General features: G+C 37.2%; 4 protein-coding genes across 7 annotated transcripts; 1 reads left to right on the top strand and 3 right to left on the bottom strand.

Annotated features, from left to right (window-relative positions):
- Positions 1-39,919: 39,919 nt before the first annotated feature.
- On the bottom strand, positions 39,920-75,363 carry LOC111608129 (threonylcarbamoyladenosine tRNA methylthiotransferase-like). Of its 2 annotated transcripts, XM_023331059.1 has the most exons (6): positions 75,229-75,363; positions 74,983-75,069; positions 73,104-73,267; positions 71,633-71,745; positions 42,679-42,763; positions 39,920-40,778 (listed from the first exon to the last, which is right to left on the bottom strand). In XM_023331059.1, exons 3-6 carry the CDS (start codon positions 73,259-73,261, stop codon positions 40,733-40,735), a joined length of 402 nt encoding a protein of 133 aa, XP_023186827.1. In that variant the 5' UTR covers positions 73,262-73,267; positions 74,983-75,069; positions 75,229-75,363; the 3' UTR covers positions 39,920-40,732. The 2 variants fall into 2 exon arrangements, with proteins under 2 accessions (XP_023186827.1, XP_023186826.1); XM_023331058.1 differs by lacking the exon at positions 74,983-75,069 and having other exon boundaries at positions 39,921-40,778.
- Positions 75,364-76,843: 1,480 nt separating this feature from the next.
- Positions 76,844-89,937, bottom strand: e2f3 (E2F transcription factor 3). Of its 2 annotated transcripts, none has more exons than XM_014472967.2 (8): positions 89,439-89,937; positions 86,380-86,509; positions 85,194-85,324; positions 83,964-84,052; positions 82,575-82,733; positions 81,481-81,595; positions 80,897-81,038; positions 76,844-80,046 (listed from the first exon to the last, which is right to left on the bottom strand). In XM_014472967.2, exons 1-8 carry the CDS (start codon positions 89,718-89,720, stop codon positions 79,754-79,756), a joined length of 1,341 nt encoding a protein of 446 aa, XP_014328453.1. In that variant the 5' UTR covers positions 89,721-89,937; the 3' UTR covers positions 76,844-79,753. The 2 variants fall into 2 exon arrangements, with proteins under 2 accessions (XP_014328453.1, XP_023185785.1); XM_023330017.1 differs by lacking the exon at positions 89,439-89,937 and adding an exon at positions 89,103-89,289.
- Positions 89,938-92,372: 2,435 nt separating this feature from the next.
- Positions 92,373-108,711, top strand: mboat1 (membrane bound O-acyltransferase domain containing 1). The gene is made up of 13 exons (XM_014472966.2): positions 92,373-92,623; positions 93,822-93,967; positions 94,128-94,205; positions 95,823-95,918; positions 99,581-99,636; positions 99,865-99,919; positions 100,849-101,041; positions 101,423-101,615; positions 101,860-101,963; positions 102,896-102,960; positions 103,069-103,201; positions 103,311-103,462; positions 104,964-108,711. Exons 1-13 carry the CDS (start codon positions 92,534-92,536, stop codon positions 105,148-105,150), a joined length of 1,548 nt encoding a protein of 515 aa, XP_014328452.2. The 5' UTR covers positions 92,373-92,533; the 3' UTR covers positions 105,151-108,711.
- Positions 108,712-109,342: 631 nt separating this feature from the next.
- Positions 109,343-138,042, bottom strand: LOC102227886 (transmembrane protein 65-like). Of its 2 annotated transcripts, none has more exons than XM_023331494.1 (9): positions 137,762-138,042; positions 137,563-137,665; positions 136,951-137,297; positions 124,777-124,821; positions 121,046-121,113; positions 120,378-120,432; positions 119,539-119,581; positions 113,095-113,200; positions 109,343-112,400 (listed from the first exon to the last, which is right to left on the bottom strand). In XM_023331494.1, exons 3-9 carry the CDS (start codon positions 137,261-137,263, stop codon positions 112,257-112,259), a joined length of 774 nt encoding a protein of 257 aa, XP_023187262.1. In that variant the 5' UTR covers positions 137,264-137,297; positions 137,563-137,665; positions 137,762-138,042; the 3' UTR covers positions 109,343-112,256. The 2 variants fall into 2 exon arrangements, with proteins under 2 accessions (XP_023187262.1, XP_005810241.1); XM_005810184.3 differs by having other exon boundaries at positions 137,573-137,665; positions 137,762-137,869.
- Between the last annotated feature and the right edge of the window lie 6,137 nt (positions 138,043-144,179).

The following is a 144,179-nucleotide window of genomic DNA, read 5'->3' as shown; positions in this document are numbered from 1 at the left end:
ACACACTTTACTGAAAAAAAGCATTGGAAACAAATCCTTCTTGTTCGGGAACCGTAATACATATTCGAAAAGCGTTTTAAGCGTATGACAGTTCAATGTGTCTTCTGCGATAGTCCCGAGATTCATATCTGTACCTCACTCAGAGCATTTACAGTGATGAGAGAAAGAAATGTTGTGCCCAGATATGAACCGAGGTCGGCTGTCACTCTAATATGAGCAAAAATGAGAAACTTTGGGTCGCTTAGAGGCAAATTGTGGACAAACCATAACTGGTATCGACGAGCCGTCTTCACTTTCGAAGAGATCACAGACGTATCTACAAAATGAAATTTGAATGGCATTTCTAGGTGAATTTGTGACGACACAGCAAATCCTCAAAAATAGGGTATTTCTAGGATTTTTCCCATTGAGTTATAATGGGGTTTTTTTCGTAGTTTTTTGCGAATTATGTCGCCATGTTAATCCCGAATCCCACCAAAAGTAATAGCTGGAATGGCGTGAATTTTCTGCACGTTTTGATACCTCTTTTGTAGGTGTGCACGCAGCGGTATGAGCCGCATTAACGGTTACGGATGAAAAATAAAGAATAACTAGAAAATTTCGGAAGAAATTTAGCCGGGGCCTGCCAAGGCGCGCCCGTCGGGCATGGTCCCGGCGTCGTCGCGCCACAAATCGGCGTCGACGCCAAAGGACGCCGCGACGTGATCAGTGGCACGCGGAGAACCGCAAGAACGTTAAGCGAGGCGGACGTGCACCGTTCGGTACGATTTAAAATGTTGTCAAGGCTTTTATTTTGGAAGTTTTGTTAACCTTCATTTCAAAGGGCCAAACTAATCCCATGCGTAATAGTCCTTGGGTTAAAATAGTTATATAATGCTCAAAACACAAGTAGCTGATGTAAAAATATTCAAGGCTTTTATTTTGAAATTTTCAGTATGCTTCATTTCAAAGGGCCAAACTAATACCACGTGTAACAGTGCTTTGGATGAAAAAGTCAAATAAAGCCAAAAAGAGCAATTACGTCATGTAAAATTATTCAAGGCTTTTATTTTGAAATTTTCAGAATGCTTCATTTCAAAGGGCCAAACTAATACCACGTGTAACAGTGCTTTGGATGAAAAAGTCAAATAAAGCCAAAAAGAGCAATTACCTGATGTAAAAATATTCAAGGCTTTTATTTTGAAATTATTATTATGCTCCATTTTAAAGTTCCAAACTAATCCCATGTGTAACAGTGCTTTGGATGAAAAAGTCATATAAAGCCAAAAACAGCAATTACCTGATGTAAAAATATTCAAGGCTTTTATTTTGAAATTATTATTATTCTCCATTTTAAAGTTCCAAAGTAATCCCATGTGTAACAGTGCTTTGGATGAAAACGTCAAATAAAGCCAAAAACAGCAATTACCTGATGTAAAAATATTCAAGGCTTTTATTTTGAAATTATTATTATGCTCCATTTTAAAGTTCCGAACTAATCCCATGTGTAACATTGCTTTGGATGAAAAAGTCATATACGGCCAAAAAGAGCAATTACTTCATGTAAAATATTCAAGGCTTTTATTTTGAAATTTTCAGTATGCTTCATTTTAAAGTTCTGAACTAATACCACGTGTAAGAGTGCTTTGGATGAAAAAGTCAAATAAAGCCAAAAAGAGCAATTACGTCATGTAAAAATATTCAAGGCTTTTATTTTGAAACTTTTGTTAAGCTTCATTTCAAAGGGCCAAACTAATACCACGTGTAACAGTGCTTTGGATGAAAAAGTCAAATAAAGCCAAAAAGAGCAATTACATGATGTAAAAATATTCAAGGCTTTTATTTTGAAATTTTTGTTAATATTCATTTCAAAGGGCCAAACTAATACCATGTGTAACAGTGCTTTGGATGAAAAAGTCAAATAAAGCCAAAAAGAGCAATTACGTCATGTAAAAATATTCAAGGCTTTTATTTTGAAATTATTATTATTCTCCATTTTAAAGTTCCAAAGTAATCCCATGTGTAACAGTGCTTTGGATGAAAACGTCAAATAAAGCCAAAAACAGCAATTACCTGATGTAAAAATATTCAAGGCTTTTATTTTGAAATTATTATTATGCTCCATTTTAAAGTTCCGAACTAATCCCATGTGTAACAGTGCTTTGGATGAAAAAGTCATATAAAGCCAAAAACAGCAATTACCTGATGTAAAAATATTCAAGGCTTTTATTTTGAAATTATTATTATTCTCCATTTTAAAGTTCCAAAGTAATCCCATGTGTAACAGTGCTTTGGATGAAAACGTCAAATAAAGCCAAAAACAGCAATTACCTGATGTAAAAATATTCAAGGCTTTTATTTTGAAATTATTATTATGCTCCATTTTAAAGTTCCGAACTAATCCCATGTGTAACATTGCTTTGGATGAAAAAGTCATATACGGCCAAAAAGAGCAATTACTTCATGTAAAATATTCAAGGCTTTTATTTTGAAATTTTCAGTATGCTTCATTTTAAAGTTCTGAACTAATACCACGTGTAAGAGTGCTTTGGATGAAAAAGTCAAATAAAGCCAAAAAGAGCAATTACGTCATGTAAAAATATTCAAGGCTTTTATTTTGAAACTTTTGTTAAGCTTCATTTCAAAGGGCCAAACTAATACCACGTGTAACAGTGCTTTGGATGAAAAAGTCAAATAAAGCCAAAAAGAGCAATTACATGATGTAAAAATATTCAAGGCTTTTATTTTGAAATTTTTGTTAATATTCATTTCAAAGGGCCAAACTAATACCATGTGTAACAGTGCTTTGGATGAAAAAGTCAAATAAAGCCAAAAAGAGCAATTACGTCATGTAAAAATATTCAAGGCTTTTATTTTGAAACTTTTGTTAAGCTTCATTTCAAAGGGCCAAACTAATACCACGTGTAACAGTGCTTTGGATGAAAAAGTCAAATAAAGCCAAAAAGAGCAATTACGTCATGTAAAATTATTCAAGGCTTTTATTTTGAAATTTTCAGTATGCTTCATTTCAAAGGGCCAAACTAATACCACGTGTAACAGTGCTTTGGATGAAAAAGTCAAATAAAGCCAAAAAGAGCAATTACCTGATGTAAAAATATTCAAGGCTTTTATTTTGAAATTATTATTATGCTCCATTTTAAAGTTCCAAACTAATCCCATGTGTAACAGTGCTTTGGATGAAAAAGTCATATAAAGCCAAAAACAGCAATTACCTGATGTAAAAATATTCAAGGCTTTTATTTTGAAATTATTATTATTCTCCATTTTAAAGTTCCAAACTAATCCCATGTGTAACATTGCTTTGGATGAAAAAGTCATATACGGCCAAAAAAAGCAATTACCTGATGTAAAAATATTCAAGGCTTTTATTTTGAAATTATTATTATTCTCCATTTTAAAGTTCCAAAGTAATCCCATGTGTAACAGTGATTTGGATGAAAACGTCAAATAAAGCCAAAAACAGCAATTACCTGATGTAAAAATATTCAAGGCTTTTATTTTGAAATTATTATTCTCCATTTTAAAGTTCCAAACTAATCCCATGTGTAACATTGCTTTGGATGAAAAAGTCATATACGGCCAAAAAAAGCAATTACCTGATGTGAAAATATTCAAGGCTTTTATTTTGAAATTATTATTCTCCATTTTAAAGTTCCAAAGTAATCCCATGTGTAACAGTGCTTTGGATGAAAACGTCAAATAAAGCCAAAAACAGCAATTACCTGATGTAAAAATATTCAAGGCTTTTATTTTGAAATTATTATTATGCTCCATTTTAAAGTTCCAAACTAATCCCATGTGTAACAGTTACTGAGTTAAATCAGTTATATACAGCCCATAGCAGCAGTAGTTCTAAAGGCCAGTTCTCAGTCCTGATCTGTTTCAACTGAGGATAGATAGAACTACAGTGATGCGTATTCGTAGTCCTAACCAGCAGCCAATAGCCTCTTGAGTTCCGTTGCTATGGCAAATAATGGTCTCAGCAGGTGTGAGCTCTGAGCTGTGAGCTCTCAAACACACAAGTGTGTTTGAGCAAACACACTTTACTGAAAAAAAGCATTGGAAACAAATCCTTCTTGTTCGGGAACCGTAATACATATTCGAAAAGCGTTTCGAGCGTATGACAGTTCAATGTGTCTTCTGCGATAGTCCCGAGATTCATATCTGTACCTCACTCAGAGCATTTACAGCGATGAGAGAAAGAAATGTTGTGCCCATATCTGATCCGAGGTCGGCTGTCACTCTAATATGAGCAAAAATGAGAAACTTTGGGTCGCTTAGAGGCAAATTGTGGACAAACCATAACTGGTATCGACGAGCCGTCTTCACTTTCGAAGAGATCACAGACGTATCTACAAAATGAAATTTGAATGGCATTTCTAGGTGAATTTGTGACGACACAGCAAATCCTCAAAAATAGGGTATTTCTAGGATTTTTCCCATTGAGTTATAATGGGGTTTTTTTCGTAGTTTTTTGCGAATTATGTCGCCACGTTAAGCCCAAATCCCACCAGAAGTAATAGCTCCAATGGCGTGAATTTTCTGCACGTTTTGATACCTCATTTGTAGGTGTGCACCCAGCGGTATGAGCCGCATTAACGGTTACGGAAGAAAAATAAAGTTCTATAATAATAATAATAATAATATTAAAGAGACGCTTCTCTCCGACAATAGTAATAGGTTCCTGCCATTGCTTTGCATGGCAGGCCCCAATAATAATAAAGAAACTTTTCTTGGGAGAATAGCAATAGGTTCCTGCCATTGCTTTGCATGGCAGGCCCCAACTAGAAAATTTCGGAAGAAATTTAGACGGGGCCTGCCAAGGCGCGCCCGTGGGGTTCGGGCCCGGCGTCGTCGCGCCACAAATCGGCGTCGACGCCAAAGAACGCCGCGACGTCACCAGTGGCACGCGGAGAACCGCAAGAACGTTAAGCGAGGCGGACGTGCACCATTCGGTACGATTTAAAATGTTGTCAAGGCTTTTATTTTGGAAGTTTCAGTATGCTTCATTTCAAAGGGCCAAACTAATCCCATGCGTAATAGTCCTTGGGTTAAAATAGTTATATAATGCTCAAAACACAAGTAGCTGATGTAAAAGTATTCAAGGCTTTTATTTTGAAATTTTCAGTATGCTTCATTTTAAAGTTCTGAACTAATACCACGTGTAAGAGTGCTTTGGATGAAAAAGTCAAATAAAGCCAAAAAGAGCAATTACGTCATGTAAAAATATTCAAGGCTTTTATTTTGAAATTTTCAGTATGCTTCATTTCAAAGGGCCAAACTAATACCATGTGTAACAGTGCTTTGGATGAAAAAGTCATACAAAGCCAAAAACAGCAATTGGATGATGTAAAAATATTCAAGGCTTTTATTTTGAAATTATTATTATGCTCCATTTTAAAGTTCCAAACTAATCCCATGTGTAACAGTGCTGTGGATGAAAAATTAATATACGGCCAAAAAAAGCAATTACATGATGTAAAAATATTCAAGGCTTTTATTTTGAAATTTTCAGTATGCTTCATTTCAGAGGGCCAAACTAATACCACGTGTAACAGTGCTTTGGATGAAAAAGTCACATAAAGCCAAAAACAGCAATTACCTGATGTAAAAATATTCAAGGCTTTTATTTTGAAATTATTATTATGCTCCATTTTAAAGTTCCGAACTAATCCCATGTGTAACATTGCTTTGGATGAAAAAGTCATATACGGCCAAAAAGACCAATTACTTCATGTAAAATATTCAAGGCTTTTATTTTGAAATTTTTGTTAATCTTCATTTCAAAGGGCCAAACTAATACCATGTGTAACAGTGCTTTGGATGAAAAAGTCAAATAAAGCCAAAAAGAGCAATTACGTCATGTAAAAATATTCAAGGCTTTTATTTTGAAATTTGCAGGATGCTTCATTTCAAAGGGCCAAACTAATACCACGTGTAACAGTGCTTTGGATGAAAAAGTCAAATAAAGCCAAAAAGAGCAATTACCTGATGTAAAAATATTCAAGGCTTTTATTTTGAAATTATTATTATGCTCCATTTTAAAGTTCCAAACTAATCCCATGTGTAACAGTGCTTTGGATGAAAAAGTCATATAAAGCCAAAAACAGCAATTACCTGATGTAAAAATATTCAAGGCTTTTATTTGGAAATTATTATTATGCTCCATTTTAAAGTTCCAAACTAATCCCATGTGTAACAGTGCTTTGGATGAAAACGTCAAATAAAGCCAAAAACAGCAATTACCTGATGTAAAAATATTCAAGGCTTTTATTTTGAAATTATTATTATTCTCCATTTTAAAGTTCCAAACTAATCCCATGTGTAACATTGCTTTGGATGAAAAAGTCATATACGGCCAAAAAAAGCAATTACCTGATGTAAAAATATTCAAGGCTTTTATTTTGAAATTATTATTATTCTCCATTTTAAAGTTCCAAAGTAATCCCATGTGTAACAGTGCTTTGGATGAAAACGTCAAATAAAGCCAAAAACAGCAATTACCTGATGTAAAACTATTCAAGGCTTTTATTTTGAAATTATTATTATGCTCCATTTTAAAGTTCCAAACTAATCCCATGTGTAACATTGCTTTGGATGAAAAAGTCATATACGGCCAAAAAAAGCAATTACCTGATGTAAAAATATTCAAGGCTTTTATTTTGAAATTATTTATATTCTCCATTTTAAAGTTCCAAAGTAATCCCATGTGTAACAGTGCTTTGGATGGAAAAGTCAGATAAAGCCAAAAAGAGCAATTACATGATGTAAAAATATTCAGGGCTTTTATTTTGAAATTATTATTATGCTCCATTTTAAAGTTACAAACTAATCCCATGTGTAACAGTGCTTTGGATGAAAAAGTCATATACGGCCAAAAACAGCAATTACCTGATGTAAAAATATTCAAGGCTTTTATTTTGAAATTATTATTATGCTCCATTTTAAAGTTCCGAACTAATCCCATGTGTAACATTGCTTTGGATAAAAAAGTCACATAAGGCCAAAAACAGCAATTACATGATGTAAAAATATTCAAGGCTTTTATTTTGAAATTTTCAGTATGCTTAATTTTAAAGTTCCAAACTAATCCCATGTGTAACAGTTACTGAGTTAAATCAGTTATATACAGCCCAAAGCAGCAAGTAGTTGTAAAGGCCAGTTCTCAGTCCTGATCTGTTTCAACTGAGGATAGATAGAACTACAATGATGCGTATCTGTAGTCCAAATCAGCAGCCAATAGCCTCTTGAGTTCCGTTGCTATGGCAAATAATGGTCTCAGCAGGTGTGAGCTGTGAGCTCTGAGCTCTCAAACACACAAGTGTGTTTGAGCAAACACACTTTACTGAAAAAAAGCATTGGAAACAAATCCTTCTTGTTCGGGAACCGTAATACATATTCGAAAAGCGTTTCGAGCGTATGACAGTTCAATGTGTCTTCTGCAATAGTCCCGAGATTCATATCTGTACCTCACTCAGAGCATTTACAGCGATGAGAGAAAGAAATGTTGTGCCCAGATATGAACCGAGATGGGCTGTCACTCTAATTTGAAGAAAAATGAGAAACTTTGGGTCGCTTAGAGGCAAATTGTGGACAAACCGTAACTGGTATCGACGAGCCGTCTTCACTTTCGAAGAGATCACAGACGTATCTACAAAATGAAATTTGAATGGCATTTCTAGGTGAATTTGTGACGACACAGCAAATCCTCAAAAATAGGGTATTTCTAGGATTTTTCCCATTGAGTTATAATGGGGTTTTTTTCGTAGTTTTTTGCGAATTATGTCGCCACGTTAAGCCCAAATCCCACCAGAAGTAATAGCTCCAATGGCGTGAATTTTCTGCACGTTTTGATACCTCATTTGTAGGTGTGCACCCAGCGGTACGAGCCGCATTAACGGTTACGGAAGAAAAATAAAGTTCTATAATAATAATAATAATATTAAAGAGACGCTTCTCTCCGACAATAGTAATAGGTTCCTGCCATTGCTTTGCATGGCAGGCCCCAACTAGAAAATTTCGGAAGAAATTTAGCCGGGGCCTGCCAAGGCGCGGCCGTGGGGTTCGGGCCCGGCGTCGTCGCGCCACAAATCGGCGTCGACGCCAAAGAACGCCGCGACGTAAGCAGTGGCACGCGGAGAACCGCAAGAACGTTAAGCGAGGCGGACGTGCACCGTTCGGTACGATTTAAAATGTTGTCGAGGCTTTTATTTTGGAAGTTTTGTTAAACTTCATTTCAAAGGGCCAAACTAATCCCATGCGTAATAGTCCTTGGGTTAAAATAGTTATATAATGCTCAAAACACAAGTAGCTGATGTAAAAATATTCAAGGCTTTTATTTTGAAATTTTCAGTATGCTTCATTTCAAAGGGCCAAACTAATCCCATGTGTAACAGTGCTTTGGATGAAAAAGTCATATAAAGCCAAAAACAGCAATTACCTGATGTAAAAATATTCAAGGCTTTTATTTTGAAATTATTATTATTCTCCATTTTAAAGTTCCAAAGTAATCCCATGTGTAACAGTGCTTTGGATGAAAACGTCAAATAAAGCCAAAAACAGCAATTACCTGATGTAAAAATATTCAAGGCTTTTATTTTGAAGTTATTATTCTCCATTTTAAAGTTCCAAACTAATCCCATGTGTAACATTGCTTTGGATGAAAAAGTCATATACGGCCAAAAAAAGCAATTACCTGATGTAAAAATATTCAAGGCTTTTATTTTGAAATTATTATTATTCTCCATTTTAAAGTTCCAAAGTAATCCCATGTGTAACAGTGATTTGGATGAAAACGTCAAATAAAGCCAAAAACAGCAATTACCTGATGTAAAAATATTCAAGGCTTTTATTTTGAAATTATTATTCTCCATTTTAAAGTTCCAAACTAATCCCATGTGTAACATTGCTTTGGATGAAAAAGTCATTTACGGCCAAAAAAAGCAATTACCTGATGTGAAAATATTCAAGGCTTTTATTTTGAAATTATTATTCTCCATTTTAAAGTTCCAAAGTAATCCCATGTGTAACAGTGCTTTGGATGAAAACGTCAAATAAAGCCAAAAACAGCAATTACCTGATGTAAAAATATTCAAGGCTTTTATTTTGAAATTATTATTATGCTCCATTTTAAAGTTCCAAACTAATCCCATGTGTAACAGTTACTGAGTTAAATCAGTTATATACAGCCCATAGCAGCAGTAGTTCTAAAGGCCAGTTCTCAGTCCTGATCTGTTTCAACTGAGGATAGATAGAACTACAGTGATGCGTATTCGTAGTCCTAACCAGCAGCCAATAGCCTCTTGAGTTCCGTTGCTATGGCAAATAATGGTCTCAGCAGGTGTGAGCTCTGAGCTGTGAGCTCTCAAACACACAAGTGTGTTTGAGCAAACACACTTTACTGAAAAAAAGCATTGGAAACAAATCCTTCTTGTTCGGGAACCGTAATACATATTCGAAAAGCGTTTCGAGCGTATGACAGTTCAATGTGTCTTCTGCGATAGTCCCGAGATTCATATCTGTACCTCACTCAGAGCATTTACAGCGATGAGAGAAAGAAATGTTGTGCCCAGATCTGAAATTCTATTCAAATACATGGGAGAGAGCCTCAGACAGCCTCAGAAAATCCTGTCGCATGACTTTGCTCTGAAGCACCGTGACAGAAAACCGTACGGTCTAGATAAATTTCGAAAACATTTTACCGGAGCAGACAGGCGTATCAATGTCAGGACCGATTTTGATACTAATCGTGCGATATTTGTGGGCGTGATGGCGATTTCAAAAATGATTTGGGTTGAAAAAGTTGTCTTCATCTCTCACTCTAATCAGCGAGAGAAGCACTGTAATTTTCGGAAAAATGAGAAACTTTGGGTCGCTTAGAGGCAAATTGTGGACAAACCGTAACTGGTATCGACGAGCCGTCTTCACTTTTGAAGAGATCACAGACGTATCTACAAAATGAAATTTGAATGGCATTTCTAGGTGAATTTGTGACGACACAGAAAATCCTCAAAAATAGGGTATTTCCAGGATTTTTCCCATTGACTTATAATGGGGTTTTTTTCGTAGTTTTTTGCGAATTATGTCGCCACGTTAAGCCCAAATCCCACCAAAAATAATAGCTCCAATGGCGTGAATTTTCTGCACGTTTTGATACCTCATTTGTAGGTGTGCACCCAGCGGTATGAGCCGCATTAACGGTGACGGAAGAAAAATAAAGAATTATAACTAGAAAATTTCGGAAGAAATTTAGACGGGGCCTGCCAAGGCGCGCCCGTGGGGTTTTGGGCCCGGCGTCGTCGCGCCACAAATCGGCGTCGACGCCAAAGAACGCCGCGACGTGATCAGTGGCACGCGGAGAACCGCAAGAACGTTAAGTGAGGCGGACGTGCACCGTTCGGTACGATTTAAAATTTTCTCGAGGCTTTTATTTTGGAAGTTTTGTTAAACTTCATTTCAAAGGGCCAAACTAATCCCATGCGTAATAGTCCTTGGGTTAAAATAGTTATATAATGCTGAAAACAGCAATTACATGATGTAAAAATATTCAAGGCTTTTATTTTGAAATTATTATTATGCTCCATTTCAAAGTTCCAAACTAATCCCATGTGTAACAGTGCTTTGGATGAAAAAGTCATATACGGCCAAAAAGAGCAATTACATGATGTAAAAATATTCAAGGCTTTTATTTTGAAATTTTCAGTATGCTTCATTTCAGAGGGCCAAACTATTCCATTGTGTAACAGTGCTTTGGATAAAAATGTCACATAAAGCCAAAAACCGCAATTACATGATGTAAAAATATTCAAGGCTTTTATTTTGAAATTATTATTATGCTCCATTTTAAAGTTCCGAACGAATCCCATGTGTAACAGTGCTTTGGATGAAAAAGTCATACAAAGCCAAAAAGAGCAATGACCTGATGTAAAAATATTCAAGGTTTTTATTTTGAAATTATTATTATGCTTAATTTTAAAGTTCCGAACTAATCACATGTGTAACAGTGCTTTGGATGAAAAAGTCATACAAAGACAGAAACAGCAATTGCATGATGTAAAAATATTCAAGGCTTTTATTTTGAAATTATTATTATGCTCCATTTTAAAGTTCCGAACTAATACCACGTGTAACATTGCTTTGGATGAAAAAGTCACATAAAGCCAAAAACAGCAATTACCTGATGTAACAACATTCAAGGCTTTTATTTTGAAATTATTATTATGCTCCATTTTAAAGTTCCGAACTAATCCCATGTGTAACATTGCTTTGGATGAAAAAGTCATATACGGCCAAAAAGAGCAATTACTTCATGTAAAATATTCAAGGCTTTTATTTTGAAATTTTCATCAAGCTTAATTTTAAATTGCCACACTAATCACATGTGTAACAATTGCTGGGTTAAATCAGTTATATAAAGCTCAAAAGAGCAATTTCCTGATGTAAAAATATTCAAGGCTTTTATTTTGAAATTTTTGTTAAGCTTCATTTCAAAGGGCCAAACTAATACCATGTGTAACAGTGCTTTGGATGAAAAAGTCACATAAAGCCAAAAACAGCAATTACATGATGTAAAAATATTCAAGGCTTTTATTTTGAAATTTTCAGTATGCTTAATTTTAAAGTTCCAAACTAATCCCATGTGTAACAGTTACTGAGTTAAATCAGTTATATACAGCCCATAGCAGCAGGTAGTTCTAAAGGCCAGTTCTCAGTCCTGATCTGTTTCAACTGAGGGTAGATAGAACTACAGCGATGCGTATTCGTAGTCCAAATCAGCAGCCAATAGCCTCTTGAGTTCCGTTGCTATGGCAAATAATGGTCTCAGCAGGTGTGAGCTCTGAGCTGTGAGCTCTCAAACACACAAGTGTGTTTGAGCAAACACATTTTACTGAAAAAAAGCATTGGAAACAAATCCTTCTTGTTCGGGAACCGTAATACATATTCGAAAAGCGTTTGCAGCGTATGACAGTTCAATGTGTCTTCTGCGATAGTCCCGAGATTCATATCTGTACCTCACTCAGAACATTTACAGCGATGAGAGAAAGAAATGTTGTGCCCAGATCTGAAATTCTATTCAAATACATGGGAGAGAGCCTCAGACAGCCTCAGAAAATCCTGTCGCATGACTTTGCTCTGAAGCACCGTGACAGAAAACCGTACGGTCTAGATAAATTTCGAAAACATTTTACCGGAGCAGACAGGCGTATCAATGTCAGGACCGATTTTGATACTAATCGTGCGATATTTGTGGGCGTGATGGCGATTTCAAAAATGATTTGGGTTGAAAAAGTTGTCTTCATCTCTCACTCTAAGCAGCCAGAAACGCACTCTAACTTGAGCAAAAATGAGAAACTTTGGGTCGCTTAGAGGCAAATTGTGGACAAACCGTAACTGGTATCGACGAGCCGTCTTCACTTTCGAAGAGATCACAGACGTATCTACAAAATGAAATTTGAATGGCATTTCTAGGTGAATTTGTGACGACACAGCAAATCCTCAAAAATAGGGTATTTCTAGGATTTTTCCCATTGAGTTATAATGGGGTTTTTTTCGTAGTTTTTTGCGAATTATGTCGCCACGTTAAGCCCAAATCCCACCAGAAGTAATAGCTCCAATGGCGTGAATTTTCTGCACGTTTTGATACCTCATTTGTAGGTGTGCACCCAGCGGTACGAGCCGCATTAACGGTTACGGAAGAAAAATAAAGTTCTATAACTAGAAAATTTCGGAAGAAATTTAGCCGGGGCCTGCCAAGGCGCGGCCGTGGAGTTCGGGCCCGGCATCGTCGCGCCACAAATCGGCGTCGACGCCAAAGAACGCCGCGACGTAAGCAGTGGCACGCGGAGAACCGCAAGAACGTTAAGCGAGGCGGACGTGCACCGTTCGGTACGATTTAAAATGTTGTCAAGGCTTTTATTTTGGAAGTTTTGTTAAACTTCATTTCAAAGGGCCAAACTAATCCCATGCGTAATAGTCCTTGGGTTAAAATAGTTATATAATGCTCAAAACACAAGTAGCTGATGTAAAAATATTCAAGGCTTTTATTTTGAAATTTTCAGTATGCTTCATTTCAAAGGGCCAAACTAATACCACGTGTAACAGTGCTTTGGATGAAAAAGTCAAATAAAGCCAAAAAGAGCAATTACGTCATGTAAAATTATTCAAGGCTTTTATTTTGAAATTTTCAGAATGCTTCATTTCAAAGGGCCAAACTAATACCACGTGTAACAGTGCTTTGGATGAAAAAGTCAAATAAAGCCAAAAAGAGCAATTACCTGATGTAAAAATATTCAAGGCTTTTATTTTGAAATTATTATTATGCTCCATTTTAAAGTTCCAAACTAATCCCATGTGTAACAGTGCTTTGGATGAAAAAGTCATATAAAGCCAAAAACAGCAATTACCTGATGTAAAAATATTCAAGGCTTTTATTTTGAAATTATTATTATTCTCCATTTTAAAGTTCCAAAGTAATCCCATGTGTAACAGTGCTTTGGATGAAAACGTCAAATAAAGCCAAAAACAGCAATTACCTGATGTAAAAATATTCAAGGCTTTTATTTTGAAATTATTATTATGCTCCATTTTAAAGTTCCAAACTAATCCCATGTGTAACAGTGCTTTGGATGAAAAAGTCATATAAAGCCAAAAACAGCAATTACCTGATGTAAAAATATTCAAGGCTTTTATTTTGAAATTATTATTATTCTCCATTTTAAAGTTCCAAAGTAATCCCATGTGTAAAAGTGCTTTGGATGAAAACGTCAAATAAAGCCAAAAACAGCAATTACCTGATGTAAAAATATTCAAGGCTTTTATTTTGAAATTATTATTATGCTCCATTTTAAAGTTCCAAACTAATCCCATGTGTAACATTGCTTTGGATGAAAAAGTCATATACGGCCAAAAAAAGCAATTACCTGATGTAAAAATATTCAAGGCTTTTATTTTGAAATTATTATTATTCTCCATTTTAAAGTTCCAAAGTAATCCCATGTGTAACAGTGCTTTGGATGAAAACGTCAAATAAAGCCAAAAACAGCAATTACCTGATGTAAAACTATTCAAGGCTTTTATTTTGAAATTATTATTATGCTCCATTTTAAAGTTCCAAACTAATCCCATGTGTAACAGTTACTGAGTTAAATCAGTTATATACAGCCCATAGCAGCAGTAGTTCTAAAGGCCAGTTCTCAGTCCTGATCTGTTTCAACTGAGGATAGATAGAACTACAGCGATGCGTATTCGTAGTCCAAATCAGCAGCCAATAGCCTCTTGAGTTCCGTTGCTATGGCAAATAATGGTCTCAGCAGGTGTGAGCTCTGAGCTGTGAGCTCTCAAACACACAAGTGTGTTTGAGCAAACACACTTTACTGAAAAAAAGCATTGGAAACAAATCCTTCTTGTTCGGGAACCGTAATACATATTCGAAAAGCGTTTCGAGCGTATGACAGTTCAATGTGTCTTCTGCGATAGTCCCGAGATTCATATCTGTACCTCACTCAGAGCATTTACAGTGATGAGAGAAAGAAATGTTGTGCCCATATCTGATCCGAGAGCGGCTGTCACTGTAATTTCAGCAAAAATGAGAAAGTTTGGGTCGCTTAGAGGCAAATTGTGGACAAACCGTAACTGGTATCGACGAGCCGTCTTCACTTTCGAAGAGATCACAGACGTATCTACAAAATGAAATTTGAATGGCATTTCTAGGTGAATTTGTGACGACACAGCAAATCCTCAAAAATAGGGTATTTCTAGGATTTTTCCCATTGAGTTATAATGGGGTTTTTTTCGTAGTTTTTTGCGAATTATGTCGCCACGTTAAGCCCAAATCCCACCAGAAGTAATAGCTCCAATGGCGTGAATTTTCTGCACGTTTTGATACCTCATTTGTAGGTGTGCACCCAGCGGTATGAGCCGCATTAACGGTGACGGAAGAAAAATAAAGAAGAAGACTAGAAAATTTCGGAAGAAATTTAGCCGGGGCCTGCCAAGGCGCGGCCGTGGGGTTCGGGCCCGGCGTCGTCGCGCCACAAATCGGCGTCGACGCCAAAGAACGCCGCGACGTAAGCAGTGGCACGCGGAGAACCGCAAGAACGTTAAGCGAGGCGGACGTGCACCGTTCGGTACGATTTAAAATGTTGTCGAGGCTTTTATTTTGGAAGTTTTGTTAAACTTCATTTCAAAGGGCCAAACTAATCCCATGCGTAATAGTCCTTGGGTTAAAATAGTTATATAATGCTCAAAACACAAGTAGCTGATGTAAAAATATTCAAGGCTTTTATTTTGAAATTTTCAGTATGCTTCATTTCAAAGGGCCAAACTAATCCCATGTGTAACAGTGCTTTGGATGAAAAAGTCATATAAAGCCAAAAACAGCAATTACCTGATGTAAAAATATTCAAGGCTTTTATTTTGAAATTATTATTATTCTCCATTTTAAAGTTCCAAAGTAATCCCATGTGTAACAGTGCTTTGGATGAAAACGTCAAATAAAGCCAAAAACAGCAATTACCTGATGTAAAAATATTCAAGGCTTTTATTTTGAAATTATTATTCTCCATTTTAAAGTTCCAAACTAATCCCATGTGTAACATTGCTTTGGATGAAAAAGTCATATACGGCCAAAAAAAGCAATTACCTGATGTAAAAATATTCAAGGCTTTTATTTTGAAATTATTATTATTCTCCATTTTAAAGTTCCAAAGTAATCCCATGTGTAACAGTGATTTGGATGAAAACGTCAAATAAAGCCAAAAACAGCAATTACCTGATGTAAAAATATTCAAGGCTTTTATTTTGAAATTATTATTCTCCATTTTAAAGTTCCAAACTAATCCCATGTGTAACATTGCTTTGGATGAAAAAGTCATTTACGGCCAAAAAAAGCAATTACCTGATGTGAAAATATTCAAGGCTTTTATTTTGAAATTATTATTCTCCATTTTAAAGTTCCGAACTAATCCCATGTGTAACAGTGCTTTGGATGAAAAAGTCATACAAAGCCAAAAACAGCAATTGCATGATGTAAAAATATTCAAGGCTTTTATTTTGAAATTTTCAGTATGCTCCATTTTAAAGTTCTGAACGAATCCCATGTGTAACAGTGCTTTGGATAAAAAAGTCACATAAAGCCAAAAAGCGCAATTACCTGATGTAAAAATATGCAAGGCTTTTATTTTGAAATTATTATTATGCTCCATTTTAAAGTTCCGAACTAATCCCATGTGTAACAGTGCTTTGGATGAAAAAGTCACATAAAGCCAAAAAGCGCAATTACCTGATGTAAAAATATTCAAGGCTTTTATTTTGAAATTATTATTATGCTCCATTTTAAAGTTCCGAACAAATCCCATGTGTAACAGTGCTTTGGATGAAAAAGTCATATACGGCCAAAAAGAGCAATTACATGACGTAAAAATATTCAAGGCTTTTATTTTGAAATTTTCAGTATGCTTCATTTCAGAGGGCCAAACTATTCCATTGTGTAACAGTGCTTTGGATAAAAAAGTCACATAAAGCCAAAAAGCGCAATTACCTGATGTAAAAATATTCAAGGCTTTTATTTTGAAATTATTATTATGCTCCATTTTAAAGTTCCGAACTAATCCCATGTGTAACATTGCTTTGGATGAAAAAGTCATATACGGCCAATAAGAGCAATTACGTCATGTAAAATATTCAAGGCTTTTATTTTGAAATTATTATTATGCTCCATTTTAAAGTTCCAAACTAATCCCATGTGTAACATTGCTTTGGATGAAAAAGTCATATACGGCCAAAAAGAGCAATTACGTCATGTAAAATATTCAAGGCTTTTATTTTGAAATTTTCAGTATGCTTAATTTTAAAGTTCCAAACTAATCCCATGTGTAACAGTTACTGAGTTCAATCAGTTATATACAGCCCATAGCAGCAGGTAGTTCTAAAGGCCAGTTCTCAGTCCTGATCTGTTTCAACTGAGGATAGATAGAACTACAGCGATGCGTATCTGTAGTCCAAATCAGCAGCCAATAGCCTCTTGAGGTCCGTTGCTATGGTAAATAATGGTCTCAGCAGGTGTGAGCTCTGAGCGCTGAGCTCTCAAACACACAATTGTGTGTTTGAGCAAACACATTTTACTGACAAAAAAGCATTGGAAACAAATCCTTCTTGTTCGGGAACCGTAATACATATTCGAAAAGCGTTTGCAGCGTATGACAGTTCAATGTGTCTTCTGCGATAGTCCCGAGATTCATATCTGTACCTCACTCAGAACATTTACAGCGATGAGAGAAAGAAATGTTGTGCCCAGATCTGAAATTCTATTCAAATACATGGGAGAGAGCCTCAGACAGCCTCAGAAAATCCTGTCGCATGACTTTGCTCTGAAGCACCGTGACAGAAAACCGTACGGTCTAGATAAATTTCGAAAACATTTTACCGGAGCAGACAGGCGTATCAATGTCAGGACCGATTGTGATACTAATCGTGCGATATTTGTGGGCGTGATGGCGATTTCAAAAATGATTTGGGTTGAAAAAGTTGTCTTCATCTCTCACTCTAAGCAGCCAGAAACGCACTCTAACTTGAGCAAAAATGAGAAACTTTGGGTCGCTTAGAGGCAAATTGTGGACAAACCGTAACTGGTATCGACGAGCCGTCTTCACTTTCGAAGAGATCACAGACGTATCTACAAAATGAAATTTGAATGGCATTTCTAGGTGAATTTGTGACGACACAGCAAATCCTCAAAAATAGGGTATTTCTAGGATTTTTCCCATTGAGTTATAATGGGGTTTTTTTCGCAGTTTTTTGCGAATTATGTCGCCACGTTAAGCCCAAATCCCACCAAAAATAATAGCTCCAATGGCGTGAATTTTCTGCACGTTTTGATACCTCATTTGTAGGTGTGCACCCAGCGGTACGAGCCGCATTAACGGTTACGGAAGAAAAATAAAGAATTATAATAATATTAAAGAGACGCTTGTTGGGTGTAGAGTAATAGGTTCCTGCCATTGCTTTGCATGGCAGGCCCCAACTAGAAAATTTCGGAAGAAATTTAGCCGGGGCCTGCCAAGGCGCGCCCGTGGGGTTCGGGCCCGGCGTCGTCACGCCACAAATCGGCATCGACGCTAAAGAACGCCGCAACGTAATCAATGGCACGCGGAGAACCGCAAGAACGTTAAGCGAGGCGGACGTGCACCGTTCGGTACGATTTAAAATTTTTGTCGAGGCTTTTATTTTGGAAGTTTTGTTAAACTTCATTTCAAAGGGCCAACCTAATCCCATGAATAACAGTCATTGGATAAAATCAGTTATATAGTGCTCAAAACAGCAATAATCTCATGTAAAAATTCTCAAGGCTTTTATTTTGAAATTTTCAGTATGCTCCATTTTAAAGTTCCGAACGAATCCCATGTGTAACAGTGCTTTGGATAAAAAAGTCACATAAAGCCAAAAAGCGCAATTACCTGATGTAAAAATATGCAAGGCTTTTATTTTGAAATTATTATTATGCTCCATTTTAAAGTTCCGAACTAATCCCATGTGTAACAGTGCTTTGGATGAAAAAGTCACATAAAGCCAAAAAGCGCAATTACCTGATGTAAAAATATTCAAGGCTTTTATTTTGAAATTATTATTATGCTCCATTTTAAAGTTCCGAACAAATCCCATGTGTAACAGTGCTTTGGATGAAAAAGTCATATACGGCCAAAAAGAGCAATTACATGACGTAAAAATATTCAAGGCTTTTATTTTGAAATTTTCAGTATGCTTCATTTCAGAGGGCCAAACTATTCCATTGTGTAACAGTGCTTTGGATAAAAAAGTCACATAAAGCCAAAAAGCGCAATTACCTGATGTAAAAATATTCAAGGCTTTTATTTTGAAATTATTATTATGCTCCATTTTAAAGTTCCGAACTAATCCCATGTGTAACATTGCTTTGGATGAAAAAGTCAAATAAAGCCAAAAAGAGCAATTACCTGATGTAAAAATATTCAAGGCTTTTATTTTGAAATTATTATTATGCTCCATTTTAAAGTTCCAAACTAATCCCATGTGTAACAGTGCTTTGGATGAAAAAGTCATATAAAGCCAAAAACAGCAATTACCTGATGTAAAAATATTCAAGGCTTTTATTTTGAAATTATTATTATTCTCCATTTTAAAGTTCCAAAGTAATCCCATGTGTAACAGTGCTTTGGATGAAAAAGTCATATAAAGCCAAAAACAGCAATTACCTGATGTAAAAATATTCAAGGCTTTTATTTTGAAATTATTATTATTCTCCATTTTAAAGTTCCAAAGTAATCCCATGTGTAACAGTGCTTTGGATGAAAAAGTCATATAAAGCCAAAAACAGCAATTACCTGATGTAAAAATATTCAAGGCTTTTATTTTGAAATTATTATTATTCTCCATTTTAAAGTTCCGAACTAATCCCATGTGTAACATTGCTTTGGATGAAAAAGTCATATACGGCCAATAAGAGCAATTACGTCATGTAAAATATTCAAGGCTTTTATTTTGAAATTATTATTATGCTCCATTTTAAAATTCCAAACTAATCCCATGTGTAACATTGCTTTGGATGAAAAAGTCATATACGGCCAAAAAGAGCAATTACGTCATGTAAAATATTCAAGGCTTTTATTTTGAAATTTTCAGTATGCTTAATTTTAAAGTTCCAAACTAATCCCATGTGTAACAGTTACTGAGTTCAATCAGTTATATACAGCCCATAGCAGCAGGTAGTTCTAAAGGCCAGTTCTCAGTCCTGATCTGTTTCAACTGAGGATAGATAGAACTACAGCGATGCGTATCTGTAGTCCAAATCAGCAGCCAATAGCCTCTTGAGTTCCGTTGCTATGGTAAATAATGGTCTCAGCAGGTGTGAGCTCTGAGCGCTGAGCTCTCAAACACACAATTGTGTGTTTGAGCAAACACATTTTACTGACAAAAAAGCATTGGAAACAAATCCTTCTTGTTCGGGAACCGTAATACATATTCGAAAAGCGTTTGCAGCGTATGACAGTTCAATGTGTCTTCTGCGATAGTCCCGAGATTCATATCTGTACCTCACTCAGAGCATTTACAGCGATGAGAGAAAGAAATGTTGTGCCCAGATCTGAAATTCTATTCAAATACATGGGAGAGAGCCTCAGACAGCCTCAGAAAATCCTGTCGCATGACTTTGCTCTGAAGCACCGTGACAGAAAACCGTACGGTCTAGATAAATTTCGAAAACATTTTACCGGAGCAGACAGGCGTATCAATTTCAGGACCGATTTTGATACTAATCGTGCGATATTTGTGGGCGTGATGGCGATTTCAAAAATGATTTGGGTTGAAAAAGTTGTCTTCATCTCTCACTCTAAGCAGCCAGAAACGCACTCTAACTTGAGCAAAAATGAGAAACTTTGGGTCGCTTAGAGGCAAATTGTGGACAAACCGTAACTGGTATCGACGAGCCGTCTTCACTTTCGAAGAGATCACAGACGTATCTACAAAATGAAATTTGAATGGCATTTCTAGGTGAATTTGTGACGACACAGCAAATCCTCAAAAATAGGGTATTTCTAGGATTTTTCCCATTGAGTTATAATGGGGTTTTTTTCGCAGTTTTTTGCGAATTATGTCGCCACGTTAAGCCCAAATCCCACCAAAAATAATAGCTCCAATGGCGTGAATTTTCTGCACGTTTTGATACCTCATTTGTAGGTGTGCACCCAGCGGTATGAGCCGCATTAACGGTTACGGAAGAAAAATAAAGAATAACTAGAAAATTTCGGAAGAAATTTAGACGGGGCCTGCCAAGGCGCGGCCGTGGGGTTCGGGCCCGGCGTCGTCGCGCCACAAATCGGCGTCGACGCCAAAGAACGCCGCGACGTAAGCAGTGGCACGCGGAGAACCGCAAGAACGTTAAGCGAGGCGGACGTGCACCGTTCGGTACGATTTAAAATGTTGTCAAGGCTTTTATTTTGGAAGTTTTGTTAAACTTCATTTCAAAGGGCCAAACTAATCCCATGCGTAATAGTCCTTGGGTTAAAATAGTTATATAATGCTCAAAACACAAGTAGCTGATGTAAAAATATTCAAGGCTTTTATTTTGAAATTTTCAGTATGCTTCATTTCAAAGGGCCAAACTAATACCACGTGTAACAGTGCTTTGGATGAAAAAGTCAAATAAAGCCAAAAAGAGCAATTACGTCATGTAAAATTATTCAAGGCTTTTATTTTGAAATTTTCAGAATGCTTCATTTCAAAGGGCCAAACTAATACCACGTGTAACAGTGCTTTGGATGAAAAAGTCAAATAAAGTCAAAAAGAGCAATGACCTGATGTAAAAATATTCAAGGCTTTTATTTTGAAATTATTATTATGCTCCATTTTAAAGTTCCAAACTAATCCCATGTGTAACAGTGCTTTGGATGAAAAAGTCATATAAAGCCAAAAACAGCAATTACCTGATGTAAAAATATTCAAGGCTTTTATTTTGAAATTATTATTATGCTCCATTTTAAAGTTCCAAACTAACCCCATGTGTAACAGTGCTTTGGATGAAAACGTCAAATAAAGCCAAAAACAGCAATTACCTGATGTAAAAATATTCAAGGCTTTTATTTTGAAATTATTATTCTCCATTTTAAAGTTCCAAACTAATCCCATGTGTAACATTGCTTTGGATGAAAAAGTCATATACGGCCAAAAAAAGCAATTACCTGATGTAAAAATATTCAAGGCTTTTATTTTGAAATTATTATTATTCTCCATTTTAAAGTTCCAAAGTAATCCCATGTGTAACAGTGCTTCGGATGAAAACGTCAAATAAAGCCAAAAACAGCAATTACCTGATGTAAAAATATTCAAGGCTTTTATTTTGAAATTATTATTATGCTCCATTTTAAAGTTCCAAACTAATCCCATGTGTAACAGTTACTGAGTTAAATGAGTTATATACAGCCCATAGCAGCAGTAGTTCTAAAGGCCAGTTCTCAGTCCTGATCTGTTTCAACTGAGGATAGATAGAACTACAGTGATGCGTATTCGTAGTCCAAATCAGCAGCCAATAGCCTCTTGAGTTCCGTTGCTATGGCAAATAATGGTCTCAGCAGGTGTGAGCTCTGAGCTGTGAGCTCTCAAACACACAAGTGTGTTTGAGCAAACACACTTTACTGAAAAAAAGCATTGGAAACAAATCCTTCTTGTTCGGGAACCGTAATACATATTCGAAAAGCGTTTCGAGCGTATGACAGTTCAATGTGTCTTCTGCGATAGTCCCGAGATTCATATCTGTACCTCACTCAGAGCATTTACAGCGATGAGAGAAAGAAATGTTGTGCCCAGATATGAACCGAGATGGGCTGTCACTCTAATTTGAAGAAAAATGAGAAACTTTGGGTCGCTTAGAGGCAAATTGTGGACAAACCGTAACTGGTATCGACGAGCCGTCTTCACTTTCGAAGAGATCACAGACGTATCTACAAAATGAAATTTGAATGGCATTTCTAGGTGAATTTGTGACGACACAGCAAATCCTCAAAAATAGGGTATTTCTAGGATTTTTCCCATTGAGTTATAATGGGGTTTTTTTCGTAGTTTTTTGCGAATTATGTCGCCACGTTAAGCCCAAATCCCACCAGAAGTAATAGCTCCAATGGCGTGAATTTTCTGCACGTTTTGATACCTCATTTGTAGGTGTGCACCCAGCGGTACGAGCCGCATTAACGGTTACGGAAGAAAAATAAAGAATTATAATAATATTAAAGAGACGCTTGTTGGGTGTAGAGTAATAGGTTCCTGCCATTGCTTTGCATGGCAGGCCCCAATACTTAAAGAGACGCTTCTCTCCGACAATAGTAATAGGTTCCTGCCATTGCTTTGCATGGCAGGCCCCAACTAGAAAATTTCGGAAGAAATTTAGCCGGGGCCTGCCAAGGCGCGGCCGTGGGGTTCGGGCCCGGCGTCGTCGCGCCACAAATCGGCGTCGACGCCAAAGAACGCCGCGACGTAAGCAGTGGCACGCGGAGAACCGCAAGAACGTTAAGCGAGGCGGACGTGCACCGTTCGGTACGATTTAAAATGTTGTCGAGGCTTTTATTTTGGAAGTTTTGTTAACCTTCATTTCAAAGGGCCAAACTAATCCCATGCGTAATAGTCCTTGGGTTAAAATAGTTATATAAGGCTCAAAACACAAGTAGCTGATGTAAAAATATTCAAGGCTTTTATTTTGAAATTTTCAGTATGCTTCATTTCAAAGGGCCAAACTAATACCACGTGTAACAGTGCTTTGGATGAAAAAGTCAAATAAAGCCAAAAAGAGCAATTACGTCATGTAAAATTATTCAAGGCTTTTATTTTGAAATTTTCAGAATGCTTCATTTCAAAGGGCCAAACTAATACCACGTGTAACAGTGCTTTGGATGAAAAAGTCAAATAAAGCCAAAAAGAGCAATTACCTGATGTAAAAATATTCAAGGCTTTTATTTTGAAATTATTATTATGCTCCATTTTAAAGTTCCAAACTAATCCCATGTGTAACAGTGCTTTGGATGAAAAAGTCATATAAAGCCAAAAACAGCAATTACCTGATGTAAAAATATTCAAGGCTTTTATTTTGAAATTATTATTATTCTCCATTTTAAAGTTCCAAAGTAATCCCATGTGTAACAGTGCTTTGGATGAAAACGTCAAATAAAGCCAAAAACAGCAATTACCTGATGTAAAAATATTCAAGGCTTTTATTTTGAAATTATTATTATGCTCCATTTTAAAGTTCCGAACTAATCCCATGTGTAACATTGCTTTGGATGAAAAAGTCATATACGGCCAAAAAGAGCAATTACTTCATGTAAAATATTCAAGGCTTTTATTTTGAAATTTTCAGTATGCTTCATTTTAAAGTTCTGAACTAATACCACGTGTAAGAGTGCTTTGGATGAAAAAGTCAAATAAAGCCAAAAAGAGCAATTACGTCATGTAAAAATATTCAAGGCTTTTATTTTGAAACTTTTGTTAAGCTTCATTTCAAAGGGCCAAACTAATACCACGTGTAACAGTGCTTTGGATGAAAAAAGTCAAATAAAGCCAAAAAGAGCAATTACATGATGTAAAAATATTCAAGGCTTTTATTTTGAAATTTTTGTTAATATTCATTTCAAAGGGCCAAACTAATACCATGTGTAACAGTGCTTTGGATGAAAAAGTCAAATAAAGCCAAAAAGAGCAATTACGTCATGTAAAAATATTCAAGGCTTTTATTTTGAAATTTGCAGGATGCTTCATTTCAAAGGCCCAAACTAATCCCATGCGTAATAGTCCTTCGGTTAAAATAGTTATATAATGCTCAAAACACAAGTAGCTGATGTAAAAATATTCAAGGCTTTTATTTTGAAATTTTTGTTAAGCTTCATTTTAAAGGGCCAAACTAATACCATGTGTAACAGTGCTTTGGATGAAAAAGTCAAATAAAGCCAAAAAAGAGCAATTACATCATGTAAAAATATTCAGGGCTTTTATTGTGAAATTTTCAATATGCTTAATTTTAAAGTGTAAAACTAATCCCATGTGTAACAGTTACTGAGTTAAATCAGTTATATACAGCCCAAAGCAGCAAGTAGTTGTAAAGGCCAGTTCTCAGTCCTGATCTGTTTCAACTGAGGATAGATAGAACTACAACGATGCGTATTCGTAGTCCTAACCAGCAGCCAATAGCCTCTTGAGTTCCGTTGCTATGGCAATAATGGTCTCAGCAGGTGTGAGCTCTGAGCTGTGAGCTCTCAAACACACAAGTGTGTTTGAGCAAACACACTTTACTGAAAAAAAAGCATTGGAAACAAATCCTTCTTGTTCGGGAACCGTAATACATATTCGAAAAGCGTTTTCGAGCGTATGACAGTTCAATGTGTCTTCTGCGATAGTCCCGAGATTCATATCTGTACCTCACTCAGAGCATTTACAGTGATGAGAGAAAGAAATGTTGTGCCCACATATGAACCGAGGTCGGCTGTCACTCTAATATGAGCAAAAAATGAGAAACTTTGGGTCGCTTAGAGGCAAATTGTGGACAAACCATAACTGGTATCGACGAGCCGTCTTCACTTTCGAAGAGATCACAGACGTATCTACAAAATGAAATTTGAATGGCATTTCTAGGTGAATTTGTGACGACACAGCAATCCTCAAAAATAGGGTATTTCTAGGATTTTTCCCATTGAGTTATAATGGGTTTTTTTTCGTAGTTTTTTGCGAATTATGTCGCCACGTTAAGCCCAAATCCCACCACAAGTAATAGCTCCAATGGCGTGTGAATTTTCTGCACTTTTTGATACCTCATTTGTAGGTGTGCACCCAGCGGTACGAGCCGCATTAACGGTTACGGAGAAAAATAAAGAATTATAATAAAGAACTTTGTTGGGTGTAGAGTAATAGGTTCCTGCCATTGCTTTGCATGGCAGGCCCCAATAATAATATTAAAGAGACGCTTCTCTCCGACAATAGTAATAGGTTCCTGCCATTGCTTTGCTTTATTTTGGAAGTTTTGTTAAACTTCATTTCAAAGGGCCAAACTAATCCCATGCGATAGTTATATAAGTCACTGGGTAAAATAGCTTTTATTTTGATAGTATGCTCAAATCTGAACTAATCACGTTAAGAGTGCTTTGGATAAAGTCAAATAAGTAGCAATGTCATGTAAAATATTCAAGGCTTTTATTTTGAAATTTTCAGTATGCTTCATTTTAAAGTTCTGAACTAATACCAGTGTAAGAGTGCTTTGGATGAAAAAGTCAAATAAAGCCAAAAAGAGCAATTACATGCATGTAAAAATATTCAAGGCTTTTATTTTGAAATTTTGTATGCTTCATTTCAAAGGGCCAAACTAATACCATGTGTAACAGTGCTTTGGATGAAAAAGTCATACAAAGCCAAAAGAGCAATTACATGATGTAAAAATATTCAAGGCTTTTATTGAAATTTTTGTTATCTTCATTTAAAGGGCCAAACTAATACCATGTGTAACAGTGCTTGGATGAAAAAGTCATACGGCCAAAAAACAGCAATTGCATGATGTAAAAATATTCAAGGCTTTTATTTGAAATTTTATTATGCTCCATTTAAAGTTCCAAACTAATACCAGTGTAACAGTGCTGGATGAAAAAGTCATAAGCCAAAAAAGCAATTACATGATGTAAAAAATTTCAAGGCTTTTATTTTGAAATTTATGCTTCATTTCAGAGCCGAACTAATCCCATGTGTAACAGTGCTTTGGATGAAAAAGTCATATACGGCCAAAAGAGCAATTACCTGATGTAAACTATTCAAGGCTTTTATTTTGAAATTATTATTATGCTCCATTTTAAAGTTCCAAACTAATCCCATGTGTAACAGTTACTGAGTAAATCAGTTATATACAGCCCATAGCAGCAGTAGTTCTAAAGGCCAGTTCTCAGTCCTGATCTGTTTTCAACTGAGGATAGATAGAACTACAGCGAGCGTATTCGTAGTCCAAATCAGCAGCCAATAAGCCTCTTGAGTTTCCGTTGCTATGGCAAATAATGGTCTCAGCAGGTGTGAGCTCTGAGCTGTGAGCTCTCAAACACCACAAGTGTGTTTGAGCAAACACACTTTACTGAAATAAAGCATTGGAACAATCCTTCTGTTCGGAACCGTAATACATATTCGAAAAGCGTTTCGAGCGTATGACAGGTCATGTGTCTTCTGCGATAGTCCCGAGATTCATATCTGTACCTCACTCAGAGCATTTACAGCGATGAGAGAAAGAAATGTTGTGCCCAGATCTGAAATTCTATTCAAATACATGGGAGAGAGCCTCAGACAGCCTCAGAAAATCCTGTCGCATGACTTTGCTCTGAAGCACCGTGACAGAAAACCGTACGGTCTAGATAAATTTCGAAAACATTTTACCGGAGCAGACAGGCGTATCAATGTCAGGACCGATTTTGATACTAATCGTGCGATATTTGTGGGCGTGATGGCGATTTCAAAAATGATTTGGGCTGAAAAAGTTGTCTTCATCTCTCACTCTAAGCAGCCAGAGACGCACTCTAACTTTAGAAAAAATGAGAACTTTGGGTCGCTTAGAGGCAAATTGTGGACAAACCGTAACTGGTATCGACGAGCCGTCTTCACTTTCGAAGAGATCACAGACGTATCTACAAAATGAAATTTGAATGGCATTTCTAGGTGAATTTGTGACGACACAGCAAATCCTCAAAAATAGGGTATTTCCAGGATTTTTCCCATTGACTTATAATGGGGGTTTTTTCGTAGTTTTTTTGCGAATTATGTCGCCACGTTAACCCCAAATCCCACCAAAAATAATAGCTCCAATGGCGTGAATTTTCTGCACGTTTTGATACCTCATTTGTAGGTGTGCACCCAGCGGTACGAGCCGCATTAACGGTTACGGGAGAAAAATAAAGTTCTATAATAATAATATTAAAGAGACGCTTCTCTCCGACAATAGTAATAGGTTCCTGCCATTGCTTTGCATGGCAGGCCCCAATACTTAAAGAGACGCTCTCCTCCGACATAGTAATAGGTTTTCCTCCATTGCTTTGCATGGCAGGCCCCAATAATAAAGAAACTTTTCTTGGGAGAATAGCAATAGGTTCCTGCCATTGCTTTGCATGGCAGGCCCAACTATATAGCTGAATCCTAAAAAGAGCCCGAGAGTCCCATTTTCCCATGCAAGTCCTGTTATTTATAGAGGAAGGGCTATTATGGGGCATTAATGTGATAGTACCAGCCCCAGGCTGTGACAGAGAAAAAGCTGATAAGTTAATATTTTTCAGACGGTAAACAAAAATCTCTATACAAATCCATAGAGATCGTGCATTTAGGTATTTTATTCCTGAATTTAAATCACATGCTTTTTTTTAAAAAATACTACTGGAACTTTGCCCATGTTTACTGGTAAGTATTGAAATGGTCACTGTTTCAGTATTATACCTCTAGTGTCTGATCAAATGTTCCCAAGGCATAAAACGGATCATGTGAATGAAAACATTTTACAGAAATGTGCTGGTGAATCTCAGAGCAAGAATGTTTTTTTTTGTAGAAATCAAAGTATAAGGAAAAATGTCATAAAATCCAACAAACTTTAGCCTATTGAAGAACAAAATTCCTACATACATTCCTCAGCATATTAATAATGTTCTGCCAATGGAGGTAGTGAAGCAACACAAAGAAAGAATAGAGGAATGTTACCAACTAAAAGAGTACTCCCTCATTCTGTACAAGGTTACAAACTTCCAGCGCTATTGCAACATCTTTCATTTCATACACAGAAAGTTCTACACATGATTGAATCTGAGATACTGTTCAGCCCGATCCATCAGAAACTCTGATCATAGCAAGAAGGCTGTGCTTTCATTTCTTGATGTTGGTTATTTTCTGTCGTAGTCCTGCACTATTTGCTGCTAATCAATGAAATGTTCATAACCTGCACCATAGGAGATAAAAAGCACATCAGGCAGGTCAACATTAGCAGAAAGTACTGTCTTGAAACGGAAATTTTGGAGATTCTACCTCAAGTTAAAAAAGAAAAGTTTAGTCCGCTTTATTGCCAAGACATTACGGGAAGGTTATGTTTCATCTGGTCGCCACTGTCTGTGTAAAGCTGCACTATTCTGTATGAGTGGCCATCTCTGTGTAATTATTTGAATCCAAAGATCAGACAAGGGGTAAGTCTTTGTTATAATGACTCAGGTGAAAGGCCACTCTTGGCTGAATGCATTCAGACAAAATTAGCCCAAGCGTAAACAATCAAGGTTGGTTTCAAGGTCATAAATTATTACAAGACCTCTCTCGGAGAATTGCAATTTCACATGCTCAATGACCTGGAATCATTCAAACAATCAGCAACCCAGCAGCAATCAAAATAACAGAAAGGCCGAATAATTATGCCACTTAAAGCAGCAAAGCAGTCATCAATAAAGCCATAAAAACATTTACTTCTTGAAAAGTTGCTACAGACTAAAGCAAAAGTGTTGCAGATTAGTTGATTAATGCGGATTAAATGGAAATGAAAGAAGGAATCCTGCTTGGAGAGAAAATGTCTGTTGTCTAACACTTAAAAATGGGAATCTAATTCAGAGTTTGCTTAATTCTATTTAATTTAATCCTTTTGATTTTGGTTCGTTTTTATACTCTCCTGCTGCCTCAGAAGGCTGAAACAATAGAATTTTAACAACACTCTGTTTAATTGATGGAAATACTATTTGAAGGATTTTGTTTATATTGTACGTGTACATAAGTACAAATAAAAAAATTACAGTATAATTGATTATAAGTAAATGAATAAAGAGAAAAGTGTTTACTTACACTGGTTATTTTCTTGAATGCTATTCTTTATTGCTGTTGTATATTTTCCACAGCTTCTAGTGATTCCATTTTGTATGGCAATCTTTCAAAAACTAAAAATAAAATAAAACTTGACTGAATCATTCAAGGATTGTATGAGTCCTTGTACAATCATACAATCTCAAACATCTCAGAAAAAGAGTGTTAAACTAACAGTCAAACATTATTATACTGGTGGGATGATTTGGGCCATTTTGCTGCTTCAGAAGACGGGACTACTCATCGCCTTGCCATAATGGATTCAAACTATAAATTCTGCTTTCTAGTAGAAAATCCTAAAGGAGAATTTTGACCTATCAATTTGTGACCTAACACTGGGGTTATGTGGAAAAACAAAGTTCCAAAGCAAGTCCACAGGATTAGAAGTGTCCTAGTCAAAGTCTGGACTTGCATTCAACAGTGTTATCTTGACATATACGTAAACAGGTTGTTAATTAGGGCTGAGCATTCAGTATTAGCTGTAATTTGCTAACGAGGGGATTTTAAAAGGCATTTTATTTGAGATTTTATTTCAGAGTAAAAAAAATAGAAGTGGCTTAATGCATATGAAAACCACACTTTTCAGATTTGTGTTTATAAAACATTAAAAACCTGTCTCCCATTAACATCACCTTACAATGATTTAATTTGTGTTGGTGTGTACTGAACAGTTTATTGTCTGATAAAAACACCATATATACGTGCATATGTTTACATAATAGTAAAGACTGCAGAAGTCTAAGGAAGATAGTCATACCACCATTCTTCCCAGGCTGTAAAAGTTTCTAAATTTTTCTTTAAGTTTCTCAGCTGAGGAACACCGAGTAATACTGTCACATTTCATATCCCTTTCTCTTCTGCTGAGGATACAGCCTCCCTTGAGGATTTAGAGGCAAACCTTTAAAGGTCAAAGATCTCACTGTCATCTTTCATGACTTAATTTATATCAATCACGTCTCTATGCTTTAACTTATTGAATCTTGAAGTGACAATGGTGTGACGGATACGTTGAAAAACTGTATTTCAACTATTATGAAAGTAGAACTGCAAAGTTTCTCAATTAATTATGCTGTCACTTTCCCCCCCCCAACAGTGCACAGAGAAAGGACACTATTGCAGGGGGCATGCATGTCATCACTTATAAGTTGCAGTGAGTATACAGTATCTAAGTGGCTCAGGACTTTCCGGGTCACTGCTTGTTTAGCCAACACCAGCAAATGTCAGCTTTGGAAATCTTCAACTTAAAACAAGACCACAGGGAGAATGTCAAAAGCTTACAGGTGCTTCTTTGACCCACCATTACCCTTTTGTCTCCTAGAGCTTTATACTTGCACTTCTGTATGTTTACTTATTAGATTTGTGTAAAACAGAAACACTTTTAGGTGAGCTAGGTGTATTTGATCCACTATAAACTGAGTGAGTTTATTGCAGGGGTGCCCAAAGTCGGTCCTCGAGGGCCAGCATCCTGCATGTTTTAGTTCTCTCTCTGGTGGTAGTAACAACCTTCTCAGCATGCCAGTGTTCTCCTAAGGCCTCTAACGAGCCATCATTTGATCCAGGTGTGTTAAACCAGGGAGAGAACTAAAACATGCAGGACGCCGGCCCTTGAGGATCGAATTTGGACACCCCTGCTTATAGTGAGTCATCAAACCCTTGTAAGCTGAGTAGCTCAGTTCCAAGAACCTTCTGTAGAATAACAACCTGGCCTGACCTTTTTGAAAAATACAAAGCATAATACTGTAAGAAGCATAATTAAAGCCAAAATAAAGATTCAGTTTTGTTCCTGAGGCAGTTTGACAGCAAGTCAGTGTGGGGATAATGAGAGAGAAGCGAAGCAGCAGGTGCTGTAGTTCACCTGTGTTTTGTCAGTACAGGTGAACAAAGGGTCAGCGCTGTCCTCTCCATGTACCATCTGTCAGATGAGTCAATGTTTCAAAAGACATTTCTCCACATTCAGACCAAATCAACACTTCCTGGGAAACAGGCTGGAGATTTTTTTTCTCCCCCTCTTAAAAAAAATCCCAATACAAATATTAGGTTGATATTTTACTTTGACAATTTATAAATAACGATGGAGCTAAAATAAAGCAAGTCAGTGAAAGTCATTTGTTTTTCTTTTTAATATTTTAATGAACCTGTGATCAAAAGTACATTCATAAATTTTAAGCAGCTCGTCCAACAAAGCTGTCATGCAACAACAACAACAAAATATAAGCATGATTTCCTCTTTTGAAGTTTTCTATCATTTTCTTCTTCTTTTACACCTAATGAGGCAATGATGAGATTCTCTGTCCTTGCCTAATTAAGATTACAGTGAATTCTAGAAAGCCTTTACGTCACTAGTTTAAAATTACAAACGTGAGCTGTTGAGCTACATGACAGCCTAGTGTTTCTACAACGTGTAATAAAAGAATTCATTTTACAGAGTTCTTTTGCTTAACATACTTTCAGATCTATCAAATATGATTTGGATAAAATGTGGATAATACTGGAAGAGAATAGAGTAAGTAGGAGTTATGACTGTGTTGCAGCATCACTAATTCAGCAGCTGTTGTGATTTTTGTGTGTGTAATTTTTTATAATTTAACTGGCTTGTATTTTCAGCACTACAGTTTGGACTGACAAGTTAACATTTCCAAAACAAACCACCAAAACTAAGGAAAAACTGGGACAGATTTAAATAAAGACACATTCTGACAACTACATTGATTAAATTGTATTTTCATAGTTATCAGGCTGAACACTTTTCTTTTTTTTTTTACTATCTATGATTTCTTTGAGGGTATTAAAGTGTTGGACAACATATGCTTTTCACAGTGTAGTTCAGGCTTAAATTCTAAATGAATCAGCCACTGGCATTGTTTTTTCTACATGAGTAAGGTTTCCTTTCCAATATTTTTAATCACTAGCTCCTGACACATTTTTTGTCAGTCCTCTTTAAATGTGTAAGTATTTTAAAGGATTGGGTTTTGATTGTGTGGCATAATTGTCTTGATATTTGTGTTATATCACTTTTAATTTCCCTCAAATTAATTTTGTAGCATTTGATGATAATTATCAGGGAAACAAAAAGTGTTCCTATCAGTGGGCTACATCAGAGATTATATTACATGAGAAAAAAAGACATGCAAAATTAAAAAAAGAGCACATTACAGAGAGGGGGGCAAAGGTGTAGCCTTGTTAAAACAAAATACCTGCAGAAAAAGAAGCAAACACCATATGAGCATCTGAGGCATTCCTCTCTTCTTTGGTCTTCTTAATACCTCTTTCAGTTCAGCACTCCCAAAGAGTGAACATGTCACTAAAACCAAAGATAATTAAATTTAAATCACAGTGGCTCTGGTGGGTCAACTCATTTAATTCGAAGTAAAACGGCTTCCTTTTTATAAAGATACTCCTAAATGTTGCCCACCTTTTTAATCCATCTCTTCCCATTTTCTCCTTCGCTACTCTACCACCATTTGTCTTCTTCTCTTGCATGTTATCTATTTAACTGGAAATTTAATTAAACGCACTTTATTGCTATAGCATTACTGAGGCATCAAGGTCATTAGTTATGAACAAAATTGCTTCATGTTGAAGCCATAGAGTAACAGTATTACACTGAGTCAGAGGATGTGTGTGGGTACACTCACATGTCAATTGCCATAGCATTAAACTTTTCAAAGCTGTGGGGGCAGACAAATATTAGGAAAATGTGAGATTTGTGATAATATTAGTGAATTTTGTGATAGTGATACGACTTGCGACAAATAAAAAAATAAAAAATAAAAAAAGTGTTGTCTTTCTGCTTTGGGTTCACAGCAATTGTAGACCTAAGATGATAAGTTCCACCTACTGGAGGAAAAAAAATATTTAATGTTTCCATCTCAACTAGGTTTTATTAAAAATGTACTTCTGGCTGGCATTTGCTGTTTTGGCATTGAAGCAACATAGCTAGTTTTTAAATGACTTGATAACCTGTACCACCTCTGTGCAATGCAAAGCTTTTTATGCTGCATTGTGCAGGTGTTACCAAGTACGTTACAGACATCCAGAACTTGAAAACATGTTACTTAAAAACTTAGCTAACACTTATTGCAGTCCAGGCAATCCTTATGACATACACAATGTGTGCATAGATATAATATAGTATAAATCGATAGCAAAAAACCATGATGGTGAAAGTGTCAAATAGAGTAACTTTGAATTAGCAAACAATCATTTGATGCTTGGCACAGAGACCTATAATGTTTGAGACGAGCTTTTTTTAAATACATTTAAAAAAAATTAAATCACAACTGTCAACTTGAATGTATGTTTTATTGTTAAGTATGATCCTCATTTATCTACAATTACAAATCTTTTAAAAAGTATTGAGAGCCGTTATATTCAGCCACTATCATGATGATAAACCAAAATAAAATCCAGAGCATCTAACTGCCTTCCTTTCCAGTGTTTAATCTAATATTATGGTGTAAGGGACACAGGTATTGTAGAATGACAACATATGTTTGGGAAAGCAGGTAAAAAAAAAAAATAATAAAGACACAATTTCTGCTCATTTTGTCATCCGTTGAAACTGATACAGTGGGGAGAAAAATGATACTAATAATCAAACCCCTGGAAGCTTGGTTCATTTCCAGGACACCCATTTAAACTAGGAAGACTGAAATAGCATATAGGAGGCAAGTCACCTTTGTTTGAACATGGTTTTCTTCAGGTAGGTTATTCATTTTATCACATTGCTCAATATGAGTGAAACAGATGTACATAAAGTTAGGTGAGGTGGAAATTTCTAAATTTAAATTAGTAATAGGTTTGCTGAATCTGTCTTTATTTCAAGCCTGTCACATAGGCAGTGACAAATGTCCATGGAGGATAAAATCTACATGCCTGAATATGATGGCCACACAAACAAGCAGCCACACACACAGTTATCATGGGAAACATTTTGAAAAACAAAATAACCTTTAGCTATTAGATCTAAAGGTCACAGCTTTTATCTGTATAATGCAATTTTGAATTATTTGAAATCAGTCAAAAATAAATTTAATAGATGGAAAAAGCAATAACAGTTGGCATGTGGAGTGTTTTCTAAAGTACATAATGAAAGAAATGCTTTAGTGTAATGAAAAACACAAGACTAAAACAGCCAGATCAGAAATAACTACAAGCATCTCTACACAGAACTAAATCCAATAGGAAAATACCATAATAAAAGGACTAAAATATCATTACACAGACAAAGCCAGGAGATCCATTACCTACTGCAGCAAGCATCTCCTCCACAGTCTTTCGGATGACCTCTGACCTCTCTAACATGACCTTTACACAGAGTCACTGTAGATTAATCAAACAACTGTTTCAAAATCCCTCGTCAAAGTTAAATTTCTCAAAAATAAATAAATGAATAATTACAGGCCAAATAAAAATAACATTCTGTCAGCTGCCTGCTGGGAGCACCCACTTATAGATAATTAATTTCTTCATTGCAGACAGCAGCTGACATTGCATCTCAATCTTGAACACCTGCCCTGCTGCGCTAGTCACTATACTGTTCTCCATAACCCCCCTGCCTCCAAAACACACACTTTTTTGTCATATAAATTATCTCAGATACACTCAGACAGTCACTCATGGCACATTTTTGTAACACTTAAAGCACTGACGGCACACTATGACTGCCTCTATGACATTATTAATATTGCACACACCAAGCAGTTATAGCTCTTATTTCAGGCAAGTATGCCCTGATTTTAGAACATTTGCAATTATCTGAACATAAGACTCAACTATTAAAAAAGATCTTCACTCCTTGTATTATGTTGGCCTCAACAAGTGTAAAACCAAAGCTGGGAAACAGGGAAAAGCCATGAGTACTAAGCTCTGCCGGAGGAACTGATGAAAGTTGAGAAGTTTTTTGATTGCCGTTGAGGAGGACCTTTTAAGGACGGATACTATGTGACAGGCTGTAATTATGAACCCATTTACTTAAAGGGCCACTCATCCACACATCACCACTCAACCAGATGAACAAATAAAAGGAATATCTATTTGTTTTGAGCTTGTGGTCAATTGAGGGAAAAGCTGAAGGGGCTTTGACAGGTTTTTATCAGATTGTGCTTTTAAACTGGTGGCGAATATTTTCCTTCATGTTGCACTAAATTACTTGTTTAAGTTCAAGTCAACAATAGGCATGTTTTTGGCTCTTTTAGACATTTTACCTTTTTTAACACTATTTTTAGCCTGAAACCCGTGAAAGGTGCACTTCAAAAGAAAATTTTATAGCAAGGTCATAATCTGGTCAGCCTAGTTCTTGGTGTAGTTCTCAAACTGCCCTGGGCTCAGTGTAACAAACACAGGATGTCTGAATTAAGTATTAAACATACTGCCGTCTTTCACCATGCCTTTTCCCCTATGTAGCTGTCAGTCTCTCTCTCTATCCCCAAGACTATTTTTTGCGTCTGCATACCCGAAAATGTAGGCTAATGCCCTGTAGAACTGACAGATTAAATGCCAATCCCTGGGTTGTACCAGAACCAGCCCCAGGCATCAAGTGTGGGGTGTGCGTGGGAGTGTATGTGTGTGTGTGTCTCCAGTCAGATGCAAACCAATGTCTGGTATCTGCTGTATCGGAGCATGGACATAAAACAACTGCCCCAAGTAAACAACTCAAAAGGTCACTGCAGATTTCTGATTGTTTATACCTCGATGTCAAGTTGATGAAAAGCAAACAGCTTTGGCCTTAATGTCACTCACTTCTATGCATCAGTTAATTTAAAACAAAACACTGTGAGGCTTGTAGCAGCTCCTTATATTATAGGCACTTAAATAATAACACTTTAGTGACTGTTCAGCAATGTCAACATTTTGTATATTTCTGAATATATCTCAATGTTGGAGAGTGACATTTATAGTTTTCTGGGGTCACTACACAGTTCATTACTGAAGCACTGTGTCAATTTAAAGACTTGTGACAGAGTGCAGAACTAATACTAAATGTTTTCAGTTCACTTAAAGGTTCAAATCAAGGGCAGTAGACTAAGTAAAACTGTGGCAAAGGTTGGGCTTTTATTTTATAATAATTTGTACGAGACACATTTGGTGTGAATGGAATGACATAATCCCAGTGTCTGGATATTTTAATGCCAGATATTACAATGTATATACAGAGTTGGTCAGCATTTAATTTAAACCAAATACCAGCTTTTTTAAGTAGATTGTTTTACATAAGTAGAAATTTTACTGTCTTTAGAAATGCACAGAAGAATCAGTTGCTGACTTTAATTAGGCACTTTTCAGTTTGAGCTGAAGGTCAGAAACTCTAGAATCAAATATATTTTCTACCAGTGAATGCCAGCAACCAAAGGCCATCTAAATGTTACCTATTTTCAATATAGTGAAGTGTTTACAACTTCAGAGAATGTCAAAAGCAAAGACATGTAAATTATTCAAAAAGAAACTATTTCTTATAACACGTTAAGTTTTGTCTTGTTCACTGATGTCTCAAGAAAGCAAGAAAAAAAGGAAGAAGATAGCAAAATGGTTGAAAGGAGTACATCAAAGTCACTATTTTTACCCTTTTGAGCTTCCAACCTGTGCATGTCACCGAGCATGAGGATTAGGACATGTTGAAATTCTTTTGGAAATATTATTGTTAAGCTCATCACCCGGTAGAAAATGTCATTTTAAAATGCCAACTTATTCATCATTAAAGAGCCCAAAATTAGCCACAAAATTCAAATCTGTACTTGCCTACTTTTAAAACGTCAGTTTTAACAAAATAAAAAAAGCCACTTATTGTGACTTAGCATAAATGCATACATTTGTGTCTTTACATAGTAAAAATAAATGCACACAAGGAATCACCTGCATATTAATACTTATGCAGGGGATTCAACGAACTGAAAAGTTAATTTCAGAAATCTGGGTAGAGTGATGGATTCAGACTTCACCTTTCAAACACACATAAAGACAGAAACAAAGATGGCTTCTATCACTAAAGGACATTTCCCGGATTAACCGATTAGATCTTGAGAAACTCGTCCATGCGTTTATCTTTAGTCAAATTGATTACTGTAACAGTGTCTTCACAAGTTTGCCTAAAAATTCAACCAACTGCAAAAATGTTGTAATTGTGTTTTGTTCCATCATATAAAACTATAAGTGTGCCTATCGATCGACCACCGATCATTATCGGCCGATTTCCATGGAAAAGTGTATGATCGGTGATCACCGATCATGGTCTCTTGTTGCCGATCACACAAACTGGTCGCCTGTATCTCACTTCGCAACCCGCATGTGCAGCTCATCTTCTCTTTCCTTCACTCTGCGCAAGCATAAGGCAACAAATCCTACATAATGTTGTGTGGAAATAAAATGCTCTAAAAATGAATGGGGAAGTTTGCGTGTTGGGGTGGAAAATTACCTCGGGGGTGAATAACTTCAAAATGCATCAACACGACAAATCTTATATATGACATTTAAAAAAACAAGCACTTGTCGGAGTTTGGCTACATCCTGCAGTCTTGTTTTTTACTGCAGGAAAAACAAGACATCCGGAGCGGCCAGATAGCAAGTGAAGCAGCGCACAACTACCAACACTCACCCGGTTGGTTAGTATTAGCAGGTCACAAGTCCTGCTGGAAAATAAAATCTGCAACTTTGTAAAGTTTGTCAGCATAGCGAAGCATGAAGTGCTCTAAAAATTCCTGATTGTGGACTTAATAAAACACAATGAAACACCATAAACAGATCACATGCTTGCCTAAATCTTTACTGACTGAAAAAGTCTTTTTTTCTCTTTAGAGAACATCTCGCAGCTGGAGAGTGGCTCAACATAAGAAATGCAACATTCTGAGAATAAATATATGTAATATAATGTATAATTTATCAACCTCTACATAGCAAAATAATCACTTTTGCTGCCACAGTTTTCTCTTAAAATGAAATATTTCGTTTAGAAACAAGCAGATAACTATGCCCTGCTTTTAAATTTATTTTTGGCAGCATATGGTCAACACAATCAAGGGCATAAAAAGATAACACTGAGGAAAACTGTCCTGCTAGCTAGGAAAATTCATACATATTCACTATACAGTCTACACATAAATGCAACAGCATAAACACAAGTCTTCTTCTAAGAGTTCATTCTGTACACCCTGAGTCCCCTTTCAATTACCATTAATGATTTTTCTTTCTTATGGTTGGTTCATGAATATTAAAACTATATTGAAATGAATGTAAATACAACATGGGAATTGGTGTATTTTGAAAACAGACGTACAGAGCCGAGTTAGGAACTTATTCATTTAGCACACATTCCCTTGATCATACAAATTAGTAGAAACAGCCAAGTGGAGAAATTCAACACATACACAGATGCACAACAACACAGAGGCTTAATCGCATGCTGTTGAGCAACTGTTTTTAATGCATTCAGCATTTATTGATTTGAGGTCTCTGACATTGAATTACACTATAGATTTTTTCATTTAAAAACACACACATGCATATTTAAATACTCATTCTAATTGACTTTTTAGCATTCAGGTAGTCCTCTTCGCTTTGTGGTGTTTAATAAATTCCAGATGTAAAAAATATCTGCCAGTTGACTGAGCAACAAGCAGAAGTGAATATCTTAAAGTCTTGATGTAACCTTGCATGATGACTAAAACAACAGAAAAACTTCCCCTTAAAGAGTTGGAACTAAAAAAAAAAACAGGCAACAATAACAAAAGTCCTGAGTTTTGATATTAAACCTGAATTATTCACTTCATCAATATAAACAAACCATATCGTTGAACAACACAGTCCAACTTGCTGTAGATCAATCTAAATGTTTTTTATATGGATAGGTACTGGTGTGCGTATAATTGGAATGTGACATTTGCATATGGACAATACGCAAACACATCATCGCCTATACATACACAAATGCAGCATCGACACCAAAGAAACCTCATGCATACAAATAATCTTCTCGTGAACTCATACAAATACCCTAAAAACCTTTATACACGCTGCGTTGGCAGCTATCCACCTGACAACTCAGGTTCTGTCCACTGTAACATGGATATTTCTGCCAAATGAACATGTTCTGCTTTTATTGCACCTGTTCTCAGCCACATGAAAAAAATAAAATAAAATCAGGGAGAAAGACACTTCGGAAAGGTGTTTTTTTTTTAAACTCAGTTTGTGGACATACTGTTTAGATGGAATATGCAGATAATATTATAAACAAAAATGTAATAGTCCACTTAAACTATGTTTTATATATACAGTAGATATATATATAATTTTGGACATAAAGGATGGTTGAAACACCAGAATCTTAAGTAAAATGTAATAATCCACATAGTCCATATTATTTTCTGGAGAACTTGTATATTACACTTTGCTTCTGCTGATTGTGGTTCTGCTCACAGTATCGACTCAACAATATCGACTCATATGACTTATGAAACCTGATCACACCAAATTTAGAGTGATCTGCTGATACATATTTGTCAGAATCACAACCATATTTATCTGCAGACGACTAAGTAGATTAAAAACATGGTGACATGAAAAAATTTGCATTATGATTATTTTGAGCAAACTTATCATTCTTTTCATTATCATCACTGGTTTTGGTAAAGTTACTAAAAGTTAAGCCAACAGCATAAATGCAATTATCAAAATTATGTTGACATGTGAACATATGATGCCTCAAACAGAAAGTTTGTCTTTTTTGATTTATTTATTATTATAAATGTCGAAGCACAATATTCACGCGGCTCCAATTGTAAATAAAATATGTAAAACTGCTTTGGGCTATGCACCTTTTCTCATCATTTTGTAAATAAGCAGGTATTTGAGTACAATGCCGATAGTCAAAGAAATCAGAGAGGTGAGAAACAAGATGACAAATTAGCATTAGCCAAAAATGTAATGAAAACACCAACATCTGCAAAAAGATTTCATTGTACAGTTTTAAACTTCAACAAGTAGTGTTATCTGTTGGTTATAATATCCCTTCTCTACTGTGCCTCTGAGATATTGTGTATAAAACTTTAAAACTTTGACAAGTTTTTAAAGTAAAATTATTTTATAACAATTTAAAAACAGTAATATCAACCACACCATGGGAATAATAAAACCACTGTTTCACTCAAAGAGCAAATTGTAGAAAACTATTCTGAAATATCAGTTCACAGAGCAGTTACAGAGCGACTCCATGCAGATAGCAGTACAAAATGTTATTTTACTTTATTTAGTACATGCTGTCTGACAGCCTTAGGTGTAATTGGGGGTCTTAAATTTGTGTTGTTCGAAATATTCACTAATGCACAATGTCTCTCTTCAGCAAATAAAATAAATGGATGAATGAAAGAAAGTTGATGTCCTTTTGACTTTCATGTTAAGGTTGATGTTCTTCAGGAATGACTTGAGTAGAATTTCCAACACTGTGGTAAACAAAATTAACTTAAAAACAATTTTTTAAAAACATATGTGGTGTAGTGTAGCTGTCAGTCATACAGAAACTCCTCATTCCATAATGTTCTGGATGGATTTCAACTCTGACCCGGTCTGTAAAAATATGTGTGAATTTGAAGTACAAGGTTGTGGTACCAGGAGGTGCAGGCATCACGGCCAGCGTGTGACCGAGCGCGAGGCAGCCTACATCCCTGCCTCCGCCTCAGAAAAAACAGGCATGTGAGGGGGAAAAAAAGAGCAAAGACAAGTGGGCATTTGGATTCTCTCTGATCTTGAACCCCCTCATTTTGTTTCTCAATCAAGAAAAGAGCGAGCAATGAAAGGCAGAAAAACTTTATGCCTCCCATATGCATGTGTATGGGAGGGTGTGTATGTGTGTCTTCTTAGTGAATAGAGCATTAATTGCATTAGCATTACAGCTGGGTGATTTCCTGTCAAAAAAAAGTCAGGCGCCATTAAAGGGGGCATTTTCAAAGTCTTGAAGTGTGTTATTATTTTGCATTTTTTTCTAATTGACTCTTTGCAAAAGAAATAGTTTGACAGAAGGGGGGGCAGTGAACATCAAGATGCTGTTGCAGAAAAAAGACAGGCAAATTGCACTGTGAAGTAAAAATGTTGTTCTTTAAAATGATAATTTGGCCCAGTGAAAAAGTAGTTAGTTCTTATGACTCAAAACCTACAATACATGCTAGTCATTTAATCTTGTGAAAAAGCTAAAACACTGACATCTTGTCCATTAGATAATGATGGCAGTAATGAAAAATACTGCTGACTTTAACAGATTTTTTTAGGATTTGCTGCATTTAAATATTGCAAATTGAATAATCAAATATTAAAAAATGAAGTACACTGATCAATATCTTGTAAAGCCACTGTCCTCTCTTCTCTTTATCTACATTGTTGTTCTGATAATGCAAAATTAGTTATGCAGCATGTGGTTGGTAGTGGAGGACAACAGAGTTAAATATTGGACAACTAAGATCATGATGCTGGTGAACTGGTTCTCGTTTTTACAAACAGGTCTCCAAACAAAGAGAGAGTCATATTTTCTCTTTTTGGAACATAGGGGGACAAGAAATATTTTTGTAACGCTAAACACATTTGTAAGCAACATGTTTCAACTTGATTTTTATTCTTCACTGATGACATTTGTAGTCTGAGAGGACCTGGAGAACCCAGCAACAAATATTCCAATGTTACTTTGGAAAAATAAATAAATCAAGAGACTCAATGTCAAACATGAGCACATTTTTGCCAGGTGTGTGTGCTCCTTGCAAAATAACCAAAATGCAAAATAGTTTCAAATTTAATTTCCCAGTGCTTTTGTAAGAGCGTATGCATTTCTCATTTTCCCTTTGAGTCCACAACTTCTGGAAAAAATAAGTGGGTGGAGTCTCAAGCAAACTCAAAAGGTCTAAAACACAGGATTTAAGATGAGCTTCTGCATGAAAACAAGTCTGTCAAAAAATAACTGTGGCTACTTCTAGGGGAATGCTGGAGTCAAAAACTGAAATGTCAAAACTATTTTTTTGTGATCCAAATTGTGTTCTTTCAATTAGTCTGAATATTTGATCTTTACTATTGGGTCAAACTAATATATTTATTCTGGTTCAGTTCAGCATTTCTTGCAGTTATGTTCCAAAAAGTAATTTCTGAGTCATGTCAGCTCATAATATCAAATAAAGTTAAATTACCTCATCATGCACAGTGTAACTTCCTGCCATACAGTGGGGAATGTTCACAGAAGTTCTAGTTTCAGAACTCATAGCCTGAATGTCATTAATGGTTTCTAAAAGACCATAGGATTCCTAACCTCCAGATCAGGCTGGACTGGACCTTAGTTAGTGTTTAGCTTTTTCACTGACGTACTTGATTGAATTTCTGAAGTGGTCCTCTGCAGGATTTTTCACTGTGCAGCTGTTCAGCAACCACAAGTCTGCTTCTGCTGGGTCCTCTGTGGAGACAAACAAAGTTTAGTTTATTTTTGGTAAGAACACAGAAACTGCAGAGACCATAACACAAACATGGGATTCAACAAAGCACATTGTTTCCTAAACATAAGAAACGTTGTGAAGTGTGCCATTTGTGGCAAAAGGAAGAAAAAAAAAATAGATATTTTTGCTAGATCAACTTCCAAGCTGAGAATATACCAACTGAAATAAGATATTGGCATACACTGTTTAAAACAGAAGGTTGATTATCTTCACATTAAATCATAATAAACTTTTCCTTTCCAGATGATGAGGATGATGTCACGGCTTTATACGATTCTGATAAGTTCATGATGTACATCTTTTCTTGCAGTATTTTTTATACACTACTTTCTTGCATGACACTATAAAAATAAATCAGCCAGTATATCAGGAAGAGAATTGCAGATCTCTAAAACTCAAAGTAATCCTTGGGTATGATTTCCAAACGCCTGAAAGTGTCACGTTCATCATCCTTGAGAACAAATTACTCATCTAAACTGAAGAGAATAATTTAGACAAATTAATTACCAAGTAGCTCAAGTACAACAAATTCAATGTTTTGGAGTGACCGTCACAAAGTCCTGATCTCAATGCCATAGTAATTTGAAAGTAGAGTTGCAAAGGTATTTGAGAAAACGTCCTACAAACTTGAAGCCATCACATCAATTCTGTCAGCAGGAACTGGTCAAAACCCCAAACTATTGTAAGCAGCTTGCACAAGGAAACCACAAACATTTAAAATAACTCGCATAGTTTAAAAGGCAACTCTAGCAATAAAAAGGAAATATATGTATAGTTATGAATTTCAACTTATTCTGACATTTATGAATAGGAACGTGGGTGTATTGTTAAGTAGTTTCTCTACTCATGAAGGCTGATTTGACATGCCTTTGTTCACAGTGAAAGAGTTGCATTACAAATTTGATGCCGATATTTTAAATTCAACACATGTTAAACCAAAGACTAAAAAGTTACATCTGAAAGTGAATTTAAGTTGAGGTTGTTGAAGATTAAAAATGCCTCAATTTCTGACAATACACAGTCAGTTCCAATATAAAGGGCGACCAAACACAAATCATACATATTTGATCAAATTTAGAGCATTCGTTGAGCCTTCTTAACCCTACATGCAGGTTATGGGTGATATATTAATACATCTCAAAAACATCTGTTATATGAAGACAAGTACTAATGGGTATGCAGGGACCTTTTAAACATAGGACACAAACATACTCGGGTATGAGCTAAGAATCAACTGAATTTAAGGTCAGTTTAACACACATATTTTGAGCAGACAGTACCATTAAAACATACACGTTTCACATTAATTACTTAATAAAATAGATGACCCTAATATTAAAAAAAAGTCTATTGATCTTTCAGTTCTTCAGCCTTTCGCAATGATTTAAGCATACTCAACACTTTAACATGGAATATTGATTTGTTGTTCTGAGTTGTTGAAAGTGTAAAGCACAACTGCTAGAGAGCAAAATTACACCACAACAAACAAGTTGTAAACTAGACTCCCGGTCATTTTGTTTCACATAGAATAAGTTTTCCTGCTGCAGCAAAGCATATGCTGGTCCAAACATACTGCATTCTCGGCATTTGTTCACCTGGTGTACACTAGCTGTGTTTTTCTATGAAAAAAAGATGAACTGTCAAACAGAAGACTCCAGCACAGGAACTACTACTTCTGTTACTTAGAAAGAATAACAAAAAAAAACAAACTTTGTGGATCACAGTGGTACCATATCTAGTCTAACAAATATGTAAAGATGAAAGGAAAGTGTTTTTGCTTTTTTTCCCAGTTATGAAGAAGGAATCCATTTTATCGTCTTCAAAATTAAATGAAAAAAATAAAAATAAAAGATTTATCACACATAGGGGAACCTGCAGATTTAGTTTGATACACAAGACGAACCCATGAATGAAGAGGAAAAACTAACAACAAATCTGTCCCACAACTGATTTGAATTAGATAGCAGGAACATTATTGACCCCTTCGTATATTTAGAGAGCAGTTTAAAAAAGCAGTTAAAAATGAGCAACTAATAATGTTTCATAAAAATAAATGTGCACACGTCTAGCAGCAATAACATTAGATAAGTAGTAATACATTAACCTCAAAATACAAAATGATAGCACAGCATATGGTTAACCTACAGGACCCCAAATGCTGCCATTCATATTTTAACAATTTCTCACAGTATTAGCCATCAAAATATGATGCCTTTACTAGTCAACTCTGTCAAGTTCCTTTTTTACTATAAAATAAGTGTCAAACAAACATCTATAGTGTCAGTTCAAGGTATATTCCTTCATATCCAATAACTTCAGCAAATTAAGTCACATGCTCATAGAAAATTAAATGGCGCTTCAGATTACTTTACCTTGACAAAAAGCCCAGTATTGTTAATCTCAAACGTTACAATAACTATATGACTAACACTGATATGAGCACGGACTTGTGTTAGCTTGTTTGTGCAGTTGTGTGATGTGAAATTGTCTCATGTAGAACAAAGCAAAGGGGAATACAAACCCCAGAAATATTGTATGTGTATGAGAAAATGAGTCACTGATCATCAGAAGGAAAAAAAATGAATACATGCAGCTGGTAAATCAGGCTTATAATTTTTATTTGTTCTTAAGCAATAAAACAAACGTACACAAAACAGCGCAAGGGAGGAGTCTCAGCTGTGTGGCTGCCGTTTCCTCTCCACCCCAGGGCATTTTCAAGACCAGTTTAAAGTGCACATAACACACCGTCACATAAAGAACCAGGAACAAAAACATCTGCAAAGCTCTAATACACACACACACAGAGCACTAACTATGTGTTTATGGATTAAAACCTGAACTCAGAAAAACGGCTGAGTGGAGATAAACATATTACGCCTTGACAAAATCCTGTTGCACTACTCCTGCCAAAGGTTTAACACAACACCTATATTTTCCATGATCCTTATGAGAATATAAGTGTGCTACAATTTTATTTCTTATTGAGTGACAGATCAGAACAGTTAAGGCTATTTGGCAGTGGTCAATGCACCCACCAATGCATGCATTTTATTTCTGTAAGGTTACAAAAAGCACCGTGATTTCCAATTTGAAGTACCCTGGCATTATATTTGAATAAATATCTCCCTCAATAAGCATAAAAAACCAAAAAAAACATCATGCTTTACACTTTTGTCCACAGGATAGGGATCTATTTATGTGCATACTGCTGGGTATTCTCAGTAAATGCAAAAAGACTTGATGTAACCTAACAACGTATCCACTGTGTAAAATATTTTAACCAAAACCACATGTGACCTTAGGTTGAAGGCTGAGGAAGTCCAGGAAATGGAATTTGACTTGAGCGATATAGTTATTTCAGCCTCAAACAAGCTTAGACCCCCGCCTAACAAACCATTACAAGGTAGTATGGAAAAACCTCCAGAATAAGTCGGTAAATAAAACTGCCTTTCAATTGAACAAAAAAAAAAACAAAAAACAACTCATATTTTTCCTTTTGGCAAGATGCTACAATGAAATGCATTTATCTGTTATCATTACATCTTTAATCTCACTGTGAGAAAGCAGCTTTCACTAACGCAGCAAAAGGTTTCCATGACATGAAATCATGAGGGACTGCTGGAAAATTTTCAGAATCTCTTATTTGCATAAAATTTGAATGAGCATAGATGTGCACCCAATTGTCTAAAAGTAATTTGTTTATTTTTTGCCTGTCATGGATTAGAGAAGCCTGTGAGAGTTCACTAGAACTAAATGTGAACAAAAATTGTTGACCTATCTGGTGAAACTGAGGCCAGAGGGTACAGATATGAATAAACATCTGCATGAATCTTTTGAAAACAGACTCTCCAGCAGGGTGTGGTGTTATACCTACTTCTGAACTCTGCATTACAGTGTGTACAAATGTGCTACTATAGAAAAAAAAATAATATAGAAATAAAAATAAATCTTTGTCAAAAATGATTTTTATATTTGCATTTTAAATTGGTCCTTTCATTGCCGAACAAAATTGCAGTAGTAGCAGCAATGTTAGTGCTTCAGCTAATTTATTAATTTTCCTTCAAAAGACACAGAAGAGTGGACTTTTTTGGTTTTGTTCCCGAGTAGAAATTAAAGAAAACATCCTTTGCCAAGCTGTTGACCCTCATATCGTATAACAGGTGCTGCTGTGTGTGTATGTCTTTGCCTCAACCTGTTCTTGAGTGTATGCATTGAAATATTTCACATACGTAGACCTACACACAGTCTATTTGGAAAAAATCTCCACATGTAAAACCGGATGGCTGAATCTAATCCGTGAGGTTATTCCTGGTCATGACTCTGAATTATCTGAGACAGACATGTTGGGATTGCAGCACCTGTGGTCAGTATTTGAGTGTGTATGTGTGTTTGAGTATATGTGTACACAGAATCATACATAACACATTCCTATCTCACTACTCGCTATGGAGATGAGTCAAAAAAAAGCAAAGGAGTTGTGGGAGCAGGTGCACTCCAAAAAAATAAGAATGATGGAATCATGAACAAGGCTGGAGGGGTTTTACTAAGGACGGAAGAGTCATGGCTATACAATGAAAAATAAATGGAATAAAGAATAAGTATATGGGAAGGAAAATGAGAAAACAACTAAATCCATGGATGCAGAGTATAGCTAAATGAGTAGAAACGGTGCAAGAGAAACAGTACCCCACTGCAACTGGAAATAAAATTTTTGTTTTTAAACCAAAGGAAATGGTCCTATGATCATGATTGTGGGCAATTAGATCTTTCTTCTTTTTTTTTCACAAACCGCAACATAATGTTTTTTGGTTTCTTTTGCTGATTTTGCATGTGTGGATGTCAATTTACCCACAGGTGTTAGCAGCATTCCACGGGGAATCAAAGTTCAGGCTCAGCTGCAGGGTCAGAGATGAAAAATATACACGCATATGTGCCAAACCACAGATGAAAACACTAACCTGAGAAGCAAAGTCAACTGTTCACTGTTATTTACTGCTGTTTACCGCTAAACAGAAAAGTATGATTTGCAGAAACTCCCAACATGTTTTATTTGAAATGTGAATGACATACCGCAGACCCAAAACAACTTTATAAATCGAACCAAGTTTTAAAATATCTGCATGCAAACAATATAAAAAAGATTCTGTGTTACCTTGGTTACAGGATTTTGTTTGTTAAGCAGGTAAGTTAGATTAGGTTTCAAGATAAAACTTGACTAAACTTCCTCCCTGAAAGAACTTCCTCCTCTTATGAGTCAGAATTTATTTTCATATCTGTTTTAAACCAGAAATGTGGACAGCAATATCTGAAAGATTGCACCACTAACATCAAACTCGACATGTGTGAAAATACAGTAAAAGTAGCATGCCTGCAATTGCTTTCAAACCTCAGTTTCATCATTGACCAAAACCACTGTCAACAAACCTTCCGTAACTGGACGCTTAATATTGTCGAAACTTCAATTTGTAAATGCTATACCAAAATGTACAACTCCGATATTCAAGTTGTAGCAGAAGTTATTCTGGTCAATCAGAGTTTGTGATTTATCATGATTCATAATCTAGAAAGAGTCTACTTTCCTAACCGTACGTGCAAACACACAAAAAAAATCAATAGAAAACACAATTATTTAAATGATACCTGAGATTTAAGCTTTTTTAAATTATCTCTATGATTCAGGAATCCAAGTACAAACAAACTGACAGGCAAAAGTTAAACCACATGATCTGGATTTGTCCATTTGACCAAATTTATTGCATCAAGTTTGTTTTTTTCAGGACAAAAAAAGAAAAATGTATCAAAATAAAACAGTCAATACATATTCAGGCACATGCTAAAATGGTTTTATATGGTATAGTCTTAACATCTATTCTGATTTTTAAAAATCACTTGACCGTAGTTTCAACTCTACATTTCCCTTCCAAGTCACTTTATAGGTTTGATGAAAAACTAAAAACATATCTGTTTACTGTCCGCAAGCCAAGCATTTCAAATCTGTGCTCATTATACATAATCCATCTTTTGATTTCAGGCAGTTCAGTGAATCTCACTGTAGTCAGATTATGTATATTTATGTAAGTGAAAAACCTCCAGACTCTTTGCTGTCCAAGCACCATGAAGTTTTCATGAAGAACCCTTTAATTCCCCTCACCATGATGGATATGCACCAGAAATAACCCCAGTTTCACTAATGATTGTTAGAAGATCATATTTTTTCATTTCAGGCAGATTATTTGACAGGTTTTCAAGCAGTCTCCCAACATGTCCTTGTCAGCTACATATACAGTGTAAAATATATCAAACATATAACTGAATGAAAGGATTACATGAAGTATGAGGGGCAATATGGATGGATGAATTTCTGACAGTGATCATCTCCACTGGCTTTCAGCAGATTCAGTCGTTTTTATATAAATAAAATATAATAACCATCACACATTTCTATACTGAAGAAGCAGATCTGTAGCATCTCTGATTCCCTGCTCTTCAGTTGTGGTAAATGATATTCAACAGCAAAACACATTGGAGTTGGTGTGTGTCTATGGGTTTCCAAGTAAGAGAGAAGAGAAGCAGACAGTTGCCCTCGGGGTCAATATGATGCTCCTGGTGCTTCACAAATCACACCATGACCCACTTTCCAACCGATCCCACACACACACACACACCCAATTACCCCCTCACACAGACACACACAGTCTTCCTTCTTGTTATTTTGCCCTCCACGCTCCATCCATCCCACACATTTCAAACGCACCATCATTCCTTCTCCACTGCCCCCTAAAATCGCTCAACTCTCAAATACACACACACAGAGAACACAATGACCTTGGGAAATACTACTCTCTTGGTTTATTGGGGGAAGCAAGTAAGGGCAAGGGGTGGCTTTGGGGTGAATAGACACACTTGACTGAGCCAATAAGGGATGTATGGCTGATAGGCTGACCAGACAGCTGAGTGCCAGGACTACAGCCTGGGAGGACAGGTGGACTGGAGGGTACGGTAGGGCAGTGACCCACTCGCCACTGTTATACATCTCAAAAACTGAGATCACTTTGAAATGCCTTGCTGCTGAAATGTGCTATACAAATAAAATTTGATTGATTGATTGATTGATCACTGTCCCGACTGTATCTCTCTAGAATTTTATTAGTCAGCAGCAATTTGTTTTCTGATGACAATAACTCAACAAAATAGAATAAAACATTTTAGCCCAAGTTCATATAGCCGCTTGATTGTGTAGGTTTCTAAGAAAGAAAAAAAAAGTGCTATGTGTATGTAATGTTTGATTTATGGTTGATTGGAGAAAAATAATAATTGTTCAAATCAAGAGGGCAAGATAAATGATTAAGCCATGATGGTATAAAGCCTAAAAACCATCTGTACAGTGAACCCTCGCTGTAACAAGACCTCGCTGCTTCGAGGATTTTTTTGTGCAGTTTTTTTTTTTTCCAACAGTCAGTTCAAACAGTCTCCGCGCTTCTTCTCTATATACCGTAAGGTGCCAATAACGTTGCGGTCTTTAAATATACATAATACAGCTTGGCAAATTTTGGCAAATATTTTTGCCCAGAAGGAAAAAAAAGCAACAACAACTACCGATAACTATGTTCTTCTCTCGAAAAAACACACCTGCACCACAGGCTTCAGAAGAAAAAGACACTAGAGAGCGGAGTGAGGTCGCAGTGTCACAGCCAGAGGAACAGTGAAATACGCGAGTCACAATTAGTCCTACTGTGCTTCGTATTGATGATTAAAATGATTATTTTATTGTAGTTATTTGTAAGAAAGTGTTCTATTTGTTTAAAAAAATGCTTGGTCCTGAAAACAAGTTTTGTTCTTTGGTTTCAATGTAGAGTATTTAATTATGCTGTATAATAATTGTAAAAAATAAAGATAACTACTTCACGGATTTCGCCTATCACAGGTTCTTTTTGGAACCTAACCCCCATGAAAAACATTAATTTAATTATAAATTCTCAGTGTATTTGTAATTAAATAAAAGTGTCACTGCTAGTCATTAATTGTGATCAAATTTTTTGTCTAATTGATTATCTGCACTTTTTGTGAACCTGTGACAACCCCGTACCAGTTTCTCCTTGAGAACAATGAAATATCAGCATTGAAAATTGAATTGATATTTCTAAAACATCCATGGATGCGGGGGGGGGGGGGGGGGGGTAGCATTGCTATCATGAGTGTTGATTATTTTTTTACTATTTATATATTTTGTATGGATTTTCTTTTTTAAACTATTATAAATGCTGCAGTGTGAGGAACCAATGAGGACCAGGAGTTCTACACTTGACCTCTTCTAAAGCATAAATTGTCCTGGTGAGGAAGAACTTTGCTCTTGTCCTTTACTACATTGACAAAATTTTCTCTAGAGTATGTAATGCCCTTAAGCCAAATTATGACAGTTCTCAACAAGTAGAGCAGCATGAAGTGTGAAATGGAAGGTTTTCTTGAGGTCACATGTGTTTACTGTTACATGTGTTTAGCTTCAAACATAATACATCCATGATGGTTAAAGCAATCGATGACAGCATGCAGTAAAAATGATAATCTGTAGGCCTAAAATCCAGCTGTATTAAAGTGTTGTTAAAGCTACAGTTCCTCAATATGCATGTTTATATTTCCACAGCATGTGCGTGAGAATGGGTGTGTTCGGAGAAGCAACCTTTGAATTTCTGGTTAGGACAAGCCAGAGTCCCAACAGACAATATTTCAGTCTAAAAGGTTCCTTTTCCTTGGGGGGCAACCTAAGCGTGAGGGCGTGCGCACATGTGTGTATTGTTGCATTTGCCTCATTGACGTGGCAAATTGTAAATGGGTCATAGTGGACTTGCGATTTTCACCTCCAATCACATTTTACAAGAAAAGACTTGCACAAGCACATGGTCACATTCACATTAAGATGAAGACAAGCGCGCACACACAGACACACAGAAAAACACACACTCAGGGGCCTTGGGGTTTGGCAGTTGGTCTATCCGTCTAGCTGTGTGAGCAAGCACTCAGCCGTGGATGATAATGCAATCAACTGTCATTAGAGAGATGCTGGCTGACTTAACACAAACACACACACACAAACACACAGCTACCAACAATATGTTGCAACCTGTCAATCAGAACTGAATACTTACTACAAAGTAGTCATATGAAGACAGTTTTAGTAATCACTATGAACAAAAAGCAGAAAAACGTCAATTTAGACATATTTCCCTACAGAATTTGTGAGGACAAATGAGGACGGCATTTTATATTAAATCTTTTTTTAAAATCTATGTATTTAACCCCAACTCTTAAACACTACTATCCCATGCATTTGTTTTTAAAGCCTTTTTATATAGATAAAAAGGAAAGACTGGACATGAAAACGTGTTCTTTCCCCCATCTTAGCTAAGTTGGCAATGAGATGTGGCAACTCTCAGTTGGTGAAAAACCAACATACAGCTTACATAAAGCACATATGTATAGTCTGAAGAAAAATAGTAATGTTTTCAAAACTTTCGCTACAGTAATTTATTTGCCATTACATTGATTCTAGGGGTGTTGCGAGTATACACAGTAAATAAGAACCGAGGCACTCATTTTGCAGAATTTGAAGGCAAGTCCTAAAACATCCTTGGATGCAGGGTTTATATGTTAATCTAATTGCATCTGCTACAGTATGAAATGCATACATAAGGCAACAAAGGAATGTTTCTTATGGAATTGGGAATTTGAAACAATCGTTTAAAAGGAGCATTCCTCTGCAAACGGTTTCATTACAACAAAAAGATACCTCAATGAAACTGTGTCCAAGGCATAAGTAGTTGGAAAAAAAATAAACAAACAACTAACTGCACTCACCTAGAACACTACAATATATAGCAATAGAACCAAATCACAAACCTCAAAAAATATTTTTAAAAATAAGTTCATGTCAGGAAGAAAGGTGTACCTGGTTGTACTATTCCTTGGCTTTTGAAAATGATTAGTTTATTTGAACAGGTATATTAAGGGGCTCATAAGAGAAAGATGCATTTCAGATTGGGTTGCTCTTTCTTACATCTGCATTTTCCACTCATACATACAAACCATATGTACCACAATGTATTCTGAACAGAAACACAATCCACAAGAGGTAACTGTCTGAAATTCAAAGTGATGATACCATGCATATTATCCATCATCTCTACTCAGAAGGTGGATCGAGCTGGGTATAAGCGTGCGCATCAGTGTGCTCTGGGAAGGAGGGAGGGTACGCGGAGTTAAGCACAGCAGGGGTCCACGATAGCACTCACGTCAACAGTTTGACAACATCTCCGAAAGATCTATTCACTTGGGATTCTTCCACTGTCCTTAACAACTCTGAGTACTTTGCTGTTAGAGAGTTAGAGTCAGTCTGACAGATAGAAGCTGTAAGAGACAGCAGCTAAAAGGATGGAGGGCTGAGAGGGAGGGAAAGAATCAAGAGATGAATAAAGAATCTAATGACTTAAGACAGATGGGCTGAAGAAAATGAGGACGAGAAAACCTAAAATATGCAGAAGAAACGGAGCGAAATGTGGCAACATGAATACGGTGAAAAGAGGTGGTATTAGAAGATTAAGTGTGGGTATTTTAGTGAAAAATAGCAGCCAGGTTCAGCTGAAAGTGGAGCAGGAATGATGAATGCTGCATGTCAAGAAAGGTGCTAATTGTGTGGCAGGGTCTTGTTTCCCTGAAGTAAGAGGCTGGAGTCAATATGTCTCTTTTACATTTGATCACAAAGTCACAGTGGATGCACCCGAGTCCACATACTTTTCGAAAACTAAAACTAGATGGAATCAATAACACTGAAGCACAAATAACCTATCACACATACAATTACTGACTTTGATCTGTGTTTATACTCCACCTGAAGTGGTCAATATATTATATTTATAGCCGGAAGCGCCGTAATTGAAGTGGGTGTCGAACTGGGCACTCTGCATTAAACGTGCAAAAAACAAAAACTAGATTAAGTTTGAGCGATAAAGCTTCAAAGCCGTCACTGCCAAAGAAGACGAGAGGCCTTCTGGGGCGACATGTACAACAGAGGTAAGTAATGATAAACATCTGGCAGTCGAGTCAGTAAGATCTTAAATGGACATTAAATGTGATTTATTGAGCTGCATAAAGGCACGGGATGGAAACCAGGCCTTTTGCCATTACATGTCTCACCTTGCAAAGAGAAGATGATTTGAAGCCTCAGGTTCATGCGATAATTGGGGCCAATCACTAGTCTGCAGCTCAGACAGAAAACCATTATGATCATCAGTGCAGACATGAAAAGATATTTCACACAGTGAGAAAGGGATTATTAGAGTCAAGGGCACTGAAGTCAGAGTGTCTGGGAGAAAGTAGGAGCAAGAAGGTTACTGACTGACAGAGTAATATACCAGGGATTTCACGTTAAAAAACACACCTCAGAGTGAGACATGACACACGGATTCACTTTCTAGTTCTCGGGTGGTGGAGATGCAATAGCTGGACAGATAAAGAGCCTTCTTCCAAATTGAAGAAGTTTCAAATTGTCATTTCTGCTACGAAAAAAAAAACATCTTGCGATGTATATTTCTAAAGTGAGTGTGGTAATTTTTTAAAATTTGATTTCAAGCTGTAATTCATGAATATCAAATAACAAAAACATAACCAAATGCTGAATTGTTGTCTGTCTCCTAAAACCAATATTTAATATTAAAGTAACTGTGCAATAAGGTCTGGGGTGTAATTATCAAATTTGTTAGTAATAATTGTGCATGCATCACAAAACTGGCTGATGGCCAGAATCTGACAATAATCAGCTTGACAAGGCCTGACCAATGATTATCTAGTTGGAGACTCAAAAGTTGGATCTTTTTGCAATCAATGAACACAGCATAGTTGAGAATTACCCAGTTGTGCCAACTAACACACTCATTTGTGAGGATAAAGTTAGAGCAGGAAAGTTAAAGCTAATTGCTTTAAGTATGAGTGAGAATACACCCAACCAGTGTAAAAAGTTAATTAATAGACTTTATGAGGAGACATTTCTGCTCATAATTCAGGCAACAGATACTGCTTGGTTTGCTACTTCACTATTTTGTAGCTTTAAATGTTTTCCAAATAACTTTGCCAGAATTTGTTTTCGCCTTAAAGACAAGACACACAGTCAATTTGATCTACCTTATCCTTTTGAGCTTTAAAGCTGTCTGTTGTAGAACATGATTGCTTTGGAAAACCCAGACATTCTAGAAATCTCAGAGTTAAGCTAAAGGTCTACATGTAATGCTAAGAGCTCCAAATGCACTCACAAATGTTAGGAGGTTGTATTTATTCCCAACATAAAATGACAGAAATATTAGGAAGAGTATTCGTTAGTTATAAAAAAGGAAAATCAACTAAAATCCTTGCTGACAAGTCCAATCTTTACAAATCCCTAAGATCAGAAGTTAACCATAAATCTCTGATTGGTTCAGAATTATCTCACATACTGTATATTTTCAGCTTTACTCGCCCAACCTGCAATGCCGGTACAGGCGAACTTACTCTAAGAGCACCTTCAAAATAGTCTATTTTAAGTGAAAGGTGGTACACCTTTCAACAAAAGGTCTGGATTTTAAGAAAACACGAGAGATTTTTTTTTATTTTATTTATTTTTTACTTTTTTACTTGATTATTTAGTTAAGAATACAAATACTCACTTTAGGCAATATTTCTATTCATTTGCTTTACTTTTAAATCTGACCAGCATTATGTAGCTCGTTTTAAGATCCACTAGCTGATAACTTAATTAGTATTTATCTAAAGTTTAAGAATTATTGTAATTGTATTATTTGTGTTTGTGAAACAATTTCACAAATGTCTTATTGAAATTTCAAAGTTTTATCAGTACATCTGTGGCTGGAGGCAGAAGAGAAGATGTGTTCAAGCCTCCAAGCCAACTGTCAAAATCATACACACCACTGTAACCACAGTCAGTTCCCCATTTCACAATAACAAGAGTGGGCAAATATTGACACAATATTTCTGTACCATTACAAATGTGATTATATTTGCTGTTTACTCAAGGAGACGGCAGTTAATATTAAATAGGATGTTTGACCCTTCATGTGAAACACTGTGGGAGTAACTTTTAAAAGGGTTTTAAGAAATGTACATACAGGACTGACGGAACCAACAGTACCTCAGATTGTTTTGTGCACAAAATATTATGGTAGAAAACCAAGAAAGATCTAAAACTGGTGTGTGTGTGAGTGTGTGTGTGTGCGTGCGTGAGTGCGGGCGGGCGGGCGTGCGTGCGGGCGAGCGTGTGTGCGGGTGAGTGGTAGAGTGTGGTTCTGCCGCTTGTCACCTGCAAGAGAAACAAAGACAGAGCAAGCTAAAGAAAAGAAGAAGAGTAGAAGCCACCTGTATGTAAAAGCTCACCTGTCCTTTGAAAAGGAAATAAAACAAAGTTCAATGCTGAATTTGAACTGTGGCAGCTGTGGCTTTAGCCTTAGAAAAAGAAACTGAGCTGGTAGCTAAAAGAAGCACCACTTAAATAGTCAATACAGAAAACGCACAGACATGTTCAGTTGTTTAGCTGTGGGGGGTGGGCAAGTGATATCTTATAACTATTCACTGGACAGAGATCAATGATCTGCAGTCTAGGATTATGTTCAAATATAGCGACAGGAATGAACACTGGGGTTCCTACACATTTTAACACTTAGTGTCAGGATCTGTGTTTTTCTGTGTGTTTATTTTGAGTTTCCTGTGTATCTGTGTCTACGTGTTGTCCTGTCTCCCTTTGATTAGTCCCCAGGTGTTTCTTGTTCCCTGATTACCCCCCAGTGTATTTAGTGTCACCATTAATATGGTGACACTAAGGACCCGACCTGTTCTTGGTCGGGTCCTCGTCTTATGTGCGTTCAGTCCTTCGTGTTGTCCAGTCAATTTACCAGTTGCTACCGGCGTTGAGCCCTGGCTTCTGCTCAGTCGTGCTGCCTGGTTGTTTGTGGACTTTTTTGGGACATTCATCATTAAAATAATTTATTCATCCTACCTGGGTCTGCTGCGTCTGCCTCACCACCCCTCACCGCACCATTTCCTGACACTTAGCACTTTTTCACATTCAAATTTAATGATTTTCTGAACATTCTTGACATTTAAGTACCAAATATTAACCTTGATCCTGTTTCAAAACCAGTCTGGTTTCATTATCCTCAGGTTTTTCAAGCAATGCAAAACCAGTACTGAAATTAAATTTAACTCCTTTTGTGGCTTTTGAAGTAAATTAGATCATTGCCATTTCATGATCCTCTTTGAAAAACATTCCACTTTATTAATCATGTCCATCTACTTTAAATGTAATGTCAAGACTAGATAAATATTACTGGTTTGTGCAAAATCCTTCAACACTCACAAGCTATTGTTGTGATTGTTGTAGTTAGAATTACCCTCACAGTGAACAAACAAAAAAGCACATTCTGGTGAAACATTTGAAACACGCAACAGTCTGTGACAAAAAAAAACACTCAATGGAAACAAGTTCAGTTTTCTTTAGAGATTCCCTCAGAACATTAGCAAGGGTCACTCATTAATAACACCCAGCTAACACCCAACAAACCAGAAACTTTGGTTGTTACCAAAACACTGTAAAATGGATATGAATATCATAAAACTTAAAATTAAAAACAAACCCTCAGTTGGTTTCATTAAAACTGGATAATAGTTAAAATACAGTAAAAATGTTTTACTAAATAATAATAAAAAACTCATTGGGGAGCTTTCATGCAGCTTATATAGCGCACGCATTGCCTCAGCTTGCTAATGCAGAAAAGACATTCACATATTTACGCTCCACATGAACTGTCCTAATTTGATTAATAGTAATAATTAGACCTTCCTCTGTGTTTTTATTTCTACGTGAAATTGAAACAATTTAGGTCATCTGGCCCCTTATTCCCTGAACCAAGCTATGGGGAAATGTAAATTAGATGCAAATTGCCAGCAGAAAAGTGAAAAGTAGTTTTATGGTCTGGGTAATAAATACTGAATTTAGCCTCTTGGCATTACAAAAACAGTCAGTTGGGGTTCACATGCAAATTATATGCAAATAAACGCAACATAGAGCCCTTATTTCTTGCAATACAGAGAACAGTTCTGTTGCCTTAGCAGTCATACAGTGCTCACGTGTGTCAGATTTGAAGCCAACTCATGATTTCTTGCTCAGATGTTCATATTTTTGAGAATCACTCCTTAGTGATCAACAACGGAAGAAGAAATAGAGATAACATAGGAAAAATTGAAGACAGCAGTGGGGGAAAAAAAGTTATTTCACAACCTTAAACAAGCTCAATCAATAACTAACACAGAAACCAAGTGACAATGAGAAAAGACCAGGATTGCAAAAGCAAACTGTTAAATTTAAATGCAAACTAACCGTAATTGAAAGAATTAAGTCAAAGTGGAGAAACCAAAAGAGAGAAAATAACCCTGCAACAAAGAAATTTAGGATAAGAAAAGAACTAGGAAAGACAAGAAGCCACTATTTTAGAAAGCTCAACACAAAGACAAGCAGAAACACCAGAAAAGCCAGAGAAAAACTTGTTTACATTATATCATTCTGAGAAATAAAGAAAATGCTCTCCCCTGCTCATAAAACATTGATCTAAATGTGATAACTTAACATGGAGATAAGATAATTAAAGCTAAGCTAAATACACCACTTATGTTTTTTTTTTTAGCTGAAAGGCTCTCTTGGAAACACATCCATCACCTTCACAGTCCAGTAACAGGAATATAGACCTTGCAATCCTTCAGTCTCCACCTGTGTTTCCAACATAATCAATAAATGTTTTTTTAATTAAAATCCAATGTTGCCCTCAGCTTTTTACCCTGCAGAACACATCTAAAATAAATTCTTCAAAAGGTACAGAACATCTTTCTGATTTTACTTACAAATAAAGCACCACAGGCTGTTGGTGATGTGCATTGAGTGGAACAGTTTAAGAAATGTGAATGTCAGCAGGTGATAAGATGAGGACTGCTCAAGGTATGCAGCCAGTAACAGTCACTGAACAGAAATGGCTTGCAGCCCTTTACATACAGTATATTCACCAAGCCAGTCCAAATGTAGTCTTGACGTCCAAGACAACTTGTTTTATGTTCAACACAACAGCCTAATTATTAAAGTTCTTCTAATTTTTCCTAAACCAAAGCAAACAGTTCTTTTTTCTTCATACATCATGCAGCATTTCTGCATGCCTTCTAAAGGACTAAGTCTCACATGCATGCTCTTAATCTGCTGCTTGTGACCTGACTGCACTAGAAGGTTACAGAATCTATCAAAATATGATTTGTGAAAGCTTGCAAGTGACATCTCGATTGATAATCCTGTGAAACAGATGCAACTTCATAGAAGTAAACTGCCTTTTGCATTAGTGCTTGCATCACTGTGAGCACAAACAAGCATGCATAAATAGGTAGAGCAGGCATAAATTGAAATGCTGGGCAATTTGGCTCCAAATCAATAAATCAGCTAAATAATGGAGCAATTTAGATATAAATAATTGATGTTTTTGTTCAGGATTTATGTTAATGCTGATGTGCTCCTTCTGAGAACAAAGTGTTTCGAAGGAAAATAAAGAGGACAAAATCTGTAGTGCAAAAATACAAATGGGCTAAAACATTTGCAAGACCAATCATGAGAAGCACAGTTGTGGGAGGGGAGCACACACAGAGGAAGGGCACACACATGCAGATACATACACACATCTCTCCCTCTAACAGATTCCATTAAAAACAGATGGCATCAGAATTATCTGATGTCCTGTCACTGTCTTTTTATATGCTAATCCAGCTCCTATGCACGTCTGAGTCTCTTTAATCAGATATCAGGTCAGAGAAACTAAGTCAAGCCGAGACAGCCATGCTGTCAGGGAATTACAATACACCAAGACAGGTAGTCACACAGGGAATGTATCAATACTCCTAATGTCATGAGATGTTGCTTCATTTCCATATATTATGTCACACATTTGATTTTTGGAGCATTATACATTTTCTTTGCATAATATCTAATTATTGCCATTTGCCAACAGTTATTTTGTCACTCAGGCTACATGTTCCCCCAGCCTTTATTGCTTAGCTAACCTGCTGCATGAATGGTGTTGGTGTTTTTATTGTTGCAAAAGTATTAGTAGACTCATTTCTCACTTTTAGCTCTTAGCTATGCTAAGATGTGAGAATATTGGTCATTATAATAAAATAATGGAAAAAATATACAATAATTACAATAGATTATTAGTCTCAATAGGGAAGATGAGTTGCCTTTTTTCTAGAACTTCAAAACATTTATAAGATTAAACCAGAGAAATGTGTACTTTGTATTCAATCTTTGGGTCCCATGCTGGAAATACACAGTCCCAGATAAAAACAGATGGAAGCCGATACCTCACCATTATGAAATATAACCAGCTTTAGTTGCTCCTGTTTCCACCCTCTAATGTGTTTAGTCTATGAAAAGAAGAGGCAAATATTTAGCAGCCTCATTATTAATTAAGACAATCAATACATGGCTGACAAAAGATCAAAAAACAGGCAAAATTCAGGCTAAGAAGCAAGTCATAATATTTATGCTCAACTACTCATTACATATCAAAAACAATGACAAGAGCATGAACGCACTCCAACCAAAACTGTAAAATGAGTAGCATCAAACAGCTTAGGACCACACAACTGCACATGGAGCCCTGCGATGATAGATTTATTGAGTGAAACAGAGGAAACCATAGAAGGATAGATGCACAACAATTGCAAGCACACAACAATCATCAGAATGGCAGTGTCTGTCTGAAAGATTAGAAGAACCATCTGTCTGCCATGTGGAAAGCAACTGCTTATCAAGAAACTTCACACACTTCTCCCTATGTGCATGCATCAATGAGCCGGATTGTTTGATCAGCTTCTGGGAAGGGGGTGGGGGAAGGAGATTGTATCAACAGCAGAGAATATCTAAAATAATACCGAACATAAACATCTCCTTTAGTCGACCCCAAAGCTCATTTAAAAACCTTTTAATTTGTTATTCCCATCTTGTTTACCACTGTCCTGAACTCAATCATTCATCTTCCAACACAGAGTCACACACAGGAGAACAGGAAATTACTTGCAGCCATGTTTGATGCTTAATCAATGTGTTGCAATCGATCTCTTTCAAGGCTAAACATTACTTGTATTTATGCTGCTAACTTCACTCTGTATTGATGTACATTGCCAATGTAACCACAGGATGAGAGGCGAGCAAGGTTGAAGTGAAGTTCACAGGCTTAAAGAAAAGTAAGACACAACAAACTCAACTTGTGAAAGAAGTAGTCAAGCACACAGTCCAGATATTACTTGTGTAGACACTGCCTTGTAAAGACCAAAAATATTCTTTAAGTCTAATCCATGAATAACCACCGACCCTGAATCTTTCAAAATATTTGTCAGGTCAAACCTTTATAGTAAAGTTTTATTTTAGCCTGTGTATTTATGTGCATGACAGAAAGATGAGGCAGAAACAGACTTGATTTCCTAAGAAGGACAGAGGCATGCTCAACACACCAACACAATCCAAACATCTTCAACAACAGTTGAACCAAAAATGTCATCAAGAGGAATGTCAGGAGAAACAAGAATTCAAACATTTTCACGTAAAAGTGAATCATGTATTGATACATCATCTTCACAAACAGCCTGACGATTACTAAAAGCCAAACCTTGAAATGTTTCTTTTTCCCAAAAACAAAGTTTTCTGATTTTATTGACTTTCCACTTTCAACATATTTTTATAATGAAACACATAGTAAAATATACATGAATACCTAAGAATTGAGTAACTGATTTGTTTAAAATTCTGACTAGACCTCACAAACTTTATAAATGCAAACCTTGTACAAATACCCCATTGCACCCTTTGGTCCTCACACAGAGGTAGTGAATGCTTTTATTGCAGCAGGTGGGCTAACAAGAGCATCCCCACGCAGAGATGCAGGTCATCCGTGCTGTCTCTTTCAGCAGGTGGTCAGTAAGTAAAGACCCTGATGACTGAATATTGAACACCTAAAAAAAATAAAAATAAAAGAGGTCATATTCCAAAACACGAACGGAGCCAAGACAGAGAGCAAAAAACCTTGGAGGTGATGAGATTTAAGAAGTCTTTTACAACATGTCCCTGAATGCATAAATGTCACTTTTCTTTGTTTTAATTCAACATGACCCACATTCTTTTTCAATCCAGCCAGCAGCTTTGCATCCCACATTAATTACAAATGTCTTTTAGGCTTTAATTTCCACTTCATGAAGAAAATTACATTAGTTTTCCTTGCTGAGCAGAGATGACAGGGGAATCAAAGAGGTGAAAGAAAAATTAACAGGAAGGCTAAAAAGTGTCTCTCAGCTTCAAAAATGCTGGACAGGATAATTATTCAAAATTGAGGAAAAAAAAGGGAACCAATGAGATGCCAAACAACAAAGGATATAAATTTGTGCGACTGGCTTCGCTGTTAAGAAAACAAAACAATAAACTCTTGAACTTCATTGACAAAAGAAAAAAAATGGAAAACTCCTGATGTTGTTCTACTAATCAGATGAAGACATGACATATCAAAACGATTCTGTTGGTATAATAACACTCAAAACACTCAGCTCTCATAATAAAATCCTCTGGAAACAAAGATTCTACAAAGAAAACAAACATTAGGAGAGGATACTGATTGAGTTCCAATTTATTCCTCCGCGTTTATTTCTAATGGAATCATATGGCTGTCAATAAGCTATAATTTTTTTAGAAGAAAGATTACACACAAAACAGAAATACCAACAAGGAAATAGCTACTTCATATAAAATTCTTAAGTCAATAAGATATAATAACTCAGAATAACTGGATAATTGTTTTGTATGAATAAGCCACTGATCTAAAACACACAAATAGACGGACATATTCAACAGAGCATGGGTGCTGCCTGACTGATAAATAATATCTACCAGCAGGGGTTAACTCAGGTATTTTTGCTTTGATCAAAGGTGATAATCTTTCAAAATTTCATTTCAGTGAACTGGCTCAAACTGAGAATAGAAGCACAATTAATGATAATAACAAAAAGCAAATAAAAGAAAACCAAATCAAATGAAGTATTTAAGAGATTTGGGCATTTTAACCATTTCCACAATTAATCAAAAAAGCCCATTTACAAAGAGAATAAACAGATAAAAATCAGCTAGGGCCGTGGGTAGAAAATAATTTTACAGGTATGACTTGTTGAAGAGCCGAACTGACCCAGAGTAGTGAGGTATTCATAAAAAGCAAAATGCTTAATGAAAGGTGCAAACACAGCTGACCTCTTCAAATGTAGAAGGAAAATATGGCTTTCCATAGCTTCTGTCTAAAGGCAATGGTCTATTTAATCAGTCTATTAATTCATTTTTTGGCTTTTTATTTGTTCTAAATATTTTTAGTATATTTTTATGGAATGCTTAAATTACTCTGGAGATGCTGCATGCAAGCAGCAAAAACGAGCTCCCTTGAAGGGTGGCTAGACTCTGTTTTAGCTAGAGGAGACGCCAGGTAAGACCGAGAACTCGCTGGATGGACTTTATAATCCTGTGTGACCTGAGAATGCCTTCGGTGTGGCTGTGGAGGGGGCTGACTGGGTTCCCCTGCTACACTTGTTACCACTGGAATCCCTGCTTAGATAACTGACAGACAATGGAGAATGGATGGATGCTTAAATCTTACAGTTCATTTAATGTGCTCCCCATCTTATTATGTCATCTGAAGCATTTTGAATTGTGTTTGTATAAATGGTGCCATACAAACATATTTTGCCTTTTTACCAAACAAATGGAATTACATCTGTTACCGTCCCTTTGTACACTTGGGCTGCATGGGTTTCATAAACTACTGTCTTCATTCTCTATCCTAGATTTGGCACTGATGACCCTCACTATCAAACCTTTTTTTTTTTGTCCTTCCCTTCCTCCAATTATCACCGCCACCAGTCTCTCAGCTCCTGCCTTGTCCCATTCATTACTCATAACCCTTCTGTAATTTTCCCATTACATCTCTTTAGGAAATTTGCGCTCTCTGAGAAATGTAATACAACATTCCTGTTAAACTAGAGATACTCTCAGTAGGTAGCTCCCAAAGTAAATCGGAAATGCGTTTTTCACCAAGGCAGGGAAATAAAGGAGTGCTTCCACCACAGCACATCATTTATCTTTTGCCTTATTTGAAGACACTAAAGCCCAAGTAAACAAATGACTGGACTCGGGGAGGACCAGAATACTCATTTGTGGTTGCAATTGTTGTCCTCTTTAATATTTTAAGATGTGAAAAAGAGAAAATGGGATAACCAAATTAGTTCAAGAGAATATTACTGAACTGTTAACTTGGCAAAATTGTATTTGTCATGTAAAAATACAGAAAGTACAGAAAAGAAATACAAAAACCCCTGTAGCTTCTAGTTTTATTTTTTAAGTCCTTACTGAATAAGGAGGTTTGCTCAAAAGCAGTGGGTATCTTTTAGTAAAATGTCAACAGAAAAATATAGTAAAAATTAATCCATCTGGATTATCATTTTTCTCAATTCGGATTTGATAAATCAGTCAGCTCACGCCGTTAGAGAGGCTTGCTTTAAAACTCATTCTCTGAAAGTAATCAATACATGAGGCTGAGAGGGGCTTCATGGGAATTCTAAAGCAGGGTGGATGGAGTCCTTAATCCCTGCCTTTTAAATGATTCTTGGGTGATGCCCAAACATGAGTCACCTTGTAAGGTTCATCAGGTGCACACAAATACATGCATAGGTCTTGGAATCAATCTAATCTCTTATCTAAATGGCTGATCCTTACCTTCTCAGCTTACTCGAGATAAATTCATGGATTTTAGAGACACTGAAATGTTATGTACAACTGTATAAATATAAAAGATGGGACCAATTTTGAAAAAATGAAGAAACAAACCAACAAATTAACTGAAACGAGTACTAACACCTAAATTGTAGTACAGTAAAAATAATCATATTCTTTAACTTTTCCAAATTTTGTCACATTTTAATCACAAACATTCTGTTCTAATACAATTTTATCTAATAGACAAAGTAGCACTTAAGAGAAGAAGTAGCAAGAAAGTACTACATTGATATCAAATTTTTTTACAAAGGAAAATGAGACAAGTGTGGAGTGCTTTTGTATTATGTCTCATAGCAACTCTGCAGAAGTTGCAAAGATCTGGTGCTTAGGTAGGAAAATTTGACACCAGAACAACAATTAGTTTTGCGTCCGCTCAAATCTGACCTGTACGGCAGAGTGACGAGACAAAAGGTGCAACCAATGCAAGGTTACAGGAAATGTGAAAAATGTCCAGATCAGGTCAATTTACATGCAAAACTCAGTGTGTGGAAGAAAACCAACAATGCATACCATCATAAAAACACAATCTCCACGGTGAAACACAGAAAGTGAATAGGAAGATGTGTGAAGCTGAGGACAAGACAATCGTGGAAGAAAATCTTTAGAGGTTGCAAAACATTTGAGACTGGATAAAAGTTCACCTTTCAGCAGAATTAAAATGATCAAGCCAAAGTCCACACCTGAACCTAATTGAGAATCTGCTGCAAGCCTTGAAAGGTGATGTTCATAGATGTTCTTCATCCCATCCAACTGGGCTTGAGATAATTTGCAAAGAATGGGCAATAACTGTAAAGCTTGTAGAAACAACCCCAAACAAATAGCAGCTGTAATGACAGTATCAGGTGGTTCTACCAAGTACTGACTTTAGGAGGCTGAATACAAATGCAGACTATAAAAAATAAAAACTATCATTTACTTTCACCTCACAATAAGGAAGTATCAACTGTTTGTCTATTACATTATATGCAGGGAAAACACCATGAGGTTTGTGATGCTGTTGGAAGGCACAAAATTCTCATTATTGTCTGGTTTACTTTGTTTGCAAAGCATTCATGTTGTTTTCTATTCTAGCTTTTTGAGTTGAACATTATTGGTAAGAGTCCTTCACTTCTAGCCTGCTTTTGTATTATTTTCTTAACACTACTGGAAAACCCTATAGTACATGACAGATTTGATTCCTCTCCTCTCCCTACATAGATTTCTCCACTTTTTCACATCCTCCCTCGCCACTTTAGGCAAGACTGCCTTGATACAGACTCTTAAACCACAGAGGAAAGACAAGGGAGCACATAGTGTCTTAAAGACACCAGGCGATCTGTGTAATTTTGCAGAATGAGGGCTGTCGAAAAACGGAACCGTCTCTCACACGCCTCCCTTCTACAACTCCAATTCCCACAACACCGTCAACTCTGTGTGAGAGGAGCGAAAGTGTGTGTGATTCGGCAGACTGAGCCGATGTGTGCGGGTATGTATGAGAGGTGGAGTCAGACACAACATAGTATGTTTTCATTGGCTATATTGTTGCGGCGTGTAACGCCGCATCGTGCACATTGAACCAATCAGATCATTTAGAAACAGTCGTTTTATGAATGAGATGGCAAGCATGCGAGATACACACATTCTGAGTGAAAATACTCTACAGTGATGTCACACAAACGCATGGAGCAGCAGCGCTGTAAGCCAATGCAGAACAAAGTCCGAACAGAATAAGCTGAAGGCGTTTCAGCTCTATATCTAAAACTGGAATTAAGTGTGTAACAGGTTTTCCCTCTTTTTTGCAAATAGATTTAAGATGGAACTGTACAACAAATCAGATACAAAAAAAATTTATTTAACTTTTTCACCTAAAAAGGCACACAAAACTGGAATGATTCAGCTCCCTGCATGACCTGAAAGTCAGCAGCATGTGTAATACTTGCGGATCAGTTTTCAGATCGTTTTTTTATCTAAACAACTCACACCCTCTCACTAAAACCCATATCCTCTAACTGCCTGCGTCCAAACCAGGAACTGCAAATGCCTCATTTGGCTGACATTGTGTAGCAGGGAGTAATTTTGCCTAACCGGTATGTAAAATCCTAACTGAAGAGCTGTGTGTGTGGCTGATTGTGCAGAGAGGAGGCTGAGGGGGAAGAGGGGCCAGCCAAAAACAATCAAAATATCTTAGTGTGACTTTCCATAAAGGGTGTGTGCGTGTGTGAGAGTGTGTTTATGTGTAGATGCTTTTCTATGAAGTCACTATTTGGCAAATTGATCTGCTACTCAAATGAGGTTTGTTTGTGCTGATGCATTATAATGGGTAAACAGTGCCCTCCTTGGTCCAACACAGGAACAACATTGGATCAGACCCACTCCCTGCCCCCATGTGCTGAGAGACAACAAAGGTAGAGAGCAATGTTACAGGTGGGTTTCTTTGACAGGAAAGCTCAACCAGGGTGTAGTTAAAGTACAAATACACATAGTGCTGTAGTATGCTTAGTTCAAAATCTAAATATATTAAAGAATGAAGGAAACATGACAACACTGAACTTTACATTTTAAAAAAGGTACTTGGAAGTATTGTCTATGTGAGCCAACAATGTCTCGTCAAAGAATGAATCAAGGCCAAATTACTTTTAAAATACTTTCTGTAAATTAAAGTCACACTGTGTTTATCCTTAAGCCACTTCACTTCTAAAATAGTGTCTTAGGGGATAATCAATAATAACAGTGATGATATGACCAAAGGTGGCCTATTTTATATATTACATAAGATCATGTTAAAAAGTTCAAAATCTAAAATCTATGAATCGGTAGTGTTTTTCAGAAGTATGACCTCATCCTGATACTGCAGTAATGTTTTCTTTGAGAAAAATCTCCTCTGTGGGCATAGCATGCCCCCTACAGGCTGATATAAGAACTACTACTATGCTTCACACCAGGTGATGTCATAGTTTGAGAAAGAAAGATTTAGAGTAGGGTATGAAAGGGAGACAAGGGAGGGCAAGGATGTGAAAGAGAGAAAACAGGCACAAAGAATGAGAGAGAGGAAGAGATGATGTCATGTGTTCAATGCAGTGGGAGGTCTTTGTCCTCAATTTCCTTATTAAATTCTGTATAACAATGTTTGATAGGAGCAGACAATACAGGCAAACTCTGATTTTCAGTTATACTTTTTTTCCTTTTCTGTAGTTGCAGGCAGTGATTATTCTTTAGTAATTTAACAAGTACTAATCTGTCTGGTCAATAACTACACATTTCACTATGGACGTGAGCCTTTTATGTAACCACACAGTTTGCACTATATATTCTTGTAAATAGTCACCCTCGGCACGAGTTCTACCTTCATTGATGTTGTATTGTAAAATGAATTCCCGTAATAATAAAATACTTAAACTGAGTGCAAATTTTCATTAAGCTAAGGATGGAGGGAAAGTGTTATTTCAGGAAACTGATAAAGATTATGCAAAAGCAATGGAATAAAAACAGGACAAAACTCTTTTGATTTGGATAGACCAAAATTATTTTTTGTGCATGACTAGTAGTGTAACCAACAACTCAATATTAGCAACGTTTTATTGAACATATGGTGTGTACAAACAAGTAGTTATAAAACTTATTTTCACAGAATCAGAACTAAGGACAAAATGTTCTCTTCATCACAGTCATGTAAGTTGATAAGTAACCAGGGGGCGTGGGCTACAAAGTAAATTGAGTGACTTTCCAGGTAGCTTCAGGTTCTACTCTCTGTTTCTGTGTGACAAAGATGATTTACTCTCCCCTTGGGTGTTATTCTAAGACAATTTACAGTATGCTGAAAACCTTGAAAGTCTGACAACTGAAGAAGGTCAAGTAAGAGATCAAGAAAAACAAAAAGCACTCCTAGCAATTGGTTTGTCCAGGGAAATAAAAAACAATGACCTAAAAGACAGATTTCTACCAAAGTTGCATTTGTTGCCTTTACAAAGACACTGTAGCAAAGACACTATAGCAAGGACACTTTGCAATTAAAATTCAAGCAAAATGTTTTTGTTCCTTTTTGTGTTCAAATTTTTTTGTTCACTTCAATCTTAAAAGCCTTAGACTGTATTATGATTTAAAGCTTGTTTTTCTGAGGTATCATGCAACGCATAAAGAATGTTATTACAATCAGACACACTTAACTGGAAGAAATCACAGGTATGAGATGCAATGTTTTTGGAGGGTGGAAGGAAGACAAGTCAAAAGAAGTCTAGTGTCTTCAAAAAATATTTCCCTTCCTTCATTTCGCCACAGAAGCTCTGCAGCTCAACTAAAAATCCTAATAATGGATTGCCTGGGTACCTTGTTGAACCTGCCTTCTACAGTCTGTCACACACAGACAAACAAATATGCTAAACAATGTGGCATGTAGTAAAATATTTTACCTAAAAAGATCTTCTTGCAAAGGAAAGTAATCAAGTAAAATGTAAGTACAGTGAATCCTCACTGTAACGCGGTTCACCTTTCACGGCCTCGCTGCTTCGCGGATTTTTTTTGTGCAGTTTTTTTTTTTTTCACAGTGCATTGTGTTCTGCGTCCTGATTGGCTAAACATTCTCCCCGCTTCCTCTTTACCTGTGTGCCAATAACGTTACGGTCTTTAAATATACGTAATACAGCTTGGCAAATTTTGGTAAATGTTTTTGCCCAGAAGACAAAAAGAGCGACAATAACTACCAATAATAACTATGTTCTTCTCTCGAAAAAACACACCTGCACCACAGGCTTCAGAAGAAAAAGACACTAGAGAGCGAAGTCAGGCCGCAGCGTCACAGCCAGAGGAACAGTGAAATATGCAAGTCACAATTTGTCCTACTGTGCTTCGTATTGATGATTAAAATGATTATTTTACTGCAGTTATTTGTAAGAAAGCGTTATATTTGTTAAAAAAATGCTTGGGCCTGAAAACAGATTTTGTTCTTTGGATTCAATGTAGAGTATTTAATTATGCTTTATAATAATTGTAAAAAAACTACTTCACGGATTTCGCCTATCACGGGTTCTTTTCGGAACGCAACCCCCGCGAAAAACGAGGGTTCACTGTAAAGTGAAAGAAACAGTGAGCAACTTCTTCATATGGTTAGTAAGTTTATCTGAGATTCATCACCTGACGAAAGTATAAATACCTGTTGAACTTTTTTTAAACTACAAACTTCAATATGTTTCATCAGGATTTTATGTGAAATACCAACAAAATGTACTAGGTAGAGGGCTGGCAACACTATTTGCATTTGAGCCGATTAAAATTGCTTTTGAAATGTGCCATTAAATGTCTTGCCCTGAACATGTCTTGTTTTTTTATTTTTCTGAGGACACAGGACACCATGCCGAGTCACATTACAGCACTTGCTTTTTATCTTTATCACTTTATTACAGACACACACTGTTATTTTTTTCTGTGCAAATATCTATGTTATGAATTAAGTACAACAAAACGGGAACCTTCCCATGGGTGCAAATTGAAAATAATCCGGTGATTAGATCTAATAGAAATGCTGAACACTTTTAGGATCCACTATAATTGTATGATTACTGCAGAGTCCTTTTTTCAAATCAGATTAGCCAGAAACTAACTCAATTCAGAGATAAGAAAATCTAATTTTGTAACTCCAAACTAAGCTTATCTGAAATAACACTATAATACACCAGGATTTTTTTTGCCGCTGAACTTCAACAAAGTCAGTGAACCCATCGTGAACTAAAATAAGATTACAAAACACACTTTATGCACCTAGAAACAGAGAACAACTATAAACAGATAAACAAGAGTGTCAACTTTCACATTCCACTTTTGAACACAGCGTTCTATAGAGTGACTAATGGCACACAAAATATCAAGCCCCAGCAGATGCTTGAACAAAAGATCTGCTACCAAATACAAGGACAGGTGAGGCAGCAAAGTGAAGAGGAACGCTGCGAGAGCGATTCATTATAATCACAGAAAAACTCATGGGACAAAAAAACTGCAAAACAAAGAAAGGTGGAAAAGATAAAGAGATCAGGGGCTTAAATTACCAGACGAGTCTAAAACTGTTGGCTCATGCTAAGGAGGGCATTGTGAATAGGGACAGTGTGTATGTGAATGAATGGGTACATTTGCATTTTTTGAAATATGTGATTAATGTCCTTCGTGGCTATGCAGACCCCATGCAGAGAAAAACGCCTCTGGGATAGACTCCTTTTCGTCTTTTGTCTAGGTCTCTAAAACCCACACATGAATGCTTCTGTTCATAAGGAGCGACAACACAAGCTATCACTACGTGGATTATACAACCAATAATTGGTAACCTGGTAAATAAATGAAACATTATGATCAAGATCAAAAACTGTCTAGTCTCCATGCAAAAGGCATGCAAATCTTAGAATGAAAGGAAGAATTTAATATAGTCAAGTTGTTTCAAGCATTAACTTGCCAACTGTAAAGTCTTGTGGTTTTTAGAGAAATTGTTCTGTTAGCCTAAAGCATTTGGACTACAATTAGGATAATTTCAAAAGGCATCAGAATACATATTGATCATCAAATCACAAAATAATTTTTTTAAGGATTAGTAAATCCTGAACATTATAAACCTTTAAATAGACCAATAATTTGTATTAAAAAATACAGAGAGCTGAACAATGTTCAGCTTCTATTCAGAACAAAACATTCAAATTGTAATAAAACACAGGGTGCTGATAGGCAGCATAACACTGCCCTCTTGTGTTTATCAATGATACTGACAAATATTCTGGAAGAAAAATACTCAAATTTGAGCTATGCATAACAAAAGAGAAAATTAAATACCTTTTCAATTTAAGCAGTTTATGCACATCTAAACTCTATCCTTCTAGTTAATCTATCACTAATGTTTTGTGTGTCATGTTGCTTTCTGACGTCAAGTCAACTCAGTTCACCAGATTCTTACCTGTTATCTTGTATCCGCTGGCAGCGAGCTGTCCAGCCATGTACTCCCCATCTGAGTTGTTATGACTGCATCCCCACGTTTTCATCCAGATCTTTTGGGTGCCAGGGATCAAACTAAAAACAGATGATTGAACATATATTTTACAGCAAGTCAAAATGATAAATCTGTATAGATTTATACAGATAAATCTATCTGTATAGATTGCTTTTCTATCTGTATAGATAGATTTCTTTACTATCTGTAGATTTCTTTACAGATAGATTCCTTTACTAGGAATCTATCTGTATTCCTAGTAAAGAATCTGTACTAGGTCAAGTACAGATTCTTTATAAATAATCTGAACATCAGGAAAAGATTCAGTACTATTTGTCACTCATTTCAGAAAGTAACACTCATTATACAGATCTGTTCAACATTGAGTGAAATATTTCAAGGCTTTAATTCTTGTAATTTTGATTCATTTAATTTCTTGAGAGATATCTGTATAGACTCAAACACACAAAAAGGTTTTTTTTCACATTTTATTTCAGTGGAATAAAAAGATCAACCAAACAATCCTGCTTTGAGCATTAAAGTTGACATGTTAGATAAGTGTTGTGCAACAATTCAAAGTAACATTTTAATTTGAAACAGGGTCCATCATGCCATTAACTTAATAAAGTCAACTATCAAACAGGTTGAAACCCTTATTTTCCTACTTTTAAAAGGAGAAAATCAGGCTCTGACAATGCCTGTAAACTGCTGGGACGTACTCCTGGCAAAAGCTGCCAGGATATTTAAAGGAGCATGCAGGGTTCTTGAAAAGGTTAATGTGGACAGAGAAGCAGTACCACTTTGTCAGTGGTCATGATGATATTGCTAAATGGTGTAAAGTCTTCTGTATCTGGCAACAGCACAATGCTCAAGTTGGTTGTAGTTAGATGAGTGGTAAGGACCATTTCACTGTTTTTTTGGGGGGGGGGTTTCAAAGTTTGTAATCTTTGATACCTTAATCAAAGACCACAAACTGCAGCTGCCTGGTGGGTGACAAGAGTGGTTAGCACTGTTCCCTTGGAGCAAGAAGGTATAGGGTTTAAATCCCAACCAGGGGCCTTTCTGCATGGAGTTTTTCCCCACATATTTATTTGGTTATTAAAGCAAATTTCCATACTTTAGAGCAAAACAAATCACTTTATCAGAGTAATATAATTTGAGGGAAGGATGGTATGGACTGTACTCTGGCAATCAGATTTCAGATTTTTGAACTGGACCCATTTGTCTTGTAAAGTGTGTTGACAAAGGCATTTGTTGGCGCTATATAAATAACTTGAACTGGTCAACACTTGCTTCTAACAGCCAAGAATGGGTTAACTTTTTACACTGGACTACCAATAGTTGTTGGAAAATGACTAAAAAAGAATGTTCTTTCGTTGCTGTGGCTGAATGTTATATTATTTACCAGTAGATCTGGTTTATGAAAAAATGTAATTACCTGTCCACTTGAAGCTCTTCATTGCTTAAAAGCTCTTTCTTCCTTCTTGACCTTGGCAGAATACTCTTTCTTGCAGACTGTCTGTCATGAGGAGTGGGGTCATTAAAAGACACCATATCCTCAATGTCTTCAATCAGAGAGTCGCAGGCGGATGGCATGGTGATCTGAAAAGCACAGCTCGGTTTTAAAGACTTGTGTTTAAAACTTAATACTTAAAATGTGAATTTAAGTATCCACATTTTTATTGAACTTGACCCTACACTTCAAACTTGAACATTTCTCTCAAATGCTAAGAGGTGACAACAAGTTGTCTTTGGATTCTGTTAAAAGTATAATGAGGCACTCTGACTTGGTATTTCTTAAAAATTCTGCAGTAACATTATGAAGTTTACACTTATGAGTGGAGAGAAAATAAATCCTGGAAACTAGACAAATGCATATCCAGATTTTTGGTATTATGAGGTACTTTGACATAGTATTTCTCCTAACCATACAGTAAAATTAATAGATATTCTATTTATAGTACAGTTGACACTAACAGAATCCAAAGAGAGTGTGTTGTCACCACTTTGGAGTTGGGAGAAATATTTTTGTGAAAATGTCACAAAAGCAACTTCTGTATTGCAATTATGAGGTACATTGACTATCTCCAAATATCTAGAGTAAAATTATTAAATATTTATTCTGGATATAGTAAAGGTGGCCCTTTAACTGAATCTATGGAGTTGGTTGTCTCCCACTGATATAGGAAAGAAATAATTTATTGAAAACAACAACAAAAAAGCATGTTCTCTATTGCCACTGTGAAGTACTATGAAAATATCTAAAAGAATCTAGAGGACAATTATTAAATATTTATTCTGGATTGTCTATTACTTTATATATTACAATAATAGGCATGCGTCATTAATAGATACTTTTTTTACAATTGTGTAACTCATTTTCCTCTCTTTTTTTTGCAAGGGGACTCTTTTATTGCTTTATTACCCTAATGCACCATGTACAGTACAGACCAAAAGTTTGGACACACCTTTTAATTCAATGAGTTTCCTTTATTTTCATGACTATTGACATTGTAGATTCACACTGAAGGCATCAAAACTATGAATAACACATGTGGAAATATGCACTAAACAAAAAAGTGTAAAACAACTGAGAATACCCCTTATATTCTAGTTTCTTCAAAGTAGCAACCTTTTGCTGTGATTACTGCTTTGCACACACTCTGCATTTTCTTGATGAGCTTCAACAGGTCGTCACCTGAAATGGTTTTCACTTCATAGGTGTTGCCCTGTCAGGTTAATAAGTGGGATTTCTTGCCTTATAAATAGTCATGAAAATAAAGAAAACCCACTGAATTAGAAGGTGTCCAAACTTTTGGTCTGTACTGTATGTGCGACGCTAATCTTAAAGAGAAACTCTTAAAGATTGTTCTCTTAAAGAGAAAACTCAAAGATTAGCAGTACAATAATGACCACCACGAAACTGTTTAATTATACGTCTTGTCAGTTCAGTTTTCTTACAGCTTTTGACTCTTTAATTTAATGTGATATGACGTTTTTAAGGTAAAGAGAGTTTTTTTTTTACCTCAAATCTAGTATGACTGATACAATAAACAGCATCTGTGTTGACAGTCTATTGACGCGTTTGACGAGCGGGTTGCCACCCTCCTCAATAGTAGTGCATCATGTGCATCATGTTACACAAACTTGCATGTGTATGCAATTTGTATCTTAAGGCTTTTAAAAAGTGAACTTAATGTAAATGTAGAGCTAATTGCATATGATTCACAGATTCTAATGACACATTAAATGTAGCGTTACATCCACATGAAGGCGTTAAACATTCAGTAAATATACAGAAAGCTAAGTTATATTACCTTTCCAAGCTGCAGTTTAACTTCCACGCTTGGTTTTGGTCATGTTAACACACACGCAGGGCGTGGACACACGCAAATGATTAACAGCTGTGTTAAAAATGACGAAGCAGCATTAACCATTGATACTTTCTGCTGGTAAACATCAGCTAGCCGTTAGCTCTGCTAGCATCACCACGCTAACAACTACCCACGTGCCTCATTTTTTTGTATAAACCCAAAGCTAACATCACTATGAATGTACCTCACCTGGACTGCAATGTCGTTTTAGGTCAGGTAAATTAAAGTCCTAAGGGAAAAGCTGCTTATAATGGAAAAAGTTAGGATTATTTACGCAACAAAAACAGATATTACAACTACAGAACAGCCATACTTGTAGGCGGATGGCAAGCAACGAGGGACAAACGTGACGAGAGCTAATTTTATATATGTAAAGGGAACTTACTACCGATATTTTTAACCCATTCTGGCTGGAACAGAAACAAAATGTGATATAAGTCTAAATCAGTGTAGGAACAAAAAAAAGACCCCTTTGACAAAAAGATTGAAAATTGTATTATACAGTTCAGGTGTAATTATTCCATTTTACTTTACATACATTCTGCCTACACGATATTAATTGCAAATATAATTATTAAAAGTATAACTAAAAAGTATACAAGATTTAACATTTCATGTGTTATGGAAAACATAATGGGCACACTGGTATATGTGCCCCTTACAAGTGCACACGGGATGCTAAGCATGTGCACTTTCTTGCAATGGAAATATTTTACAGTTTTCCTTTATCTTCTGGTGGACCAGATGGAGGCACCGTAGTTATAGTGTCATTAGCCATTATCACACACAACAGAAGTTCATAAAATCGTCAGAACAAGTACCTCTGGAGTAAAAACTAAGTTCTCAAAGTACCACCATATTGTGAAGATATTTAAAAAGCAGAAGTACAGCATAGCGTACTTTGAGAGTTCATTGTCATAAAAAAATGCAATCATTCCCACTGTTTGGAAATTGGTCAAAAATGCGGAGCTGTGTTCCTCTTGGCTTTAAATGAAAACAATGTTGTTTTTTTTGTTTTGTTTTTACTTTCAAGACTGAAAACCAACATGAAATTCCCCATAAAGTCAAAATTCAATTGAGGAAAGATCCAAGACTTCCCACAAACCTCAATCTGCTGCTGGTAGAGTGCTTAAATCTACAAAATGCAGAAGTATACCATAGTTTATGTCCCCAATATCAGTTATCCTGCTCACTGAACACATACATTGGCAAAGACTCCTGGTTTTCAAACTTGACATTGAGCAATATTAGGGAGTGTTGCCATCCTCAAGTAAATTACGTTTAATAAGGAAGATTCTCAGCATTTTCTACACTGCAAGTTTTTGAGCACGTTCTGATGAATTAATTATTAATTAGTGCAAAAATACTATGCTTGTTGGCATATCCCTAGAAAGCATCTTATACAACAGTTTTACAACCATTGGCATAGATCCAATTTTTTGGTATAATTATATTGAGACAATTACATTTGTCACAGAGTTACTCTAACAGAACGCATTTTTGTTACATTTGGACAAAATTTACATCAACTGACTTGTGAGACAATAACAGACCTGTGTAAGCATATTTTAAAACCATTAAATGGATCAACTTAAACCCTGCGTCTCTTCCTTTTGTGACTATTGGTGGGACATGCAACTTATTCTTGAAATACTTTTCTTCACAAATATCCAAACATTAATAAGAAAACATAATTTGCTTATATTGCTTTATTTTTTCTCCATTGCAAATGTCCAGAATACAAAAAAAAACAAAAAAAAAAAACATCAAATTACCCTCACTCCCAGCCCACCCACCCACAAACAATTCAAAATTCCTCACTTTTGAGGAACAATTCAGAACTCAATGACACACATCAAAAACATCCAATTAGTTTACTTAACATTCAACAGCACTGCCACCCATGCATTCAAACTGCAAAATACCTGCAATTTACTCTTTTCTTTCTGATTAATGAAACCAAGCAATGATATCATTGTTACAGTTGGGTTTTTTCCTATCAATTTCTTTTCCACATAATCTTTGAAGAACATTTATGGCAAGTATGAATTTGGTAACAGCTTAATAGTCATAGAACAGCCAGACATGAATTCAGTCTGGAATTCAGTTCTTATAATAATCCAAATTATTTTTGCAAGATCTAAATCACGCATCAAAATCTTATAACAGAAAAATGACAAGCTGCGATTCTAAGTCACCGATTATAGTCCAAAACACTATCCTTTAGTGGTGCTTTTAAAATCTTTAACATTTCTTAGCAAAACTATTCAAAAGTACAGCATCTTCCAAACAAAAAGTTTCAAACATAAAAATGGTTGGTTGAAATGGATGCAGAATTAGATTATCTACATGAACTTAGAGGTTTAAGAATTAAACTGGGACATAAATGTGAATACATAAAACAATACATTGATACAAATATGCTACCCAGGAAATTGTAAATAAACTATGTTGTCAATTCAGCTAATTTATTTGATGTTCCAGACAATTATGAAGCTGGATTTTCTTGACATGTTTTAAGATTTCAGGTTAACCTTAGAATCAATCAATTTTGGCACTCTGTAATAAAGTGAAAAATGCATTTTTTTTGTCGTTTCCCTGGTATTTGGAAATTTGAGACCTGATCACAGAGTTCCAATACATCTTCTATTTTAAAATTCCATAATTTTCAAGACTTAAATTTCTAGACGTTTGTATTTTTTTATATATTCTTGGGGATTTGAGAACAAAAAAGATGTGACTGTTGGTTTTATGTGCAGCTTTAACAAATCAAAATATAACATTATTCAAGTTGGCTTTCAAGTCAACAATGTTGTAGATGGCATTTCACTCCTTTTAAGATTTGGAAACACCAGGTTTCCATTTTTTTAACCCCCTCCAACACTTAGGAACCCTGTGATCTTACTTGTTCATCAGCACAGATAAACATTATGCTAAGGGTTAATTATATTGAAATACTACATTGGGTCAGTAAAAACTGCTTTTGGGGGTGTATAAGATTTTCTAATTTCACATCAAGCAAAAAACTAATATAGGCTAAATAACTTATAGAAATTATCTACCAATAAATTTCAATAAATCATCTTTTGCCAATCAAATGTGCACCCTATGAAGGAAAATTAAAACATGACTTTATTAAACTGGTATAAGAGCATGGGTATTTCCAGTCTAACATTTCAGGTTGTAAAATTCAACCCACTGCTAAATTATATAACTTCTATCACAAAAGGGGAATTCAAATATTTTCACACATTATGGCATTGACCTCTATGCTCTACTACGACAGTCTAACATTGCGTGAGAGGTAGCCTACAGTACCTTGTGCATTGACAAAAATATAGAAAACTGTACATGAATTTACACACAGCTGGCTTAATCTGACAACTCGTTCACACTGTACACACAATTATACATTAGTCAAGTTGGGGCGATGGGGGTGGGGAGAGTCAACACTAGCAGCAGGAGGATCATCAGTGATCAATAAAAGCCAGGGGGTCAACATGTAAGCAGCTTCTATATTAAGCAAGGTTTTATTCCGAACCATGGTTTAAGAATTTAGCAGAATTTGTCATTTATATTAAATGCTTGTGTGTCTGGGGAAACCCATCACATACTGCAGTTTCATTCAGATTTTTTTGTTCCATGGCGGATCATTAAGTCATTTGGTGAAGTATTAAAATCTTTAAAAGTACAAAATTCTTGAACTTCCAAAAAAGAAAAAAGTAAAAGTAAAAAAAAAAAAAAACAAGCACAGTGCACTGCGCTGCACTTGATTCAAACTCAATGTTTTTCAACACAGTATAATTGTAAGTGACAAGACAGCAGCAGGGCTGAAGCAGTTGGAATCAGCAATTTACAAAGTATCAAAAAAGTATGAACTGCAGATGATTTTTAAGTTTAAACCCTTGGGTACATTAGGTGCTTCTTTAGCTAAACCCCTAATTTCGGGAGGGTTATTGCCTTTTTTTTTGTTTTGGGGGTTCTGCAACTTCAAAAAGACAAGACTTTTGTCTTGCATACATCATTGCACAGTTATAATTTCACTTTATCACTACACGACCAACTCCAGTTATTCTGTTTTAATTCAGAGAGCACCTATTACTCGCTTGTGCATCAACACAGTCGGACATGCAGCTTGAAATTGGAGAATGGTGCTCAAACATACACTGGCGACTCTAAACCTCCTCCTGACCCTTGCCTTTTATCATTTTTAACATCTAAAATGTTCTACATTTGCACACCATGGTGCCACATTTATAAAGAAACAATATAAGCCTTCAATCACATCATTGGTGTAATAGAATGAAATCTATTGTTAAAACCTCTTTAGACTTTCCCCCTCACAGCACTTGGCATTAACACACAGGGAAGAGGGGAGAGGGTTCATTATATATAAAAATAAACCTAAAACTATGCACAGAAACAAAAACTGAATGGTTCCACTTTCCTGCATAGGGACTTGTGTGATCACACCGCCAAGAAAAACTCAACTGAGTCAATCAAGACGGGTAATAATGCCAAGGTTTGTGGAGTGCTTTCCTTCAAATTGTTTCTCTGTACAACGACAAACATTGCATCGTACAGTGAGCCGATTCCCTTTACCTACATGTTTCTATAACCTGTGTAAAAACATTTGCGAGGGAAAAAAAATTTAAAAAAAGAAATACACCATCAAAGCCCTCTGTGTTTCATCTCGATCTTCTTTTAGCGGATGCTAGCTACACAGGAGATCATCCAGCCCAAGTGAGGGCATTTTATCAAAGTCACAGGCATCAAACAAGTCACTGATCCCCTGGTCATCTTCCAAACCTAACAGGTAGTCATCTTCCAAGATGGGAGGCACAAGGTTTAAGAAGGGACCTTGGGATGAAGGGACCTGGTCTTCTGTCTGCTGGAGGAGACTGGTGTACGGGGATGAGATGGGGGAAAGCGTTGTCACGGAGACAGCGGAAGAAGATGCGGGTGGAGACAGGAAAGTGCTGGGGGAAGTGGTTGTGCAGTTGGAATCTGAAAAATAGTGTCAATGTTAGGAAAGCATGACATTGCAATATTTTTTAAATATGTTACAATAACTTCAGATTAACACACATTTTCATCACCACTGTTTCAAACTGAAGACCAAAAGGTTTCTGATTTTTGTTGCGAAAGTATATATGCGAAAACAAATAAGGACAGAAAGAAAAGTTCTAGAGCACAACTCTGCCATTTGTCCCAACATACACTTACAATGTTTAACGATTATAAAATCTTTCATTTAAGTGAATCAACAAAACCCAAAGCTATGGGATATATTATTTTTTTTTTAAGTTTCAGATTCAGTAAAGCCATGTTTATGGAAAGAATACCCGACTTTGCTTTGTACAGCCTACTCTTTTGTTCGTAGGTTATTTTGAGCTTCCTTTTTGTCAGATACGTCTTTTATTTCCTAGAATGGTTTGTCAATATTTATAGCAGTTGCAGTTTGTGTTTAAAACATGTATAAAGATAAAGACAAAATTTCTGAGGCTATTTAACATCCAATGAAGAAGCTAACAACTTTTATCAGAGGTTTCCTCAAGATTAAAATATTGAATTGGGCGATTTGATACCTACTATGAAATTGACACCATTCATGTTTCAGTTATCTATCATCTTTACCTTAAGTGCTACTTTGTGTAAGTTTCTCCTTTTATAATAAAAGTTAAAAAAAAAGAAGCTACTTTGTAAGAGCTACAACACTATATATTTCCCTCTTACAATAGCCTGCACAAATATAAAACTGAAACTAAGATGTATACAAATAAGCAATAACTGAGAGTATTTTGGTCTAAAAAGCTTCTGTGTGAACAACTGCTGTTAATAAATATCTGTCACCAACCTTGAACAACTTTCAGGAAAGGAGAGTTGCCATTAATGTCAGTGCTGCCATTTTTCACAGGACTTCTCATATCATTTTCCTCATCTGGACACAAAAGCACTTCGATAGGACCCTTTGTGCTGCTGAGGTGGATGGACAGACTCTGCAGAGAGGAAACAAGGGTTCAAACATACAAGCCTCATTACTGCATCTACAACAAATTTTGTCAAACGTCAAAGGCAACAACTTCTAAACCAATTTAGAAATGTGCTGGAAGCACTGCCAACATATGCAGACTTTGACATTTTTAGCTGAAGATCTTCAAAACAAACCCCAACAACATTGTGATATTGCTATAGAATTCAGTTGAAAGTTGCATACAACATCTGCAGGATTTACAGACTAAGGAAGAAAAAAAAATCTCTATTCAGTCTATGTAATTGCGAATCACAATGTCCACAACCTACAGCAGCACTTTAGAGTAGAATACAATATTAACAAGCATTATCAAAAGTTAAGCCTCATCATTCGGCAAATGCATCTCATTCATCAAATGAAGAAAAACCAAGAACAAAGAAATTCAGCCCGTTAGTACTTGCACAAACCTCATCAGGGTCTGGCACTTCCAGTTTGGTATCTGTTGGCGCTTTGATGACAATTACAGTCTGGTCTCTCAGGCTCCCCAACTGCTTGATGTCTTCGTACGTTATATAAGCATATGTGCAAACAGTGAGGTTAAGGAAAAAACCCACTATAGCAATACGAGGCTGAAACAAGATACACACTGTAAAACAACAAATTACTGTTCCAAAAAAATCAGCTATTAAATCAGACTAAGCTTTTGCTGTTTATACTCATTTAGGATTAAAAATTGCTTTGCTTAATGCCAGAATGAGGAATAATTTATTGATATTTATTAATTCCTTTCTTCAAATTTAAAAGCCTTAGACAATTTGGGAAAACAAAAATTATGCTATGATTAATTCAAAACAACTAATTGGAGGCACAGACAGACAAAAAGCATCCCTGTGTGACATCAAGAAAAAAAATTAAAGACATCAGATAAGAACTCAGGAAAAATAAAAATGAACCACGAATTTTGTTCATCCTTGAATAAAATGTATAAATGTCTGAATGTGCCACATTCATCTCTTTAAACAATGTCCAATTATAAATACAGAAAAAAGAGATTCCAGTTTTCACTGACACAAACCTTAATTATAAAGTCATGATTTGTAGTCTGATGAAACAAAGTGTTTGACAATAATGACTTTCGATACAAAGAGGGATATTGTTGCAAGTCTGAGAACACAGGCCAAACGTGAAGCCTTGAGGAAACAGCATAAGTTTAGTATAATTTTGGTTAATGTATTAAAAAAAAAAAGCAAGAAACATTTAGCCTGTCAGTGAGTAAATAGAGTGCATGTAAATAGAGTTTTAATGTACGCAACCTTTTTTTCCCCAAAAGGATTTTTTTTGTTTTTTTAAGAAAAAAATATTTTTGTATTCTGTAAAAAATTATACCATTTAAGCTTTTTGAGGAAGAATTGTGGTATATATAATTAACCTTCTAATGAAGAAATCAGACATTTACTGACAACACATACCTGATGGACCATGATATTTTAAGAAATCAAAGGTAGCATAAAACACACTTTAGTGTTTTTCAAATCCACGCACACATTAAAAAAAAGGATATTTCTGGTTGCCTGGTAATTCGCTCATTTGTTTTATATCAAGGCTGCATCTCTGTATGAGTTTTTCTAGCCTTTGCTCCTCTTCGCCCAGCGCAGAAACCTCAGCAGTGAGGCTTTGCCTTTGGCTCAGAGCCCCCTCTACCTCCAACAGACTGCAGCCCCTGAGAAAACAAGATTTTAAACAATTTCTATAAACAAAAATCTTATAAGTATAGGATGCATGTATTCTGCCCCTTTAACAATATACTCTGCAGATTTCAGGTACAGCTGTGATCCTTACAGGTACAGCTGTGATGTGTAAAGCTGTCACGACAGCTTTACACATCAAGCAGTGGCCACATTTTCAGTCCTGCAACTTTAAAATGTATGTCTGCTCCACCGCTTTTTAATCAAATAGCTTAAGTATGATATCAGGAAATTTCTGGAGAGGCCTACTAAAGGTCTGTGGATTCATATTTAGTTCTGGGTGCATTTTTAAGCTCTATGTTCTGCTGGAAGATGACCTTCTCACCAACTCTCCAGACTTTTTCAGCCTCTAACAAGTTAATGTTCAGTTTTATTACTTAGTGTCATCTTTTCATCAGTTCTTAGCAACTTCCTTGTTGCTTGTGGAGAAAAGCCTTTAGCATGAGGATGACATGTTGGGAGTGATGCAGTGCTTAACTTTCCATTACATCCAACAGTTTTTATGTAGACTAAAATATTCAGTTTTGTTTAGTGTTCTTACCAGAGTATGTCTTCAATACAGTTTGTGGAAAACATTGTATTCTCGCATATTCTAAATTTGTGAAGTTCATGAATTACAATTTTCCTGTCATGAAATTCCACTGCCTATATAAGGGACCTCTGCAGATCCCCTATAGAGGCCCTCTTCAATGCATTCATGCTCTCTACCATTTTCTAATGATTCAACCATGCTCTGTATGACGTTCAAAGCTTAAAATGTCTAACATTAACCTGCTTGTCTACTATATCCTTGACCTTGCCGTTACTTTGGCACCAGTGCCAGTAAAGCTTATGTTGATACTCCCTCAGATTTGGGTGCAAATACCCATTTCATTCAGTTAAAATTAAATTAATTAAATAAAAAATTAGTAGATGGTGTAGGGGATTTCCAGATGCAAAAATTAGGAGATGTCAAATTTTGCAAGGCAACTTTCAGGTGAGGATGTTTGTTGACAAAATTCTGGGAGTTCTGCTTGTGATGCAGTGTTTTCTATTATACAACCTAAGAAATTAACTGATCCCTTTTCACTTATAGAAAAACAATCTGGCCGTGTTATTTAGACATTCGGCATCCCTGAGCAAAATTCAACACTGTCTGGGTTCTTTTGTAGACAAAATTCCAAATCTATATTTGTAGGACAGACTGCGAGACGGTGACTACTTACATCCACTGAATGTTATTCTTGGACTTCTTCTTGATAAGATGGATACCTTCTAATACGTTGGTGATATCATACAGCCGCCTTTTCTGTACCTGAGAGAATGCAGGAGAAGAAGCCAGTGAGAAATGATCATTTTAACAAGCTCTTAAACACAGCAGTACTTTTTCCATACAAATCAGTTTTATTTAATGATTTAAACAAATCATTAAGCAAATTATAAATTACTAAAAATGTATTTATTTTTCCTTGCTTACATAAAGATAAAAGCACACCTGATCTGCGAGAATACAACAGACTTTAGACATCAAGTGTCTCACAGAAAGGGAGGCAGTGTATGAATCTCATTGGAAAGCCCCAATTTATCATGGTGCTTGCCAGTCTCCCAGATCCCATTTGTGACCACAAACATTTTAAAAGTGTTTTACAAACCAATCAAATCATTGAGTTGATCTAATTGGTTTTAAGTTTCACCTATAACTTAAGAGTTTTATTCTGTAAAAAACAGGTTAACAGGAAGAGAACAATGAATCGTGTATGTTTGATGTCAGTCAAATCTGACACTTCATTTATGTGCTGATCAAGGAAAGAAAATTAAAACCTACATAAACTTAATTCAGATAAAGCTTTCTGAAGTTGTTTTCCCACATGAACTTAATGATTTAACTGGGACTACGTAGAAATGTGCTACAAGTAAAATGATCAACAAGTCCTATCAAAACATGCTAATGCTAACCTTAATCTTAGTTTAAATAAACATTATTTAACAGAGGAGCATAAGAAAAACACAGCACACATCAAGATCAAAACATTACATGGGAAAAAAAGACAGGGTTAATTTTGTAACATTCAATGGCAACTAAATGAGAACAATTACATAATACACAATGAAATAAGAGGTTAAAAGTTCCTCCAGCAAAACAGCCTCACAACATCGTTCACAGTTGGGATGGTGTTACAATTCATCCCATCCTCTCTTTCAGGTGAAATATTTCCTTTTAGGCAAACTAAGACCAGTTGGATCAATATCTGTGTACTTTACACCATTATAGGCTCGATTTTCCTGATTTAACAAAATTTTAGCAGCATTTCCAATCAGTTCAGCTAAAGTGCACTCACCAAGTTTTAAAATTTGCACACCTGGTTTTCATATTTCTGGCTAACGCGTTGCAATGGATCAATATCCGTTTGGAGAGCTTCCACCTTACGCACACTTCTACTGAAATGTGAATTCACCTGTAAGGTTTCAGCAGCAAGGTTGAGGTCCAAAACACCATCAGTAGACTGAGCAAGTAGATCCACAAACTTCTTTGTGAGCAGTCCCAGCGAAGTGTCGTATCGCGTCTTCTCAGGTGGAGACTTGGGGGCTAAGGAGGGTGAAAATTGAGGAAAGTAATTTAAACAGTACTTTTGTTGCTGAGGTTGTGCAAAAGTCAGTGATGGTCAGTGGAGGTTACATTCCTCATGGTGGCAACTTTCTTCTAAATCAAAACGAAGAAAAAAAAATAAGACAAAAAGTGTATGCAACGGTAGAAGGGACTTTTTTTTCTCTTTTGAGGATCTTAGGATCTAATCCTCACAACAAAGTAGATAAAACATTTTTTTAAGCATGAGCTTTGACATCATTTTTCAGGCAAGCTGGACTGTAAGCCAGATGGGCAAGGAGAAGAATCACGTCGTAGAAAACAAGCTTGGACTGTTATCAGTTTAATCTACTTTTGTAAACAATCTGTGCATTTAGGTACAAACTATGTAAAATCTCCAAGTGGGGTTTTATGTCCACATTATAACCAGAATGAAACATGACACTGAAGTGGGCTCCAGGTTCAGTCGTGTGAACGGGACAATTCTCAGATGGCTTTTTCATTTGGACTAACCTGGATCAGCTCCAACTAAAAGTAGGTTATTTTACATTAAATACAAATATTTTTTTAAAGCACAGTGTTATACTTAGTCAGTTTGTCCTGTATGCAAAATCTCATCTCGTGATGTGGAAAGTAAACAAACATTTTAACAAGAATTTTAATGCAAAAATAAAAGTACTTTAAGAAAGGAAAAAACTTTTATAATCTATAGGTTATCTGAAGGAATTCTGGACATTCAAATATTGTCAATATGGAGTTTGTTTTTTTCTACAAATTCCCACCTGAAAATTACAAAAGCAAAAGTAATACTTTTAATTTTCACATTTCTGTGCTTTTGCCTAAAAAAACTGTTTGTTTTTTTTTCCTGCATAAAAAAAAATTCACTAGCAGCAGCAGGTTGCTGTTGTTTAGTCAGCGTACAGTCAACTTTTTCACCTATCAAAAGATTGACAGTGGATAATAGAACCTGTTCCAAGGTTCTAAACCACATCTTAATTAGAAGACTCTGACCTTACTTCACAAACAAGACATCACGTTCCTTAAAACCTGCTACTTACTTCTGGGTGTTTTAAGCCGTGTCCCATTTGCTGCAGCTGAAGCTCCTCCTCCTCCTCTGCCTCTTGGTTTTTTGGCTGGTTCTGGCTGGTACTGGTGATCCGAGTCGTCAAGCGCCAACCGCCTTTTTGCCTGGAAGGGAACAAGCAAGTGTCAACAGAAAGTGAGATCCTGTTAGGTACTTGGCAGGCATTCGTTATTGGGGTGATTCTTACTCATCTGACAGAGATTCGCCACTGATTTATAAAGCTGCTCTTACATGGGAGGCAACAGGTATTTTTGAATCCAAGCTAATTACACGTATGGGTCAAACAACAGCAAAACAAATGGAAGATTTCACTGGAACACTTCAGCTCAGCCAGTCAGAGGGTCTTTGGTGTCAGGGTCCAATGGAGTGACCTATTTTTCAGTCTTTGTGGAATCACCTCAACCTGCTAACAAATGGCTCAAATGTGTCAAAACACAAGAGACATGAACTGTATATTTGCATATTACAAGAGACAAAAAGCCAAAAATCTCAACACATTCTGATCCTACATCATATTTGCAGTTGGTCATCGGTTTTGTTTTACAAGTTATCAATTTGTGTCTCAAGAAGATTGCCAACAAATCCTAAATTAAACTTCTACGACTATGGATCCGCATTATTGTTTAGTCTTCCATCCATTAAGAAAAAAATATACTAGATATGATTGAGATTAATTTTATTCCAACCCCATTTTTTCAGAGGGTTTCATTACTTTCCAAAAACATAACCACACACAGTTGAGTACTGCATAGTAGTGCAGTTGTAGTATCAAAATAAAAACAATATATCTGCATATTTTTGTCATCCAGCACTTAATGAAAACTACATCAGTTTAAAGATGTACATTCTTCTCCATCACCACACAACTAACCCTGCAGCAGGCATGCAGAAGCTACTCATGTAAAAGTACAATCTGGTTTTAAAATGTAAAATTTTTCAGTATTCTGTTCATGTGGTTGAAGCTCCAGATTTATGTTGTCTCTATGGAAACACTGTCCTTTTTCACACCTGTTGCAGAACACTCCAGGTCAGCTGGCTTAAAAAAATACTATTTTCTTAATCCTGGCTTACAATAAAATACAAAATAGGTGGTATAGAAGCATTACATTTGCATAATAAAAGAAAAAAAAGCAATGGACAATCCTGGGATTACTATGGGAAGACACCGATCCTACTTAATGAATTACAGTGGTTTTACACTTAAAGTGTAGGCTAGTCACAAGTAGCATGTCTTTTAGGAAGCCAGCTGCAAGCTGGCTACTTTAGCAGAGCTTGACTAAAATAATGTCCACTTGTTAAACGTGTCTTGTACTGGAAAAAAAACAAAAAAACTAAAATGTTTAGTATCTGCACAAAACATTGTACAAAATGGACATTTACAAGAAAAACCAATGTTAAATTAAACAGGTGCATGTTCTAAATGTCTAAAGGTCTACCAAAACAAAGTGAAGAAATCTCCAAATTCTAAATGTAAGGTTTCAAATGTTATTGTGAGTACTTCAGTCACACTGAAGTATACCATACAGGTTCACATCTAACTGAGGCAACTTAAATTTTTAAGTACCGTACTTTAGCTGGAAAGGTCCAACTAATTTAACTTTGTCTTATTTCAGTAAGAACGGCACAAATGCATCCTGCTGCACAATGTTAAAACCCCTTGATAAATCAATAGGCCTTATGAGGTAAGTGTCAAGGTTTTAACTATTCCTGAGACAGTACACTTCACAATTTCATCAACACCTCCCCCGAACCACAACTTAGGTCATTATTACACAATGTCTCCCAGTTAATGTCGGGGGACAGGTTGCCTTGCAGGGCACCAACACATCCCTGCAATAACATATGGTTTAAATTAATTGTGAAACATTGGAATAAAAAAAATAAATAAATTAAAAAAAAACACTTCTTCAAAAGTGTGTTGCAAGTGCCCACAATGCTGTAGTTTCAAAGCAACAATGTGCATTCCTCTTTAAACACATCTGAGGGTGGCAGTATCTTGAGGAAATGCCTAAATCTTTAAAAACTAGTCTCTGAATCTTAAATATATAATAAGACACATGAATATGTCCTCTGACAGTTTAAGTGTCAGCCATTTTATATCACCAAGCAGATCCCCTCACCCCTCAGCCTGGTCATGGCTACAGCCTGACACACTTACTGGTTCCCTTCATGAAAGATGAATAGCAATGAACAGCTCTACGCCCTGAATTCTGCATAAACTCAAGCGTGTGGTTTGTGCATGATCAATTTACAGGAAACGTGCAATGAGATTCAAAGCAGCAAACTTGGGTTTCACTTTACTTGGCATGAAACACGACCACAACGTCACTTTATTAACAAAGACAAATGCGTATGAAAATATGTTCAAAATATAGGTCAAGGAGAACGAGTTATGTTCCTCTCTGGTCTAATAATCAATAATCCACCTAGCTTTGAAAGCTAATACAGTTTGACGCCAGATTCAACTTGGCTTGCATCTTCAGAGACGACGAGAGCTCCACCGAGTAGTTTCTAAACTGAGGCCAGGCTGTAATCGTGAGGAAGTTTGTGTTTTTGAAAGCTTCGCTACTTGAATTCAATTAGGAATCTTCAAAATAAGCCAATTAAAAACCAGGCAGCCAAACAAACCCCCATCAACCCCAAATAAAGACATCAACAGCAGCTACTAGGCCAGCGCTAACGCTACTCATCCCTTACCGATATTTCCATCTGGCTGCAAAGGTGAAGCGGACCCTAAAGCACCATGAAGTTCGCTAGCTCGCTGTTACACGGCACCTCTGCATTCCTACAAAAGTTAAACTAACGCAAACTTGCCTTCTGCCTTCATGGAGTCAACAAAACTCCTAAGCAACCTATTTGGGTTAGTTAGTTAGCGTCATAGCCGGGGTTGAGTCGTGGGAATGCCCTGGCTAAGTAGCTAACGTTAGCTGCCCGAACAACAAGCTCGGCTAGCTTAGCAGGCTAACGTTTTATCACACCGGAGCCTGGTTGTAGTTGAGAAATGTGTGAGAAATGTGCTGTGGAGGTTATTACCGGTGGTCTTCCCAGAGCGGGTCGCTGTCCGGTTCCGTTTGCAGCAGCTGGTTGCGGGGTTGTATAAATGCTGTTAACCTGAGGTTCGGATAAGCACACACTTGATGTCTGTGTAACGTTACAAGGCGGTGGGGTGGTTATTATTTGAATATACGTGGTATTAGATTGACCAGGGTTTAAACGATCCGAGAGAGCTGTTAAAATTATGTTATTATCCAGAGAGGAGCCCCCAACCCCTGCTAAAATCACTTTGTCCGGAGCCGAGGAGATCCCTCTTCTCATCTTGCGTATTCGGGGTAACCCCTTTCTTGCCTCTCAACTTTAAAGCCCGTACGGCTGCTAATCTGTCGCGGCAGAGACAAAAATAATCACACGGACGTGAAGATGAATGTCTGAATGATCGATTTTCAAAAAGTATTTTTCCTTAAGAACGTGCATTTAGGCAGATGCAACGGATTTAAAAGTAGCGCAACTCTCGTTCCTCCCGTCTAGAAATGGCTTCAGGAAACGGCCTGATGAATGAAGGGATACGGTTTACGCGCTCAAGAGCCCTCCCGCGAAACTCAGATTTCCCGGCAAATTTTCAAACGGAATTTGCATGCCTCGTTCCATTGGTCCTGCGCACTCGAGTTTCCGCCCATGTCGGTTCCGCTTTGACCAATGAGGAGCGTACTTTGGGCTAGCCACGTGTTAATTGGCAGTTGTAAACAGGGGACGTTGCTAGTCGCGCACTGCGTGTTTCCGGGATGGACGCTGGGTGGCGCCAGTGATCTACGATGGCGAAAAGAGGAGGACGACGGTAACTATGGTAGTGTCACTAAACAGAAGCAAAACAAAATTGAGGCCATAAAAGGTTTAACTCTGTTCTTTCTTGCAGGTCAGCTGAATGTTTTGACTTGTGAAACAAATGCCAAAAGCGTTAAAGAATATAGAAAAGCAACTTCAAAAGAACTCAGTTCAATGGAGCATTTAGTATTTGACTGTTCAATGACAAAAATGATTCATTTACGTATGCTCAGTTTCAAAAGGCTATTTTGTGTAAAACCTATAATTGCTGCAATATTTTTTATTCACGGGGAGGGCAAGGAGAAACTACAAACTCCTATAACACTGAAGAAGATTTACATTTATTTATTTATTAAATAGTAGCAATGTTATCAATGATAGTCTTAAAAAACCTGTAAGAGTGAGTAAATTATTTTTGCAATGTAGTATGTCCATTGTTGCAAACGGGTGCATAACAGTACACATCACTGCAACAGTAAAACAGCATAACCACTGTTTCAGTATGATCTGGACATTCTGTAAATAGGCAATACGTTTTGAGGACAGTTAGACATTTTTACACACCAGCAGAAGATCAGCTGTAAAATGACAATTAAACTTTTACTGCCTTTCAGTTTTAGAATTCTAACCACTATGTTGCATGGACAATTTGCACATGTGTCAAGCGTTACCTTAACCCTTTCATGCATAGTGGTCACTACAGTGGACAGCTATCTAAAAGCCATTTTCTTGTGCTTCCTATGGATTTTTATGTTATAAATGCACACAGACCACTGAAGTGGACACTAATGCATCATAAAAGATACCATCAACTACTGGCCATCAGCTGCAAATGCAAGAAATTATTTTTGTTAAATACAATATGGCCGACAGACAAAAAAGCATGAGAACCGACCCGGTCCCTCCTTCAACTGTAGACGACTCTTGCAAGTAAAAAAAATATTGTGACATCAGATAACCCCTAAGGAACAATACTACTGATGTATTTTTCAAATAACAACTTTGTATTTGGACAAAATTACAATTGATCACATAAAAATAAAAAATAAAAACTTTTACAAAAACAATTTCCTACCTTTTTTATGCCTTAAGAAAAAAAAATTTAAAAATGGAAGAAAAATTCTGACACAAAGGATCATAATTCATGCATGAAAGGGTTAAGATATTTTCGGGAAAAGAAAATTATATTTGACTATTTATCTGGATATCTCAGATTTCTTGCCCCACAAAATTTTAATTATTTTAAAATATGACTTCTTAAATCCCTTCAGTCTCCTACAGGGACAGAGCATGTGTAAAATTAGAAGATCTTTGCGATTATCTGTCACATGCATAAAACCATACTTGTGGATAAGTCTAGACTTATTGTGATGCAGCATAAACAACAGACATATATATATATATATATATATATGTAGCATGTTCAATTTTGTTCAAAATGAACATGCTAATTTCCTATAAGACTGAACAAGTTTGAACACGTTCCCATTATTAAGTGGGAGTTTTGGTTTGTCATTGCAAGAACAAATACAATGATCAGTTGAAATCTGCACACTGCTAAGTAAACTAGTAAGGCCAGAATACCTTTTGTTCCACTGATGGGCATTAAATAAAAATAGGTTTAAAAAATATTTTAAAAAAATATATGGCTATATTAAAAAGAAGTTCACAAAGAAATCATGTTTACTATTTTAAGTCACTGAGTTAATTTGTCACACATGTTTTTAAGCAAATTGTGTTTTTGAATGAATTTTAGATTTCATATTTACCTTTTTTGTGGGATTTCCAAGCACAACACATATTATCAAGTTATCAGTCGAAACTTGAGATAAAATTTTGTTTCCACGTTACATCATTATTGTTATTTATCCTTCCTGTTGTCAGGGCTCTGAATATCACCGCAAGTCATGTTAGAGATTTACCGTTCCGTTTAAAGTAACACATAAAACGAGAACTAAAGTAAGGGATAATAAGCTGTATTGTAAAAGAAACTTTGCTGATAATTATATTTAACTAAAGCGTTGCACCTCGAAGACACAGAATGCGGAAAAGGGTTCAATGGCTTTTATTTTGAAATCACTAACCAGAACAAGTGTCATCTCTTATTATGCAGGAAAAAATAGGAGGAGGAGGAGGAGGAGAGTCCGAGGGATTGTCTTTACTGTTAACCGGACTGGTTTGGCTTGTTACACGCCCTCTAAGGCAGAGCATGTATCTCATTCACTGACAGAATCACGGAGGTTTTTATTTTTAAAGGACTGTGGGAACAGCCGCCAATTTGTTGCGCCGTGACTGAAAAACTTCACAGGATGAGCGAACGGGAGGACGCAATATTTAAAACTACCGGTTGCAAGTGGCTGCTGCCAGTCAGTGGATACTTGGGCTTATCTCTGGACCAGGTAGGACAAATCGGACTTGAGTCAAACTTTATACCTCAGAGGGACGTTTTTATGAATTAAAACTGACGACACAACATCAGTTCTCTTCTAATGTACGTCATGACGTGATATTTAATATATGGGCCGGAATCAAATCAAGACAGGTGCTGATCTGTCGAAATTAGGAAGCATAAATATCCAACCTCTTATCGCAGGCTGACGTTACAGGTAATTATGGGGCATGCCTCCAGGTTTCCTACATGGGCAGCCAGACACTAATAACATTAAAAACAAAAATACCATCAGTTTATTTTATTCTATTTTTTATATAGTGTTGTTATTTTCTCACCATATATCGTGGGTCAGGGGACAGGAGTTAATATCAAAGACTGAAAGAAATAATTACTTCAGGCATGTCCTCTCCTCTGTTTCATTCATGTCCAGTGTGATCCATAATCCTGACTCTTTGTAAAATGAATACTTCTTAGATCTGGGATCTCCAACCAGTCTGGTTTAGTCTTCATATTGAATTAAATCTGTCTAGAGCTGCAAAACATAATTGACCCTTAAAAAACCCATTTTTTTTCTTAGGGTTATGTTTTTTGTTGTCTAGTGAAGTTAAAGTCTAAAGTTAAGTGTGTTTAAAATTTGTAGGTTTTAGAACAAAGGATAAAAAACAACTTAATTGATGGATGGGTAGATGTCCTCCACAAGCCTGGTTCATCCTTAAAAATACAATTTCCAGATGCATGAAGCTGCCATGTTCATCTGGTAAAACAATTATATACAAATATAAACAACGTGGGTTAGTTCAGCCATCATGGGTTGACTATTATGGAAAACGTTGTTTTCTGTGTCCTAGAGGAAAACACTTTGAGGTGAAATGTGTGCATGAATCCCAGAACCAAGGCAAAGGACCTTGTGATGATGTCGGCTTTAGCTGGTTGATTAGTGTCATCCAGACTGGCTGGCATAATTAATTCTTGGAGTACATGTAAGTGGCCACATGTATTATTGTAAAGTAGACTTTTGATGAATAGCCTAACCAATACTGCATCTAAGATGATTTTTAATACAGTGATAATGATTTGGATTTGACATATTGTGCAGCCTCATTTTCAGGGGTTTATGATGAACCCCAATTTACTGGAGCATTTGACCACACTAGACTCATTCTTTCATTTTTTTGAACCCCTCCCTCCCACCACTCCCAATCCAGGTGAACTTCCTGGCCTGCCAGCTGTTTGCTTTGCTTGCTGCCTTCTGGTTTCGTCTCTACCTCAGTCCTAACCATGCGAGCCCCATGGTCCGGCATGCTGTCGCCACGCTCCTAGGAATCGCTTTTCTCCTCTTCTGCTTCGGATGGTACGGTGTGACACTGTCCCACGCCGTCTCCCATTTATGTCCTTTTATTTACAAATCAGTCCATTCAAACATAATGATGTCATCATAAATACAGATCTGAAATTCAATACTTATAGTCAGTTTACATATCTCCTTTGATTGTGTGTGTTCTTTCCTGCAGGTATTCTACCCATATCCTCGCTGTGGTGGCTGTTAACTATTTTCTCATCATTAAAGCTGACATCAACAATGTACACAGGCAAGGGTTTTTCTTTATACCGCTAAGTGAACTTGTCAGGACTCACCTGTCTTGTGGTTTTAGGAAAACAGCGTATCTGGACCCGACAAACATGTCTAACTTGTCATTTCGACACATGGATGACAGATCTGCTTCCTAGAACTCTATTTTCAGAGTTGGTGTAACAGCCCTAGCTTTTAAGGTTCTTGTTGATTTCAGGTTAATCTTGTCAGACTAGATCAGTCCCTCCCAGAAACCAAACCAATTACAGGTGGGCTTACTTTGGACTTACAATGATGGCAATTATCTATCTTGCAGAAAATTGTTAGAGTTGTTTTTGTCTTGCTTGAACAAAACCACTTCCTTCTATGCATTCTGACACTGCAGTCAGTCGCGTAATCCACCACGTCAGTCGCGTTGTCGTTAAAACCTCAAGCCAACAAGGAGCACGCCAGATGCAAGGCAGCCTGATATTCCTGACTAATAAGGACAGTCTGTGTGCAAAAATGTTTGTTTTTATGTGCTACATACATATTTTTCCATGCATCTGGCTGAATGGTTCTGCTGTTTACATTCCTCAAGCATTGTTTCAATCTTGTTTTCATGAACCAAGTCCTATGAATGAGGTAAGACAAGTTGTGTTATTCGCATGTGCAAGGAATTCCTGCCGGCAGAGTGGCAAAAAGATCAACTTTACACTGTTGACTCTATACAAAAGCTTTTGAAACCGAAAATTGAGCTTCCCCTTCACTGGTTCAAGATAAAGTGAAAGAATACACCAAGCCAAACTTTGAACTGCCGTTACATGTTCAATATTTCAGATTGTTTTTTAAGGTTGTGGAAAATGTACACATTTCCTATGATGGTTGCTTTTTTCTCTCTCCATACTTTTGGAGTTTTAAAACTTTTTATGTGACTGTGTATAAATTGCCACACAATCAAAGATCTCCAGCTGAGTTTTATCATATATTTTTCTCATACAATAAAGATGGAGGTTTGCAGCTGCCTCACATACATGTTTCCTGTGACTTTGGCAATATTGCTCACTGGATTCCTCAAAAGGTTTAAAAACTGTGATTTCACCCCACTGTTTAAAAGGTGAAACTGCAGATGTAAGTTTTGGGGATTTGAAATATAAAAACCTCAGAACTTCTTGATCAAAGCTTTTCTTCACATGTTTTTGTTACACCGTCCATATCAATCAAACATAATTTTTATTTTGTAAAACATTTAGAAAACCACGCCTTCCTTTCACTTGACAGTTCTCTTTACTTTGTGGTGGGTTTAAAGTTTAAATCCCAAGAAAATGCACTGAAGTTTGTGATTGAAATGGGAAACTCACAGAAACTGTATGGTGTACTCATGTGGCAATCATCGTATCCTATCCAGTAAGTTGTCAGGATTTCTTAATATTGCTCATAACTTCTTGAAAGCTTTATGAGCAAAAAAAAACAACAAATTTCCAAGAAGTTTCAAAAAATACGCCAGCACTGAGAAATTGTGAGTCATCTAATGACTCACATGAGTCATTAGATGGTGAAAAATGCTTCAGTTACACCTATACTCATTCAACAAGGATATTCTGAATGGATTACTGCATTACTTATTTTTTCTCTCTCCCCTCACACACACCCACAGGTACTCCATGGTGACCGCTATGGGCTATCTGACAGCGTGCCACGTGAGCAGAGTCTTCATCTACAGCTACGGCATACTTTCCACGGACTTCTCCGGGTAAGGACAGAATAAATCCTCACCTGTGCTTCACCACGCCCACTCGATGACGGCGTGGTCGGAAGTTCGGTTGTAGAGCTGCTCCTTTGTTATCGGTTAACATTTCCAAACAGTGAGCTTCCACTGTTGCCACATCCTTGTGTCAATATAGCAACACTGATTTGAATACAACAGGAAGCGCTGCTCACAGGTGACACTGCCCACCCAGTTAACTGTACGTTAGTGTGGTTTTTTTTTTTTTATTCTGCGTGTTTTCTTCGTTGTGTTCAGGAATGGAATCAAACAGGAAAGTGAGATCTGATTGCCTTTTACAGAAGATGGGAGTAGTGATCAAATCAGTTCTTAATTGTATGAACTGGAGCTTTTAAGTTGGTTTCACATGAGGTTGTGAAGTGGTCCAGTCCTGGATAAATACACGCATTCAATACAAAGCACACATTAGTTGGATTTAACATCAGTTCTGCATTATGTCATTTAAAACATTAACTCCAGCATTTTCAGCATACTGTTACTTTATTTGTTTGATTGAATGAAGGGAATAGCGTACTGTGTTCCCCAGTCTTTTTGTTTAGTTGCACTGTGGATGAATTAGTTGGCAGCTTCACTTGTCCTCCATGTGACTTTGCTTCCAGTCAGGCCTGTGAGCCAGATTGTCATATATTGAATTAAGGATCCAACTCAGTGTCCGGCTTTTTTTTTATAGCCAGTATGAAAGAGTGGAAATCTCGACATGTATCCACTGCCTGTCCAGATGTTCAGACATGAACAGACATGAACACATGTTCATGTGTTAGAATGGCCTAATCAGAGTCCTATCCTTTATCCAACTGAAAATATTTGGCAAAGCAATCAAATTGATCTTCATTGTTTAAAAAAACAAATGGACAAAAACATAGTTTCTAGATAAGCATATCTGTTAGTGAAGCACCCAAAAAGACCCAAAATGTGGCATTGACTCGGTGAGACTGAAAACAAATGCATGCCACACATTTCAGATTTTTAATTGTAACAAAAAATGTCCTTTCCACTTGTCTACTATAAACTATTTAGTTTTGGTCCCACTGAAATACATAAAATCTTGAATGTGCTAAAGGTGTAAAAGGTTAATACCTGTACAAAGTGCAGTGAAATAAATTCGTTATGTTGTGTTTGTCTACGTTAGTGTTTTCTGCAGGGAGAAATTGTGTTTGATTTGGATTCACCTCCCAAGTTTGAGCAGACAGCTATTTGCTCATGGACTTTTCCATATGCTAATAATTGTACAGTCTGCAGGTAAAACCCAGACTGTGGGCCACAGCAGTGGAGCAGAGAGCATGCTGCTGGGTGGGACTCTGATAATGTTTCTTTTACAGCCCCTCTCGACCAACTCCTGATGAGCTGTCACTGCCAGCTACATGGCCTGCCTCCTTCCTTCTACAGCTTTCCATGCACACAATGCAGTCCACTCAGAGAGAGGAATGAGAGTGTGTTTAAGGGTGTGTTTGTGCATCAGGGGGGAGAGAGATGTAGTGTACAGTGAATGTGTGTTTGTGAATAACATGGTACCACATTCCTGTGTGTATGTGAACAAAGCAGAAGGTGTTGGAGAATTGAAGTCTTGGACATATAGCAACTGAAGCTGAGAGCAGAAAACACAGTTGTTCTGGTGCTATAGAAACTTTAGAATGTGCTTTTTCACATTCAAGCTAAAAAGTGAAGGTAGATGCTTCAGCCAAACTCCGAGGCTCAGAATAAATGGCAGTGGATTAATAAGTGACCCAATTTGCCTCTGCTGGAACAGGACGCATCAGGCTACAGAGAGAAGGGACTCTCTGTAGCCTCCCACAGCAAACTCCAGCTGAGAGAGTGCTTCAGTAGCAGAAAATTACACTCTATCAGAACAAAATCCTGCTGTAAAGGCAGCCACACTGTTATGATTTCTGTCTTTTGAGTTATGCTGTTATTTTGTGTACTTTTGCTGATGTGTAAGAGCAGAATTCCAAAATTTCCCACAGAATCATAGAATTAAACAGTGATCTGATCCCCCTGCTCACGAGATAAATGTGTTGTTTTGTTATAAAAGTGTCTTGGGCTGAAGTTGTAGTTGTAAAATGGCCAACATAAACATCAGGATCTTCCTACGGCCAGGCTCTGCCTCTGCAGTTCTCACAGTTTACACCAAATAATGATTTAGACAATGCTTCATAATTGTAAAAGTTCACTTCACTGACAACTCAGTGAATAGATGTAAGGAGGTTCAAAGCCTGTCATAGTACATCTGCTGTATGTAATTCCAGTGCCTTCTTGATACTAATGTGACTCATTTGTTTTCCTTCAACTCCAAGTACTCTGTGTATCAAAGTTAGGGCCTGCTACATTTACTTGTGACCCTGCTTTAAAATAAACTACTCTTGGGCGTGCTAACCCCCTGCGCCACCACAGCACGCCCCACGTTTGGAGGCCTTAGTCCTCGACGTGGACATCATGGGTTCGACTCCTGGTCCCGGCAACCTTTGCCGCATGTCCTCCCTCCTCTCCTCGCCCTCTTTCCTGTCTGCCTACTGTCGCAAAAAATACGAGCCACTAGCGCCGCAAAAACTCTTCAGAGAAAAAAATGGGAAAAAAATTTAATTAATTAAAAATAAACTAATCTTTAGCTGTGGTAACACTTTAAAACTGTTTTATTCAGTTTACTGGGATGTATTTGTATTTAAAATGTTCAGACAGGTAAACAGGCCCACAGCATCACAGATCCTTCCTCTTATCTAACAGTAGGTGTGTGGTGTTTTTCCACATTCTTTGTTTCATGTCAAAGCAGACATTTCTAGTTAAATCTTAAGAGTTTAGGAAGCTCCATATATTTACATTTGTGATAGCAACTTAAGGTTTGATTTCTAGCATCACTCTAAAACAGCTATTTGGCATGTAGATAGTGTCTGATGGTTGGTATGGAGACTAGGTAACCCGATCGACTTTTTATGACAGCTGTCCAACTGGGAAATTTGGGGATTTTTTTCAACATACCTTCTCATCATGCTTACTGTTCTGTGTCCAATGGTCGATAGTGTTAGGTTGGCACTCCAGATAGATTCTCTGTCCATCACACGTCAAAGTAGAAGCAAAGTTAAATCTATTTAAAGACATACTAACTATTATGCCACATGTGTTTTTATGCCATTTTAACTCTAACCCAACCAAATTAGAGGTTGACATTTTCTAGAATGTTCAGTCTAAGAGGATACCACTGAAAGATTAATATTTTTTAAACCTTTCCCACAGCTTGTTTGTGTAAAAGGACTGTATCTTTATGTGACCTGCATTATTTATATGTTTTACACTTTTGGCAGCATTCCTGCAATTTTCCTTTTGAGCCTATTTTCTATATTATGCAGTTGTCTTTAGGTTTTTCAAAGCTGCTTTGATATATATATTTTTTCCTCCTGCCACCCAGATGTAAAACCAGTCATCCTGGCCCGTTCAGCGCAGTATTTCACCATTTATTTCCCAGGTTTTAACACTGCATACAATTCTGTTCATCTTTTGCTCGGTCTGTGTTTCTATGTAATTTTATGTCTATGTTTTCATGTAATTTGTAAATTGTATTTCACAAACTGATTTAGAAGTGACTGAATCTCTACAACCTAATTTATTAATATACTGGTGCTCCTCCTTTTTCTGAATAGACCTCTGATGATTGTAACCCAGAAGATAACCATGCTGGCTTTCCATCTACACGACGGTAAGACATCCGAATATATCCACAAAAATACAAACAGGAGCTCGACAAATGCTGGACAGACATGTTTCAAGTCAGCAAAAAACTCCATGGATAATAACTTTGGAGCTGTTTGAAACAGGAAAAGACATATTTGTGATGTTAGCAATAATTTAATTCTAATTTGAATGTGGCTACAGTTTATGACGGAGTGAAGCACGGATTTAGATTTGTGTTATTTTATTATTTCAGGGATGTGTAAGAAAAGTGAACAGCTGACATTGGAGCAGAAGCATGTGGCTATACGGTAGGTTTTTCACAAAAGATCGTTTCAGTTGCTCTTGCACACACTCTCTTGTCAAGCATCAATGAAAACAATAGGAAGGTGATCTGTTTTTTTAAAAACTAGAGGATTGTATCTGAACTAACACCTTGTTAAAAAAATAAAAAACTTTTTTTTTTCCTTTAGCAGCCAAGGACAATGACATGGCCGTGAAATCATGGTGAATAGCTTGTTCTTAAAAGCAGCATGCTGGAAACCTAGAACAGAACATCATTTTGCATGAAACATTTGACATTTTTCTGCATGTGAAATGACTGAATTGCTGTCATCAAACCACGCATGCCAATTACATAAAAACCAAGTAAAACCCCCCAAAATAACTCGAAACATAAAGTGTTCCAATCACATGCATCTTCAGTTTTTGTTACTTTCTACAATTTACAACCTGACCTTAATTCTATTTTAATGTGACCTCTGTGACCAGCAAGTAGACTGTCGTGCTATCTGAAGTGTGCCAGTGTAAGTTCAGTTCACTTTGCGATTGTTTTTGTTTTTATTTGAAAGCAGCATGCACTTCGCATTTCACACTCGAGCTGAAGAAAATTCATTAGGCATTTCAAAAACTATCCCATCAACCTTTAACTGTTTCACCTACTGGCATGTTGTGGGGATTTTACGTGACAGACCAACACAAAGTAATTCATAACTGAGACGTGGGAGGAAAATGTTGATGCCGACATGTGATGGACATTAAGTTCTGCAGACTGCTGTGCGTTTTTGTATTTTTGTGTGCGGAAATGGTCACGTAGTACATGTATTATTATAATAATAACTGCGCAGCATTTGACCTAAAGTGCAAAGTTAAAACATAAGCAGATTATCTGCCTAGATTTTTTTTTTTTAGATTTTTAGGAAAATATAATTTACTTTAATTGAATTTGCTTTCCCTGCAGTGTGAGGCCGACTCTTATCGAGTATCTGAGTTACAATCTGAACTTCCTGAGTGTCTTGGTCGGGCCCTGCAGCAACTACAAGGACTACATCGATTTCATAGAGGGCAAACACATCAGCTGGAGGCTAAAGCAGCACTCTGGAACATGTAACGGGCAAAATGGTTATGACAAGACGCCCGACCCATCTCCTCTTGTAAGCTCATTAACCCATATTTGACTGGCAGCCTGCTGTTGTAGCGTGAGAAAGTGTTGCTGAAATGTAAACTGAGAAAAATATTTGTTTGTTGATTTGCAATGTTTTTCCATTTAATTTTAGGAGTTAAAAAATAGAGATTTGTCTTCGCATTCTTCCATAACCAGCTATTTTTTTGTTTTTTTTATCAGTGCAGTGTCTTTGTTTAATATTACTTTTCACATCAAACTTTGTTGTGTTTCACCCAGTATGACATGAAGAACATACACATTATTCTGTAAGCACATTATACATTAGTTTTTCAGAAAACAATAAGAAATAAACTTTAGGTGTAAAGGTGAAATCCTGGACCTACATTTTTTCCCCCTTTTTTTTTTCCAGAACGCTGTCTGTCGAAAGCTGCTGGTCTGCTGCGGCTGCATGTTCTTCTTCCTCGTCATCACTCGGTCGTTGCCGATTACTTACAACGTAGACGACCACTTTGTTGGCCACGCCTCCTTCCTCAGCAGGCTCACCTACGCATTCTTCTCCATACAAGCAGCGAGACCCAAGTTCTTCTTTGCCTGGACGCTTGGTAAGCTCTGAGCGCATGCACCGCCTCTGGAGTGAACAGGGATTTAAATCTGAAACATAGACAAATACATTAGATCATGAAAGTGAGTAATATTATTGTTTATTTGAAAACTGTTCTGGCAGCTTAGGCTTCACAGTAGTTGGAACAGTAGTGTATCCTTTCTTCTCCTAACAGCATTGTTTGATAGGTAGTTTTATTTCTTAATCCTTAATTATTTCACAAATATGTTTGTATGTGTTTTCAGCTGATGCAGTAAACAATGCAGCAGGTTATGGTTTCCTGGGGATGGATGGGAGTGGAAAACCCTGCTGGGATCTCGTCTCCAATCTCAACATCATAGGGATTGAGGTAGCCTGGGTTTTTAGTACCACATTCCATCTTTTCATTATTTAATGTGTGATGATGATGATGATGATGATACAACTTGTTAATTCGGTAACTTTTTGAACATAAGAATTGGTTTCAGGAGTTTTAGGGGGGTTATGTTGAATAATCCATGGAAGGTCAAATTAATAAACGTAGATTCAAATATATGCATCTTCAACTCTGACACTTTATGGTGTAATCAAGTAGTCTCCGGCAAAATTCTGGCTGATTGTTTGGGCTCTCTTCTCAGAAACAGTGGAGCTCATTTAACGCTGGCATTGTTCTGGCACAGACTGAGCTTTTGGCCTTTGGAAGGTAGTTTTTATGCAGGTTTGGGATCACTGTGCTGTGTAATTCTGCCCTAGTGTTTGCTGTTTGACCCAAACAGCCACCCTGAGTGGAAATGAAATTGGCAATGGTGTTTAGGAATAAGTCATCATATACCAACTGCATTGATGAAAACCCCTCAAATCGACAGATGGATGGTTGGAACTTGGACACCATTGTGTGTTCCAGCAGGACAATGATCCGAAACACATGTAAACTGGTTTTAGGAACAGAAAGCTTCTGGAATAGCCAGGAGCTCAAACATGAGGGCTCTGTGCCTGTTCCAAGGAAGCAACATATTGAAGCTCTGCTATTTCTGATGAAAAGAGGTCAAACATTCAATCAGAATGATTCTTGACATTTGTTAAGGACTACAGTGACATCTGGTTTCTCTGCAACCCGCTAAGGGATGGCTATCCAAAAGTTAGCAGAGGTTCATGGATATATTTGAGGATTTTGGGGTCATTTTCACACTGTTTAGACTCATTTATTGTTTAAAAACACTGAAGTTGTATGATGAACCAGAAGCCTCAAATGGATCAATTAAAATGTAAAATGAACACAATATTCATGCTGATTCTTTTCAGACAGCAACCAGCTTTAAGACCTTCATAGACAACTGGAATATTCAAACAGGGATTTGGCTCAAAACGTGAGTACAGATGATAATAACACTCACACCCATTCACACTCTTCAAAGACAGAACCTAGAATAGATGTTCACTTAGGATGTGCATCTCACGTTCTACCTGTTTTTCAGGGTGTGTTATGACCGAGCTGCCAAACACCGCTTGGCATTGACTTTCATCCTGTCTGCCTTGTGGCACGGTGTTTATCCAGGCTACTACTTCACCTTCATCACTGCTATTCCCATTACCATAGCAGCAAGGGCTGTAAGTAAACCTCCTTCTCTGGAATTTCAACACTGAAAGCTAAAAGAAATTAGCTACCAGAAAATTAACTTATCCTTAATTTTTTTAAAAATCTGTCTCTCTGCAACAGATACGGAGGTCTATTAGGCACTACTTCATCGGCTCCAGACTCCTGAAGCTCGGTTATGACATTGTAACTTGGGCAGCGACCCAACTAGCCATCTGCTACACTGTCATGCCTTTTCTCCTCCTTTCAGTAGAACACACTATAGTTTACTACAGGTAGGTGCTCCTTGCTGCTGCAGAGCTTCTTTCTGAATCAACAGTGCCTTGAAAAATGATTCCCCTATTGAACCTTTCCACATTTTTGCACAAAGGAAAAATATTAAAAAGTGTGCCATACCTATGAACTCTGACCAGCTTCTCTATCCTCATTTACCAAAAAAGCATGATGCTTCTGTGAAGTCATTGTTGCCTTCACAGAACGCCCGGTCTCACTTTCAAATGCATTTCACTGCATTTTAACTGTATTTAACAAGTAGATAACGTCTGATGGCAACTGATTGCACTGGAGTTTGTTTAGTGGGAGCAGAGACAATGGGTCAGAATACATATGCATCCCACAGCAATCAGATCTGTATCTGTAAACATTTGGAAAAGTCCAAGCATGAAAGTAAACGCCTGTCTTTGCACGCATTGCATATCTGAGAATTTGTTGGGGTTTTTTTTTACAAAAGGATGGGGGAAAAGTCTGTAATTTGTTTCTAAATTATTCAAAAAGATGATATGCTTGAAATTCAGTTTCTGGAAAGCTTGGCCAAACTGTTTGGTATATGCAGTTTCAGACGCATGGATTCATTTGGTGGCTTTTCATGGTATAGAGCAGGGGTCTCAAACTCCAGTCCTCGAGGGCCGCTGTCCTGCAGTTTTTAGATGTGCCACAGGTACAAAACACTGGAATGAAATGGCTTAATTACCTCCTCCTTGTGTAGATCAGTTCTCCAGAGGTTTGCTAATGACCTAATTATTCTATTGAGGTGTGATGCAGCAGAGGCACATCTAAAAGTTTCAGGATACCGACCCTTGAGGACTGGAGTTTGACACCTGTGGTGTAGAGACAAATTTTTGTAGCAATGTTACTTTATATCTTCTAAATCAGAGTTCCAGTGCCTCTTAGGAATTTTCAACAGTGGCGCTGAAAAAGTTTGATTAAAACTGATAAAGAAACAAATGCAGGTTTTAGATACTTTTCAGTTTTTACATGGAATAATTATGTTTCATTTCTACCGCAGAATGATACTGAAAGTATCATTTTTCTTTTGATCTGTTTTTCTTGCTATTGGGATGGAAACCATGTGCAAATATCATCGTCCCATTTAAGAAGATGTAGCTTTTAGAAAACGTTAGATGTCTTTCTTTATTTTAAAATCTAAAAATAGGAATGAAATATCCATCCATCCATCCATTTTCTTCCGCTTATCCGGGGTCGGGTCACGGGGGTAGCAGCTTAAGAAGCTGCTAGGAATGAAATATGTCTTTAAAAATGACAACACATTTCCTGTGTGGTCGATATTTATCAAAAATCATAACTTTTCTCTTTTTTAGAAAAGGTCATGTAACATTTACATCTCTAAACCAGTTTTATTTACCTTTATTGAGGAAAAATTTTTCTTTCTTTGATTGAAAATATTGTTCTAAGTGATCAACCTTTCTGCTCACACGCCGGATAAATGCCAATATTTGACGAGTCATACACAGTTTCCTTTTTTTCCTTTTCCCCCAGATCTATGTACTTCCACGTCCACATCATCAGTATTCTGGCTGCAGTCGTCCTGCATCAGAAACATAAACCCAGAGAACCCTCTGCCACCAACAAACCGTCTCCCCCCGCCTCCTCCTCTTCCTCAGCAGCTGCGTGCTCAGCTCAGTGCCAGCCTGTTCACTCCAACAATAACGGCAAAGTAAACTGAAAGTCTCGTCCTCACGAGGTTTTTTTTAACCAGGCTCGGATCTTCCTGGGAGTGTGTTCTGCCTGCTCAAAGTGTGAAAAGTATATGCTATTTATTATTTTTGCTGCAATACAGACGATTGAGGCTGCATCCCTGATGTACGCAATAAGACCCTTCAGCCATGTTGGAGGACTGGGAGAAGCTCGGAGACCGTAAGGGCAAAGCGAAAGCTGAAGGAATATTTCTCCGATGCCACCTCTGCCACAGCGACTGCCTTCCCTCCCGAATCCTCCTGCCCTCTCCACCCACCTCGACACCAGCGCGCCTACTTCAACCGCAAAAACACAGAGGTGGAAAGAGAAACGGAGCTCTCTTTCCTCTCCGTCCTTTCTATCCCTCCATCCCCCTTCGACTGGTGGGACGGGAGCCAGCGCAGTGGGAGAGTGGCAAATACCAGAACCCCTCACACACACACAGACTCATCTATAAATGAACACGAGGAAGCAAATATGCACATGCTCCTCCGACATGCTTGCACTCGGTCACACTCTGAAGGCACACAAAGGCCGCCCTTGTGAGTTCACAAAAGAGCGTGCAAAGAGGGCAACAGGGCTGTGGCCGCTACGCCTACTTTACTTTACCCAGAAGATGTTGTAGATTTGTGAGTGTGAGTGAATGGCGATTTGGCCAAAGTCACATGCCAACAGCTTCTGTCAGCGACAATGTGGGTCAGTATTACTCTCACTGCCTATAGACTGGGATGAAAACTACAGGAAATACTCAATGCAACACAATTCTGTATGTAAGTCGGTAAATCAGGAACTTGGGGATTTTTTGTTGTCGCAGCAAACATGACTGGAAAAGTTGATGCATATCTGAAACAGGAGATTTAATTGTGAATCACTAGGTTAATGAATGTGATTTATCCCTTTAGGTTGCATCTCTTTCTGTTCAGAAGTAGTGTGAATTTAGTAGTGACATCGTTCTTAACGTGCCTATCATGCGTTCGGGGCTGGATACCTGTAACTATGATAGAAAGGAACTGGATAGAAAGTTGGGTTAAACTAGAAGAGACGTGCTAAGACTTTTTATGGCCAGGCTGTAAACACTGGGCTCCAAGAAATGGACAATACGGAAAAGAGGACAGTTTGCTTTTAAACTGATTTTCCCTGGTAGGACATGCCAATTGAACAGAGACATCTGGTGGCTGGTGGCACCATCTAGTCTGATCTTAATTAAACAGTAAGAGGATTTTAGCTGAAACGGACGAAGCACAGTTCTTTAAGCACACTTCACCTGCTAGGAATCCTAAAAATGTGTAATTCTTAAATTAATGTTCGATTTGTTTGAGTTCTGCTTCCACTTTGGCACATTTGAAACCTCAGTTTGTGTTTTGATCACAGAGGAGTTATGAGTTTGGCACTGGGGATGTGTTTGGTCCTAGTAGATCTCTGTATGACTAAAACAAAAGTGCCTTATTCCTGCTATATGGGAACTCTTTTATGACGCAATTTGCTTTTGAACAACTTTTTACCCCTTTGGGCAGATGTGCATTGTGGTTGTCCTTGTTTTTGCCTGGTTTAATGACTGATTTTCCCTTCTTACCCCCCTTTATGTATACATCTTTAGAGCCGAGGACTGAAAATTGATGTGTGTTTCTAAGCATCCTGTTTCCAGTAAGAATGATCCGGACAGGTCCCTCTTTCCGCCGCCCAGTAAAATCAATGATGCAGGGAATCATGGAAATTCTGGGGCGGGATAAAATTTGAACAGTCTAGCACGATTCATCCCTGGTGTCAGCAGCAAGCAGTGGGAGCCAACTCTCTGCTTCCTGCACTTTCATGAAGCAATAGAAAACGTGTTTGAGGTGTGACAGACAGGTTTTATATATTATTTTTTAATCTGGTGAAACTCCTCCTCTCTAATGCTCTGCTCTCTGCTCCAATCAAATCAAGATTTGCATTAAAAGAATAAACAAACCCTGCAGGGGAAATATATTCAACATTTTTAACTAAGGTTTAAAAGTAATGGCTGAAGAAAAAAAATCTATTCGGTTTCTTATTAAATGTCTTTGGTATATTAATAGTAATGATAATAACAATATTGATTATGTTAACCTTTAAATGCACATCAGTGCCCCGGACAGTTTATGATGACTACCGATTGTGGTTTTCTGTGAGAGTTTTTAATATTTAGACGTTGGTCTGGTGATACAGTGTTAAAGGCTGATTGCATGCAGACTCATTTGAGAAATGCCGGGCATGTAAGATGAAGCTTTCCCCGAGCATGGCAACCATTATGTTTATTGTTGCTAAAAATGACACCGTGCTGTTTTGTCTACATGTGGGTGAAGCAAGACTGGAGCAGGGAAAGGTGTGGCACATATACAATATGAGTGCGTTGTCAGAATGAGCAGCTATTTGAATGATTTAACACTGTTAATGAAGATCTGTTTTGTTTGCAGACTTCTTATCTGTATGCACTGACTGTCTGTCGATTGGTTTTATTTTCTCATGGCGCCGCTGCTCCATTTTAGTATTGTTTGTTTAGAGGAGAGTGAGTGGTTAAACATTATTCTTAAAGTGAAATAAAGTTTCAGTGAACAACGATGAAAATAAGCATCATTTTGTATCGTCTCTATTTCAGCACAAAGTCGAAATCCTCTCCACGCATTGCTTCTCCCAAGCCGGTAGCCTCCCATGATATCCTCAGGGTGGCTCCCTCCCCGTCCCTTGTGTCGCTTCTCTTTCCCTCTTTGAAACTGTCTTGGGTAGGTGTGTGTGTGAGTGGGCATGTGTGTGCTGTGTTTTGATCTTCCCTGCGCTTATAGAAATCTCAAAACGACCAGAGAACACACAGAGGAGTAATCACAACAACAAACATGATCATTTCGTTTTAAAACTGCTGCATTACAAAGCTAAATAATTATTATTTGAAAAATTTATACAGTAAAACAAGACTTTATAGATAAAGCGTTTATTCTCTGTGCAAGAAAGCCCATCAGATTAAAAACAAAAACAAAACAAACTAAGCTGCCTCGATTAATCTAAAATAAGCATCAAGCTGGATAATTAAGTGTGTGTGTCTGTATTAATAGTACGATCTGTTTTAGAAGCCAGATTTTCAATGTTGCTTGGGTAGCTGTGTGATAAAAACCGCTATCAAGTAGAATAACAAACAAGTTGAAATGCAAACCATTAAGACTCGACCTTGATCTGGCAAAACGGATCAATCTTTTTTATCTTTATTTGCTTCTGCATTAAATAAACGCTCTCACATGGTAGCTACCAACAGCATATTGGCACCCAGACAAGATATTTTCACCTTTTTCCCCAACTTCCTGAGTTGGATAACTTTTTATTAACTGGCACTGTATGAGAATGTGACTGTAATATTACTGTCCCATAGAATCATATCAGACTATAAGTAGGGTTCTTTTGGAACAAACTGGGCCGATCTGAATTAAATTCTGACCTGCATAGCCGTACATTACTCGGGTCTGTTTGACCGACAAAGTGCTGAGAGCTTGCATTTGTAACCAGTAAAACCAAGTCTTACATTAATATGGGTCATGAGTAGGCCAGTGGTTCCCAAAGTGTGGGGTGCGCCCCGTATGGGGGGCGCAGTGCCATTGGATGGGGGGAAGCAGTATGAATGAATAAAAAATAAATAAAAAGATTACACAAAAGTGTTTCACTGTGAAGATGGTTTGTAGTGTGTTTTGTTGCAACCTGAAGTGTGAAATAAACTTCAGTGGAGTTTGAAAACAAAATATGTGTATAGGTTTATGTCTGGTTGGTGCCCCGTTGATTTTATTGTTTAGGGGAGATTTTCTTGCAATCCATAGAGGGGCCCAGAAAATCTTTAGGAACCACTGAGCTAGGTAATTAAACTGGCATGAGAACTTCCATGTCCTGGACCTGGAGTCTCTAAATACAAAACAAAACTAGTCTCTCTTCTGATTGGCCAGTTTGATTGGTCAATGTCCAATCAGTTCTAGAAGATTATCAAAACCTGTACTCCTTACTGGTGCTTTACTTAAAAATTTGTGCTTTTAAATGCGAATGGATAAACTCTATACTTATACATCATCTTGATCAACTTAGAGACTCAAATTTTTGTCTTATTGTATAATTTCCCCCTCTTAATCATATTTTCTTTGTCCCTGGGACAGAATCAAGAACAGAACTCACCAGGTAAAGAAATTGATAGATTGATTTTTTTTCTTTTAATACATATATACACAGCAGACTTTACAGGGGAACCTTGGACATGTAAGATACGTCGTCTTAACAGAAATAAATAATTTGTATGAAAAGCTATAAAATAATGTAATCACATCTCATGTGCTTGAAAATATTTCCACTGCCCAAAATAAAATCAAATGTTTAATCAGGGTTATGCAAAAATCTTCTCTTTAAAGTAAAGTAACTGGAACTGTTACAGAATTTCCTGAAGTTAAATTGTAATGTAAGAAAATATTTTCAGCCAAATTCATTACCTTCTTTTATGGTTTACTGAAAAAAGGCATCACCCTCAGGCCATTAGACCAACCAGAAAAACATGTAGTTTAAGTTTAAAACCAAACATTTCAGAGTAAACAAGTCCACTAAGTCAGCCAGCGCACAACATAAAACAAAAATATTATTTTCTAACATGCATCATTAGTGCAGCCATTAACCACTGTGCTGTCTTTTTTTTTTTGTTCTTGCTTGATACAACATTTTGGCTCATTTTAAACTAAAAACACCATATTTTAAAATGATGTATACGATCAGGGGCCACAAAAAGTATGGAGCAAAAACTCACTCCGTTACATGTTAAGAGTTCTGGCCGATTAAATTCCCTCATCATTCATATCTCACGACCAACCCGAGAGGATACACACTTATCTACGCATGCAAAATGGGAATGTATAAACTACATAAATATTTATATTTCTCTGTACATTTAGTCTATTCTTATAACTTGTCAGGATTTGTATTATACACACAGTACAAAGCTGAAACAGTCATATACACTGACTGTTTATTTTATTGTTTTAAGACAGCATTTAGTCCGTTCAATCAAGGGCTGCAACACAGAGCAGCCAGCTCAAATCTCCTCCTGCTTAGAAGAAAAATGCATTTTGTGCGTGAATACTCCAGATTCTGGATGTATTTTCTTTTCTTCCAGGAAAGAATAACACAATATAAATATTTAAAGAAAAATAAATAAAGTTTTTAGCAGAACTACTGTGCTGTATGAAAGTATTTACCCCCTTACAAATAGCTTCAAGTATCTTCTCGTTTGGTCAAATTATTTATATCCAGACACATTTTGAGGGATATAAATATTTGGATGCCACCGCATCCAAATCTGGTTAATATTGGCACTTTGAGTAGGCTATTCCAGAATTGTCCTTTTGTTTCTTTTTTGTTTGTTTTATTTTTGAGTGGTTCTAAAGTGGACCTGCTGATGTGCTTTGGATAAATACCCCGCTGCATAAAATTAAAATTTGTTTTATCTCAAGGCTACAAACCAATGGCCTGACATTCTCTGTCAAGATTCTATAGACAGTAAGGAAAAATCTTCTATTGATAGTAAGGGGAAAAAAAATCCTGGTTCCATTAATTACAGCATGCTGCCCAGTTCCTGAAGCAGCAATGCAGCCCCAGACCATCACACTACCATCCTTAACTTTGTAAATCTTTCAAGACTGGTAAATGTTAGTGTCATCATTTCTCTTCAGTTGTTTAGATCAGGGCATGAAGTGTTGATTTTAAAGACCTAATGGTCAAATTTAACCACTCAGACATGTTTTATTTAAGTGATTTGTTGATTCTAGAAGTCTGACAGTGTGAGTAAATTGTCCTCAACTTTGCAAAAAAAAAAAAAAAGTTAGTTAAAATTAATTTATGATGAGACAAGGTAGAGATTACTTATCCCACAGGAAGCAAGGTTGGTTATGATAGTTTTTAACATTAAATAAATGTAATCATCATTTGAAACAACCTTCTGCCTTTACTCAGAAAAGTAAAGGCAGAATTTGATTTGTTGAAAATTAAGTACGACAAAAAACAAAAGCTGGAAAAACTCTGTAAGGGGGCAAATATTTTTTACAGCTCTGTATTTGGTTGCTTCCTTCAATTTCAACTTACAGAGATGAACATCATGTGCAAAAAAAAAAAACAACCTGTTGAATATCTGGTTAGTTAACTTTAAGCTGAGGGAAACGATAATCAACATCAGATCAACTGCGCAGATGGAAAACCATGAGTCGGACTGGTGAAGAGAAAACATCATTCGTGCGTTGGCCAGCAGAGGGCAGCAGAGCTCAAATTATGACGGAGGTACGGGAGGAAACAGCGGGTTAGTGCAGTTAAACTCCAGGCTGTTTCTGTTCAGCTGAGGGAGATAAATGAAATAGTTTTGGAGCCATATTCGAGACAGACATAAGCTCACCTTGGTTAGCTCACCTCTTTACTTCAACACACTCTTAAAACTGCCTCTTAAAGGCTTTCCAAAGGTTGTACTTAGCTAGTGCGCATGGATTACTGCTTTAGCAAGTCATAAAAAAAACAGTGAAATTATATGAGATGTTTAACTGTAACAGAGATGTGGACCAATTTGCTGATTGGGAAACGTAAGATGTACCAAAAGCATAATGCTAACAGAAATAAACTAAATGAGTCGACGATGATTGGATGCAAAAATATATAACAAAGCTTATGTTGGAATATGTTTAAGTAGTGTTATGTGTCTTTAAACTGGCTGCAAACTCTGCTGCAACGTTTTAAACTGTCATCCAACTTTCAGTCAGCCGAGCTGCCATCTCATGATATAAAGTCTGTGCTTAATAATGAAGTGATTTAACAGACTTAAAGTAGCGGTGAGGGTCTGTATTAGTAGGTGTTATGATCTAGCAGCCTTCCAGTCTGGACTCTTACAACACATAACCAGCCTCCTGTGCTTTTCTCAAATATATCATGTAAAATTCTCCTCAGAATACCCTGATAGTTTGGTTCTTGAGAAGTGTCTGGAGAACAGTCTGTTCTCATACTCTCCAGACGGCGAGGACAGACCAGTCAGTCTCATAAACAGACAGGTTTTCTTCAGGACTACAAAGAGTATCCGTCTTGAATTGGTCAGTTTTTGCTGCTCCCTGTCGGAGCAGGTGGGATGTCATCCTTTGTCTCTGTCTGTCCTTCCTTCTTCTCATCATCGTCAGAAAAGAAAAGAAGAGGAAACATGCCGAGAATGCAGCCGATACCCACACCGATGGCTTTACCCTGCAGACAAGAGGCAAAACCCAATAAAGTGTCAAAGCAATCTACTTTGTGTCCAAAAATGGGACACTTTATAAAACTATTACAAAAATTCAGTATTAATTTATTTTCCACTTTTGTTGCATTGAATCTTAACAGTGTCTGACCAATCTAGAGTTTTTCATATTTTGTAAATCTTTTTTTACACTTTTAGGACTTTTTTGACCAAAAAAGTCAGATTTTTTTTTTTAAGAATAAATACCGACAACATGCAATATTTTCCCCCCAAAATCCCCCCTTTAAAGTATAATATTTTTGATGTGGGTGTTTCAGCCTTGACTAGATTCAAAATTAATAACACTGATTTTTATGCATTATTTTTTGAGTAATGAGAGTGAGAACCACAAACCAACACTCTTTGTTTACTATATATTATACTTCGTGACTCAAAATTGTAATAAAACTGTAATTAAAAAGAATCTACATTTTTTTCGCTTTCACTGTATTACATCTTTTCAATATTTCCAGTCCTTTCCAAAGATAAAAGTTTTTCCATATTTTGTAAATCTTTATGTTTTATGCCTATTTGGTCCTAAAGAGCCTGATTTGTTTGAAGGAGAAAAGTCCCCAAAATTTGCAATATTTTCCAAACATAAACTCTAAAGTCTAATATTTCTTGATGTGGGGGTTTTAATAAAAGGGACTTTGGCGTACAAACCGTGTGACAGCTGACCCTGGTCTGCCACATATCCGCCTGCTTCGGACTCAGCTCGGGAATCTGCATGCCGAGTCGAGATGCCAAGGCCTCCACGTAACCTGCCAGCCTAAAGAGAAGGAAAAAAGGAAACTTGAAGGATTTTGTAGTAATAATGCCATTCCCTCCTCGTAATTCTCACCGTGACCATAACCTGTCAGGAACGCAGCTGGATGTCAACATGAGGAAGAAATCAGAAATGAAGTCTGGAGAGTATTAATAAATTCATTATGGTGTGTTGAATTACTTGGCGGAGAAAAACCTGATTGGAACCAATTAAAATATGCAAGACATAAAAATCACTCAGAACTGTTAACAGCGTTATTAGTTTCATCTGGTGTGAAGCACTAAATCATTTTGTGTTGAGATATAAATAATGAAACTCCTACACTCAACAGGTTTTCTGTATTTATGCATCTGAAACATGGCGCTGGACGTTTATTGCTAAAATGTGTTGAGGTTGTGGAAAGAAAAAAAAAAAATAAAGGTCATAGTTGATCTAGTTTGGCTGTTTTTATGAAAAAATGATGAGATTTTCTCCAGAATTCTGCATTTCAGTTTTTACAATAAGTTTTCTCAACAGACAAAATATCAAGATAAAATTTCCTGACTGAAAACCCAAATCTCTGTCATCCTGAGCTCAGGTGTCTGTTTTGTTTTGGCTTTAGCTACCAGTCAGATGTGTCAAACACAACAACAGTCAAACACACAGGAAAAAAAGGGACACAGGTTTGTGTTCATGAGGTGCCACAATTCACATTGAGTGTCAGGTCACAAATGGTAGTCTGAAGTGAAAGAGAGAGCTCTGCAGGAAAACTTATGACAAGTCAAAAATCAGGTCAAGATTTAAAACTGGGAGAAATTCCTTAATCTCAGCCAGAAAAACAGTGAAACTACAGTTTAAAACTTCCAGGAATCTTTAATGAGGGACATTTCTGTCAGATGTTTAAATAGGTGTGTGGGAAGTTTATCCAGAACCTTTTAGTTGCAGGAGAATTTCGGAGGTTCTCTGCATAGAAATGTTGAAGGATTGAAGTAACTCAGAAGCTGCTCAGAGAAAGGCTAGTGACAGTTCAGTCCAAGAAAATGAAATGAGTAAAAGCTATTTTCTGATCAAGCCTAACCTTTTCAGCTTAAATGTGCGATCATATGCCAACATGCATGCATACCAAAACACAGTAACAGAAACACAATAGCAGATCATTATTACCAAATTTATGGATAGCCACCATGTGTGACGGAATCTGGGCTTTAGATGCAGCAGTTTGTGTGTGAGGAAAGAAATCTGAGTGAATATTCTGACATACTGTTACTGTGGGGTTGAATCAGTGACTGGGACTAATGGATTCTCAGTTCACTGCTCACACAAATAAGCTGCAGCCGGAGCTGTCGAGCCGGAGGACTGATAGCAGCGAGCGGTGCGTCTGACAAGACGATAGCAGAGCGTCGCGGTGGCCATTGGTGCTGAGACAGGACTGAGAGAGCCACCGAGTTTCATCAAGTTATGTAGAAACATTTGAGAGATTAAATTTTAGGACTGATTTTGTACCATTTTGTTCCATAAATGCAAACTTGTTCTTTAAATCTCCACAACCCCACAACAAATCGGGCATTTTTGCACAATCAAATTCAGTCCAATACGCCACACACTTGCTTGAGCAGAAGTCAGGGGGGTAAAAGAAATGCTCAGGAGATGAAATACAACAGCAATACCTACACTGATCATGAGATGATGACATTTCCTGAATGCTTTTGCTGAGAATCATCCATCAACATGAGAGGTTGTTCACAGAGAAGCAAAAAGCAGCTTGAAAACTGGAGAGGCTATGTAATAAATCCTAATATTTCCCATTAACGGTGTTATTATCAGAGACAGAAGTGAGGGAACTGCACCTGCAGAGGTCCAAAGGTGGTTTCTAGTTGCATCATGGCTGTTCTGACATATCTCACTTGGAGTTCATTCATCCTCAGAATTTTTTCCTCAGATTAAACTCAGGTAAAATAACTGCAAGTAATGAAAACAACATCTATACATTGATTATACGTCAGCTCATCCTTGCAGGATTACAGGTAAGTGATGGGTAAATGAGGCGTCATGAAGCGTTTCGACCCAGGGCAAAACTGTATTGATACTGTGTCACTGAATGCTGACACCTGCTGGACATTAAAAATCCCTACAGGCAACGTAGTTGACAGACTGATTTGATGACCTAGTCTATACAATAAGATTTAAGTCATTGTATTTTATTGTATATTATATATTGTATTATGTCATATCTTCAGTTACATTCAAAATATATTTGATATTCTTAGATACAGTCAATAAATAATGTGAACAGGTACCATAAAGTGAAAATTTAAGTGAACTTGTTTGGAATGAGGATGCTTGTGGACTAAAAAAAAAAGTTTTTCCAACATTTTGAAATTTAATCTGTTACACTTTTTTTGACACAACTTCTCCTGCTGTAGAAAACAATGAAGTAAACAATACATTTATATGAAATAATTTATAAAAAGCAACTGAGTAATTTGTAGAATGGCTGTATACCTGAGTTTATCCTAGGTGTATCTGGGACTTCATTCTCATGCTTGGCCCTATAATGCCTCAGCATTGAGGAGGTGGATTTATTTAAATAAGACAGTTCTGTCAAACATATGCAACACTTAACCTGCAGAACATAACATGAAGGTAAACTAGGAGTCAATTTCAGCTGAATTTGGATGCAGATAAATCAAGTAGAAACTGAAAAGAACCGGATGAAACAACAACGAAGTGAGAACCAATAGCTTATTTTCTGATGTAAGATCAAAATGGTCCCAAACTACAAAACCTTTCATTTGCCTTGATGCTCCACAGTTGAGGCTGTACCATAAAAGATCAAGAGTTCTTTTGGCAAATGCATCCCGCTGACAGATTTGCTTCCTTATAAACACAGTTTGTCGCGCCAGTGTAATTTCGAAACAGTTCCCGTATCGGTCATGTAACTTGCTGAAAGCAATACGCGCACCGACACGGGATTTTGTCTATGGGTTTGACGCATGCGCCGATGCATCGGTGTTACCGGACACATCACTCATTACAGGGTTCCTGGTGCCCATCTCCAGCGGTCATTGGGTAAGAGGCGACAGGTCACCAGTCCATCGGAGGGCAACACACACACTCCCACCTAAGGGCAATTTGTAGAGATCAATAACCTAACAGTGATGTCTTTGGACTGTGGGCAGAGGCTGGAGTATCTAGAGAGAACCCACAGATGCACAGAGAGAACACCATGCAGAAAGACCCCAGACCAGGATTCAAACTCAAGACCTTAATGCTGCAAGGCAATCGTGCTAACTGAGCAGGACTATTTTTTATTTATTAACTGAGCTAATCATTAAACTAGATAAGTGACATCACCAATAAAGTGTTAATATTAATATAAAAATTGTACCATATCTTTCCCAACAATGTGCCTCCATGTCAAGATAATTTATACTTAAAGATTTTCTTCTTTTTTTTTTTACTCAAAAGATAAATACTATATATCAAGGGACCAATAAACTTTAATATATAAATAAAACATGACCACCCTTTATCAACTGCTACACAGAAATAAAATCTTAGAAATGGAACAACTTTGTTGTTTATGTATGCCACGTCATCTATCTACTTTTTGTGACTCAAAATGATAATAAAACATTTTCAGCATCAGGGCAGTGAGTGGATGGACTATGAAATGAAACAGAAAGTTAATGTATCTGGGTCAAGAAAGAAGCCACTGGCTCCCACTTGTTCCCCAGAGTTTACTAATGGGAGCCCTGAGTTTTCATCTCGTTTTGTCAGCCTTGGCTGAGTGCAATAATGCTTTGCTGTCTGGACTGTCTGCCCCAGAACACCACTGATGCATTGGGTCCATAAGAAATGCAAAGAGAAAGAGAAGCCAGGAGGTAACAGGAGGCAGCATCGCTACCAATGAGCTCAAATGGTCAGAATGACTCATGAGCGAAATTATAGAGTATTAGTGGAGTAATTTCTGCCATCTGTCAATGGAAACATGCACTGAGGAGATGGAAACATGAGGTCTATATGAACAAATCAGAACATATGTGGATTAGAGTAGCACAGATTGCTCACCACAGGTCCCAACACAAATGAAAACATACAGAAACAGACAAGTCACTGTCAGAGGAAAACAGGTGATGAAGAATGTGACCACTAATTACTGACACTTGTTTCTGTTCCTGTAACTGTGGTTTAACTCAGAGTGTGAAGCTGACATAAAGTATTATTTTCATTTTCAGTGAAAACTGTTTTTACAAATCTTAAACATCATTATATTCCACAGTTTATCTGCTTATTTACCAAGATAAATGTAATAAAACAGGGAGTTTAAAATCACACCAGACACTTTGAGGTTTTGCAGGTAAAAACTGAAACCCAGCAGCTTTGTCCAAATATGGAGTATTTCATTCCATCTGTTGATTACTTCATTTAGAATAATTAAATGAAGTAATTATCCTTCAGGTGAAAGAAGTTTCAACTCATCACAAGTATGTTGACTGACAAAATGTCAACTGTGACCCGTTTTACATTCAGCTAGTGACGGGTTTATCTCCACAGGGAATATTAACAGAGATTATATTTACAGTTAGTGATGCTAACCATACTTCCCGATATAAGATGCTAGACTTCTTTCTAACTGCAGAGCTGTGTAGCACCAACTGCTCTCCTTCACTCCAACACACAGAGTGTGACATCAACTCTGATCATAATATAAATAACTGCAAATCAGTTACAACATAAAGGCTGCTTAAGACACCATTGAAAAAAAAAATCAGTATCTCGTAATATGGTGCATGTCCACATTTTAGGATGCACAAAAAAACAAATAGAGCCATAATATGTCTTGTACAAGAGAAATGAGACATGCTGTCATCATTTTAATTCCTTTGTGACATAACCTGTAGGATATTACAGTGATATTTTCAGAGATCGGAGGGACAGCTCTGTAAATGTATCCTCTTGTTGAGAAAATGTTTGCTTTGCAAACAAATACATTTTCAATTTGTGCAGAAAGAATAGTGTTTTGTTGTTATATGCAATCTGATAAACTCAGTATTGACAGGTCAAAGGTTTATAAAATCAATGACTGGAAATTTACCACAGTATCTCTGATCACTGTAATCCCACACTTTACTGCTGGTGTAAATTGTCAGCTTACAGAATGAAAGAAACTATTGTCTTTCACATTTGTGTTTCTAAGTAAATTGTGTCCAGCCATTTAAGAGCAGTAGCAAGCAGTGCAGGCAAAAGAGGAAAAATGTGAAATAGTAAGAAGTGAGGCGAAAAAGAATACAAGAAAAAGCCATTTATAATATATTTATCTCCAATGTTTGTATGTGCAAGTTAAATGCACAGGAATCATTTTATACCTGATCAGCTATGCCATTAGTGTCTAATGACATTGAACTCAGTTGGACTTTTTTGTTCTTGGTTCAGTGGCTTAACTTGGCCCCTTTCTGAGCTGCTATTAAAGGACGAGTGACTCAGAGGAGCTAAAGTGAAGATCTTCTGTTAGTCAGAAGCCCACACTTGAAACCTGCTGTTATTGAAACAAAAGCAGCCTGTTAGGCAAATGAATTGAAGTGTTTAAAGCAGTCCACTGAGAAACTGATAAAAAGCCTTCACACACACTGACACAAATCCATCAAAACTGGAACAGAAAAATGAACTCAGGCAGGTCCCATCAAGTCTCACCTTGACAAACTGACCACCCGAACTCTGTCTGTCATATGATTGAATGGCAGCAAAGCCGTGCCTGTCCACTGAGAGTCTCAGACGAGTCGACTAATATATCAAGCTGACAGGTATAAAATGCAACAGCATGACCCATATCCACTTCAACTGTTGTATTTTTTAAATAAGAATAAATAAACACAAGGAGACTGTTGATGCCTCAACCATTAATGTTTTATGATGGTGCATGGTCTAATGTTGCCTCTTGAAGGCGCTAAAAATATTAGCAAGCTCAGTTGGCATAAGGAAATGCAAACAATGAGCTTCTTACATTGATGGACCTTGACAGAGAGCAACAAGAGTCTGTAAGAGTTCTTCTGAAATTCTGTATCCATATCATTCTTTTTTTGGCATTCCTATTCACAAATGACCTTTTCTGAGTATACAGTAAATACTTTTTAAGTGTTTCGCATATTTCTTTTTGTGATGCATTATAAATATATTTTCTTTTCATTAGACATGTTAAAAAAAGAATCCATATTTGTGCCATAATCTTCAAACAAAGCATAAATGTTTGCACTAGCCCTGATTAATGATGCCGTTTATACCACCTAAAGCACTTAATATTTAATGAAGCTTTGTTCAGTATACTCTCATCTGTGTCGTGCGTGCATATGTACAAGTCTTACCCCAGTCCTGCCAGATCAGATACCAGGTTGCCAAGAGCAGCAGCTACAAAAAATGCGAGGAGAGAGGAGTAATTACAGAATAGTTATACGCTGACAGCAGGTAAAAGGTGCAGCGTTTCTCCTGGCAATGTCATTAAAACATGCTAATGAAACTGAGGTTGTGAGTTCAAGATAAACAATTACTATTGATTCTCTAGACACTTTGAGAAAACAAAATATAAACCATTTCATTTTCACAAAACAAGTATCATAAAACATTCATATGGTCTAAACCTTAGGAATAATTTGAGCAAAATAATGAAATAATTTATGAAACAGACTCAAACATGAATTGAATTGTTTCTAAGCATCTAATTTTATCTCTACTAGAGCAGAAAGAAATCAACAACCTCGATTTAGAGGATGTTAAGGTGAACAAATTTGCTCTGTAGCTTTAACATTACTGTGGAAGTGATAAATAAAGTCTGTTCCTTTGCTTGTTGTCGTCTCAGCTGCTTATGACCCTGAATGTCGAGGATTACCAAACTTGGAACAACAGAAACACAGAAACCCTCAGCGGGAAAGACAAAAGATCAGTGGATCAATTGCTGCTGTAGCAACAACTTCAAACATCAACTCCACAAAGAGATCTTAGATACTTGGATCACGACTTTGAGCGAAGGTACAATGCTATAGACAGAATATCACTATAGAAGTATCTGAGAAGTCGTCTTGTTCCCAGAACAGATCTTTCTGAAAGGGGCTAACTTTATCTAAACATATAATGTCTGATCAATTTTGAAAAAAGTTTAAATTTTTATGATGGAAAGAACATAAAAAAGATCAAGCAAATCTTTTACCTGCCATAGTAGAAATGCCAAGAACCACGCCGATGGATAACTCAATCTGTGTGCCCTGAGAAAACAATAACACGGGTTACTGGAGAGATTATTTATTTTCTTTATAAGGTAAGCCATAAGCTTTCAGATTTGTACAGCATATCTCTGACACAACCTTAAACTTTAAATAGCTTTTTTGAATATCGTTTTAGAATAGGATGCGAAGTTTCAGTCTCAGTAAGTAGCTTAATGTCCAAAAAGAAAAATAAGACCTTCAGGCCACATTAATTTCCTTCAGTATGAACTAACGTATAAAACTCAGGAGGATCCAAATGCAGTCCAACTTTAGGTTTACTTTTTTTCAAAAAGTGGAAAATACACAAAATATGCGTTTTTATTATCATGTCTTCCATTTATATTTTTATGAGCTACATTTAGAATAAGAAATAATAAGAAAACAACTTTCTGTACCACCGTCCCCTGTGATGATCAAACACACCCCCAGAGAGAAATTCAAAAAGCAACTAAAGCTCTTTTTCTGCTCACTCAGCAGGAATATGTTTGCTCAACAGAAATGTACTTACCTAATGCTAGTGAATCTGTAAACTCCATGCATCCATGCTTAGTAAACACATTGTTCATTTAAACATAAATATGCCTTGGGACTATTTTAGAAAGCCGACACTTACAGCAACAATCATGATGCAGTTGTCCAAGAATCCAAATCCTACAAAGGGGATGGCATTATGCAGCAGGACTGGGAAGCAAACAAAAAACTATTAGCATACAAAACCTGGCACAAAGAGACACATTTGGTCATTTCAATCTTTTCCTGTATTATGCTTCAGCAGTCTTGGTCAAGTCGTAGTGACTTTGGGTACAAAACAAGAGCTGCCTGTCATCAACCAAGTTGCATTGGGCCCTTCTAATTTGTACATATCTGGAGACATTTCATACAATTGATGACTGAACGTTTTCTAGCATCTTTTCTATCTCTATTGTAAAGAAATGTGGTTATGGGACTCCAGCAAATCATATTCAGCTGAAGGAAAATCATTTAGGTTTGTTGGGCACAAAATCAAAGTAGGTTGAGATCACGGACAAATAATATGGACATCATATATTAATATTTTGTGATTTTTATTGGAATAATGATAAAAGTGACAGTAGAAGGTATTAAGAAATGATCGATCTTTATATGTGTCACTGAAAATAAGGGGAGGTGAGAGTAGAAGGCAGCAGCTGATCTGGGAAGAGGCTGGGGAGTACTGGGGAGCCAAGTAGAGTCAGGCACAGCTGCAAGTAATTAAGGATGAGGTGGGAGGAAGGATGCATTCACTGCCGACCGGGAAAATACAAAGCAGCCTTAAACTGTGACAGTAAACCTGCATATTCAATCCCAATGCAAGTCTGGCAAAACCTGACCAAACATTTCACAAACTGCAAGTTCAATTTATCTACAGTGGAATAAGTCTTTTTAAACTGGACCTGAATTTGTTTTTCAAAAGAAAAACAAAACAGTATACTAGATGATGCAGCTTCATTGTCAGCAGGGCAAAAATATGTTTTTGTAAGAGCACAGTCTATCAATAATGCAGACAGATTCATGTTCTGAAGGAACTGTGAAATGAGATTTGAAGAGGTCACAACCCACTTTGAGTTAGCTTATTATGATTCAAGTTTAAGCGACTGTAGTTAAGGTACCTCACCCTATGAAATCCAACTGCTGAAACAATAACACCAGTAATCCACATCATCTGTACAGCTTGGCGGAGCACAGATGACACACTCTCCATGAGGATTTTATAACTTAAAGGATAACCTTTTCTGGTACTGTAACATATCTGCTTGTTAATTGTGTTGATGGATTTTTGGAAACATTTTTCCTTTTTATGACTGATGTGAATTGATTTCAGCTTGTGACCTTTTGTTGAATACGACCATCAGGCTGAACTTTCCTCAACGGATTCATTCCGTCCACCTTACTTTTTTTCCTGATTATCCATATTAGTAGTTTCTGGTAGAGGAGCAATCACTGGAAACTCGATATTTGATCTCTCTCACAAAATCATTTCTAACAGAGGAGAAATCCAGACAATAAATATGAGATTGTAGGAGATCCAAAAGCTCATAATATGCAATATACATGAACATAATTCTATCATTATTTGACAGACTGATTCTTATTTCTGAAGCTAATATAATAAAAGCTTAAACATGTCATCATATTGATATTTCAACATTTTAGGTCTATTTATTGCACCCAAGTCAAGTCCTGGAGAGCTTTAATCCTGAGTTTCCACATCAGCATTCATTGCTGCAAAGGCCTGGTCACGAGACATTCATCTGATTCAGGTGTGTTGAAGAAATGAATCTAAAAGCTGCAGGACATAGGTCTAAGGTTGGACTTGGCACTCCAAGTCCAATCTAAATCTATTGCTGCTGTTACAAAAACAAAGAGCTCACAAAGAACTCCCTAAAGTGAAAAAAACTGATGAAAGAATCAAACACACAAAAGCCTGCTGCGGTGAATTATGATGGAAGCTGTGCCTGACGCTGATGTGTCAAGACAGCAGGTCGAATCAGTCTGTAAGAGTTTTACTGAGCTGCTCAGCAAAGTGCCTCAGCAGGGAAAAGGGTTATTTTGGCAAAGCACAACTCCAGGCATGAAGAGATATTTATCACACGGAGGAAATATATTGAGACATGAAAAATTTGTTTTTGCCCCTGCAGCTTATTGAAACAATGTTTCATTTCTCTTGAAGTGATTGAGGTAAAAACAATGAGCTGTGCCAACCCGCATGTATTTACAATATGATAATATTGTGATATGTGAGGAAAAATTTAAAATTACATAAACATTTTTCTAATAATACATTATCTAGAGATTAATTCAGCATTATGGAGATGCTCTAATAGAAGTCTTTATCTCTATGTTGGGTTTCAGTTTAATTGAAGAGCCATTGCAGATCTGAGACAACAAGTGTGGTGAGGAAAGATGGCTTTAATAAACAGAACAAATCAGAAACATTGGGACATGGAGAACCATGGGACATGGGATGACTGAACCAACTGAATATATACTACGGTGTCTGATTACTGAATGTAGCACAATGGCTAAAGGAACAGGTGTGGTAATGTGTGAGAGCCAGGCTCTGAGGGAAAGTATGGAGTGAATCAGGGAACATAGAAAAACAGAACACAAGCATGATATGTAGATATACACCTAGGAATATCACTTAAAACAAACCTTAAATAAAATGGATCAAAATTATAAAACAAAAAAACTCTTAAGTCCAAAAGATTGCGACACTAATTAGTATTAGAGGGGTTTCCAAGCTTTTTATCAACCAATTTAAAGGGAACAAACATGCTGCCGGGTGTTTTGGTATTATGTGCTCCTTAATCAATATCCATGTTAAATGTAAAGGCTACGAGAGCATTTACAAACCATTTCATGCTTCATTTTTCAGTGAGCACAGCTTCCCAGATTTTTAAAAAGTTTAATGTTGATGGGACTGTAGATAATCTCACAAGACATAGATGCCAAAAAACATGGAGTGGGCTCAGTTTGGTATTAGGGTTGGTTTGCTGAATCTTGAAACAGGGAACCTTTAATCTTTAGAGCATAATGGAATATCAGGACTGCCAGGGCACCTTGGAATGAAGCTTGCTTCCCAGTTTCAGAAAGCTTAATCTTAGTCATAGCTCATGGATCCTTTAACAATTATCCCACAAATTCAGCTAAAAGCACCCAGTCACTGCTAAAAAAAAACATTTAACTAATCTCAAAAAGCCCTTCAATTGTCCTGATTATACCCCTACTGAGCATCTGTCTCATTTCAGAGATAGGTGATCACCAATATGTTCTCTGACAAATGTAAAATGGGCCTTTGATTTACATTTGGTCAGCAACTCTCCCATGGATTCCAATTTCTGCCAGTCTCTTTCTTACTGATGAATTGTGAACACTGGCCTTACTTGGTGACACTGATGTCTGCAGAGCTTTAGAAGCTATGCAAGGTTACTTTGTGATCTTCTTGATGAGTCATCAAAGTCCTCTTGGGATAGTTTTAGTAGGCCTGCTACTCCTGGGAAGGTTTACCACTGTTTTATATCTTATCTGCTTGTTAAAAATGACTCTCACTCTGGTTTTCTGGAGTTCCCAGGCTTCAGAAATGGCGTTGTGTCTCATCTTTTCCTGAATTTATTCAGATCAAGGTATAATTTGTTGCTTTTTTCCATAGTTTTGCCTACTTTATGCTCTTAGAGACTTTGAAAAAAATCAGTTAATCACAATTAATTCATGATTTAATGAGGAGGCAGTTGAGGGCTGACTTAGAGGAGCTCATTATGTAAACAAATTCATAAATCACCACATTCTGCATGATCTTCAGAGGAAAGAGAGGAATAGACTTACCATATCTCAACTGGGCTGCAGTAGGTGGTGCGATTTCCAGCTGCCCTGAAAAAAGATGAATGAAAAAAAATGTTACAAAAATATCTTGGAACATCCCAGCATGAATGATATGTTTAAAGTTCAAATGATAAAATCGATCAATAAGGACCGTCTGGACACAAAGAAAAATAGCAAGAGACGGTGGGAATAACATTTAGCAAGATGCCAGAGGAGATGGAAAGCAGTCAGAGGAAATCGGAAACAGCTTTTGATCATTGTCACTTCACCCAAGACAAACATGGGTGTGAGGACAAAGGCAATATCATTGATATTTCTGTTACCAACAAGGCCTTGGAGACAGAACCTGCTATCAGATATGACAAGTGTTTGTGAAGGAGAGTGGTGACAAACGGACACAGATAAAAGATGAGAAGACAGAAGGTGTAAAAGCAATTTATTTTACGTGGTTCTCTGGCCTAACTTAGCTGAAAATAAAACTAAGCTGAGAGTCTAATTACAGTTTTTATGTGCTGTGGCAATTAAGCTGAAGACAGGATGACAATAATGTCTTGTGACCTGTATATGGGCTGAGAGACTGTAGGATAAGCTCCAGGTTTATCCTGCAGACTGCGAAGGAGCACATGATGAGCTATAAAACCAAAGACAATTACATGAGTTTAAGGCTGATCACACACGACAAGATCATTTCCTTTGCAGGTTGCTTGAAATTGGATTCCCTGCCGTGAGGTCAGACGATATGTAAGTTCACATAATGAAGTCTATGGCATCACTCTCCGGTCTTATTTTACCTCTGTAGGTAAGGTCAGATAGAGGAAGAGTTTATTTAAGGGAATGAAGCCAAATGAACTCCCAGCTGAGTATTCCTCAGCCTCTGTTACTACAACCGAGTGTGTGAATTCACAGATGCACTCGCAGTCTCCAGATGCTGTCTGCACTGATATAGGAAAGAGAGCAGATAGGAGGAAGACTATTACCGCTGAGTATCGACTGGAAGTAGCGAACTGCAACAGCCAGGTGACCAATTACAGGAAACACCAATGGGAGTTTGGCCACCGGAGCCTCCAGTTTCCCACCAGGGTGTGGTGGCATCGTCCCTTCAGCCAGCCTTCCTGTTCACATCTACCTTTCCTGCTCCATCTTCTCCACCTCCTCTCCTCATTCCTGTTCACTTCTCTCCCGTCTCAAATTACAATGCTCTCATGTTGCTCTAGCAAAGACAGAGAACTGAAGGTCCATTTCAAATGTACAAACAAAGTTCATCATCTTTGCTCACATGTGCTGTTGCCTCCAGCTTCGACAGCTTGTGCAAAATGAAGTATTGCTCATTTCAAAATTCCCTCTGGAGCGTTCTTTCAGCTAATCAACTATTATCTCCGGTCGCAGGTTGTGGAAAACCCTTGCAGCTTAATAAGCATCAATTATTCCACAACAGCAGAAGAACAAATTGACACTGATGAAAGTAATTTCCACAGAGCCAGTATTGTTTTGTACCAGAAACCATAGCCAAGACTTTATTTCTGGTTTAGCAACTATTGAAGTATTAAATAAAACCTTCCTATGGTGCACCTAACCCATCAACAACATAGCTGCTGTTTCAGCTTCATAACTTTTCTCACTGATACAGAAATATACCCTCAGCTTTCTCAAATACAGCAAAAATAAAATTACATGTCTGCCCTAAAATACCAAGTTATTTAGTCTTAAAGTACATGATTTTCATTCTGTTGAAACACTTTACAGAACATTGTAAAGGACAATTTTCCATAATTAAAAGGAGCTTGAATTCTACTCCAGGTTTCATCCAGCCATTCATCAACTCTAATCTGGCTGACATTGCTGTATATTGCCCCCCACAGCTCCTCTTGTTCTCAGAGTATTGATTGCTTGTGGGCTTGTATCCCCAAGAGCTATTGTCCAGAGTGACTTCAAATTCAGCTGACCTGAGTGGTGAAAACATTTAATGGGCTGTGATGAGCTGCTAATCAGGAGCAGGGCAACCAGGTTTTACTCTTAACTTCAGCAGTACTACAGGACCTACAACACCTTCTGATAACAGTGTTTACAGATAAACACAAAACAAGTGCAGATTTGTTGTTTTTGATGTTTGTGTCACCAGTTTGTTCAATACGATTATTTGTTTCACCTTCTTGTTTTATGCTTTTGCTGCTCTCTGTGTGATTCAACCACCAACACTGAACTGTACTTCTTTTGTTAAAAAAGAAAAAAACAAAGCAATGAACAAGTCACACTTTGCTGACACTTTTTGGCCTTGACAAATGGCTCATTACAGACTTTGCTGCTTGGTACTGGTACAGCATGAAAGTGAAGTGTGAAAAGAGTTTTGGAAAATGGAGATACGTCTGAGGCAACCAAGAACCAAAGCAAGGCTCAGCTTTGATGAGTGAAACTCTGTCAGCTCATACTGAGCTTCCTGCGCCTCAGTAAAAATGAAAAATATGGGTGGTGAGATTTTCTGCCAATTCAGGTATTAGCGTCACAGAGGCAGAAACAAGAAAAGCTGCAATTGCATTTTTTATTACAAGCTATTCAAACTGGCACAATATTTCTTGTTTCTGTGTTTGTGTGTGATTCAATATTGCAAATGTGAATTTAAGAGACACCTTTGTTCTTTGTTTCAGAAATATATGGCATTTAAGAGAGTTCCATTATCTGAGATGGTGTTGTGTGAGTCCTTAAACATGCTGTATAAATTAGTGTCGCCTAATTGAAATTATATTGATGTGCGTTCGATTTTGCGTGTGTGTGTGGGCGTGTGTGTGCCAGGGTTCAAAAGAAAAGGAACAATAGAAGGTTAAAACCATCCATCAAATGCCCAGTCCCTGTTATTCCCCCTGCGATGTCGAAGACAGGAACTGGAAATTAAACACAAAAAGGATCTTGTGGATATGGCATTCACTAACAAACTTAAAATGCGAGGAAAAAAATCAGCATCAAGTTTGGATTTATTAGGCCTGATAAGAAGGGATGAGATATACATATAAAATTATCATAAAATGACAAATACTGACAGCCATTGTTATTAACTGAAGAAGTGGAGTCCAGACAAGCTAGATGTTGAAATGAAATTTTTTTTTGATATAACTGAGCATTGAGTTGTAGTTAAGAAAAACAACTTTATTATTATTTAGGCACCTTAAACAGAACAAAGGCAAACAGCCATCAAGTTTTAATGACCCACCTGATAAATGGCAAACTAAAGCAATGGAAAGGAGAGGCAAGTGTTATCAAAAAGCTGGCAAAAGTCAACCATGTGCTGTTTTAACCTTAACATTGACTAGAGCAATTGTACTTGAACCATTTTTCCTGCTACAAAATGTGTCTCCATATTCTTATTCTGACACAATGACACTCAAAAACACAAGCAAACCCACAAAAAATGTTGTTCTGCTCTTCACATGGACATGTGGACAAGGTGCTTCACATATACTGTTCTCAGTAGCTGCTGTCATGATCAGATAAAGGATAAAAAGTACTGCTGCTTTCAATACATTTTTTTCAGTCAAACACCATTCTTTCCCAGATCCAAACTTTCAGTCTATCTGTAGCCAAATTTCAAAGTATAAATTCAGTGTATATCATCACTATGGACAAAGATTTTATCTATTAAAAAGGGACATTGCAATTGATAAACATGAGTATTTCACCCCCTCATGTAAATGTACCAGATGAAGTCATAAGAGCTCATTTCCCCATGCAGTCCCTGGCAGGTTAGATTAAAACATCAACTCATAGTTACCACATTATCAGATATGGAATTTTAAAAAACATATTTTAAAAACTGATAGACTGAGAAGGTATCTAAGTGTGCAGTATTTAACACCTGCACAGTTTTTTTTTCCTCATGCTGTACATTTTAAATTCTGGTTTTATATTTTCACTCTTGTGTGAAAACTGCATGGTTCATCTTGCCTTTCCATTTGCTGCTGGTACACTTGAATTCAGGCTATTGTAGGTCATTTAGGTGAAGGTTATTTCTAATCTATTCTATTTTTCAATTCTCTATTTTTGTCAAACTAATCCAGATCAAGGAACAAATTACATCTATGCTTTTCCAAACCTTGTAGGAAACCTAATAGCAAGTTTGAAGTTGTTTTTTTCCCTCATAATTTCATCCCAGATTTTTTCCAGGTACAAAATAAAATACCATTTGCCATGTACCATACATTAAATCAGACCTGCCTGCTTTGCCAACCAGTGATTAGCAATATTACTCTTTGATCAGTAATACTCAGTAGCACTAAAGAGCTTCCAGTAAATATTATCTTCCAGCAAAAAGTACTGGACACTCATGTACTGACTGTAGCTTGATTTGGTACCGGTTTTAAAGTATGGCACATTCATATTAAAGAATCTAAATCTAAAATAAATTAAATTAATTTAGCATTGATTATTCTTGTTAAATTTTTCAAATTTTCTCACTAACATCTGTGTCAAAAAGTCAAAACTTTACTTTATGAAGCAATGAATAAAATCCTAGGACTAAATGTGTTTTGTCAGAGGTCAAGCTCATCTACAAAGAAAAAATAAGATAATCCATCATCGCCTTCTGACCTCAATACTGAGTGGACAGGTTCATTTAAACAAAAGCCACCTTGAATATCAAACAGCTCCTGCTCTGCATAATAATACCAATACCTGAGCTTAAGCCGTGGCTCTGTCATATAATTCATTCCTCCATCTACCTAACCACTGGGGTCTGTGGACATATAGGATTGCTTAAGGTTGGCAAGACATTGAAAATCTTGTTTTTAGTCCTTATCAAGTTTTGCTTAAAGAAAGACACTAGAAGTCACTGTCACTTTGACCGGCGGAGGCTCTGCGTTTAATGAAGGAAGTGAGGCAACAAATGTCTTTGAGGTGGATTTATTTGGGAGCTCCAAATCTTCATTACACCAGCACCCTTCCCTCCTTAGTGAAACAAAGAAGCTGACATTTATACCTGAGGCAAGTTCCAACACTTACACCAGGTAAAGGGGTGATCCAAAAAGAAAAGACAAACAAACACTACTTACACAAACCTAACAATAAATGATCCAACAAATATTTACATGCATGCAAATTATTAAAATTAAACTAATCTAAAGTCAATCAAAAGTAAATATAACTAAATATAAATCCTCAGAGTATTCCCCCTCTTAATGGAAGTTGGTATGCTCCAGGAGCATTCGTCTCCCTCTCTGATCCACCTTGCTGAGACACACCCAGAAAGGCAAATACTCAATTAACTCAAATTGAACTAATCTAAATCAAAACGAACTGACATTTCCCCCTCTCTCCCACATTCTCCGAACAGGAAAGATGGCCAGTCTCCCCCCCACAAAGAATGTTCACCAAATGTCACAATATAACTAAACAAAAACTAATACAAACACATTTGAACTGAAAACAACATAATATCAATAATCAACATGGGATGGAACCCATGGTCTCCATCACAGTCACCTTTAGTTAGTGTGTCTAATTAGTCCACATTTAGAGATTTTATGTGTACAAGTTTTAATCTTTCACTTTTTTTAATCACAATTTCTCTTTAGGTATTTTTCATGTCAATTTAAAATACATTTGTTCAGAGGGAACCTGGCAAACTTCTTAAAGAAACATATAAGATAAATGTAACAGTTTGAATAGTTTACTAAGATTTGGTAATAAATTGCATAGCAGGAAAAAACAGAATCTGGTCGGATCCTGGGTGAGGATGCCATACAGCAACTTTGCCTGTATTTGAACACCAAGAGAGAAAAATTATGACACAAAGCACAGCCAAATATTACTGGGTTCACAGCAAATGCTCAACACTCTTATGGACTAATTAAACAAGAAACTTAGGGATGTTTTCAACAGAAATTCTCTGAGCAAGAACTTTAGAAAGTAAAATTCTTCCTTTATAATTCTAAACACTGCTAAGTGTAACATAACTGTAATAAAATTTAAAACGTTTTGGTGTGGTTTTATCACAGAAACGGCTAAACTAACAAAACCCACAGGAGAGTAACTGAGCTGACTTCCTGGTAGGTGAGTGATTTAAAAGAATCGGTCTTGTTTTTTTCTGGGAGTCAAACATGATAGCAACATCTTTGTAGTGTGTGTAGATGTGTAGGAGTGTTAGTCACTTCCACATTAATGGGGGGGTAATCTGATTGTCCATCAGTCACAGTCAGTTATATGTCAGCGTACACTCTCATACTGCAGCACTGTGTCTGTGAAGTATTATGACGATAAAGTGTGAGCTGAGGCAGTATGGCACATGAAAACGCTCTTAGAAAAGAAGGTTATCTTGTGGAAGGAGATGAGAACTCCTTGCTTCTCTGTTCACCTCAAAAGATACATTTTTTTTTTATCCATCTGAAGCTGTAATTTATAACAGAGAAACAATATATAAATATTGAAACAAATGCAGAATTAATTTCTTTTACATTTCCACTGTCGCTATATGCATTCACATGCATGAAAGTGAAAAAAATGTTGAAAATAACATTAAAATGTTATTTTCAAAAGATACTTTTACTCTGACAAATGAGCCTCATCTAACCACATTCATCTACTCATTTAATGAGTATTTCTGCAATACCTACTTTATCTAGAACTTAAACATCTTAATATGTTGAGAAAACATTAATGCAATTAAATCAAAATGACTTCTGATAAAAGAATTTCATTATCTAGAAGTTATCAGTGATAGGGAAGAGTTGAGCTATGATTGGACTGGAGGCTTCCTTCATTTCTTTGAACTAAAATATTCATCACTTCCTCATTTGATATGAATATCCAAGTCTCTGGACTATTTGATTAGTTCTTGTTGGTACTTATTCACACACTAAGCACTTCTGAGGACTCAAACACACTAAAAGGTACTGTGTGGGTTTAGCATGGTTGATGTTTATCTTTGGGCATTTAGAAGGATGTTTAAGAAGAAATTCAATGTTATATTGATGCTAAATTTAGATGAGTTTTTTTTACTCCAAGATTGCATCCAATTGTTCTTTGACAAATATTTTAAAGCTCAACTTTTGTTCCAATTTACCCATCTTGATGTTGGACAAATATGTACCCACTCCAAAGATTAAAAATAAACCAAGTAAGTTTATATAAATTGATTGATGGCCTGCAATCAAAACAGTCTGAGGAACAGCATCTTCTGCAACTATTGGGTTAAATTTTGTCTGCAAAAGGTAAATAATTAAAAGTGCAAACCTCTGACAGTCTAAATGTCACCAGCTCTATATATGTGACCTTTAACACAAATAGCCTTTTTTTCTGGCCTTTCTTTTCCCCAATGAACCAATCTACAGTCCTCAAAAGCCTCTGGGTTCAGGGAAGATTTGAAAAGTGGAACGTATGAAATACCACAGTTTATTTCAGTGCAAAGTAAAATGCTCAGTCTTTCCAACAGCCATATTAAAATGCAACATTTAAAATAAAGAAAAATAGTGAAGGTTTATTTAACTAATTAAATAATTAAATAATACAGTTGTATGCAGGTTTTACAACTTGTGGTTAAATCTGAAAGGTCCTGATTTAGTTTCTTAAGAAATGTAAAACATAAAATAGAAAAAAATTCTGCAGATGGATTGATGCAGATGGTGCTTTTGTCTCAAAATAAAAATGTAGAAATTACCAGATTGTCCCGATTTATGCCATAAAGCATATGTCCCAAAACTGCATCCATGTGTATGTTGATGGTTGATGCATTTAAAGACTTAAAATGGTGGGAGTTCTTTGTTATGATGCATTCACTGCACATGAAAAAGTCTACTTTTCAGTCAGAATACTCCACCTCACATGTCAGAGGTCTTGGAGGAAAACTGACTGATCCAATTTCTGCACAATTGATTGTAAAATTCAATTTATAACTATTGATTTGAACAGAACACACTCAAATTTGCCCACCATCATCATGACTCCCCCATAGCACGCCGTATTAATTCACTGTCATGTACTGAGTAATGTCAACATGCTTCCGCTGTGTGCAGGTATCTAAGCTAAAATATAAAGTCTTGAATCTCCTGCAGCCGCTGCATGAAAAGATGAAAGATGATGGATGCTGATGAGTTTGTCAAAAAAAAAGAATATCTTCCTGCCAATACAGCAGCCACAGCGAGTCAACCAGCCCAGCAATCACTGATTCAGCTTGTCTGTAGCCTGTATACATAGCAGGTAAGAGAATCCTGCAGAGTCTTTATAGCATGAAGGTGAGGACGTCAGCGAATTCCCGGTGGGCAGGGCTAAAGGGTGAAAGAGGAGGACAGGAAATGTCCTCTGCATGTTGCCACCTCAGTGACTGTTCACAAAGAGTTGTGTCTAAACATAATAATAGAAGGTTAAGTGGAAGGAAAAGTGTAGTATCAAATGGTTTATAAGGGATTAACCACAGCATGGAAGCAAAACATATACAAGACTCTGTGGCCGGTTCACAGTGGTGTTGCTCACAGTGAACAGAAATAAAGGCTTGAAAACATCACTGTGTGTAATTATTTTAAATAACATGTTGCGACATGTGTTGTGTTATTTTATATAACATCTTTGTGAATTAATCTACTGAAATAAGATAACTAAACAAGACAACTTTTCAATACTATTCTAGTTTTTTGATTTGTTTTGTAATAGGAAATTTAGGCAGACATTTTGTAAAAATCAATGTGGTCCAAACACAATATTAAATTTTTCAAATAAATTTAATGTTGGGTTTACACCATGTAAACCCAACATTGTTTGTGCAATGGATCTATATAAAAACTTTGTTTTATTTTTATTTGCTGAAATAAAAATAAAACAAACAAAACAAACCGAAAAGTAATGATGCTCATTTAGTATTTAGTTGTTTCCAATATTACATATACATTAAATCTCCTGATTGTATCTATGTATTTATTACCTTTTTTTGAAAAGCAAGATATTAAAAAATGCAGGGCACTGCCGTTACTCCTGTTCTTTGGACCCGTTTTATCAGAAAGGGTTACAGCCAAGACCAAAAATAAGGCTAACACACATTCTTATCTCAGATTTCACAGCTGAATCCTGTATTTCCCGTCATCTTGGGGACTACTGAAGAGATTTCCTGTTTAGGCCGCCTTAAGTGCCCGCCAGCTTGTTCGGGTCCCCAACCACCTTGTTGCTAATCATCTTCTACTTTATCCACAGATGTTTCCAAATTCTTAACCATCCAGTTCACTGATTAGTCTCCCAAAAACACACAAGCTCTCCATGTCCTCTCTTCTTCTGCCTGGGAGTAGTTTTTGAAAAATTAGTTCAATTATTCCTGAGCTTCCTGAATTTCTTAATTAAAGAAAAAATATATATATATTTGGTGATTATAGGAGAGATAAATCTTAAAGTGCAAACTAACTAATTCTGCTTTTCTTATTAAGCTAAATCGAGGTTACAACTTCAAGATTTCATGTGACTATTTAAACCAGTAAATGTGTGGATAGAGAATATTCAACCTATGTCATTCCTGTGAATTAGTTTGCCTTCGCTTCAGGTGTACGAGACTCACACGGTTGTTACTTAAGGCAGTGGATATAGACACAGGTTAAATCTGCCTGTTTTCAGCAACTGAAGAATGTACAGAAGAAGTGCAATCCAATACATCTGCAACTACACAGCTTGACCTTTCAAGTGCTGTTTTAAAGTGTTTTAAAACTACATGTGATACTTTACAATATCACATTACTCTGTTTATATTCCATCGTGCATAGGCTGGGCAGGTTGTAAAAAAACAACCTGCTTTCAAGCTCTATACCTTCCCATTCTCCCTGTTTAGTTCCTGTGGAAAATTCCAAAAATGGGGATGTCACAAAGCTCAAGAAGTTTCATTTTGGTTTCATGTGATCAGAGCAAATTCTTCCACATGTTTTCTGTGTCCTTATCTTAGCTTAGCACAAAAAATAAGGGATCATTCTCATTCCACCGCACAGTTATCCACTACTTTGTGTTGGCCCATCATACAATATTCTAATAAAATACATTTAAGGTTATGTTTGCAATATGAGAAACTGAAAATGTTCAAGTGCTGTCATTTTCTGGGGATCAAGATCATAGCTTAAAAACAAACAAGTGTTGATATAAAATATAAAACAATTCATTTTCAAATTCCTGTCTGTACGATTGTTTGTATTACATTATTTAAAGAGAGATTTAAGATTGGTCTGTAAAACCTATGAGGAAACTAATTTGCAAAACTGTGTGAGAGAATAAAACCAAGCTTCTTAGCAGCGCTGCAGAATTCATAGCAGGATTTCTATCCTCATAAGAAAAATCCATCTGATTTTTTCTTATGTCCTTCTATGATATTACTGAGACCAATTACGCAAATATTTGAAATCTTAACTTCTGGAGTTGATCCGAGATTATGTTTCTCTTATATCTCACACTATCATATGAAACTAAAGCCTGTTAATAAATAATAAGTATGGTAAAGCACAGACGCCATGTTTTATCCCCAGTGGGAAAGAGTGTGAACAGTTTGGGTCAGTACAGAAGCTGCAAAAGCCTCTTCATCATCACTTAACTGTTTCTCCCGCTGCATTCCCCTCCTTATTGATTGACTACTTTCTCTCTGCATGTGGGAGATCCTCTGTTCTGATGCATTTCTCATGCTCCCATAATTGTATTCTTACGTTACACAGAGATGCAGTAATGCCTCCACACTGAGTGCATTGTACAATTCACTAAATGCTACCTACAAGCAACAGCATTTGAGCCTCAACATTTTTGTGCAAAACGACTTTTGGTAGCCTCACTAGAACCAGAGCCCTGAATCAAGATATATGAAATGCCAAAATTTGCAAAGCTTTATCAAGTAATGGAAACATAAACATCGGATTAAATTGCTGATTAAATAATAAAAGAGGTTTTGCTAGAAAATTGTAAATATCAGTGACAACAAGAAAGAGTTGTTGCCCGATAAAATTATAAAATTAAATAATTATTAACATTTCCTGTCAGTTACCTTGAGGCTATGGCTTTGGAGAAAAAAAAACATTTATTTATTTTTTTCAGCAGATATCTCTGGGTTGCTTGAGCCCACTTCACCAGTCCACTTTAAACCTGACATTAATACTTACAGGTATTCTAGACTCCCAACAAAAACTGTAAAAACTGCTGCAACATGAAGGCACAAATCAAAACAAAACGAAAAGACGCCCACATGTCCTAAGACAATGCCAGCTACTAATCATTTATCCTGCACAACAGATCAGGTCTAGAAGCACTGCCCTCCAAGCTGTTCTACCACATAATAAGCATTGCAGATTTATAAGAAGAGGCACGAGTGTAAGAGAGGTTAGTGCATTTATACCTGCTGTAAACAGAAACATCAAACAGACTGCAATCAGTCCAAAATTGATAATATATGATCACGGGTTAAATAGGTCTGTCAAAATTCAGCCACACGCACTCCAGGTTCTTATATTCTTTTTTTTTTAGCTCCTCATCTATAGATCATATAACATTTATGAGAAATGGTTCTGAAAAAAAGCCTACAGTCAGCTTTAGAGCTGAATTTAAAGATTTTCCATTTCTTATGTTTAGGAATTTGACCAGAATCTGCCCACAGCTGAAGGCCATTCAGACCTCAATTATCCTTTAAGAGATTATAATAACCATTTTAATAAAACACCTAATTTATTTCTCCCTGCTGGGATTTAAAACTGCAGTTAATCTCAGTTCAAATTAAACAGTGTGAATCACAGAGCTAACCAGAGCTAGCTCCATGCCAACAGACATCACAGTTTCAACCCCTGCTAGACTGGCAAGTGCAAGAGCTCATGCATTTACACACAACATTTAAAGAAGTGCATCGGTCATAGACAGATTAAGGAAAAGGAAAAGCTTGAGTCATCGTCGTGCATCATAATAATAGGATTCTTTTTTTCAAATATGTTGAAAACATAATATTTTACAAGCAAGTATTTTTGTCTCCAAGAGATGCAGATAGAAAATTTCACCCGAATCAATGTTACTGCATTAATTTTTTTACTTATCCACGCACAAACAAAAACATGGATTACATTTTCAGAAATTGCACAAATATTTGTTAACAGCTGTCCACAGGTAGAGCACAAATGATTGAACCTAGAGGGCGAACTTTATCATACTGACGGTGTTGAAATGAAACACCTTGTACCTTCTGCTTCACTGTAAAACACTACCTACCTTGAGCAATGGCTATGGACTCGAACTTATGCAGCTCCCGCAGCAGACAGCTGCGTTCCGACGGATGGAGGCTGTAAATGAAGTCCTTGGCTCCGCGGGGTGAGTTGAGGGGCTCCACGGGTTCCTTCAGGGGATGTGTGCCCAAGTAGCATCGCTGCACCAGCGCGGAGAGCGGAGGCTGTGAGGCGAGCCTCCCCGGGGAGCCTGATACTACAGCGGATGGTCCGCTGCTCCTGTGTCCGGCTCTGGTCAGTCCTCTCCCGGCTGTCAAGGAGAAGGCAGGCCGCAGGACTCTCCGCAGGCAGGGAAGCATCTTAGGGATGAGGGTAGAGAAATAACCCGGAGTCCTGACGGACAACAGAGCCCACGGTTATTAGAGTAAAATTGTATTTCTCTCAACCACGTGACATTACCCATGATTTCATTATTTATGCTACAAACTAACGTCCGCACAATGGTGGCAGAAAAACACAGCTTCTCTATCCGAGTGTCAATTCTGAACCAAATGTGAATCTGACATTTCCCGCACACACTATTTACGAACCGGTATTTTAGTTTGCAACCCTCTTCCTAAGCAAAAAGCTGCATAAACCGAACTGCAACATGACTTACTGGGACGCACCTCAGTCGATGCTCCGCCGTCCGGTCCTCCAGCCTCCGCCAGGAGAAGCCCAAAAAACACGGCAACCGCTCCGGTTCATGCGCGTCACTCGCTCTTAAGAGTTTCCACACAGTGACACAGAAACCGCAAACATTAAACCGACTTGTGTAACAGTAAAAGAAATCACATTTTCGGTTTCTTCGGACTAACCTCTGGCTGGCAGGATGGAGTGAGGCGGATGGGAGGGCACAGCGGCGGGCAGCGACCTCGAAAATGTTGACCAATGGCAGCGCCGCTTTCCTCCGTGCGTAACTCTGACGGCACCGTCAGACGTACGCGCCTCTGATCGCACTGCTTGGGTCAGAAATTCAAAGCCTGCTGTGCTGAAGAATGTGTAAAATTTATGTAAACGGGGCAAGTTATGTAGATAATTTAGTGTCACGTTTGAAATAAAAAGGCGTCATGTGATTACTTTTTTTTTTAGGATGGTTCATATTGTCAATGAAAATAAGTGCCAAAACTTTTTATGTAACTATTCACAGCTCAGTCAAGATGAAAATATTGGACATTACAAGTGTAAATCAGTGTGTCCACCCATTTCTTTACATACTATAACCCATGTGGGGCACTTCAATCGTTTAACCAGACCTGAGTCCACACCCAAAGGAAAAAAGATATCAGGTGGCATTATGTTTCAGAAGGAAGGCGCTCAATCATTTAAAAAAAATAAAAACTAAAGTCTCCTGAGTGTGATTAACTATTTTGCTGATTGTAAACGTGCTTACAGATCTTAAATGAAAACATGTAGACGTTGGTTGAGAGCTAATAATTAATCCTTTGTCAGAGCGACGTCTGGTGGCCACAGTGTAGCATTACAAGCTGTTGTTGCGCAACACCCCCCCCCTCCTTTCTGTCTCTACTGTCTCACTCTCTACTTCCTCTTCTGAGAGGGGAGATGTGCTACCAGCTCTCCTTCTAACGGGTTAATTGAGTTTCCTAAATCTGCCGGGATTTACCCTGTCCAGAACTGAAGTAAACTCTGTTTAAGCTGGTTTCGAGAAACGATTCGCCTGATTTTTAACGGCCTACATCCAGGTGTCTCACCCTTCTTCCCCCTGTGAATTAGCCAGACTGAGCAGCCTACAGCCAACTAGTTTCACAGAGCACACCTGTTAACGGTCGCTCGTTCTCTTATTTTACAACTTGCATTTGTTATTGAACCAGGTAGGTTTTAGTGACTCGGGCGAGTCCCAAGGATGACGTTTTAAATTTGGGCTACCAGCAACCTATAAAACATTTTAAACTTTTTCCTCTCCAGAATCAAACATCACAGCTATTTTACAACCATCAAAGAACTTTAAGGTGACTCATTAACTGAATGTCCACAACATCTTTTAGATTTTCTTTATGCTAAATATTTTATTAGTAAGGCATTTTTGCAAGGGTCAGTACAGCTTAATTCAGTAGCAGAAATAATCAAATAAGTAAAATCAATCATCTAGTCTATCTTTCCCTACTGCTGATACTAAGAACTAAAAAAAAAAAAGAGAACCTTTGAGAGAGACGGACGGAGTTTGGTGTTTCGAACCCCAGACCTGGCCTGATGATGAAGAAGGTGTTGCAGCAGGAGGAAGACGCCGATCGATGAAGGCCAGGATCTCCGCAGGTCTGATGATGAAGAAGGTGTTGCAGCAGGAGGAAGACGCCGATCGATGAAGGCCAGGATCTCCGCAGGTCTGATGATGAAGAAGATGTTGCAGCAGGAGGAAGATGTTGATCAGCGAAGGCAGGAATCTCTGTAGGTCTGATGATGAAGAAGGTGCTGCAGCAGGAGGAGGAAGTTGATCGATGAAGGTCAGGATCTCCGCAGGTCTGATGAGCCTCCTCTCCGCATGGATGGTGAGGTCACACAGGACTTGGTGCTGGCAGGAAAAAAGGCACCAGTTCTTCTTCTTTGTCTTTGCCTTTGTCTTCATCTTTGTCTTTGGGGTCTGAACCCAGCCGATGAGAGAAGTGCGATTCGAAGCCACAGGTTGTGGGCCAGACGGGTTGGTCCCCATGCATGAGCAGGACAGTCTTCGGCTCCGTGGCCCCGGCTCTTCTTCAGCTGCAGAGTTCTTTGTCCATCTCTTGGCTCGAAGCTGCCCGGAGGATCCAACGAACGGTTCCTCTTTTGCACTCACCTTTTATAGGGTTTCTGACTGCTCAGACAGATGATCTCATATCCATCACTGTCTTACAGACATTATGTCCTGATGTCTGTGCTGATGTCTCAGGGTTGCTCAACCTCCTATGTCCATTGCCTGCACAACCTTTCACCTACTCTCTAAATAAGGCGTTGATCATCTCTGCTCTCCTGTTAGTTCCTTGCCTTTCACCTTTCACCTACTCTCTACCTCCAACATATCAGTGATGTTTAATTGCAGTTACACCTTTTTACACCATTTCAAGTTCAATGTCAAAATCACATTTATATCACATTTATTTTCTTTAGCTTCTCTGATCTAGCATTCATTTATAATTTTATAACCATAACTTATATCACATTTATTTTCTTCAGCTTCTCTGATTTATCATTCATTTATGATTTTATAACCATAACTTATTAATTATACTTATTATAATCTTAATGTGAGTTATTACAGATGTTTTTCTGAAAAGAAACCAAGAATAATATATGATTCTAATTATTTGATGCCAAAGTTACAGTTACTTGTTTTTCTTGTAAGTGTTCCCACAAATGTTCGTGTAAATATTATTACAAGTAAACCAATATTAATATAAGTATTTTACTTTGAATCTTATCAAATTACCAAAATGTTTAGATTTCATTCTTTAAAACTTTCATGATTTAAAATAAGAAATAGTCTCAGCTATATTTATAAATCTGCAGGCTGGAAACTTCCTCTTTTTCCAGGAAACCTGCTTTTCCTGTTTCATGACTCTCTCTGTCTGACTATGATTTCTTATGATTAAATAGAGAAAAGTAGAATTAAAGCAAAGTTTGCATGAGACAAAAACAACACACACAACCAGATTTATTTTATTGACACTTAAGTCTACTGTTGGGCCTAGATATCACTTGAGTGATTCATTTTAAAGATAACTTTATTTATTATTACTGTTAAACTAACTTTATTGACACTTAAGTCTACTGTTGGGCCTTGATGTCACTTGAGTGATTCATTTTAAAGATAACTTTATTTATTATTACTGTTAAACTAAAATCTCCAGCATGGGGAAGTGGGATGAGCTCGGATTTTCTTGACACCCCCTCCACGAGGTCAGACCTTTCACATGCTGGGAGTCCATCACCCTCCTGCAGTTCGCCGTCCTCATCCCCTGGAAAGAGAAGAGGTTCGTCTGGGATGTGAAGATGCAGATTCTTCATCCTCAGTTGTCACAGAGGGCTCAGTGTAGTCATCAAAACTCCACTTCTCTTGACACCCCCTCCTTGGAGTTTTGATTTCCCCCATGAGGTGATGAATGTCGAAGAAAACTTGGATCGCTCTGATTCTTCTACAGGAACCTTCGCTGGATGAACTGTCGGTTCTTCAGGATGTGGGATGATTCTTTAGGGAAGATGGGCTGAGACAGAAGGCCTCAAAAAAAAAAAAAAAAATTCTGGCTGTTCAGCAGAGCAAAGCAAAACGCATAAGCATCGTGATGCTTTATACGTAATCATGATCCTTTTCCATTTTAATCCATCAGGTGGTGACAGGAGTTCTTCTTTAGCATAGCCCAATTTCTTCACGGCCCTCCCAGTCCAAAGCCTTGAAGTTGTTCTTTGAACGGCAACCTTCCTGTAATAGTGGCCAGTCTACTGTAGGATGGCATGGTGCTTGATTCTCTGGCCATCTTCTCGTAATGTTCTGGTTTGCTGTAGCTAAGAACTGGCTTGAGCACTGCTTCCTCATGGACCCCTTTCTTCATCAGTAGTACTGTGTTGAAGTTCAGTACTTACTTTACAAAATCTCGGGCGTTGAATCTCAGCTTGATCCCCGTAGCTGCAGGCCGATCTTGAGCTTTAATCCAAACTCTCTGCCCTGCTTTCAGTGACACTTTGAGCTGCAACTTCCCTTTTTCTTCTCTGAGCAAAAAGGAGAAGTGTCTTCGCCTCCCTGCTTTCTGTGACGTGAACGGAGTTCCTCTGCAGGGGAAGACCTGCTCTTCTAGCAGTTGTCACTGTGTCCATCAGCACCAAGAGGTACTTCTCACCTCTCTTTCCTGTTGTCCCCATTGGCTCTGCTACATCCATGCAGACTGAACCCCATGGGACTGTGCTCTTGATGAACAAACCTTCCATCCGCTGCCCTGGGTGCCCTGCGTATCGACCACATACCTCAAAGTCACACAGCTGCATCGGATGGGCTGAAGGGACATCCAGCAGTCCTGCTTGCTCAGTTCTTCACGGGGGAGTAGCACGCCTGCATATTCGAGGGCCTTATGCACGCACCGTACTACCTGCTCCCCGTGCTACTCTAGGACCACCTGTCCTTAGGTGTTCTGTCCCACCTCGACACCGGCAGAGACAACCTTTCTTAGTGGCACGAAAAGTCGTCATCTTTGCCCCTCCATAGGGCTTCTTCTCAGGTGTGCGCCTTGTCGCTGCACCTCAAGTTTCGGGCGGAGCCTCAGTTCTGCTTTCTTCTTCCACAAATCTTTGTGTGCCACTGGCTTCCCCTTTGCTGTCTCGAAACCATTTTCTTCCCAAATGGCCAAGTCCTCTCTAAGGGCCTGAGCACAGTAGTAACTGTCAGTTACTAACCTGGCACTCTTGATTTTCCTTTTCACCAGCTCCAGCAATCCTTCCAGTACTGCCGTTACTTCTCCGGCTTGAGCACTACCGAGAGCTTTTCCTTTCTGACGGCATCTCTTTGCCGTCTTGCTTCAGAATAAATCCCCAGTATGCCGACTGGTCGGACCCCTTTCTGGATCCATCGGTGTGGACTGTCCATTCCAGTTGTCCTGGCTTCTCAGATGTCGCTTGCGGTCGTTTCTTACTGGTGGGTTGTGCTGGCCCAATTTCAAGCTCCGGGTCCAGCAGGATGTCTTTAACCATGTCTGCGTCTGTGTGATGATGTCAGCTGCTGGTGTTTGTTCCTCTGTTGCCGGATGTCTTCTCGATGGCTGCAGTGGAGGACGCGGTGTGCTTCCTCATCCATCGTCAGCTGATGATACTTTTCTGTGTTTCTTGTGCATGCTTGCAGGCTGGTCTTTTCTTTTCTTGTCAACATGACATCACGATCCACTCCAGCAAGAGTGAGCCAACTTTTCTTTGTCAGGGGTTGATGTTTCAGTTCCTCATTCTTGGAACCAACTTCCCCACTTGCTTCAGGTCTGAGTCACAGTAGCTGTGCAGAAACTGATGCAGTTCTGTTGAGGTCTCCTCTTTCTCCAAACAATCTGGGCGGCCGGCTTCCTCCGGTTTCTTCCCCAGATTTTCCTCCTCGAAGTGATCATCCATCACTCCGTCTCTCTGTCGGTTCGAGTTGTCTATCCCCCAAAGCCTCTCTTTGCGCTCTCGAGCAGGGATGGGTCTAGACTATGTTGGCTACTAGCTTCACTGTCTGGATCCGGTCATCTATCCTCAGTAGAAGCTTTCCCTCACCTGTATGCCATACAGTTACTGCAAGGGTTGTGACTGACGGCCATATCAGTCACCATTAACTCTATTCCTTAAGAGTTAACAAACCAAGTGAGCTATTCAGATCCTCACATCTGTTTTTACTGACTTGGCATAGGGCCCTCCTACTCTGTTAGTCTGGGCCCCACGTTGGGCGCCACTTGTTGTTGCGCAACACCCCCCCCCTCCTTTCTGTCTCTACTGTCTCACTCTCTACTTCCTCTTCTGAGAGGGGAGATGTGCTACCAGCTCTCCTTCTAACGGGTTAATTGAGTTTCCTAAATCTGCCGGGATTTACCCTGTCCAGAACTGAAGTAAACTCTGTTTAAGCTGGTTTCGAGAAACGATTCGCCTGATTTTTAACGGCCTACATCCAGGTGTCTCACCCTTCTTCCCTCTGTGAATTAGCCAGACTGAGCAGCCTACAGCCAACTAGTTTCACAGAGCACACCTGTTAACGGTCGCTCGTTCTCTTATTTTACAACTTGCATTTGTTATTGAACCAGGTAGGTTTTAGTGACTCGGGCGAGTCCCAAGGATGACGTTTTAAATTTGGGCTACCAGCAACCTATAAAACATTTTAAACTTTTTCCTCTCCAGAATCAAACATCACAGCTATTTTACAACCATCAAAGAACTTTAAGGTGACTCATTAACTGAATGTCCACAACATCTTTTAGATTTTCTTTATGCTAAATATTTTATTAGTAAGGCATTTTTGCAAGGGTCAGTACAGCTTAATTCAGTAGCAGAAATAATCAAATAAGTAAAATCAATCATCTAGTCTATCTTTCCCTACTGCTGATACTAAGAACTAAAAAAAAAAAAGAGAACCTTTGAGAGAGACGGACGGAGTTTGGTGTTTCGAACCCCAGACCTGGCCTGATGATGAAGAAGGTGTTGCAGCAGGAGGAAGACGCCGATCGATGAAGGCCAGGATCTCCGCAGGTCTGATGATGAAGAAGGTGTTGCAGCAGGAGGAAGACGCCGATCGATGAAGGC

Source organism: Xiphophorus maculatus, chromosome 3 (genome assembly GCF_002775205.1).
Source record: "Xiphophorus maculatus strain JP 163 A chromosome 3, X_maculatus-5.0-male, whole genome shotgun sequence".
Lineage (NCBI taxonomy): Eukaryota > Metazoa > Chordata > Actinopteri > Cyprinodontiformes > Poeciliidae > Xiphophorus > Xiphophorus maculatus.
The sequence above is the reverse complement of the archived record's forward strand: the minus strand, read 5'-3'. Positions and strand labels throughout refer to the sequence as shown.

Bases quoted from the DNA above. Each gene is read 5' to 3' on its own strand.
- LOC111608129 (XM_023331059.1), bottom strand. From the start codon at position 73,261: ATGCCATCCGCCTGCGACTCTCTGATTGAAGACATTGAGGATATGGTG. The intron at 71,746-73,103 runs GTAATTACATTT...ATCTGTTTTTAG, and splicing joins GAAGAGCTTCAAGTGGACAG to TTTGATCCCTGGCACCCAAA. The intron at 42,764-71,632 runs GTAAGAATCTGG...TTGTCTCCACAG, and splicing joins CAGCGGATACAAGATAACAG to AGGACCCAGCAGAAGCAGAC.
- e2f3 (XM_014472967.2), bottom strand. From the start codon at position 89,720: ATGAGAAGAGGGATCTCCTCGGCTCCGGACAAAGTGATTTTAGCAGGG. The intron at 82,734-83,963 runs GTAAGTAGTCAC...TTGTTTTCTCAG, and splicing joins AAGAATAACATTCAGTGGAT to GGGCTGCAGTCTGTTGGAGG. The intron at 81,039-81,480 runs GTTTGTGCAAGT...TCCTCTCTGCAG, and splicing joins AAGTGCCAGACCCTGATGAG to AGTCTGTCCATCCACCTCAG.
- mboat1 (XM_014472966.2), top strand. From the start codon at position 92,534: ATGAGCGAACGGGAGGACGCAATATTTAAAACTACCGGTTGCAAGTGG. The intron at 101,042-101,422 runs GTAAGCTCATTA...TTTTTTTTCCAG, and splicing joins CGCCCGACCCATCTCCTCTT to AACGCTGTCTGTCGAAAGCT. The intron at 102,961-103,068 runs GTGAGTACAGAT...CCTGTTTTTCAG, and splicing joins ACAGGGATTTGGCTCAAAAC to GGTGTGTTATGACCGAGCTG.
- LOC102227886 (XM_023331494.1), bottom strand. From the start codon at position 137,263: ATGCTTCCCTGCCTGCGGAGAGTCCTGCGGCCTGCCTTCTCCTTGACA. The intron at 124,822-136,950 runs GTAGGTAGTGTT...ATCTTTTTTCAG, and splicing joins GTCCATAGCCATTGCTCAAG to GGCAGCTGGAAATCGCACCA. The intron at 120,433-121,045 runs GTAAGTGTCGGC...TTGTTTTCTCAG, and splicing joins ACTGCATCATGATTGTTGCT to GGCACACAGATTGAGTTATC.